General features: G+C 31.9%; 6 protein-coding genes and 3 long non-coding RNA genes across 9 annotated transcripts in view; 4 read left to right on the top strand and 5 right to left on the bottom strand.

The window, feature by feature from the left end:
- The window catches only part of LOC134720544 (uncharacterized), a 12,013-nt gene extending 9,159 nt beyond the window's left edge, over positions 1 to 2,854 (bottom strand). The window contains exons 1-2 of the long non-coding RNA XR_010107752.1: positions 2,779 to 2,854; positions 887 to 991 (exon numbers count right to left, since the gene is read on the bottom strand). This is a non-coding gene — a long non-coding RNA (uncharacterized LOC134720544). The remainder of the gene's footprint in view (positions 1 to 886; positions 992 to 2,778) is intronic.
- A 33,342-nt stretch (positions 2,855 to 36,196) lies between these two features.
- On the bottom strand, positions 36,197 to 42,571 carry LOC134723572 (perlucin-like protein). The gene is made up of 5 exons (XM_063587147.1): positions 42,160 to 42,571; positions 39,852 to 39,940; positions 39,002 to 39,095; positions 38,122 to 38,325; positions 36,197 to 36,323 (listed from the first exon to the last, which is right to left on the bottom strand). The coding sequence occupies exons 1-5, from the start codon at positions 42,467 to 42,469 to the stop codon at positions 36,310 to 36,312; spliced, it is 711 nt and encodes a 236-aa protein (XP_063443217.1). The 5' UTR covers positions 42,470 to 42,571; the 3' UTR covers positions 36,197 to 36,309.
- Positions 42,572 to 49,258: 6,687 nt separating this feature from the next.
- LOC134723570 (uncharacterized) lies at positions 49,259 to 51,828 on the bottom strand. Its single transcript, XM_063587146.1, has 3 exons — positions 51,560 to 51,828; positions 50,511 to 50,741; positions 49,259 to 49,832 (listed from the first exon to the last, which is right to left on the bottom strand). The coding sequence occupies exons 1-3, from the start codon at positions 51,777 to 51,779 to the stop codon at positions 49,360 to 49,362; spliced, it is 924 nt and encodes a 307-aa protein (XP_063443216.1). The 5' UTR covers positions 51,780 to 51,828; the 3' UTR covers positions 49,259 to 49,359.
- Positions 51,829 to 56,984: 5,156 nt separating this feature from the next.
- LOC134723569 (uncharacterized) lies at positions 56,985 to 60,461 on the bottom strand. The gene is made up of 3 exons (XM_063587145.1): positions 60,101 to 60,461; positions 58,642 to 58,788; positions 56,985 to 57,522 (listed from the first exon to the last, which is right to left on the bottom strand). The coding sequence occupies exons 1-3, from the start codon at positions 60,351 to 60,353 to the stop codon at positions 57,374 to 57,376; spliced, it is 549 nt and encodes a 182-aa protein (XP_063443215.1). The 5' UTR covers positions 60,354 to 60,461; the 3' UTR covers positions 56,985 to 57,373.
- Positions 60,462 to 63,286: 2,825 nt separating this feature from the next.
- Positions 63,287 to 68,677, top strand: LOC134721585 (glutathione S-transferase omega-1-like). Its single transcript, XM_063584683.1, has 5 exons — positions 63,287 to 63,482; positions 63,962 to 64,067; positions 66,072 to 66,291; positions 67,366 to 67,495; positions 67,900 to 68,677. The coding sequence occupies exons 1-5, from the start codon at positions 63,359 to 63,361 to the stop codon at positions 68,151 to 68,153; spliced, it is 834 nt and encodes a 277-aa protein (XP_063440753.1). The 5' UTR covers positions 63,287 to 63,358; the 3' UTR covers positions 68,154 to 68,677.
- Positions 68,678 to 72,728: 4,051 nt separating this feature from the next.
- On the top strand, positions 72,729 to 78,424 carry LOC134721584 (uncharacterized). The gene is made up of 6 exons (XM_063584682.1): positions 72,729 to 72,884; positions 74,036 to 74,228; positions 74,711 to 74,794; positions 75,835 to 76,017; positions 76,899 to 76,948; positions 77,382 to 78,424. Exons 2-6 carry the CDS (start codon positions 74,042 to 74,044, stop codon positions 77,490 to 77,492), a joined length of 615 nt encoding a protein of 204 aa, XP_063440752.1. The 5' UTR covers positions 72,729 to 72,884; positions 74,036 to 74,041; the 3' UTR covers positions 77,493 to 78,424.
- A 9,206-nt stretch (positions 78,425 to 87,630) lies between these two features.
- On the top strand, positions 87,631 to 138,006 carry LOC134721582 (uncharacterized). Its single transcript, XM_063584681.1, has 29 exons — positions 87,631 to 87,758; positions 89,807 to 90,252; positions 90,941 to 91,002; positions 93,450 to 93,556; positions 94,122 to 94,250; positions 94,798 to 94,849; positions 95,358 to 95,428; positions 95,777 to 95,911; positions 96,885 to 96,962; positions 97,542 to 97,613; positions 100,323 to 100,443; positions 101,075 to 101,233; positions 101,676 to 101,835; positions 102,730 to 102,802; positions 103,494 to 103,541; positions 109,618 to 109,661; positions 110,245 to 110,425; positions 110,826 to 110,899; positions 111,548 to 111,701; positions 112,205 to 112,390; positions 112,798 to 112,977; positions 113,468 to 113,607; positions 117,551 to 117,751; positions 118,343 to 118,469; positions 119,003 to 119,122; positions 134,862 to 134,991; positions 135,897 to 136,081; positions 137,096 to 137,162; positions 137,640 to 138,006. Exons 2-29 carry the CDS (start codon positions 89,849 to 89,851, stop codon positions 137,720 to 137,722), a joined length of 3,543 nt encoding a protein of 1,180 aa, XP_063440751.1. The 5' UTR covers positions 87,631 to 87,758; positions 89,807 to 89,848; the 3' UTR covers positions 137,723 to 138,006.
- LOC134723568 (uncharacterized) lies at positions 122,676 to 125,262 on the bottom strand. Its single transcript, XR_010108116.1, has 3 exons — positions 125,067 to 125,262; positions 123,549 to 123,681; positions 122,676 to 122,882 (listed from the first exon to the last, which is right to left on the bottom strand). It is a non-coding gene; the product is annotated as an uncharacterized LOC134723568 (long non-coding RNA).
- Positions 128,885 to 133,539, top strand: LOC134723567 (uncharacterized). The gene is made up of 3 exons (XR_010108115.1): positions 128,885 to 129,202; positions 132,588 to 132,676; positions 133,231 to 133,539. It is a non-coding gene; the product is annotated as an uncharacterized LOC134723567 (long non-coding RNA).
- Positions 138,007 to 144,179: the final 6,173 nt, after the last annotated feature.

Here is a 144,179-nt window from a genome sequence, read left to right as displayed (position 1 = left end):
TAACATGTTTGCTCCTGTTAGAACTTCTCTCCTTATAGAGGTTTGCAACATACCAGACAACACAGCCTTTTGTTCCATTTTATTTGTGGTCCTATTGATCATTTTGATTTGTTACCGGAGTTGATTAAAAAATATATATACAAGATACCTTAATGAAATAGTGGCCAAGTAATTTCAGAACAGAGTAATTTTGTAAAAGTTAACGAGCGACGACGATGATTGACTAGGACGGACACATTACTTTAATTAGAATAGGTCGATCGGCCCTTTGGGTCAAGTGAGCTAAATAAAACTAAAACGAACCTTTGAAATCACTTGAAGTTTCTTTTAAAAGGTGGTTATATACAAACACTATTTCCAATATGTTTTCCTAAGTAAGATAACAAAAATTCTGAACTCCGAGATAAATTCAAAACGGAAATTTCTAAACCAAATGGCAAAATCGAAAGTCCCAAGACATCAAACGAATGAAAGACACAGTCATATTCCTGACTTGTTAAAGGTATTTTCTTATGTAGACAATGGAGGATTGAACCTGGCTTTATAGCTAACTAAACCTCTCACATAACAGTCGAATTGAATTATATTATATGGATAAAACAAACAGACATAACAGGGAAATGTCAAAACTAGGGATACAACAGATCTCAATGACCATCGAAACAAACAAATATGCCAACAAAAAAACCTTAAATATAGATAAACGACATAAGCAAAAAAAAAAAAGCGAAATCACAAAGCTTTTACAATAGCACAATAACACAATGACAAGTATGGTCATTACTCAACGATGTAAAAACGCTGTGCCTCTGTAAAATATGAAAACGCGTAGCTTTTTCGGAAATTAGTTATAGGTGCAATATATAGTTTATCTGGAATCACTAACTTGATGTCTGCTTTTGGCCAAACGTCGGCATCGCTGTACCAATACTGGAACAAGTAACGATGGTCAATAGTAGCAATGTGGTTCCTATGAAACCTAAAACGTCACCTATTTGATAAAAATCAAGGCCGTCAATAACATGAAATATGAATGGTTAACATAATAATCTGGAAATGAATGTTCTTCAATTCATGTATCACAACACATTTAACATTTAATCAAAGACATTAGTATGTTAAGCCTGGGATTAACTTAAACCTTATAATGTTTGTAATGTGCAAATCATATTTTCTGCAAATAAATAGACATAATGGATATATCAAATTGTTCCTGCCAATTAAAAATAAAACTGACGACTAGTCTGACAAAAAGGGAAAGTCCATAAAAATCGGAAAAAATTAAACGTTATCTACCAACAAAACCACGTACAAACAACTGTCGTATTCCTGACTTCGTTCATGCTTGTTTCTCCAAAGAAATATACTGAGTGCCAATGAAAACGCAACACTTTTGTTTTTCAAAAAAATCTTATAATTTTTATTTTATTTATATGAGAACTTTGTAAGGTTGGTTTAAAATGACTTTTAAGACAATTGACGACAACTTTACGGTTGAGTGATTTTTGGAACAAATGCGAAGTAAGGATTATTTTGAACGGACATAAACCGAGTTCACCGCTTTTCAACATACGCACCATTTTCACGATTTTGTCATTTAAAGCTTGGCTAATGTCATGAATTTTCCCGCAATTATTTTAAGGAAACTGCAGTAAACATCTGAGTAAATCCCAGGACTGTCTGACAACCAGCGACATGCAGTTTTGGGCATGATCCAATGAAGCCTTTCAATGCATACAATTACGAAAAGACTGAAGTTGTAGCCTCTACAATAACCCAAATCATCCACAATTTCAACCAAAATGGATCATTTAATGATAAGCGTCATCCCGGGTACAAAAAAGCAAGAAACACTCAGCCAGACCGATACATTTGGTCTTAAACATATTCGATATTGACTCTGATGGGTGTACAAAGGTCATGAGAGTTCAATGGGGGTCACAGTAGATCCTTTGGAGCAATTTCAGTAAAGCACCATTTGCGCAGAAATTGTTAAAGAGCACCAAAGTCTTCCCTTAGTGACATCTAAACGGCCGTAAGACGTAAATATCGAATTTTGTAGACCAAAAATCATTCATTGTGTACCAAAAACCGTCGGTGGCGGTTACATAGACATTTGGCACCCATCTTGGCTAAAAGTCATGTGTTTCGCCCAATTTTGGTCCGACCGAGCAAATTTCGCATCAGGTTGGACATGGTTTAGACGATGAAAACCACCACCAATATCATAAAGTCAGATTGAGTTTGATATGCGGGACAAATCGAACAACATTCCTCGAGATCACATTAAACGTCCGGGATGATTAATTCCACGGCGCTGTCGAGATTGCGCTGCACAACGGTGTTGTAACATGTTTTGTTAGGTCACTGTAAGTTGATGATTCGACATTGAATGTTTCGTTTACCTATAGCGTCTAAAAGATGACAATGAAACATTTTTGTTTGATATCGATCTATTGTTAGGATTGTTAATTTTCAAAAACAATTTATTTTGAAAGATTATCATTTCTAATATAAATTTTATTTTTAAAAAACCAAGTGTTGCGTTTTCATTGGCACTCAGTATATGATATTTGAAACCGAATATAAGTTTAAGCTATTTTCTACAGTAACGTAACCCATATATGACGAAACCTCGTTCATGACAATTTATACACCAAAAATCAAATATATAAAGTATGAACTGAGTTATAACAAAATCATTTCTTTTATTTGTATTTGCTTATCGTGTCACTGTTTGAAAAATGGATTTATATACGTAAAACTACTTGTACTCACATTTTCTCTTATGTGGCGACATTTCTGTCTTTTATGGCGTCTTCCCCATTTACAAATTCCTTGCCTAATAATAAACACAGAGAGGAAAGGTTTATTTTTAGAACTTTTTGAATTTCAATTTGAAAGTCTTTAAGATTATCTATTTTTAAAATCAAAATTTGACAATCTTTAAATACCAACCGTGTTTGTTAGTTTCTAAAAATTACTTTTATTTATCGAAATTCTTCACATTTGACAGGTTTCTAAAAATAAAAATCTGCATGAGACGTTTTTTCATCCAGATATGACCGTCGATTTTTGTGGTAAGTATGCATTGAATATTTCATGAATGTGTTCAATTTAGTTAATTGACAAAACAAAAAAGAGAAAAATCCTTGATGTTATCGTTTCAGTTTTTTTCTCAGAGAAATAAACATAATTTGATCAATATTTATAAATAGATAAAGTTGTTTCAATTTTTGATTCAAGTGCATAATTGTAATTAATTCACCATTTATTTCATACGAAAAAGTCAGTAATATGTCACTTGTAGACCGTTCATTTTATGAGTTTGAACTTATGACTTTACTATTTGATTAGGGACTCACCGTTTTTTTATTTTTATCATTTTTGTGATTTTACTCTTCTCCTATCTTCACAAACAAAATACAACAAGCAACAAGCAAGAAACTAAGACTGTTTCGATAAAAAGAACAAACACAGTTATAACAAAACTATGAAATTCCAAGGTATATCAAACTAGAGGCACATAAAGACCTGTGTCGTTTAAGTAGTAAAATTTAAAATGGAAATGAGGAATGTGTCAAAGAGACATCAACCCGACCAAATAAAAAAAACAACAGCAGAAGGTCACCAACAGGTCTTCAATGTAGCGAGAAATTCCCGCACCCGGAGGCGTCCTTCAGCTGGCCCCTAAACAAATATATACTAGTCCAGTGATAATGAACGCCATACTAATTTCCATATTGTACACAAGAAACTAAAATTAAAATAATACAAAACTAACAAAGGCTAGAGGCTCCTGACTTGGGACAGGCGCAAAAATGTTTCTCAAATAAGGCGTACCAAAATTGCATCCATACTTGAATTGACATCCTCAATAATTAGAATATCAGATGTTTTAATTTATCTCTTTAGAACAATTTGGTATTAGTTTATGCTTACTATTCGTTTTGATTAGAAATGAATGCTTGTAACATATCTTCAAAAGATTATTTTTTTGTGGACGTCACATGTCGACGTTTCCTTAGAGTTAACATTTTCCAGTTAATAATGCATATGTTGTTATATAATGTGGCTGGTTCGTGTAAATCTGAATATCTACCAATGTTCAAAGACATAACTGTATAATTGTAAATCATAAAGAAACTTATTATTTTTGCTGGAAAGATACATAGACAATAACTGTTTAGTGTCTTTAAATATCAGCTGTTTATGTCAGAGGCTAGGAAACAAGGTGTATGCAAACTTTTAGCTAGCTATTACACCTGTTTCGAGCCGAGTGCAAATATAGCTGATATTTAAAGACACCAAACAGTTATTTTCTTTATCTTGCAATTAATTCTGTGTATAATGTGTGTTTTTAAAGACACAAGAACACATGTTTTGCATTTAATTTCAATTTGAAATCCCTTGAGGCCCGTGTAGTAATACGATACAGTAATCACACATTCTGAAGACGGATTCGCAAAATAAAAAGACTCGAATGGTCAACAATAATACATCGCGCAAGGTGAACAATTATCTTTTTTAACATAACAAATAATGTCAACAGTAAAAACAAATAACGAAACATTGTTCAATTTGAAACAGGAGTGTACGAGTCACCCTACGCTTCAGACTCGATATTCATTGAACATGCATTCTGAAATTGACAGTGTTATTTTTGTTACACAATCATACACATTAAAGTTTTAAAATCGATAAGTGTCATCGTAGAAAAGACTGCTGTTCATGTGTGTATGTTATCAGATTAATGGTGTGATTCTAATTGCTCTAAAGAAATATTTGAAAACCCACATAAGATATTAAAGTAATCGTTAATTCGCAATTAATCCGTCATTGAAATGCGACTGCAATACACATTTTGAGGTCACGTAGGTTCATACAATACTCAGTCCGGCAGCATAACGATATATGTAGGGCTGTATCTGTATAGTTGAACACCCAATTGCAGGATAAATGAGAATTTGACTGTACCAAGTCAGGAATATGACAGTTAATATCAATTCGTTTGATGTGTTTGAGCTTTTGGTTTTGACATTCGATTACTTTCATGTTTGAATTTTCCTCAGAGTTCAGTATTTTTTTTATTTTACTTTTACGGTATTGTGGGGTAAAAGATCTTGTCTTCCTGGTAAGAATTGCAGATTAAAATTTCGATATTTTGATTAGGATTATAATGATGAGATGCCATTAAATAGTACACAAAACGTGCGTGTCTTGTCCATATGTCAAGCAGTCAATTAAGATTGCATGCAAAATTATTTCTCTTAACCAAACATTCGTCCTCACAGTCCAGACGGAATCAATAGATTCAACGTTATGATATCGTAGAAAAGCGTCACAAGAATCTTTATTACACTAAAAGAGGAGAACGATGTGTTCTTTTTGACATTATCTATATTATAAATGAACATACAATTCAGTTCATTAAGTGTATTTTTGTAAATAAAGACTTAAAAACGCATCTTAGTCTCTTTTTTATTTGATTTTATATAGAAAGATTATAACTTGATAGACTGGTGCTTGATTGTAAAGTTACATAAAAACAGCAAAGCTACACTTAACTCCAAAACATTTAAATGAACAAAATTGTAAAAAAAAACCACTAACAACGACAATGGTTTATGGTATTATTTCATTATTTTCTATATCATTGCATATGATATTTGATCAACAAAATGATAACACACATATTCAATCTGATTATGAAAAATTAAGTGAGATTGTTTTACATGGCTTCCTTTCAGACTTCGTCCTTTTTCACATGTAATGTCCGTCTAATATAGTCGTCTCTTGCTTCCAATAAAAGCGGAACTCCTATTTACTTTATATTGAGCTATTTGATACTCATTGCAGGTCCGTGTTCGGATACACAGAAAGTTGACACTACACGTTTAACTCCATGTGCAGCTTTTTCAACATCATTAGTTGGATGCCAGCTGTGCACAATACGAGATCCAGTTGTTAAATTTTGTCTTGACTGTAAACGATTTTTGGGGAAATGTTGTTCGGACGTGCATTCTAAAATCTATTGCTGGTTAGGACATAGAGTGCTTTCATTACAAAATGATTTCAGGTGTTTTCATGCATCATCAAATAGTCTGTACCTATATTGTAATGATTGCAAACTTTTGTTCTGCAATGAACATTTGCTTAAAACCCATTTGTCATTAGGTCATAATATTGAAACACTAGATAGTGTAATCGAGGATCTAAACGAAGAGTTACAGAAAATAAATTCAGAATTTCCCGACATGCTTCGAGAACTTGAATCAATAGCGAATAATTTAAGTGGTCGTTCCACTGAAATTATTTATAGAAGAACGAGCGTAGGCAATGAGACGGCAGATGACTTCATATTTGACAAAACAGAACTAAGAAAAGACAAGGATTTTTGTCTTAATTTCCAATATTATTGGGATGCAATACAAATGTCGAGCCAGGAAGATGTCCGGAAGGAATTGATGGAAAGATTCGGCTTGTTTTTAAGCGGATTTATGGACACAGTTATAGCATGTGATAGGATGGAGTCAAAACTATTATTTGTACCACTGCTACAACAGTGTATTCAGAATCCTGAAACGTTTGCAAGATCAGCAACAAAACACATTCCACAAGAGATATGCGAAGGGTAAATAGTATATATCACGGGAGTATGATTCTTCACTTTCGCAAACATTATCCTTTAATTTAAATTCAGGCAAACATAGCTGCATTTAATCATACCTTTTTATTCTTTAAACATTAATTTCGAGCGGGATAAGTCTGTTAGATGTGGATAGGCACTTTGTCTTTGAAATATGAGGTTAAAAATAAAAACATCTACTAGCAGTAAATCTAAAGATTAGAATACTAATTTTACATGTCGTAACGTGATGAATATTCGAAGCCAACTGCTTTAAAAAACACAAAAAAAAACATGAAAAACATGGATTTGCTCAACTGAATGAAATTGCTTATAATAATTCAGGACGGTTTGCAGTACGTCTGGATTATGCTGACGATAGTGATGCTCAAATTATTTCAAACAGTGCCATTATTTACAGCGATACTCGATCTGGATATAACATACTCAAACATAATTTTAGAAGAAAAAAAAAGAATTTGGAAAGGGTTTAAGTAAACATTTTGTTAAAATTTTATGATAACTAAACAGAAAAAAATAATATTAGTCGAAGTGTTTAGTACCACCTTCAATGGATATTAAAGTGATTGTTTTACTTTAATTTTCCTTAATTTGAAAAGTGCTGCTTATAATTGTAGAAGTCAATCAATGGAGAGACATGTTGAACCTAGATCTTTGACACATGTTGCAACAAATACTTTCTTATCTGTAAGTGTTTGACAGAAGTCATTTGAAGTTAAAACACATAATATATTTTTGTTTTAATTTTTTACTCTTCTGCGTTGGGTCGTGTTTCCCAATCAAATTAAACTATAAATAAACGTAGTCTTTTTCTATCAAAATACACATTATGCATACAGTAGAGTTACACTTATAATAGTGAATTTTATTTTCTATTATTATTATACTTCAAGTTTTATAAGATTTATACCAACTAATTTTTTGACAGTCACGGATATCTTGTCTGCTCAAATAGCAGCCTTTTCATAGCTTTTCGCCGATATTCATACTCATTTAGGAATATGTGTATGCAATATATTTCCATTTATGCACGTTTGTTCACCATATATTCTTATTGTACAAATATAATAGGAATATGAAACAGTCATGTTTCACAGCAACACGTCATCCACCAAATTGCAGTAGTGCATGCGTCACATATAGCCCATGAAACACATAATTTAAGAACATGCCAAAACTAGAAGGTCTGCTCATACCTTTTTTTCTACATTTTGGGATAAAAAGAAGTTTTTTACTTGATGTAACACATTGTAAACTTTACACCGCTCCCATATAGTACAAATTACTTAAATTGACATGAAATACGTATGACGGATTTGAGGTTCCTAAAGAACTCGCAGTTCATATATAAATTCTAAATATGTGCATTCACATACAATTGTTCATTTAATTTAAATCTTGTTTTGTTACTTAAGAATTGAATGCTTCTTTTTGAAAATTTATTGGGTGGTAAAAGCGTTGACCGAAGTACATTTTGTATGAAGCGCGGAACGCTTCATTCTAAAAATGTACGCACGGTCAACGCTTTTACAACCCTATAAAGTTTCAAAAAGAAGTATTCAATACTTATAATTACATTTTATTAGCTAAAATCATGAAAACACGATTTTTATCAGTTTTATTTAATTCACCTGTGCACTTTTTTGTGGGACCTCGTGTCATCATGCATGATAAATGTTATTGTCTGATGCAATTGTTTACGGAATAACATGTTAGCCAATCAGAATAACATATTATAATGAAACTTACATCTTATGTAATTATTTAATGATAATACTTTATTTTAAAGGAAAGTACAACTCATATGATAATCAAATTGGTTGACAAATTACTTATGCACATACTATAGTGTATACTTAATTATAAATTGTAGTAAACATGGTAAATAATGAATGTTATTTTTAGGACAGTAACTTAAAAATAACTATGTGATCAAAATATGGTTTTAAAAATAGTTTTGGAAAAAAAATTCAAATAACTATTTATGTTATGATAAAATGTCACTTAAATTCGTGTATTTCTATTTTTAGGACAAAATCCCTTGTCAAATGTTTACACCCTTGGTGATTCTATTAAGTGTGTATATTGCTATGATTGCGGATCAACAAACTCAACAGGTAAAACAACATTAAACATGGTACTATCTACGTGTCATAAGAGCTGATAAATTATTAAAGGGACATAATCTGTCAAATGTATTTAAACTAATTAAATACCGATTTATTGTAAGTTAAAACTTATTAAGAAACACATATTTACACAGACACACTACTCAATGGCTGAAACGAAAGAAAATGCCGATATTCCGAGTATTCCTTACTAGACGCCGAATAATTAACTATCTTTTATGACCAACGACATAAAACTTATCATTTCATTGATTGGATAAATCAATGAATGTGGTTTTCCAGTTGCTGTATTCCCTAATTCAGTTGAAATCAAGCTTTCAGTTCAATCACTGGAATTTTTTTCGAATTTGGATTCAAATAAGTGTTTAGTCATTGCCCTGTAAGTCGGTGATCATATATATATCATGTATATGTCTAAATCCCATTTTGACAAATTAGAATTTAAGGGGGTAGACCTGGTATATGAGAGACAACTCTTACACATGTATTGAAAGTCATTTGTGCGTTTTAACATAGCAGTAAATTAAACAGTGATCAAGCATTTATGTTGTTTACATTTGGCTGTGAGGATGTTGCAGACAGATCCAGTACGATGTACATGTACACCACCAAACATTAACTAAAGAACATCTCCTTTGAATGATATGAATGAAAAGGTAAATAATTACCATTCATACATGAACCCTTTAAAAAAAACACCAATGAACTGAGTCTTATGAGTTCTGGAGCAACTCTATTGACTTAGGGACCTTGTAGCATCATTTAAAAAAAAGTCTTAGAAGTTTTGGGATATTTGATTTGACCATATGAAATAAATAATAAAGTAATATGACTTTATTGCTAAGTCATTGATACAGTTTTGTACTTACTGTTTGTGTTTAAGTTTTTTCCAATATAAAAAGGCACTATTCTAGAAGATATGATCTGAACATCAATCCTAGTACAAGCATATGCTAGTAGATCATCTACATTAACACTAAGATAGTACTTAGATAGTGACAGACTGTCAAAAACGATGAATTCTGATAGCGTCTGCTGTTGATGACAAGGGCATTTTTTTAGTCTGGGGAGCGAAACCAATAAATAGTTGTAATCAAAAATTATGTCAACGCGTCCCAAGGATACTCGTCCCATACTGAATATTACTGTTTTTCCTTATAAAATTACTTCTTTGACTATAACAAATTAAAAGAATGCAAAGACAGTCTGTAGGAGTTTTTGTAAGGGGAAAATTAATTTTCTCCCAAAATTCAACCTTTTTCATGTGCCTTTTAGGTAACTTCTTGAAAAGTTTTGAAAATTTCAAACGGTCAAATTTGATAAAATTTTGTGATTTTAAAGATTAATAACCAATAAATGCATGGTTAAAGAAAAATAGCAGGAATTAAACGACAAAATTTTTTTATGGCTAAATTTAAAAAAAAAAAGGTGCTATCTGTGCTGGCCAGACTTTTCGCCGTATCAATTATCAAAAACCGGTTTATTTTATTCTGACTATTTTTATTTTCATGATGTTTCAGATTTTCTTTAAAATATGTTTCTTCTATGCAGTTTAAGAGTCAGTGGTATTTCTAATAACAACATATGCAGAAACACTCAATGATTTTTACCTACTAGTGTTTTCGACCGTTTTGTAGGGTATCCCCAAAAATCTTCATATTGAATATACTCTACACATAAATTGACACGGTGAATCTCCTTAAGACTTTGGCAGATGATACATGGACCTGTTCCTTTTCAATGATGTAAATATAAGTATTAAAACGAGAGGAAAATTTTGGTGCAACCAAGTCTTACTTGAAGATATATATGACTAATAGGACAATGGAAATAGCGCTATCAATTTAACTTGCCCACAGAAAAAATAAATGTAGTGATCTTTTACCACAACAACACATTTCGGGTCAATAAATTAGGTATACAAATGGATAAACAACTACATTTGGGCTGTAACAAAATAACAGGTTATTTCGGATAAGTGGATACTGGAAATGAACTTATAGCTTGCTGTTCGGTGTGAGCCAAGGCTTTATATTGAAGACCGTACTTTGACTTATAATGGTTTACTTTTATAAATTGTGACTTGGACGAAGAGTTGTGTCATTGGCACTTTTACTGCATATTCTTGTCATAATACTTTGTCTTGATCATGAGACAGTAAACATATAGTTCAAATAATTAATTATTGAGACAAATTTAGTTTAACGTCTGGTCATATTTATGACGTCATTATATTTAACAAAAAATCTATTAAAGTCACCAGGCTTAGAATGGTGTACTTCAAGCGCGCATTTGATACACAAAGACTCACTGATGATCTTGAATTATAAATAAACGTGCATTTCCGAAATGTCACTATATTTCTTTGAACACAAAGATGAAAAGGCTATAATATGATTACACATAAGTATTTATCACAAGCCAAAGACCAAAATAAACGATAATAAAATGTCATCTATAGGCCTGAAACGGTTGATATAGGATGAACTCTTTCCATAACCTGTGAGAGTTTTGCAACAACACACCAGGAGTATAAACTTAAATTATATTTTGAGAAGGTACCAACTAGTCATGTCAGTAAAAATAACAAAGCTATCATTAATTAAAGAAAAGATTTATTGAATTTAAGATCAAAGACGGATGTCATAAATAACCATTTTTTTTTTAAAGCTTTCATACATTTGGCTTATCCATCATTAGGGCACCCTCAACGGAGTTGGGGTGACGTATTGTTATTGTACGTTTCTTTTTTTCCTTATTAAGTCGCCAAAAATGGCTTACGTTTTGTGTTACGCTGTTTGGTCCGCCCACAATTGGTCGAAATTTTAAATCATTTGGTCTTAAAAGTTCGATGTATTCACTATTTTGTTCTGATATTTGAAATTTCCTCACTTTTGTGAATTTTTAGTAAACCATAGAAATAGCTTTCTGAAAAATTAGAATTTGAAATATAATCTATATCTTCTTTAAACAATTCCGTTCCATGTTTCTTTAGTAATTTCTTAATCATTGTACTTGTTTGTCGGTCCATTTTTTTATCTGTCACCTCATAAGACATTTCATCTTGTAACATATTTAAAATATTATCTCTGTATTACTCACGGTCCATGATTACAACTGCATTACCTTTATCCGCTTCTTTTATTATTATTGATTTATCTGATTTTAAATTTTGTAAAGCTGTTTTCTCATCTCGGGTTAAATTGTCCTTGACATTTTTATTGCTTGTAAGTGAATTTGTTTGTAATGTTTTAATAGTTTCTTCCAAATCTTTATCTTTTGTTGGTTTTGGAATCCAGTCTGATTTATTTCTTACCAGTGGTTTATTTTCTTCTTCTTCGTTTTCTTCATTATCCTCAGAAAAAATATAATCTATCCTCAATCTTCTGCCAAATTCATCAATGTCGGCTCCAAGTTGTGTTTTATCCTCATTAGGTGTTGGTGTAAATTTTAATCCTCTTTTCAAAAGATTTATTTCCCTTAATTGTAATTTTCTAAGCGACAAGTTTATGATTCTTGGGTGATTTTTTTCTGTTGTTAGGCTATTTCCTTCCTATATATATATATATGTGACCAAAATGGACGCTACATTAGCAATAGTCGTAAATATAGGAAGATGTGGTGTGAGTGCCAATGAGACCACTCTCCATCCAAGTAACAATTTAAAAAGTAAACCATTATAGGTTAAAGTCATATTCATTTATGATCAATTTTAGATACACATGTTTTGGACTAAAAATTCTATTTATCCAAAGTCATACAATTCTAAAAAAAGATTTGCATTAAGTTTTTTTTAATAAAACATTTTAATTTTAAAACTGATTGATTACTAAGATGAGTTGTTTACTTTATTCTAATGTCGCTTATGCATATATCTTTCAGGAAAGTAACGATGATAGTCCAATTGTGTCAATTCATGGACATCCGACAGATGAAGGCGATGCTGACAAGACACCAGAGCAGGAGTTAGAAGCATTTACAAATGATAAGAATAACCATTGCGATGGTTTTAAAAATCTTCATTGAGATATATTGGCCCTAATCATTTACCATAAATTTGATGATTAATTGATAGATAATGGGATGTATATATATTCTAAAATGAAACATAACACGATTTGGGTGAACGAAGCAATTAATTACCATATCTCATACCAAGTCTACAATTAAAATACCCTATTGAAGCCATTGTATTACTAAGCCCCAATTTAAATTTTTTTTTGCCATATTTTCTCAGAATGATATATTAACTCATTCCTCAGACCCACTAGTAAAACATTGATTTGAAGTAAAGGCAAAAGTAGTATACCGATGTCATAAACCAAACCGAGGGAAACGCATTAAATACAAATAAATGACGACACACAGAAAAGATTTTAGCATTAGACAAAATCCGATGCGAAAAACAAATATAACATCAAAACTGAATACATGAATTTGGGATAGAAAAGTACAGCGACACGTCTTATCATAATGTGAATTCACATTCAAATATAAGAGGAAACAAACGACACAAAAGATACACAATGTTAAAATTTTAAGAACACTTATTGCGTTTCAAATGTGCTACACTTGCATAATTTACTTTTTGAAAAATAACATGCATTCTACTATATGTTCTAAATAGAATTTGAAGACAGGACACTAGAAAATTATAAACCAATTAGAACATAGGTTGATTGTCATTTGTGCTGTTTTCATTTATTTTTCGCTGAAGTTTTTTTTTTAAATAAAGGTATAAATAAAAGTAAATTAAAAATTTGATAAAGTTTTGAAACTAGCAAATCCAAAATAACACCAAATTATTGAACGACAAATTTCTATGGAATGCATTAGACATTATCATAGTGATTTCTTCATACTATGCAATTAAATGTGTTATTTTATTCGCCTAGCTTGTTACTTGGTTTTTTTTTTGTATTTGTGTGATATTATTAGCGAGAACTTGTTTTGTGTTTTCTTTTAATTATTTGATTATCGTGAAAGATATTCCACGAGTACAAAATATATTGAAATTCTTCATTTGATCCTTTAGGTAGTTGTAATACTATAGAATTGCAAACTGATTGCCTACTCGAATATTTCCGTTGTTACATTTCGCACTGTTTGGTTGAATATGATGTATGCAAAAATTAACATTTGATAACAAATATGTTATCATTTTTTTTATAAAATATCAAATCGCTTGTTTTACTTATATACAACATTGAGATAAAACAAAACAGTCATATGGTTTTACAAGATAACAAATAACATTGTAGAAGTATTATTCGACTGCGTGGATATATATTAACTGTATTTTTTCTAATTGTTTTAATGTTTTTATTTTTATTTTGTTTGTGTGTCATATTAAAAGTCATCATATTCCTTTTAAGATATAGGACCAGTTTAACATGAACGTTATCTAGTGTTCATACACATCAAACAACTCAGTGTCAGTGTTTACGTACGTTATTTAGGGGTCAAATACCTTAAAAAACTAAATATCAGAGGTATATGAATTTTATCTAGGGGTCATACAGTACACATCGAACAGCCACACGCAGTGTTATATGAACCTTATCGAGGCATCATATCCCTTGTAAAAATCAAAACCAGTGTTAGACGAACGCTATTCAGTGGTCATGATCCATGAAATGCATAGGACCAGTCTTATATCAATGTTGTCAATAAACTCATCATAGATACCAGGGCTAAATTTTGTATATATATCAGACGCGCGTTTCGTCTTCAAAACATCATCAGTGACGCTCTAATCCAAAAATGTTTAAAAAGGCCAAAAAAGTACGAAGTTGAAGAGCATTGAGGACCACAATTCCTAAAAGTTTTGCCAAATACACCTTAGGTAACCTATGTCTGAAGTAGAAAAGCCTTAGAATTCCAAAAGTTCAAATTTTGTAAGCTGTTAATTTATCAATATAACAAATGGTCATACTTCTCGTATAACTCAGTACCAGTGTCTTAAAAGAACATTATCTAGATATCATGTCACTGGAAAATGTAAGTATCAGTAGTTTATGAATTTTATCAAGGGGTCATAATCTTCGAACATTTCTGAAGCAGCGTTAAATTAACGTTATCTAGGGGTCATTTATCGTGATAAAATCTGGATCGTATGAACGTTATCTAAGGATCATACCTCTTCTAAAATAACTCAGTGCTAGTGTTTCAAAAAATTATGTAGTGAAATATAATTCTTATAAAATTAACGAGACAATCATAAGCATGTATCATTTAGATAACTGTTATTCTCTTCGTACTAGCACCGAAATCGATAAATCATGTGCAAATTGAAAACAAAAATGACACTTTTGTAAACAGTACTAGTGTATTCCGTATTATGTTGAATTGGTGCTACTTTGAAAAGTGTACAAACTGTCAAACGGATAACATGAATTTGCTTACGCCATTAATGTTTTGTGTCATGGATGAGCCTGGTCTATTCAGTAAAGAGTAAAATGAAAGGTAACGTAATTTAAGACACAGAAAAAAAGAACACAACTGTTTTATTCTCATCCATTTGAGTATAAGCTTTATCGTTATTTTTCTCTCTCGTTTATTTCTGTTGATATATTTTTTTGTAGTCATTACATGTAACATACCCTTTATTGACTGATAATTAAATTGATAAATCATTCGTCAAAAAAAACTAAAAGTACGAACCCCTTGCATAACCTCTGTTCAGGGTTAGTCGAGCTCGTGTACATGGTTTTAATTTTACAGATACTTTTAAACTGTAAAATTAAACCTGGTTCAAGTGTCCGCATTTAATGACCCATCCAACTTTAGATCAAAAGACCTGACGGTCGGATTTCATAATTATAATGATGATATTTCAATATTACTCATGACTCTACAGCAAAAGTAAAACCGCAGTCCCACTAAACAACGGTCGCACTACGATCTGTGAAGAAAAATGCAAATTTTGATGATCGTAGTACGATCGTGTAGATCGCAGTAACGTCGTATCACGGTCCTGGTGAGGTTTTCAAGATCGTGATGAGCGTGGCCCACTTTGGAAATGTTCAAAACAATTGTGGTGCGGTCATGGAAAATCAGATCGTATTTAAAGCGTAGTGAGAGCGCACTAAGGTCGTAGTAAGATCGCAAAGGTCGCTGAACCTTCATAGCGAGAGCGTATCGAAAGCTGGATTCTATTCAGAGATAATGCACTACAGCGACGTTATTAAGACCTCACTACGACCATCACGTTCTTACCGCGACCAAAATACGCTTCCACTATGATTATACAACGTTTAGACCACGCTGTTCAAGACCATAGTACGATTCTATCACACCATAGCCGTCCTCATCACGCTCTTCTTACGATCTGACTACGTTGAAACTACTACCATCATTCTCATTGTCATTTCAACATACAATTTATTATATATCTCCAGGTTTTGATTGTCTGTATGAAGTTCTTGTCCATTTTCTCTAACGGCTCAACCATGAATAGATTAGACCGTTGATTTTCCCGTTTAAATGGTTTTACACTAGTAATTTTTTGGGCCCTTTATAGCTTGCTGTTCGGTGTGAACCAAGAATCCGTGTTGAAGGCCGTACCTTGACCTATAATGGTTTACTTTTATAAATTGTTACTTGGATGGAGAGTTGTGTCATTGGGACTCATATCACATCTTCCTGCGTCTATTGACACATCTGTGTCATCCTGCTATCATTCACTTAAATATAGCCATTTGAGCTTTATGGACCAGCAAAAGGTTGTAATTTAGGTTGGATTGGTCGGTCCGAACTATCTGCTTGAACAGTATCGTTACTATCAGAGCTCCTGACTCTACATCAACCCCTACCTCCACGCCCAAGAAGATTTTAGTGGCATGACTGTATTGTTTCCGAGAAATCTATGTTTTATCGGAAATAGAAGGAATGGAATTGTATTGATATGAAACACGATGTTGACGTTATTACTGATAACGTAGTTAGATCGTGGTATGAAAGTAAAATAATCGTGGTAAGAACGTACTATAATTGCAGTAAAAGCGTGGTAAGATCGTGTTGCAATCGGATAACTTGTGATATGGTCTTATTGAGAACGTGATGAGCGTAGGAAGATCGTGATAAGCGTAGTCAGGTCGCAGAATAAGCGCGATTTAGAATGAGGTATAATCGTAGCGGGATCGTTGCAAAAGCGTAATTAGGACGTAGTTGCATCGTGAAAGCAACGCAAATTTACATTTCATGGAGCTCATACCTCGATCTCACCACGATCTGGATTTATTTTAGATCGCAGTGAGAGTAGTGCGATCGTGGTCTAGTTGGACTGGGGTTTAAACATAAAACTTCAATCATTTCATCGTCATTTAAAAAGGATGTGCTGACATGACAACGGATTCAATGACATTCAAAAGGTGTTTGCTGCTACTTTTGCTAGGTCTTATCCTTTCCAACTCAATTACTCGACCCTGAAAGAAAAGTATATTGAACGTTTAGAAGTTAATAATGTATAAGCAAAGTAACATTTAAGAAAAAATATAGAAAAAAGTGAAATAAAGATAAGCCTTATCCCAGTAGTCAGTACTTCGGTGTTGACATAAATATCAACTATACGGTCATTTTGTTTTTAATTTCCTGTTACAAAACTTTGGAATTTTGGGTCCTCAATGCTCTTAAACTTTGTACTTGTTTGGCTAATTACTATGATCTGAGCGTCACTGATGAGTCTTATGTAGACGAAACGCGCGTCTAAAATTATCATCCTAGTACCTTCAAAAACTACCTAACAAAACTTGAAAACAAAGTATATAAAGCAATGTTGATAAGCATAAGCTAACGAAGACTTGTATAGTGAATCGCATAATTAAAATAACTAAGATAAAGCTTTAGCTTGTTTAGAGGAAACAACTAAATTTCAATAACAAAAACTAAATTTAAAACGATTTATTCTGTCGTTAATGTACAATTGTATTGTGTATTTGTTTATTTCTTTGTCCTGAATGTTTTTGTATATTTTTTTGTACTGTATTTCTGTCATGTAATGATGTCATGTTAATGTTATATTTTACATTGCCATAAAGATGCGAGGTTTGGCTTGGCAAAAAACCAGGTGCAACTTTTTTTCTTAGAATGTTCTGGGCAAATATAGAAAAAAGGCAGTTGTTATCTGATATTTCGTTACTGTGTGTTGCATTGTGTCACTTTAGTTTTTTTTGTTGTTTCGTTATTTTCCTCTTATTATTGATGTGTTGCCATCGGTTTTAGTTTGGTACCCGAATTTGTTTTCTCCCAATCGATTTAAGACTACTGAACAGCGGTATAATACTGTTGCCTTTATTTGCACTATTTTAATTACTTTCAAAATGCTACCTTGGAGACCAAAAAATTCACAGATAGGAGTATTGACCAAGTTGTAGAAATAGCATAGAATTTATCTCAGCACAATGTCAGACTCACATTTTAACAATATACGTGTAAATTTTTCACCCGTGCTAGGGGCATGAATATAGCAAAATTCAAAACCACATTTAATTCTAAACACTGCTAAAAAAATCATACATTATAACTTGAAAGTTTATTTAAAAATAATTCAAAATTTATTGATATAAACAATTGAAAACATTCGCGGGATATGATTCTTTTAATTTTTCATACTATTAACATTGCCTTTTAAAGTGTTAGTAATGTAAATATAAACAAATTAGGGACAGAAGAGTAAAAATTAAATGGCACTTCATGGATAAAACAAGAGGATTCCGAAAAATTTACAGAAAGAACGACAAAACAGCAAGACTGGCAAACGTTATTAAAACCTCCTTAAAAAACTCTTTGAAATATTATATGCTGATGATTTATTTTGCAAGCAACTTACGAGAACCATAGGAATGTTGTCTAAAAAAGAGAGGTAAACTATACCAAAGTGACATATGAAATCATAATTCGGAAATGAACTGACAACACCATAACAAAAAAGACAAAAAAGACAAAAAGACAAACAAATATATACAAAACTGAAACCAGTTCAAATGCCACGAGTTATCTCAAGTGTGATGGACAGGTAAGACGATTCTCCTTTTAGTTTGTAGTTAAAATCATACGTTTTGCATTTTTTATTATCAAACTGTGTGAAACACTGATTGATCATTGGCTTCATATCTTAAAGGGATTCACATGTTGTTTGAAATTGTTAACCTACACGTACAAATTTTTTAAAGCGTTGAAGGTTTCAGGTTAAAAAAAAATGAATACACTTTAAATATAAACTTACGTTTTTCACATATGAATCTTAGTTGGTCGCTACATAAGGCATCCCCCCATTTGAAGTTTAAGTGCATCGTGATGCGAATACAATTTTCTCCTGCATAGTTACTTGGTTCTGTTGCATACCAATCAGTAAATGCAAATTTTGTTAGACTACTGACCCACATCCAAGAACCTTCACTTTGTCTGTCACTTCAATCTACCCAGTAAGCTACAAAAGAAGGACGAAAGATACCAAAGAGACAGTCAAACTCATAGATCGAAAATAAACTGACAACACCATAGCTAGAAATAAAAAGACAAACAGACAAATAATAGTACAGGAGACACAACATAGAAAACTAAAGACTAAGAGTTATTCAAAGTTAATGCATGTAGAAAACAACAAACTATTTTCACATTATGAGAATAATGTAAATTATTACAGATGCAATTTGAATATGGTAAACATGGTCAAGAACAATCAAGGGCCATCTTTGTATTGTATTCTTATAATGATTCAATATAGATAAACAATAGCAAGAAATGATGCGTATAACTTTTATAAGCGTATGAATACATATTAATTTATCGAATATTCATATCCGTACACTGCAGCTTAGCAAAAATGTTGACAACATCAGTAGGAAATACACTTAATGATATACATGATTAATTATCATCAATCAATATTCGTTATACCAAAATGTTTAAGCTTTTGAAAAAAAAATACTTAATAAAATACGATTTATGCAATTTTAACAAATCTGGAATGGTCTTACTGTGCATGAAAAAGAAAAAAATTAAAACCGTTACAGTTACTTTCTTGGTGATTCATGACGTTGCAATATATATGTAAGTATGTATTCATTATCAAAAATGTCATTCCATTTAATATACATACATTTGTCATATACAGCTGCTGTCATCTTCAAAAGGTCGTTTTCACAACTAGAACCGACTTCTACTAGCCTACTTCCATTATACTCGCACGTCAGCTATAATAACAAACATCAAATGGTATTACGAGAATTCACTGGTCATACATATTGCTTTATATCATGTAGAATTGATATGTTTTCAATAACTATGAAATATAAAACAGTATAGATAAATGGATTGTATACGTGAAGTTAATCCAATCAATACCTTTCTTGTAGTTTCTAAAGCTCGTTAGATACATTTTATATTTTCCTAGACTGTCGAGAATGTATCCTTTTATAAATAATAATCTGGTGTTATGTACGTATTTTGTCTTCAATATTTGTCCACGGGATCCAATGTTAATAATTAAATCATTGGATCAAAACATTAGTATCAAATTGATAACTATAAGTCAAATATTCTATTGTTGAAATCTTAATCAACAGATACCAAAGTTGCAGAGAGCATGTTGATATCAGCCTTTTTTTTATATTTTGCTAACTTGTTTCATCACTGACAATCACTGGTAGGCGATATATTAAAACCCGTCAACTACCTTGAAAACATACTAAACATATAACGTTTACGAATAATGGGTGACATATTTTCTTACTACAATATACACTAGAAATTTAATATAAGTTTGTATGCATGTCTGATGTATATTTGTCTCATATTTTTATTTTATTTTAATAAATGAAACTAAAGTGTTCACCTCTTTCAAAATGCAACAATAATAAGGGATGCAACATTGTCAGTAGCAACCAAGTCCATAAAAAAACATAATACAAACCCTAGTTTGGTCCCATGTTTTTTCCTCATCACTAAAGTAGTAGCATTTATTTTCGTACTTTAACCATCTGTTTGGACATGCGAATGAAACTGAAAGTAAAGAATAAAATAACTACAGCACATTGATCAAATAACAGGATATTGTTCCCTAAACATTTGTCCGTGTATACAGAGCTTACGTCAGTCGTTTGTCTAATCGTAAGATTATTACCGTTTCATAAAAAAAATCGTACGTTTTTTTCGTAGATTCGATTCAAAAGTAACGAGAGGTAATACGTCGTCGTACAATGTATGTCACATGGTAGTGGTTTTTTAAACATGTTGTTTTTCAAAAAGCAATTTACATTACATTACCTTACTCAACTATAAAATTCAATGAGGTGAATCGAAGACATACATCCATGTTATTTTTTTCTATCAATTGAAACTGGAATTAAAAACCTCCTGAATTAATCGTCACTTCTATATTCCTATACTAGTATTAAAGCGTATTTAGATTGAATTAAAACGAACATCTTGTTTTATATATCTCAAATCTTTGGCAACGAAAACCTAACTAGTGATATCTTCTTACACAGACATGTTGATATCATCTTTTAGTAAGAGCCAAATTTTAAGCATTTTCATTGATAATTTCACAACATATTTTCAAATATCCATCTGAGAAAGTTTTAAAAAACTAAGGAAAGCAATTTACAAAAAAAAAACAAGAATGTTTCCATAGTACACGAATGGCCTACTCGCAGTATTATTGTCTATGTTCTGTGGACCATGAAATTGGGGTGAAAACTCTAATTTGGAATTTAGATTAGAAAGATAATAGCATATGAAACGTATATAAAGTTTCAAGTTGACTGGACTTCATCTGCATCAAACACTACCTTGACCAAAAACTTTAACATAAACTTGTACTATCATATTCTATGTTCAGTGGACCGTGGAATTGGGGACCAAAAATTTCAACCTGAAGCGGGACAGACGGACGAACGGACAAACGGAAGAATACACGAACGGACAAATGAGGGAACGAACGAACGGACGCACAGAATAGAACAGACAACATACTGCCCCTCTCCTATAGAAGGTGATTTAAATATCATCAGGGTTACTCGTTGTCTATTGTTCCTGATAAAAAGGCACACATTCCTGACTAACCCATGTTAAATTTTGTGACTGAGTAGTCATCAGTAAAAAGCTTCATGTATAAGATGTTTTATGGTGGATGAGAATTGTATTCCATACATTAATAAGCAATCCAAATATTGAAACTATCTTACCCTTATACAAGACAGAATATGAAATGTTGTCATATAAAAGCTTTTTATTATGCAAGATAGACATCAATTAGACATCACAAGACCTTAAAAGACAATCTGAAAAAATAAAGTTAAAGCCATCAACAGAAAAGGACTGTACCTAGTCAGAAATATGGCAGTTTTTATATATTCGTTATATGTGTTCGAGCGTTTGGTTTTGCTATTTGATTAGGTTCTTTCCATTTTGAATTTTCCTCGGAGTTCAGAATTTTTTGGATTACACATTTTGGTACCTGGTACATCTGTGGATTAACATTGCTGACTTTACTGCAATTACAATACTTACAAGTAGAAATACAAATCGAGACTTGCTTTTTGGGCATGGCTTAAACTTATAAAACGTATAAAAATACAGGTTTAAAGATTTTATGTCCATCTCTTTGCTATTTTCAAAGGCAAACACCGGGATTGTAAACATATTTTATACTTTATTTTCATCAACCCGTTATAAAACAAGAGATAATAATTATTTCAAAATCAAGTAAAACAACAAACTTACCTGTATTTTTCTTTAATATAAGTGAATCTATTGAAGACTCATTTGTTGGACAACAAGATTCATCTACGAAGCAGTGTTTGGTTTTTGTGTCATAACTAGCATATCAACAATAATGAATGGAGCACAATGACGCACAAGCAGCTAGAGATAGTGTTTTTTGCTGTATGAGTGATGTACTGCTAGGAAGAATTCTTCTGTCTTTTGTAGTTACAAAGACATATTTATGAACATTCAGTTCTGCAATAACCATTGCAAACATCACACACAAAAACACCAAAGAAAAATCATCTTTCGTTTGCGAAATCAACATGGTAATGAATTGTCAGATTGTATTTAATGCTTATTAGAACTTAGATATATCTCCGAAAGAGAATTTTGAAAAGCAGACACCTGAATAGATAAAAAGCACTATTATAACACTATAATAACAATAAGCATTCAAATATAATTACAAACAATATTTACTATATGAAACATAAATCGAGACTCAATTTATATATTATCTCTCGCTACATTGAAGACCTGTTGGTGACCTTCTGCTGTTGTTTTTTTTCTTTGGTCGGGTTGTTGTCTCTTTGACACATTCCCCATTTCCATTTTCAATTTTATCATCTATACTGTTGGATAAAAAGTATCATGCATGAGCTAGTTATAGAATTCCGCCCATTTGATAATCAAAAATGCATTCTCAGCAAAGTAAGTAGGCTGTGGTTATGTCTAATTATTATATAATCGAAATGTACTTTTTTATTTGCTGAAGTCATTAGTTCAACTCTGTTTTTTTATAAAAAAAACATAAAGGATAACGTGAAAAGTGAACAATGTAATGCATTTGGGATTAATGTAATCTAAAATATTGAGCTCGACTCATTGAATGGTGCAGGTTATTAAGAACTAATATAAAAATTTCAAAGTAATTACATTTTTAAACTTCCTGGCAGACCTATACCGATTAAGTCTGAAGAGCTTTTCTTAAACCTTATTATGTAAGCCGAGTAAATGTTTTGAAATTCGGCACTTTATTTATTTCAAAAAATATTCGTGCATTGAATAATTTGTGTAAATTAATTAGAATTATCAATACAGAATTATGTTCTCCAGGTTGATCACCTATCTGTCATTCTTGTTGCTCGTTTTGTGCAAACTTAGTCATGCGCAAAATCTGTATGTTATTATATGTAAAATTATCTTTCTTTGTACCATTAACTTGGTTTTATAAGAAATAAAGAAATCTTAAAGAATAAAACCGAATATAAACAAAAGACGGACAATTTATTTTTGGATTTTATTTTGTAGATTTAATCAAACAACTAGTTCCTATGACAGAAAATATAATACACTATTCACTTTGAGTTATGCCTCTCTCATAAGATATATTTCTTGTTTCTTTTTATCATCCCTAGTTTTTGGTGGGGTTCGTGTTGCTTAATCTGTAGTTTTCTATGTTGTGTCATGTGTACTATTGTTTGTCTGTTTGTCTTTTTTATTTTTAGCCATGACGTTGTCAGTTTGTTTTCGATTTGTGAGTTTGACTGTCCCTCTGATGTCTTTCGTCCCTCTTTTTCAAGGTGTCAGGATTGCTAAAATAAAATCTCCCCAAGGTTGGTCTTTCGTTTGATCAATCCTGACAGTGTTCGCTATTTATATGAAATTCTCATTTGATGTTGCATTCTTTTTTGTCTTTTTTCAGACTCAAATCATTCCACATTTTTTAGTTTCAAGTTATAGTTAAAAAACGAATTATTCAATTGGGTGTTTGAATTGGTTTGTAGCATTGTATATTTTTGTTGTTGTTAGTATGTGTTCACTTGGAATACCAGACCCATCAAATATGAAAAACAAATACAGAAACAAAATCCACAAATCTTAAGTAAATATGGGGTTAAATCAGGTGTCACAGAGACAACAACACGACCAAAGAGCAGATAATGTCCGCATTTAAACTTACCACCCAACTAAGTACATAATATTCAAAATAAATATTGAAAAATCTTACAGGCTCGAGTTTTTACATTGTCACAAAAGAAAGTAACTTTCAGTCAATTCATTTGGGATTTTTTAAATTTGAATATTTTCTAAATATTCATTTGTTTTAGAAATGCACATGAGTGGCATTTCGAAACCATTTAGTCAAACCAACTGACACATTTTACTTGTTTTCAGAAGCTACAAACAACTTTGCAACATGCAGCTGTGCATTATCTATTGAAAACATAACACACAATAACACTTTAGAAAAATGAATGTTCGTTTACGAAATCAACATGGTAATGAATCGTCAGCCTCTGTCGTATGTTGATTATAACTTACGAATTAGCAGGTACTGAAATAAAATTTTGTAAACTTAATCAGTAAATCATGAAATTTGTTAAATACTTGTTTTATTTATTTCGAATGGGTAAAAAATATTTTATTGAGATTGTCCACAAACTTTACGGACAACCCTCGTAAATATCTCTACAAGAGAATATTTTGACGTTTATATATCTCATTTGTAAAATAAAAGATCAAGTTTCTTCCTTAGTATTCTCAATTGATAGTGAGAATGTATCAGTATATTTGCATATCCTCCTTGTTCACAGGTGGCTGTTAGGAAGACAAAAAAGTGGACGATTTCTTGTATTTCGTTAGTAAGAGACAAAACGAATCCGTCAGGAATATTTGTTCAAAATATGTTATTACTTTGGCTGCCAAAAGTTTTGATGAAAATCGCTAGTCTCTGGTGTTTAAAAAAATCACCAACTATGGAACCAAGAAATTACAATCTAAAGAATCAATGAATCATTTCCCCTGCTTTTTATATTCTCTCCATGTGTTATGAAGATGGTTTTCGCCTGACGTCCCATCAGATCAGTTTGTTTAGTTGAGGTTTTCGACAATTTGTTGGATATTTTCAATATGGAGCAAAATATTGACTTGTTTACGATTTTAATTTTAAACAAAATGTGTTATAGTTTTTTTTTAAAGATTGATAATTCGGTCTTGTTAAAGTTAGTATAGCTGCGTAATTGTGTTTATTATTCCACAGCTGAGTATTGCCTCATTTTCATATATTTTTCTTACGTTTCAAACTAAATTTTATTCAGACAATGTATCATTAAAAAAAATTAAGAATATTTAAGAATAAAATTGCCTTATGTATGTGGAAGATGTTGAATACATTTTTTCTGAAAATATCTGTATTTCATGATTTTTTTTTTCCAAACAGATGAATAGTACGGTTTCAATAACGCCGTAAGTATGTTAAGTACGCTTCAAATAGTAGGCATTTCAATCGAAAATTATTAACAACTTTTTTACCGATGTACTTGTATTTGATACAAATTTTGCGAGTTTACCTTTACATCTTGCAACGAGAGGCAATGTTTTGGTCATGCTACATATCGTATATCATATGCAAACAGTCTTATAAGTGTTTCACACGTGTGTTGAGGCTACAAATTTTCAAACATTTTAAAAATGTTTAATTTTTCATTTTTCAAGTTTTTTAAATTCATATTCGTTGAACAAAGCGGCATAACTCCTAATTTTTATTGGTTAACACTTTATGTGTTTTACATTTATGTTTGTTGACCCTAATGCAACAGAATTAAAACAAAAATCGGCCAATATGGATTTTTTCTGTATTGGCACAGCAAACATCTGTATCGGCCAGCTGTAACGGTTGTCTGTATCGGCCAGCTGTATCGGCCAGCTGTATCGGCCAGCTGTATCGGCCAGCTGTATTGGCCTTCGGCTTCGCCTCAGGCCAATACAGAAATACTTACGTAATAATATCATATTATAATTTAGTTAAAATGCCTGTAAACAGCAAGATGATGACAATCACGACGATGACGATAGTGATCGTGATGAGGATTTTGGGAACGATGTGGACGATGAAAGTGACCATGAAGATAATGATTACGACGACGATAACGATGATAATAACGATAACCCCTGTTTACATCCTGTGTGCAAGTTCTAAAGCCATATGCAGGTTGTGGATGTCTATCCTTATAATCAGCAAGGGGGGGGGGGGGGGGGGGGGGGTAACTTCGATATTTTTTTGGTAGGGGTGTGCCATTTTTGCCTAAAAAAACGTACCAATTTTAATATAACATTCACTGAAATTCAGTACCTATAGTTATATAAATATATTTACGAAATAATGACCTATACTTATATGCAATATTTAAAATATGACCCATGCTTATATAAGCCCTTACTCATCATCACTCATAATTCATAAATATACCAGCTCAAATGATTTGATTTAATTTTACATAATAATTGACCATTATTAATGTAAGGTTCTCAATAGCATATTTATATATGTTATGTAGATCATAACCCAAATCAATATACAGTTACAAAATGTAAATGCATTTTAATATAGGATGTCATAATATATCCCCCTATACCCAATAATAGGAAGTTACACCCCCCCCCCCACCCACCCCACCCCCGTGATAGTCAGACACATTATTTCGACTTCGAGCCGATCTCACTTTGTTCTTAAACATCACTTGCTTCTCCAAAATAAAAAAAAGTTTAAAGGGATATAATAACGGACATACTAGTATTTGTATTTTTGTTCTGCTTTATTTTGCTGATGTTTTCCGGTTTGTTTTGGTACCTCTACAGTTTATTGATTGTATATAATTGATCTTTTAACATCTACGTGTTCGCCTAGATTTTTTATAATTTCTGTTATTCTTTTCTCGTAATTTCAGAACATTCTTCTTTCAGAATTGGCGGCTTATGTATATTTACAAGTTACAAAATGTCTTTAATGTGGTCTATCAAGGGTTAATCAAATGATTTAATTTTATGATTTGAGATTACATAAGCCTTGAGAGGTATTTCTTTTAAAAATAGGTAAAATTGCATACAGCTGATAGCAGAACTTACAATGATTAAACAACCAAATGAAAACAATATATAGCATTGATATTAATTCAGATATTGTGCTTTGACTATTTTTTGTCTTTGTAAAACCATCAAATATATAGTGTATAAATGAGCAATATGCTGGTAAAATAATTGATTTCCTTATGTTATATTAGGAAAAGATTATCTTAGGCGTATTTGGCATAACTTTTTGGAATTTGGGGTCCTCAATGCTCTTTAAATTTTGTACTTGTTTGGCTTTATAACTATTTTGATCTGTGCGTCACTAATGAGTATTATGTAGACAAAACACGCGTCTGGCGTATAAAATTATAATCCTGGTACCTTTGATAACTATTTCAAACGGTTCGTCGATATGTTTCTTCTGAAATTGCTGAGGCCGCCGCATCGTCAGATTGTTCAATAGATTTCTTCTTGGTTGTAAAAGATTTGCGTGTGATGTCCCGCATGAACAATCTAAGATGATTCCGTATAGTGACTAGATCAATTAGAACGATTCCGTCAGACAAAGTTGTGTGCTGTAAAATCTTATTAACAACTGTAAATAAAGGCAACAGTAGTATACCGCTGTTCAAAACTCATAAATCCATGGACAAAAAACAAAATCGGGGTAACAAACTAAATCCGAGGGATACGTATTAAATATAAGAGGAGAACATCGACACAACACCGAAACGCAACACACACAGAAACGGACCAAGCATCAGACAAAATACCACGAGAATAACAAATATAACATCAAAACCAAATACATGAATTTGGGATAGACAAGTACCGTTCCACGTCTTATCTGAATATCTCTCGTTAAAATGCAACACACACAGAAACGAACAATAATATAAAAATTGGCTATCTTCCTGACTTGGTACAGGACATTTTTAAAGGGGAATAAAAATGGTGGGTTGAACCTGGTTTTGTGGCATGCAAAACTTTAATGGCAAAGTTAAATATAACATAAACAGAACAAACAAATTTGTATATTTGTATATTCATATCTCGGGTAAAACACCAATGAGACATATTGGTCAAATTTTATCAGAAATTCTAGTAAAAACACTCAATACAAATGAAACATGAGATTATTCTAGCATTTATTGTAGGATACAGATTTGACTGCATTGCAAAAGTAAGATTACCCCACAAATAGAGATATTAAGTGTATTATGATCTTATATGTTTAGAATAATAGTCTTGAAGATAAAAACAATATGGTACAATATTTGAAAACAGGGTATAGGTGACAGGATTTCTATTTTAATCATTTAAAAGTAAGTGTTAAGCTTAAATTTGTATACCTTCGGTGGATTTCTGAAAAATGTGAGTTATTATGTCAGGAGTTCTTCGCAATGAATCCGTTGTAAATTCGTGTTGGTATATTCACGGTTGGTGATTTTTGTTTCAGGTTCAGTTGTTTGTCCGTTAACAGAAAATTTCGAGCAGAAATGTTTGATGGTGTTCGCTGGCAGGATTCGCTACTATTGTTGTTGGTGTTGGTGATGTGATATTTTTTTAGTTATGTAGGGGTTTACACCTTAAAATAAGTCAATTCAAGTCTTATCACCTTAGTCGTATTTGGCACAACATTTTGGACTTTGGATCATCAATGCTTATCAACTTTGTACTTATTTGGCTTTATAAATATTTTGATATGAGCGTCACTGATGAGTCTTATGTAGACGAAACGCGCGTCTGGCGTACTAAATTATAATCCTGGTTCATTTGATAACTCATTATATGAACGTGATCAAGAGTAGACACTTCTAAAACAAGAATGTGTCCATAGTACACGGATGCCCCACTCGCACTATCATTTTCTATGTTTAGTGGACCATGAAATTGAGGTAAAACTCTAATTTGGCAATAAAATTAGAAAGATCATATCATAGGAAACATGTATACTAAGTTTTAAGTTGATTGGACTTCAACTTCATCCAAAACTACCTTGACAAACAACTTTAACCTTAAACTTGCACTATCATTTACTACGCTCACTGGACCATGCAATTGGGGTAAAATCTCAAATTTGGCATTAAAATTAGAAAGATCATACCATAGGTAACAGATATACTAAGTTTCAAGTTAATTGGACTTCAACTTAATCCAAAACAACCTTGACCTAAAACTTTAACCTGAAGTGGGACGAACGGACAAACGGGCAAACGGATGGGCGAACGGACGAACGAATAGACGATTAACCGAACGGACAGAAGAATAGACACACAGATCAGAAAATATTATGCATCGTAGGTGGGTAGCAGTGCTAATATGCACGTTATATATGGATCATACCACTTGAAAACCAGCGTTTTATGAACGTTATAGAAGGATCGTATTTTGGAAACACCAAGTACAAGTGGTTAATTAATTTAATGTAGGGGTAATACACCTCTAGAAACTCAAGACCAGTGGTATATGAACGTTATCTAGATGTTATACACTCTCTAACAAAATCAAACTGAGACACAAGTTTGCTTTTCCAAGTAACATCAAGTGGGAACACGTATGTTTGTCCAAGTAACTAGTAGTAGGAACGCACATACTAGATGCTCACTAAATGAAGTTCCCCTTTTGCTTTCGTCAGTTGGCACATTTTGTTACTTGGACTTTTTGAAATCGTGAATCTTTATTTTTACGTTTTGATCTTTGTTTTAGAAAGATCTCGCCCCTATAAAAGTAAATTCAAGTATTAGTATCAATGGTGTATGCACGTTATCTAGGTTTCAAATCCCTTAAGAAAATCAAGAACAGTGTTAAATGAACGTTATCTAGGAGTCATAGTCATTTTAAAACACAATAACAGTGTTACATGAACGTTATCTATCTAGTGGGCATACCCCTCAAATAACTCACTACCAGTGTTGAAAAACGTTATCTAGGGGTCACATCCCTTGAAAACTAAGTATCAGTGGTATATGAATTTGATCTAGGAGTCATACAGAAAACCTTAAACAGCCCAAAGCAGTAATATGCGGACTTTATCGAGGGATCATATCCCTAGAAAAACTAGAACCCGTGTTAGATGAACACTATTTAATGGTCAAATCCCTAGAAAAGCACAGGACCAGTATTATATCAATGATCATACCCCTCTCGTATAACTCAGTACCACTGTTTTAAAAAATTTAATCTAGAGATCATGTCCATGGAAAAAATAAGTATCAGTGGTTTATGAATTCTATCTAGGGGTCATAAACCTCGAACATTTAAAAAGCAGCGTTATATGAACGGTGTCTAGGGGCATTTCTCTTGATGAATTAAGAAGCAGTACCGTATGAACGTTATCTAAGGGTCATACCTGTCCTCAAGTAAATCAGTGTCAGTGTTTCAGAAAATTATGTAGTGAAATACGATCCTAATAAAATTAACTAGACAATCATGATCATTTATTATTCAGATAACTGTTATTCTCTTCATACTAGCACAGAAATCTACAAATAATGTGCAAATCGGAAAAAAAATGCTACTTTTGTATACAATGTATTCCGCATTATAATTGATGTATTTATGTTTTGTGGTATGGATGAGTCTGATCATTTCAGGATAGAGTAAAATTGTGGGTAACTTTATTTAAGATACACAACATAAAGAACACAACTGTTTTAGTCTCTTCCATATGATATACAGCTTTATCGTTATTTGTTCTTTCTTTTGTTTCTGTTGATATGTCTGTTTGTAGTCATAACATGTAATATACCCTTTATTGAATGATAATTAATTTGATAAATTATTCGTAATCGTGTTCGTATGAAATAAAAATATTACCATCCCTCCATAAAAAAAATAACAAACTTGAATTACGAAACCCTTACATAACCTTTATTAAGGAACAGTCCAGATATGGTGTATGGCATTGATTTTACCGATAAACTTAAACTGTAAAATTAAACGAAGTTTAAGTGTCCGCATTTAAACATCCAATGTTATATCAAAATACCTGACAGTGGGAAAGCCAGTGACATTGAAGAGCTACTTCCGGTAGTCCCGCGGGAAAGGGGACATAATCTAAAAATTTTGAGGTGGCGCTGTAACCAGCGTGTAAACAAAAACGTAGCCTGTGCTTCAGACAATAAATCTATTAAAACAACTTATCATCCATCAGTATTTGAGTTTAATTTTTCATTAGAATAGATTTTGTCACACGACTGCCAAATTCGGTATTCAAATAAGTGCTCCGTTATTGAAATATGATAATCCAAAAGACTACCTCCGTTGATTTCCAAAAAACCGCGGGTAATCCCCACGACTACAAACAACTGACACAAATGCATCCTAAAGCTTTTCATTGGTCGAGATATAAATAAATGTGACCTAGAAACATATGGGCACATGACTATGTACAGGATTCCCCGTCACTCTGAGTCTTGTTTACATAATAAATACTTCAACCGGAGGTCAAAATTCAACATTTTTCAGACGTTTTGGGAGTTATTTTGGTGCAAAATCAAGCAAATTATGTCATATTTTACAGATTTTAAGCACAAAATTGATTGAGACAACGAAGGGTGATGATGTTTTCAGGATTTTAAATATATTTTTCTTAAAACGTTGAGTGGTTGAAGGCTTTACAACGTCATTTGTTGATGTTTACAATTTGCTCAAACTCCTCGTATCACATTTTCTGTAGTTATTTAATTATGCTGCTGATGTATAACAGATTTATGGGCGAGAATTATGTATTACATTGAAACTGATTTAATCTATGAACGAATTTGTCCATATAAATAACTTCCATTGTCTGGAAGTAGACCTACCCCCTTTTTTCAACAACAAAAAAATCAGTTAGTCAAAAGTTGTTGTCTGAATAAGCATGCAAAAGTGCAAAGTGTAAGCACTCAGCTAGTCTTTGTTTTAAGCCAATTTTAAGGGTAATGGTTACAGTCATTATTTGATTCTGTAAATTATTATAAATCTGAAATGTTTCAACTTGTCAATTTTAAAAAGTACATGTACCAATCAACAAGAATTGCCTGCCTAAACACTCACACATGTTTATAAATGTCTGTTCTTATTATGCGTATCAAGCAACCTGATGTACACTGTGACTAACTATTCATGTTTGAGTGTTTCTGGGCCCTGGGGCATATTTAACTCTTGAGAACTTGAGATTAACATTCAACAGGAATGCCCAATGCCTAGTACATCAAATTCTTAATACATGTTAGAGCTACATGTATATGACCATTTAAAGCATTAACAAAATGCGATATCACTTCCAAGGTCTGGTATATGAATGTCTCACTCTGATTTTGGTGATCCTGTTTTGTTGCATTGATATAACTGCTTGACCCATATTTTTATTTTACACCAGTTTACAAGAAAACAAATCTTGGACACAGGATCTATTCTTTATTAAGAATCATACCATTCCTATATCTGTGTGCTGATTTTTCTGCAATAGAATACCCTTTCACACATTTTACTCCATTCTAAAAGCACACAATTGCAATAATTTGCAAAATCATGTGTTTACTATCTAGGAAAAGGGTACATAGACATCTCATTCATAATACTACACAAGGAGCAGGATGTGCTTATTCTTACAGAGCACATGAGATCAATTATATGTTGTGGGTTCAAGTTGATCAGTTTTCTTTTTTCTAATTTGTATATTAGTTTAAACTTTTCATCAAAAAGTCTGAAAAAAGAGATATGTATCTACTGAAAATGATTTATTTAGGTGCAGGGGTTGCCACACTTTGAAATCTACATGAAAGCAAAACAGTGAAAAGTCATGTCATGATAGGCTACTTGAGAGACCTCACTATGTCTAGGAGAAGTGAACAATTCTAGAAACTTTCCATTTAAGTCATTCAAACCTTATAAAGAATAAAAGACCATCATTTTGACTTTTTATATCTTTTTTTTCTTATGTCTCAAATACTACAGTACATACATGTATATTTCTGATACCAGTGACCAATCCAGAACTTTTTCTATTTTTTTTTTGGGGGGGGGGGGTAAGGGGTTGCTGCTGCTGACTAACTTAGGAGGGACCCGCTCCAGTGATTCCCTATTTAATCAAAGTAAGTAATATTGTATTGCAACAGTATAGTGTCTCATGTACATTTACCCAACGTTATCAATATAAAATGGTGGAGTGTTTCACATTGTATGTATATTTGAAAATATAAAAATGTTTAGAAATAAAAGTTTATTAAATGATGAATAAATACAAAGTCATAAAAATAATGTTAAAATGAAAAATATGTAAAAAGTATTTTAAACATTTAAGGAGAACTATTGTTAAAATTAAAAAGTTTTTTAAAGTAAAATCAAGTCAAATAGTCCTCTGTCCCATACATGTAAATCCTCAATATAGAAATCCTGCTCTTCTTATTCCTATTGTTATCTGAAAATATATAATTTATGCAGATGATATTATCAAATGAATATAATTGCAAACTTCTCTAGATTTTCTAGATGATCGGTAAATTATAATATATTTTAATTGTCTACTGACAAAAACATGATCTTCTGAGGTCCCAATTAAAAAAAAAATGTTGAAAGGAAATACTGGAATCCGAAGGATCAATCTCGAAATCCTGAGCTATAAAATTACCAAATCCAGACGTCCCGAAAAAGGTTCTCTAGAAAAGGTAATACTTATACACAGCAACAGATGTTTGGAAAAAATTTCTACTTATAAATTCATTTACTTAGTATTTAAAATTCATCACCATAATAACAAATCAACCTTTTTAAAAGATATAAATAATGTTTTAATAAAGTATAACGTAATATGCAAAATTAAATTATCTTACAGGTATCTGTTATTTAAAAGATAACTTTTCATTCAATCATTCATATCTTTAATTCTTCATACCAGTAATTGATAATAAATGTATCCAACGCCAATAAAACCTGGCCACAACACAAAGCCAATACTGAAGGTGGCAATAAAATTCAACAATAAATCACATAATTTTTTTTTAGCATGGAAGGAGGGACAGAATTTATACTTTCCTACTGGTGAATATTTCATATACCTGAAACCTTTTAAAAGATATTTTACATGCCCATATGCACTATTCAGCAAAAATAATAGTACTGTTGTTCACATAGACAAGGGTCTGGATGGGGTGTTCTGCATTTCTTTATCATTTAATCTTTTAGGTCATTGGTCTCTATTTTTTTTTTACTTTTTGTCCATAATTTCTCTTTCCTCAATATATAAATTAGCACATCAATACTGTAAATTCAGAAATTATTGCGAGGTTTTAATTATTGCGAAAAATGCGACAGAGTTGTAAACGCAATAATTAAAACTTGCATGTTGTAATATTTTAACTGAATAAAGCATGACTTTTCTCAAAATCGTAAAAATTAAAATTGCATTCAAGTTTAAAATGACAAAATCGCAATAATAAGTGCACGCAATAATTTCTGAATTTACAGTAGTTCAAAATGATTATGACCAGACCTAAGGCTTGCTGCTAAGAATATTAAGATTTTTTTCTGGGATGCATAGGAAGTCGTCCCAGAAAAAAGTAGTCTTGTCAGACTTCATAATAATTTGGACTAGCATGTCATTTGCTCTTTTTTTTACTTATTTTATGGTAAATTTTCTCTATTCTTGTTCCTATAGTAATAATTCTCTAATTCTTTAAAGACTTTATACGTTTTAATAATCATAGTTCCCAGTAACAGATCCAGGAATAAGGTTCCAGGGATTGGAATCTCCCTTTTTGGGGATGATCAATGCATTTGAATGGGGGCATATAGTTGGAACCCCCCTTTGTCCTGGGGTAGTTATTTTTTTCATATATTTTTATTTTGTTTGTTTTTTGTGTTTTTTGTCACACTTTTTGGGTTCAAAAATAAAAATATTCACCTTTTTACTATTCGAGACAACCAAACAAATCAGCACATATGCATTACACAACTGCAAAACTTTAATTAAAATCTAAATGCTAAAATTGACCTGCCAAAATTGAAGTTTTATTCAAATTGAAGTCTCACGCTGGAAAAGGGGCGTTTATTTACATGTGGTCTACGGAAATTTACTGGATTTAAGAATCGAAAAGAGGCAAACATGTAGCCATAACCCGATCAGATCAATAAATTATGTTATGGATAGTATTAATATCTTTCTACTAACCATTAAAAGTAATAATACTAGGATTTCGTGAGCTCAGAATTCTTAATCTGTTGAAAAATGGCGTCGATTTGTGTGCTTCCTTTTCGCAGCCTCAGTTACAATTTGACACGGAGTGACGGGTATTTATGCAAATATTTAGGGACTCCTATCATGATAGATACTATTTTGGGTCATTTTATATTTAAATAGCCAATAGGATGCAAATGTGTCAGTTATTTTCAGAAGGGGAAAACACCCGCCATATTTTTATCTCCCAAATTAACAACGTCACTTGCCACTTTCAGATGTTCGTTTCTTGTAAAATAAAATCTTCTAAGAAGAAAAAATAGCATGGTCACCTGTAAAACTTACCTATATAACTTATTGATGATGAAATGACACAAGTTTAATTGTCTTTAATGATAAATTTCTCGAAAAATCACACGTATACGATGTAAACAAATTGCCGCGATGGCGCGATACTGTCGCCCTCTATGAAAAATCGCGATTGTCGCCCTTGATTTTCTGGCCTTTACGTCATATGGAAGGAGGCGCAGAATCGATCCGTGGCTTTCCCACTGTGACAGAACTACATACATCAATCGTAGAAATAGAAATTATGTCATCCTAACGTGAAAACAATGGTCGGATTTCATGATTGTAATAATGATATTTAACATAATTTATGACACTTCAGTAAAAGCAAACAAAACAAAACATCAACCATTAAACCGTCATTTCAAAAATAATGCATGGCATTCGTTCGGACATCACAACCTTTTCAATGACATTAAAAAGTGCTGCAACATGTGCTAGGTATTATCCTTTCCAATTTAATTACTCGACCCTGAAAGAAAAATATATTGAACGTTTAGACGTAAATAAAGTAACATACAAGAAATGTATAGAAAAAAAGTGAAATTAGGTATGCTTTAGTCCAGTAGTCAGCACTTCGGTGTAACATGAATATCAATTATATGCTATTTTTTTAATTTCCTGTTAAAAAAAACAGGTAACTTATATAGTCAATCAAGTAGCAAGTACTAAGATAAAGCTTCAACTTGTTTAGATGGAACAACTGAAATTCAATAACAAAAAAAAATTATTATGTAAAAAAGGTGATAACACAAAATAGAATCAAAAGTATAGACGAAAATTGGAACACAGAAAATGAGTTTTGCTCGAAAGTTTTACCTTTCTCGGTGTAAGATGATTTCAAAAGCATTATATCAGCAAATTAAGAAAAAATGAAATCCATATGTGCATGCCTGATGTTTTACGTGTTGGTTTTCATTCTGTCGTTAGCATGTCGAAATGTACTGTTGTATTGTGTTTTTGTGTATTTCTTTGTCCTGAATGTTCTTGCATTTTTTTTCCTATATTCATGTCATGTAATGGTGTCATTTTAATGTTATATGTTACATTGCCATAAAGATGCAAGGTTTTGCTTGGCACACAATCAGGTACAACCCACCATTTTTTTCTTTAAATGTCCTATACCATATTAGGAAAATAGAAATTGTTATCTTATGTTTCATTTCTCTGTGTGCTGCAGTGTGGGGGGGGGGGGTTGTTCACTGTTCAGTTTTTCTATTGTTTCGTAGTTTTCCTCTTACAGTTGATGTGTTTTCCTCGGTTTAATTTTGGTAAACGGGTTTGTTTTTTTCTCAATCGATTCATAGTATACTACTTCCGGAGCACCTGAGATCACTCCTAGTTTTTGGTGGGGTTCGTGTTGCTTATTTTTCTGTTTCTCTTTTTCATTTTTAACCATGGCGTTGTCAGTTTGTTTTAGATTTATGAGTTTGACTGTCCCTTTGGTATTTTTCGTCCCTCTCTTATACTACTGTTGCCTTTATTGGTTATTCAGTCGGTAATTATCTTGTAGATTTATAGCCCAGCAACAAAGATATTGACGTTAATATAATATATACATGTAACATACTGTCATGTTATTACCGCTATTATAACTACTTTCAAAATGATACCGTCGAGTACATCAAATTCCCAGATAGAGAGTATTGACCAAGTTGTAGTTATAGCAATAAAATTAAAATGTAAAATAGGAATAGAAGGGAAAGAATTAAACGACATTTGATTTACAAAACCAGACGATTCCGAAAATTTGACAGAAAGAACGAAAAAACAACAAGACTAGCAAAAATCATTAAAACCTCCTTTATAAATTCTTCAAAATTTTATATTCTGATGATTTATTTTGCAAGCAACCTACGAGAACCATAGAAATTGTGGCTAAAAATAGAGATATGAACGATACCAAAGTGACATACGAAATCATAATTCGGAAATGAACTGACAACACCATAACAAAAAAGAAAAAAGAGACCGAAAGACAAACAAATGTATACAAAACTCAAACCAACCCAAATTCCGCGAGTTGTCTCAAGTGTGATGGACAGGTAAGACGATCCTCCTTTTAGTAAGTAAGTAAAATAATATCTTTTGTATTTTTTATTATCAAACCGTGTGAAACACTGATTGATCATTGACTTCAGATCTTAAAAGGATTTACGTGTAGTTATCTTATGGTTGTTAGAAATTGTTAACCTGCACGTACAAATTTTATCAAGCGTTGAAGGTTTCAGGTAAAAAAATTAGTAAATACACTTTAAATATAAACTTACTTTTTTCACATATGAATCTGAGTTGGTTGCTACATAAGGCATCCCCCCATTTGAAGTCTAAGTGCATCGTAATGCGAATACAATTTTCTCCTGCATAGTTACTTGGTTCTGTTGCATACCAATCAGTAAATGCAAATTTTGTTAGACTACTGACCCACATCCAAGAACCTTCACTTTGTCTGTCACTTCCATCTAGCCAGTAAGCTACAAAAGAAGGACGAAAGATACCAAAGAGACAGTCAAACTCATAGATCGAAAATAAACTGACAACGCTAGAGCTAAAAATAAAAAGACAAACAGACAAATAATAGTACAGGAGACACAACATAGAAAACTAAAGACTAAGAGTTATTCAGAGTTAATGCATTTAGAAAACAACAAACTATTTTTACATTATGAGAATAATGTAGATTATTACAGATGCAATTTAAATATGGTAAACATGGTCAAGAACAAACAAGGGTCATCTTTGCATTGTATTCTTATAATCAATACAGCTAAACAATAACAAGAAATGATGCGTATACATTTTATTAGCGTATGAATACATATTAATTCATTGGATATTCATATCCGTACACTGAGAAAAATTGTTTACACCATGTGTATGAAATACACTTAATGATATACGTGATTAATTATCAGCAATCAATATTTTTTTCACCAAAATGTTTTAGCTTTTGAAAACAAAATGTTAATGACTTAATAAAATACCATTTATGCAAATTTAACAAATCGGGAATGGTCTTACTGTACATGAAAAAAAATAAAACCGTTACCGTTACTCTCTTGGTGATTCATGACGTTGCAATATATATTTGTATATATTCATTATTAAAAATGTCATGTTTGATAAGTACATTGCATTAAGTATACATACATTTGTCATATACAGCTGCTGTCATCTTCAAAAAGTCGTTTTCACAACTAGAACCGACTTCTACTAGCCTACTTCCATTATGCTCGCACATCAGCTATAATAACAAACATCAAATGGTATTACAAGATTTCACTGGTCATTCGTATTGCTGTATATCATGTAAAGATTCGAATTTTTATGCTTCCAATAAACGTGCAAAACTATGAAATATAAACCAGTATATATAAATAGATTGTATACGTGAAGTGAATCCAATTATTTCCTTCCTTGTAGTTTCTTAAGCTTCTTAGATACATTTTCTATTTTCCTAGACTATTCAGAATGTATCATATATCTTTTATAAATAATAATCGGGTGTTATGTACGACTTTTGTCTTAATTATTTGTCCATGGCATCCAATGTTAATAATTAAATCATTGGATCAAAACATAAGTATCAAATTGATAACTATAAGTCAAATATTCTATTGGTGAAATCCTAATCGACAGATACCAAAGTTGCCGAGAGCATGTTGATATCAGCCATTTTTTTTTATATTTTACTTATTTGTTATATCACTGGCAATCACTATCATCACTGGTAGCGGTATATTGAAACCCGTCAACTACCTTGCAAACATATTAAACATATAACGTTTACGAATAATGGGAGGCATATTTTCTTACTACAATATAAACTAGAAAATAAATATTAGATTATATGCATGTCTGATGTATATAAGTCTCATATCTTTATTTTATTTTAATAAATGAAACTACAGTTTTTACCTCTTTCAAAATCCAACAATATAAAGAGATGTAATAATGTCAGTAGCAATATATCATGTCCATAAAAAAACATAATACGAACCCTAGCTTGGTCCCACGTTTTTTCCTCATCGCTAAAGTAGTAGCATTGATTTTCGTACTTTAACCATCTGTTTGGACATGCGAATGAAACTGAAAGTAAAGAATAAAATAACTACAGAACATTGATCAAATAACAGGATACTGTTCCCTTAACATTCGTCAGTCGTTTGTCTAGTCGTAAGATTTTTACCGTTTCAGAAAAAAAATCTTTAGCTTTTTTCGTAGATTCGATCGAAAAGTAACGAGTGGCAATACATCGTCGTTCAATGTATGTCACATAATAGTAGTTTTTTAAACAAGTTGTTTTTCAAAAGCACCATTACATTATCTTACTTAACAATAAAATCAATGATGTGAATCGATGTTATTTTTTTCCAATCAATTGAAACTGCATCTTAAAACTCCTGAATTAATCGTCAATTATATAGTCCTATATTAAAGCGTATTTTAATTGAACTTGAACGAACATCTGGCTTCAAATATGTCACAGTTTTTGGCAATGAAAACCTTAGAACTGATTGAACTAGCACAACACTAGTGACATCTTCTACACAAATGAAACATGTAAATATCTTTCAGTCAGTTTAATTGAAGTCTGGAGCTGGCATGTCAGTTAACTGCTAGTAGTCTGTTGTTATTTATGTATTATTGTAATTTGGTTTATTTTCTTTGGTTACATCTTCAGACATCAGACTCGGACTTCTTTTGAACTGAATTTAATGTGCGTATTGTTATGCGTTTACTTTTCTACACTGGCTGGATTTATCGGGGGAGGGTTGAGATCTCACAAACATGTTTAACCCCGCCGCATTTTTGCGCCTGTCCCAAGTCAAGATCCTCTGGCCTTTGTAAGTCTTGTATTATTTTAATTTTAGTTTCTTGTGTACAATTTGGAAATAAGTATGGCGTTCATTATCACTGGACTAGTATATATTTGTTTAGGGGCCAGCTGAAGGTCGCCTCCGGGTGCGGAAATTTCTCGCTACATTGAAGACCTGTTGGTGACCTTTTGCTGTTTTTTTTTTCTATGGTAGGGTTGTGGTCTCTTTGACACATTCCCCATTTCCATTCTCAATTTTAATAACATTTTTTCAGTAAGTAGCCATATTTAAGCATTTTCATTTATAATTTCACAACATATTTTCAAAAATCCATCTAAGAAAGTTTTAAAAAACTAAGGAAAGTAATTTATTAAAAAAAAAACCAAGAATGTGTCCATAGTTCACGATTGTCCCACTCGCACTATTATTGTCTATATTCTGTGGACCATGAAAATGGGGTGAAAACTCTAATTTGGAATTTAAATTAGAAAGATAATATCATAGGGAACATTTATATTAAGTTTCAAGTTGACTGGACTTCATCTGCATCAAAAACTACCTTGACCAAAAACTTTAACATAAACTTGTACTATCATTTTTATGTTCAGTGGACCGTGGAATCAGGGATCAAAAACTTTAACCTGAAGCGGGACAGACGGACGAACGGACGAACGGGAGAACAAACGAACGGACAAATGAACAAACGAACGAACCGCTGCACAGAAGGGAAAAATAATGCCCCTTTACTTTCGTACGTGGGGCATAAAATGTCCTCAGAGTAACTCGTAGTCTATTGTTCCTGATAAAAAGGCACGCATTCCTGACTTACCCATGTTAAACTTTGTGACTGATTAAACATCAGTAAAAAGTTTTATGTATAAGATGTTTTAGGGTGGATGAGTATTTTATTCCATGAATTAATAAGCAATCCAAACGTTGAAATTCTCTTACCCTTACACAAGACAGAATATAAAATTTTGTCATCTAAAAGCTTTTCATTAAAAACGATAGACATCAATTAGACATCACAAGACCTTAAAAGACAATCTGATAAAATAAAGTTAAATCCATCAACAGAAAAGGACTGTACCTAGTCAGAAATATAGCAGTTTTTATATATTCGTTTGATGTGTTCGAGCTTTTGGTTTTGCTATTTGATTAGGTTCTTTCCATTTAGAATTTTTCTCGGAGTCCAGAATTTTTGGGATAACACATTTTGATACCGGGTACATCTGTGGCTTAACATTGCTGACTTTACTGGTATTACAATACTTACAAATAGAAATACAAATCGAGATTTGCTTTTTGGGCATGGCTTAAACTTATAAAACGTATAAAAATACAGGTTAAAAGATGTTATGTCCATCTCTTTGATATGTTTAAAGGCAACCACCGGGATTGTAAACATATTTATACTTTATTTTCATCAACCCGTTATAAAACAAGAGATAATAATTATTTCAAGATCAAGTAAAACAACAAACTTACCTGTATTTTTCTTTAATATAAGTGAATCTATTGAAGACTCATTTTTTGGACAACAAGATTCATCTAAGTAGCAGTGTTCGGTTTTCGTGTCATAACTAGCATAGCAACAATAATGTATGGAGCACAATGACGCACAAGCAGCTAGAGATAGTGTTCTTTGCTTTATGAGTGATGTACTGCTAGGAAGAATTCTTCTGTCTTTTGTAGTTACAAAGACATATTTATGAACATTCAGTTCTGCAATAACCATTGCAAACATCACACACAAAAACACCAAAGAAAAATCATCTTTCGTTTGCGAAATCAACATGGTAATGAATTGTCAGATTGTATTTAATGCTTATTGGAACTTAGATATATCTCCGAAAGAGAATTTTGAAAAGCAGACACCTGAATAGATAAAAAGCACTATTATAACGCTATAAACAACAATAAGCATTCAAATATAATTACAAACAATATTGACTATATGAAACACAAATTGAGACTCAATTTATATATTATCTCTCGCTACATTGAAGACCTGTTGGTGACCTTCTGCTGTTGTTTTTTTCTTTGGTCGGGTTGTTGTCTCTTTGACACATTTCTATTTCCATTTTCAATTTTATCATCGATACTGTTGGATGAAAACTATCATGCATGAGCTAGTTATAGAATTCCGCCCATTTGATAATCAAAAATGCATTCTCAGCAAAGTTAGTAGGCTGTGGTTTTGTATAATTATTATATAATCGAAATGTTCTTTTTTCATTTGCTGAAGTCATTAGTTCAACTCTGTTTTTTATAAAAACATAAAGGATAACGTGATAAGTGAACAATGTAATGCATTTGGGATTAATGTAATTTAAAATATTGAGCTCGACTCATTGAACGGTGCAGGTTATTTAGAACTAATATAAAAATTTCAAAGTAATTACATTTTTAAACTTACTGGCAGACCTAAACCGATTAAGTCTGAATAGCTTTTCTTATACCTTATTATGTAAGCCGAGTAAATGTTTTGAAATTCGGCACTTTATTTATTTCAAAAAATATTCGTGCATTGAAAAATTAGTTATGCCTATCTCATAAGATATATTTCTTATTTCTTTTTATCATTCCTAGTTTTTGGTGGGGTTCGTGTTGCTTATTCTTTAGTTTTCTATGTTGTGTCATGTGTACTATTGTTTGTCTGTCTGTCTTTTTTATTTTTAGCCATGACGTTGTTAGTTTGTTTTCGATTTGTGAGTTTGACTGTTCCTCTGATGTCTTTCGTCCCTCTTTTTCAAGGTGTCAGGATTGCTAAAATAAAATCTCCCCACGGTTGGTCTTTCGTTTGATCAATCCTGACAGTGTTCGCTATTGATATGAAATTCTCTTTTGATGTTGCTTTCTTTTTGTCTTTTTTCAGACTCAAATCATTTCACATTTTTTAGTTTCAAGTTATAGTTAAAAAACTAATTATTCAATTGGGTGTTTAAATTGGTTTGTAGCATTGTATATTTTTGTTGTTGTTAGTATGTGTTCGCTTGGAATACCAAACCCATCAAATATGAAAAACAAATACACAAACAAAATCCATCAATCTTAAATAAATATGGGGTTAAATCAGGTGTCACAGAGACAACAACACGACCAAAGAGCAGATAATGTCCGCATTTAATCTTACCATCCAACTAAGTACATAATATTCAAATTTATAAATATTGAAAAATCTTACAGGCTTGTGTTTTTACAGAGTTACAAAAGAAAGTAACTTTCAGTCAATTCATTTGGGATTTGTTAAATTTGAATATTTTCTAAATACATATTTGTTTTAGAAATGCACATGAGTGGCATTTCGAAACCATTTAGTCAAACCAACTGACACATTTTACTTGTTTTCAAAAGCTACAAACAACTTTGCAACATGCAGCTGTGCATTATCTATTGAAAACATAGCACACAATAACACTTTAGAAAAATGAATGTTCGTTTACGAAATCAACATGGTAATGAATCGTCAGCCTCTGTCTTATGTTGATTATAACTTACGAATTAGCAGGTACTGAAATAAAGTTTTGTAAACTTAATCAGTAAATCATGAAATTTGTTAAATACTTGTTTTATTTATTTCGAATGGGTAAATAATATTTTATTGAGATTGTCCACAAAACTTTACGGACAACCCTCGTAAATATCTCTACAAGAGAATATTTTGACGTTTATATATCTCATTTGTAAAATAAAAGAACAAGTTTCTTCCTTAGTATTCTCAATTGATAGTGAGGATGTATCAGTATATTTGCATATCCTCCTTGTTCACAGGTGGCTGTTAGGAAGACAAAAAAGTGGACGATTTCTTGTATTTCGTTAGTAAGAGACAAAACGAATCCGTCAGGAATATTTGTTCAAAATATGTTATTACTAGTACTTTGGCTGCCAAAAGTTTTGATGAAAATCGCTAGTCTCTGGTGTTTAAAAAATCACCAACTATGGAACCAAGAAATTACAATCTAAAGAATCAATGAATCATTTCCCCTGCTTTTTATATTCTCTCCATGTGTTATGAAGATGGTTCATACACATAATCAGACAGCGAACACAAAAATAACAATACGCATTAATCATTTAAAATCTAATTATCAATGATATTATTTGAACTTCATCATTGAGTTTTTCTCAGCATATCTTGCATTGCAGAATTGTACGATATTAATGCCTCTGAAAATCCATGATCATTCAGCTATATAAGCAAAGGAGGCTTTTTTGTATTCAAATTGTTGGTAATCTAGTGCACTTCCCGCAGAAATAAAGGTGCTTTATTTAGTTCAGATGCCTGTTTATTCTAAATACAGGTGAAGTTTACTCTTCAACAACCCCAAAGACGTGTTACCAGTATATTTCTTTGTAGCCACTTTCAAATAATTATGATATTGCACCTTCATCATGTTTATGTTTATATTCAATTTACTACAAATGAAGAACATTTTAGTGACATCATCGAAAGACTCTATATGTCTTATATTCAGTTAATAATCTGGTTGTCGTTTCGGTCATCCGCTCCTCAAATTCGTTCTTTTTTGCCTTTTTCACTTTTTATTTAAGCGACATGGCTGGGTCTTTCGTAGAAGAAATGTGCGGCTGGGTCTTTCGTAGAAGAAATGTGCGGCTGGGTCTTTCGTAGAAGAAATGTGCATCAGTCGAACACAATTTATATTTTGGTTAATATGATGAGTTATATACAGAGATTGGTTATTAGACCTTTTTACGTAATAAGATGAATCCATACTGGCACTGTACGTAGATTGGTTGAAAATTATTCAATTCTTAGTTGACAATTGCTCTGTACTAGCTTTCAATAACATGAATAAATCCGAAAAATGTTGCATCTTTTGTCTTTTCATAATTAATTTAGTTGGTTTTTATGTGAGTGTTGTGTGCTTTGTTGACGATTCAAATCATTTTGAATTATTTTTACACAATTTGCTGATATGTCAGGTTTTTAACAAGATAAAGGTGTGTAGTTCTTTACAAATACATTAAATTCTGCATTATTCATTATGTGCATGTTGGACATCAGGAACTTGTAATGTGGTGGTTGTAGTCGATTGATATCTGTCATACTAGTATTACTTTTAACCTCGTCAATTGTCCCGTTTGATATGTTTCAATTTGATTATGTTAGCTTTTTAATAACATGTTCTTTGCTAAAGCCCAGACGTGGCCGATCGTTTCTCAGATTCACATCATGTAGATTCTGATTGATAGTCTTATAGCAAATCTCACCACATTTCTTTTTTCTTAAATATTAAATATCAATGTTTAACCAAATTACTTGCACTAGATTCAACGTATAAAATTATCTGCAATTTTCATTCTTACTATTATATACTACTGTTTTCAAAATATAAGATTAAAATGTTCTTCAATAAATGGAATTGGCAAAAAAGTTCTAAATGTTCAATTCGTTTTAGTTCATTATCCTATGTTGGAAATTCTGTTTCCTTAGTATAATTTACAATAAACATGTATATGTTACAGTAAATAGGTGAAATTAGGAATTACACGTAATTACTAAACATTTCAGTAAATACCTGTAATTACTAGCCAATTTAGTAATTACATGTATTTTTAAATTTACTAGTTGTTTCGGTGATTACTGGTATTCACTGATTTTCTTTGTCATTTTTACAGCTGTTTACAAACTTAATATTTTTGTTTTAAAATTAAAGATTTAATTCAAGATACAAAATAAGAAAGTAAAAGGATAGGTATTTTAGGGCCGACTTAATTGAGAATTAATGAATATAAGGCACACCTTTAGTGGTTGTGAATTGGAACTGAAAAAGTGTTACTTTAAAAGTATTGAAACACCCTTAATATCATTTGCAGCATGCAAGACAATGATATCAATATCAATCCAAAGTTGAGATATACAATTGTGAGAAGTTTAAAGGGCAACTTTGCCAGCTCTATTTGATGATAAACATTTGATAATGCCAAATTTGGTTGAAGAATTCTTAAAATCTCATAATTTCTTTATATTGCAAATTCCATCAGGCATACTCTGCTCACTTCATTTGCTTTACAGCACATTTCAGTCAGTATGTAGCTAATGGTAACATTTTTGGTTAGCTTGCTTGTTAGCTGTACCGTGAAGTCATTGTTAGGTTAGGTAAACTACCCTCTTTAATAGTAGACTATCCCAACAGAGAACCAATCTATATCTCTGTAGGACTAAGCTACTTTAAAAGGAGGATAGTATACCTTACCTAACAATGACTTCACGGTTCAGCTAACAAGCAAGCTAACCAAAGATATTACCATTAGCTACATACTGAATGAAATCTGCTGTAATATTTCATATCAATTAAATCAAAATCAATCATAGTATGTCCTTTTTAACCTATTTTTAATTTACATTACATTATGTGAGAAATTTACAATTGTAATTGTTCTGCTCATTTTTGGCGCCGTGATTTGCAAATAAAATATGTGTTGTTTGTTGTTGCTGTTACATATAAACTTGCCCAATGACATAAGTCAAATCCCTTTTACAAAATAGTTTTATTTACGACTTCTTTTGTCAGACTGTTGTGATAAAGCTGACATTCTTTACAAACAAATTAATATAATTTGATGGTGTTATGAGTCACATTTCATATTTTTGTGTTTCTCTTTTTTATGAGTTTTTCAAGACCTCCAAACTCCAGCTTATATACCTGCAACAACATTTTATATTTGATTTTATCTGTAAAAGAATGATCTTTAGTGGATTGAATCGGCCATTCCCTCTTGATTTCAATGTTGTCATTATGATGTTTCTTTTTGTCGAGCCTGCGACCTTTGTCGCAAAAGCGAGACAGAGCAAACCATGCTGTCGTCAGCATCATCCACAAGTATTCGTTATGTAGTTAAAGGTCTTTAAATTTTTATAATTTTTTTAAATTATCCTGGATTTCTACCAAACGTGAATAGAAGCTTGACTATAACTATGAGATAATTTTCAAGAAGTAAATTTTGTGAAAATAAAATCAAGTTTTCCCGTATTTTACTTATAAATGGACTCATATGCCAGTTAACATTACATTCACATTGTTGTATAAGTTTTTAAATTTTTTATAACTTTCTAAGAATATCCTCGATTTCTACCAAACTTGGACAGAAGCTTGTTTATGATCATAAGATAATATCCAGAAGTAAAGTCTGTAAAAAAAAATCGCTTTTCGTATATTCCTTATTAATGGACTTCGTTTTTTTCCCCCAGTTAACATTACATACACTCTGCGGTTAATTTTTTTTGAAAACATTTATTAGATTTCATTAACCATTCTGGATTTTAACCAAATTGGGACAGAAGCTTCTTACAGCACTAGTCAAAATTTTGATATTTTCCTCCATTTTTGTTCAGCCTGTGACTAACAGCTAAAGTAGGCGAGATACTAGGTTCTGCGAAACCCTTACAATTCTAAATTTGAATACATCGGTAACCTATCTCCAGCTAGGTGTTGAATTGAAGGTCACATGAATACGTATTCAATGAGGTCCAATTATTCACTTGCAAGTGCAAAATTCATCAACCATGTTTCTCTGCTTATTTTAGTAAAATAGAACCAGATTGATATTCAAGATCAATGAGGAAAGTTATCCGACTCTTTGCCTTTAAGCGCTAGCTGGTCCCAAATGGGAGCCACAATCGGCACTGTGTGAACGCCATTCTTCTTCACAATGCCGACTAACTTGAAGATAAAGAGTGCCACAATTTCCATGACAGCGTAATCAAATTCCTGATTGGACTTGTTTACGACTTTTACCCGATCGCTATATATCCGACCGTACAAGATTCAAATTCGCATATTCACGACTCCTTTACAACAACTTGCGATCTTCAACACGACTAATGGAACATTCATTCGATTTTAACGACCAATTCGTTATCTTTAAACGATCTTTACTCGACTAGCGTGACTAAATCAACTACATTTATGTATATTCGGTATTAATCCTATCTCGAACAGACCAGATCGACTTAATCGTAAAGAGGTCTAAGTATAGTCGAATGTTGATCGAGTGTGTTTAATTTCAGTATTAAAACATCATAGTATTAAGGTTTGTTATTTTGGGGAATTTTAGTTTTCAAGGTTGTGTTATTTGGACTGGTGTTTTTCGTATCGTCGTTTTTCGTTTTTTTCGCCATGGCTGTGACAGTTTGTTTTCACACTTTATGATTGATTTTTTTCTTGTGTATCTTTTTTACAAACTTTTTAAAATTTGAAAATAAAATTGAGAATAGAAATGGGGAATGTGTCAAAGAGACAACAACCCGACCATGGAAAAAAACAACAACAGAAGGTCACCAACCTTCTAGTAAAAGAACAGCCAATCTTTTAATTGTTTGTACAGTTTATACAGCTAGAGGACTGACCATTACATTATCCGATCTCTACTCGACCACCTGCCGTTACTTTTTGGAACTCTACTTGGTCAGACACGAGTTCATATTACTGCTACACGATACTATAGAATAATAACTTTCATTGCTTGCTTAAACACAGATATCAATCAAATCTGTATAGTATTATCCCTAATATCTAGGATGCGGAAAAAGGTATGAAGGAGTAATATTTATTCGGAGATTAATTGGAATCTTATATTTAGAAAATAATGTCTTCTTTACAAAACAAGCCATAAACAATATATAGTGTATAAATGGGCAATTTCCTTGTAAATAGGTAATTCTCAAACTGTTCGCCGATATGTTTCTTCTGAAATTGCCGAAGCCGACGAATCGTCAGGTTGTTCAATATTCTTTTTCTTGGCTTTATAAGGTCTACGTCTGATGTTCCGCATGAACAATTTCAGATGATTCTGTATAGTGACTAGATCCAGCAGGACAATTCCGCCTAAAATACCAATCAGGATAAACAAAGCTACAGCCCCGATAGCCTCTCCTCCTGGTGCCTCTCTAGCCGATCGCTTAGGTAAGTTGTAAATCTTCAGGTTTTTGACAATTTCTTGGACCTTTTCGTCGATCTCGTGTGGTAAAAGTGGAGCCGGTTTCTTAGTTGACGATTTTATTTTGACAGTAGTTGACCTTGTTTGGGGTTGATCTTTCTTTGATGACAAGCTGTTTGTTGATAGTTCTTCTTCCGACAATATGTTATCTGTCTTTCCGTGAGATAAAGTTGTTTGTTGTGAATTTTTCATATTTTCTGTAAACACAAACAAATTTGCATATTTATTATATTCATATCTTGGGATAGATGAATCAAAATGTTATCAGAAAGTCGGGTCAAAACAGAACACAAAGTAATAGTATTCATTAAATGATGTAAATAAAATAGTTACAGCATTTCAAACACAAGATAAATCTACATGCACGAACGAAGATATTAAGTGCATAATGATTTGATTTATCTATATCAATTGTCTTAAAAATCCAAAGCCGAAAATAAAACAATACGCTCATCAACCAAGTAGTCATCACCTGTGCTGTTAAGGTCAAAACCATAAATTACTCTTTTAAACAAAAAATATTTCTTTTTAAATACTAGAGACTTTTTACACAAGGAATAGAACTTATCTGTATTTTGGCAATACCTTTTAGAATTTTGGGACCCTAATGCTCTTTAACTTCGTAATCTAATTATTCTTTTAACTTGTTTCGATTGTCACTGATGGTTCTTTGGTAGACGAAACGCCCGTCTGACTTCTGCCGTACAAAACTTTACGCCTGATGTTTATGGTTTATTTATATACGATATTAGAAAACAATGTATATCATCTGCTTCCAGGGTGGTTTTTTTATATGATTTTTTGAAAATCTTGAATGTGATGTGAAGACTTCTGATGAACTGTTTAAGAGCAAATATCAAGCTCAATTAGTATACCTTCTGTGGATTTATGTATAGTGGGTGTTATTTGTTTAGAAGTTCTTCGCAGTGAATCCGTTGTAAGTTCGTCGCTGGTATATTCTTGGTTGGTGTTTTTCACTTCAGATTCAGTTGTTTGTACGTTACCAGTAAATTGAGAGCTGGAATGTTTGATGGTGTTCGAGGAAGTCGTAATTATTGTTGTTGGTAATGGCGATGTTGTGATACACATCTGACTTGAATTTGCAGCTGAAAAATATTTAAAAGATGCAGACACTTTTATAGGGTCAATGAATTCTAATATTTTCTTTCTCTTTCTATATAAATATACTAAAAAGGTGTCAAGATTAAAAATGTATAAGATTAGAACTATAGATAAGATCCAATCACCTCTAACCGATATGATATTGATGAAAAGGAATATTAACTACATGTAAATTCACATCAGTAAAGAGGTTTAGTATTCTTCCATAACTGGTCTTTTAATCTAGTCTTGAATGATAGTTTCTCAGCCCAATGTGCAAACCCTATTTTTTTTTTAAATACTTCAATCAATTAACGCCTGAAGATAATCTAAAATTAACAGTTTGACTGTTTTAAGAAAATTCTGAATATGTACTAGTATTATACTTTGGGTATAAATTACTAGCATTTTGTTCAGCGATGTCATTCAATGCAAAATTTGACAAAAATATTTCAAATTTGCAATAGTGTGCAACCATGGCACACCTAACTGCAATTTGTTTTTATAGCATTTTTTAAGTTGTTGTTCTAAGATCTTGTATGTGATATAGATGAAGGGCTGATCAAGGTGAACTTCGAGTGAAAGTTTTTTTTATCCCATCTAGTTTTTCAATTGATTTCGAAATATAGAAAACATTTATCTTTTTTTTGTTGTTGTTGTTTTAATCAACTGTAATTTCGTTTTACTAGATAAGCGCTTGAGCATAACTCCAGTGTGTCATCTGATACGGTAGTTAGTAACGAGTTGTCGCAGTTTACGATTAGGTAAACGTTTGGGTAAAGGAGTCTAGATCCAACAGAAGACAAAACTTTAATGTACTTACCAATTCTCTTGCACACAAAATGAAGAGAATTATCACAGTCTCCCTCAAACCAGTTATAGTACACATATACACACGCAACTGAAACAATATACACAAAATGTAGAGAATTATCACAGTCTCCCTCATACCAGTTATAGTACACATATACCCACGCAACTGAAACAATACACAAAATGTAGAGAATTATCACAGTCTCCCTCATACCAGTTATAGAACACATATACACACGCAACTGAAAAAATATACACAAAAGTTTGAACAAGAATATAAAATTGAGAACGGAAATGGGGAATGTGTCAAAGAGACAACAACCCGACCAAATAAAAAAATAACAGCAGAAGGTCACCAACAGGTCTTCAATGTAGCGAGAAATTCCAGCACCCGGAGGCGTCCTTCAGCTGGCCCCTAAACAAATATATACTAGTTCAGTTATAATGAACGCCATACTAATTTCCAAATTGTAAACAAGAAACTAAAATTAAAATAATACAAGACCAACAATGGCCAGAGGCTCCTGACTTGGGACAGGCGCAAAAATGCGGCGGGGTTAAACATGTTTGTGAGATCTCAACCCTCCCTCTATACCTCTAACCAATGTAGAAAAGTAAACGCATAACAATACGCACATTAAAATTCAGTTCAAGAGAAGTCCGAGTCTGATGTCAGAAAATGTAACCAAAGAAAATAAACAAAATGACAATAATACATAAATAACAACAGACTACTAGCAGTTAACTGACATGCCAGCTCCAGACTTCAATTAAACTGACTGAAAGATTATGATTTCATCATATGAACATCAGGCACAATCCTTCCCGTTAGGGTTTTGGTATCATACCATTATGGTATGTAGGTATGACTGAGGAAAAATGGTGGGTAAAAGTTGTATACATCAGACAAGCAAAAGTGACAGGGTACAATGATGAACTTTGTACAAAAAGAGGCATAACTTATTCAACTATGATGATAGTGCCACAAAAATAGAACAAATGTCAGGGAACCAATATCAACCAAGTTTTATCAACTACATGTTGACCTACCTACAAATATTAAGGTGACAACTTCGGTACTCAACGTATTTTCAAATCTTTTTACTAAGATTGTTACATTCACAATATGAGAATCAGGAATATATATATATATAGTCTCTAATGAAGTTGCCATTTAATATTATTGTATGATTTCGTTGTTAGTTCAACTCCTGTAAAACTTCTGTTTTCATTGCAAACATGTAACTAACACATTTTTGTCTAACATTATTCTCTATGAGTTATTTTGTGTCTTGCATCTGTCTCGCTATGTATTATGTTATGTTTGTAACTATATTGTCCTCCTCTACACCTGTATGTGTCTGAGGTTATGAATAAAATCTTGAAATCTTGCATCCTTTCTAACACGTCATTACGAATTTGTTTGCTTTATTGGTTAATTGATTCAGTTATTTAATTATCGATCGTCAGTAATACTTTGCTTGGGTTTGCTTTTTTGTATTCTTTACAAGGAATTTGTCTTTCAAGTTAAGTTGAATAAAATGAACTCGCCCGTATATCGATGTCGGAAAGAAGGAAGTAATAAATAAAACTCCTGTTCCGAGTTTTTACATGTACATTTGTACCTTATTATAGGATTTGAGCAAAGGGAAAATAATCACCGACAATAATAGTGCCATAGTCGTTTTGATTGAGTAGCATTAATTGTTATCAAGAAAGGGGTGTTGCATGCGAAGGCATTGGCATTGTTTGTCGTGCTATTTCATTACCTTCTAATGGAAAAGTAATCCTCTCTATTTTCGGTAAATAATCAATGGGAGTTTCGTCTGACCAAATATGAACTAAACCTATTCCGAAACTTCTCATACCAATCCAAACAGGGACTCCAGCATATTGTTCTCTGAAGCATAAATATCAATACTCATTACTAAATGCGAAAATATCATAGTATATGTTTTAATGAGTGAGAGATAAAATATATTTAATAAAATATTTTAATTATAAGATGTACGAAACTCGGTATGAGCCAAGGTGTCGTATTAAAGATCGTACTTTGACCTATAATGGTTTATTTTGGTTCTCAATGCTCTTCAACTTCGTACTTTATTTGGCCTTTTTAACTTTTTTGCATTCGAGCGTCACGGATGAGTCTTTCGTAGACGAAGCGCGCGTCTGGCGTATATACTAAATTTAGTCCTGGTATCTATGATGAGTTTATTTACTTATACAATTTGTGACTTGGATGGAGCGCTGTCTCATTGGCACTCATACCACATATTCTTATACTTGTATACATCTCCAGTGAAAAACTCAGCATTCTGTTATTGCATCATTGTCAGTGATAAGCAAGATAAATTGATTGATCCATTGATGATCATTGATTAATTAATTGATTTTGGTTATTAAAATGCCACTTTCAGCACTATATTCTTCTATTGCTTTGTGGTCAGATTTATTGGTTAAAAAAGCAAAGTGTCCAAAAAATGAAACAAAGACTTTTGGTAGGAAGGTTGACAACATTAGCCAATAAATAGTCTGGCACCACCTGCCACCTGCGTGATTCGAACTCACATTCTCAGTGTTGACAGCCTAGTGATACAGTAGAACGACTACCTAGATCACTCAACCTCCGAGACCCCCTGACAAACAAGATACGTGTAAATGGTTCGATAATAGTAATAACATACGATGTACACTTGTCCAAACTGTTATAAACTTGAATCTAGTATAATCATTTTTATTCTACACCATTTTATAACGAAATTCATACGAGCGACATGTCATTAGTTCCAGTGGTTATAGTCGTGACATGTAAAAACTATTTAATTTTAGTGTTTACAAAATTTTGATTCTTTTGAATTACTAAGGGTTTTCTACCTCAGGCAAAGATTACCTTAGCTCTACTTGGCAGCACTTTTAGGAATTTTGGATCTCAACGCTCTTCAACTTTGTACTTTATTTGAGTTTTTAAAAACTTTTTTGGATTCGAGCTTCACTGATGAGTCTTTTTTAGACGAAACGCGCGTCTGGCGTATATATAAAACTTAGTCCTGGTATCTATGTTGATTTTATTTAGATAACAATTACCTTAAGTTATCTATGTATTTGTCTTCGTCCTTGCTATGGATGCTGACAAGTGATGCATTCAAGTTCTGACAGATACCAATAGCTCTTTCATAGTCTGCTCCGCCTTGGTTTGTCATTATAATGTATTCACTTTCACCATTAATAGACCAACAGTCCATTTCTAAGAAGACAATATATTTGTCATTGATATACCTTATACTAGCCTGAATGTTTTGTTTAAGATTTTGTAATTTTTAAGACTAGATATCGCTTTAATTTCAGTTTATTCAAAAGAGGAAATGATCTTTACCAGGACGAGAATAGTTTATGAAATATTCTTGAGTAGAATGTTTCCTCTGTTAGATAACAATTCATTCGCCAAATTATCTTTTTAGCTTTCGTCCGATTTATTTGCTCAAATTGCTTATATTTGCTAGTGTGTAATATAATAAGTATGAAAGTCTTACCACATTTTGCAAAACTGCATGCACACAAAATTAAAATTGTAATCCTCATACGTTCAATCATTTCAAAGACAAAGCTCTATAGCTCCTAATTGATGCAACTAACAATAGTTATAATTTATTGTATCGAATTGGCAGGGCGCGTTAGCATCCAATCGTTGTCGGTTGGATATTGTTTTATTTGCAATAGTCAATTTAACCCTGTCATATTCTGCTTATGCTTATCCCAAGTCCGAAGTTTAAAATTTAGAAACTAAAGTTTGTTTCTGTATAAATATTTACTTTGTGTTTGTTGTTTTATATTTATATCAGGCTGTTGGGTTTTCGCTTTTGCATTGCTTATCATTTTGCAATATCGGAGCTTTTGTATATGACTATGCACTGTTGGTTTTGCTTATTGTTTATGTCATACGATGACCTGAAGTTGCAAAGATATACGTCGGCTGTTCTCTGGAGAATATGTATCGTACTGCATCTCCATTTTCCTATATATAACGAATTGTTCCCATAAACTATCATCTAACTAGAAAGTTTTGGTGTTTGACGATCACGGAATCGTCACACTGGGTTTCATTTTTAGCTTTCTTGCCTTTGCTTAATATATATCACCAATTGAAAAGGGAGGGAAGATTACAAGAACCAAAAGATAACGTTGATGAATACCAGCAAAACAAAACAAGTCCACAAAACAACACGCATGTAGACAGCTGAAGATTGGTCAATACGACTGTTAACAAAATGGGGATGAACTTAAGCGATCTTGGTGTAAGCAGTTATCGTTTCTCTACTGATACCCGAATGAGCTCATTAAAGTAAATATGAGTTAATAATTCATGATTACATTCGAGGAAATGAGGACGGGACTGCGGCTTCGACAAATGCAACATGTTTATGGTCATCTGTGATAACGATTTAAAAATAAAGGTCAATCAAATCATTTTGGTCTCGATGGGTTTATATCATGTTAAGAATATATTAGGAACCTTTAGTTGCACAATGCATTTGTAGGTAGCTACCTTCTTTCAAGGGAATCGCTATAGCCGGAAAAACAAGTCCAGGAGTATATCTCATCAACTGATAACTAAAATAAAACCCATACTTATGCAGGCATGTCAGGCATGTACCTACACGTTGAAAGGTAAGCAGAATCTACACAGCAAATGAACACTTACCCAAGCCATATTTGCATTTAATTAAAGAATACAACAAGTCATTGATGGGGGAATAAGGACAAGTCGGATTGTATCACTAGTTGTAAGACCAACCAAAATATCAATTTTGACAGTATTTGTGTACGGACTGTATTCTAAATTATATCTTTCGATTTTAGTATCACCATTAAATGTAATAAAGATTACTGACTGTTTTACTACCGTTTTATGATTGGTTAATTGTACTATAAACCAAATTGAAAATTTATTACAATTCCAATACACAATACCACATTGATATTCGATTTAGGATCGGTACTTATTGTTTTTGTGTTTTCCTTGTTATCACCCATTTGTTTTTATTATGCATAAAACACAAAACGATACGGAATTGCAAATTATACAGTGCTTTTTCTGCATCTTTGATTGATTCTAACTAAGCCAGTGGAACGGAATTAAAAATTTCTTTTATGAAAATATTTTTTTCTCTGTATTTGACTGTTTTATGTTTGTTTTGGTTGTTGTCTCTTTGACATAGTTCCTATTTCCATTCTCAATTCGATTTGTATTACATAAGGCAAATTTGGGGTGTATGAAAGAATCATTTTTATTGCTAAGATTTTAATCTGATATTACAGTGTTTTGGTAGTCTAGGTTTTAAAACATATCTTTTATGTGAATGCATTATTCAGGCAGACAAGACATAATTGTCAGAAAATTTTATTGTTGTATATAACATTCCATTTTTTTAGCGACTCAGTGTGGTGCATGGGAATATTTAGAAACCCCCTTGACGGGACGATACCACGAAACCACCGCGGATGCTCCCATGAATATAGCCGGTACTTGTTAAATGTGCAATGCTTATAACAATATATATAATAATAAATTATATACAAAAGGAATATTTTTATAACTTATAATTGTAACACATATCATTTGCGTATAATTATATAAATAATACACCGGTATAAATTACTTGTTCTTTCATTCAATGCAATAATCCTGATTGGGTAGCTCGACTAGAAATGAAACACCGCTCAGAACAGTACTTTCGTAATGAGTGTACATCAACAAAAAGCAGGCACAACAACTGTCAAATAATACTTTTCTTCTGAAGAATAGCTCATGATTGCACCATCATCATCTCCTTCCGGTTCCAATGTACACAAGAAACAATACGCCATTTACAGTATACACAATGGCGGCAATGCACATCATCGCAAAAGAAAAACTCAGGTGATTTTTTACTTCTCCGCTAAATATGGCAACAGTAATTATTATCAATGCCCCTGAAAAATCAGATCAGACTATACTGTTAATCATGCGTTCGACTTGCTATATCTTATTTTATTTTTACAAATAAACATAAAACTTTTGAACTTTCGATTTTACCGTTTGGTAAGGGTCTAAGCCTAAAAAATATATCTTCATATTATTTATATGTGTAAAACAAATCAATGGACGCAGTGTTCTCTGAACTTGATAAATGATAAAACTGAATAAATCGTTTTTTAAAGTATCATCACAGCTTGGTGTCCACGGCATTTAAGATACCATTTTAAAATACTATCTTTCTAAAGTTTCTTTTTGGCACCAGACATATTGCACTTATGCTAATTCGCTTAGGTATGGAGAAAACACGTTAAATAAAGTCAAATAAACTGACAAACTGGTTTTGTTTCATGGATGGACATCCCTTATGATCCCTTATCCTTTCTTTTCTATGATAATTTTTTGACTCAATATTAAGCATTGCAAATTTCAAAAAGAGGCCCAATGCACCAATAAAACATCTCAGGCTCTCTGATATCATCTGTTATTTATACGCAGTAACATTAAGTGCTTTAATGTTCTTTCTAGCTCCGTGACATATTAATGAAATGTTTTGTGAATAACATACTACTTATATCTTTTAACTATGTCAAGTTAATTATAAAAAACATGACAGCTGCAATTGTTTTGGTTATTTTAGATCTAGAGTTTGGCTGGTGAAGAATGAATTGAATTCCAGTAATTACCATGTTCGGGGATTCCCTCTGTTGCCCTAAATGTTTTTATAGTGCGTTTAATAAAAAAAAGTGTTTAGGCCATGGCAACAACCATTTCAACAATTGTATTCATATATATGAAGACATATAGTATCTGATGTTGAAGTTATATATAAATATGACAAGTGCATAGTTTTAAATAATCTAATGTTCGGGATCCACCACCAAAAGTGGCCCTTACATTACAGGTGGCATTAAAACATCAACAATCAATCAATCAGTTGGACAGCTTATGTTTGTCCCTCGAGGGATCAGTTGGAACCCGTATTTGACTCTGTGATTATTTTTTTCAGCAAAAATTAATCTAAATCAAACAGACTTCGTAGTTTATCAACATGTAATAACTTTTTAAAGACATACCAGTAACAAATGACATTATCATCGACAGCATGAGAAGTCGTACATTATCAGTTTTAGATACACATGCGAACCAAAACACCATAGCAATGCCAACAAACGATGAAATAAGGCTGAAACACGCAAATACTCTGGAAGCTACTAAAAAACCTGTAAAGAGAAAGACGGATTAACTTTTAAAATAAGCAGATGTGGTATGATTGCCATGCACTAAGACAACAGTCCATAAGAGACCAAACGGCATAGAAGTTTACTATAAAAAAAAAAACATGGTCCAATGTTGCAATATAGAACATAATAGAATATTTTAATTCACCAAACCAAGGCCCCAGAAAGGCATATAGCATACACAAAATTTCATTATAAACAGAAACATATACAATTCACAGACCAGACAAATAGATATGTAACATGTGCAATAAAAAAAGGCTACAGGAAACACACACAAAAAAATAATAGCAATAATACATATTTTTGATATCCACTCCAGTCTATATAGTAATACGATATTGACTAGTCGGATGAAAGTATAATCTATAATGCAGCTATTCCGATATACATGGTGCCTTAAGAAACGCAACACATTGTACAACCTCATTTATACCTTTTAATGAAAAATACTTCGATACATTCTTGGAAGATTTTGCTGTACGTTATTCGAACAAGGTTTTTTTTCCATTTTTTACAAACTTGCGGATTTTCATTAAAATCTGATCACACTGGACAGATTGTAAAAAATAATTCCATCAACACTTTAAAAAAAAAAAAAAAAAAGGATTCAAAGTTAAAAAAATCGCCAAATTCAACGATCATGATTCGATGTGCCATTTTTAAATATTCGCTAAACACAGTTTTGTGGGTTTTTTATTTACTCTTAGGGAGCTACCATTTGATTTTTATGAGGGAATTATGGGAGGGCTATAATAAAAAATACTGTCCTGTCGTTTAATTTTTTCACTCTACTCAGTGCTGCCTTTTTGTTGGTTTATCCTGTTTTTTTAAAGAGTAAAAATCAAAAGGGAGCTCCCTTATGACTAAATATTATTTCGTATTCTGTCATACATTTTTTGGTTGCTAACATGCTTTTACAGTGAAAATCGATTTATATTCAATTCTAAAAATCCATATTTTATATCTTACACAAATATCAGTAATTCGAACTTTTAATTTTCTAATTAATGATCATAAATGATAGATAGCATTTTTATTATCATGATAGTCAATGATATTTCTTAATTTGATATTTTTAAAATTAATTAGTATTGTATATATTGTCCGAATGAACTAATCAATATAAAATCTCGGTATGCAATATATTGACCAACGAAGCAAAGGAATTTAATCTTTAATTCAGGTATTCCACAGTTAACATGGTATACATTAAAAAATAAACTAAATATAAATGTACAGGTGAAAATGTCAAGATTGCTATATATATATTATTTCAACAAATATACATTACCTGGGATGTCATGCACCAAATTTATACACCCGATGCCACCGCCACAGGCTTGCCACAACCCCATATGATCCATACCGACACTTCCCGAATGCTTTCCTTCCGAATCATAGAATTGAATTAAAATGGCACCACTCGCAGACGCCCATACTGGTGTTGCAAATCCTAGAATTAATGAACAGAAAGCAATAATTGTTGACAAAAACACGATCTTAATCACTGGTTGCAGTTTTAACCATGCTTCAGGACATGCCATGTCGAGTACAAATGTTTAAATTTAGAAATTCTTTGCGTCACGGAATTTCCCAGGTGGATAGAATATACACACTACGACAATAATATACACAGTCATTTAAAGTGTAGACAGAGTGCACATACCAATAACTTTCAAAGACGAAAGGTCAATTACTGATACGCAGAGTTAACTCGAATTTTAAAAATATATATAATCGTAAAATAATAGACATAAAATAGAAAAAAAAGCAAAAAAAGCATATGCAAACAAGTATCAGACAGGAAAAATATGAAGTAATATTGCTATTATGACCATATATAGTCAGAAAATTCGTTTTTATATGTTGACAATCTGAAAGGCTACAAAAAACAAATTTCCATTTTTATAAGCAAATATTGTATAGCCAATTTCAGAACCGTTTTATATGGAAATTGGACTAATTATATTTCCTAATACATCGAGACATTGGAATGTGGTTACTTTCGTTTATCTAGACTAACTCAACTGTAGATATAATAAATATGATAAGACTATAGCTAGTGAAAAAATCAATACAAGGTTGTTTTATAACATTGCCTATAGAATAGAATAGAATAGAATAGAATAATTTTATTTCCCAAATTACAGGGCCCATAAAGGGCATAAAATCAGATACAATTGATTTACATAATTAGTAACAACAGCAATAATAGAGGCATATACATATATAATTGGAATATAAGCATTGGTCAGAATCAAGCTAAAACCCACATATATATTGTGAATAAAAGAATAATAAAATTACATTATACATGCATATGTATTTATTTTCAAATTATTTACTTGACTAAATGTCAGTGTTCATGCCTGATCTCCTTAATTCAAAACAGTCACAAATATAGCAACCCAGTTTTTCCATAAGAGTAACATTTTCTTGGGTCAAGAGCCATAAAAATTGAGAAGATTTGTTTAAGTTTATAAAATTATAACAATTGTAAGAAATGTCTTGAAAAAAATCATCCCTTTGAATATCATAAAGAGGGCATTCAACTTTACCAAGTGAGCAATTAGTACAAAGACGCTCAGATCTTTCTATATGCTTTTTTGAATATCTGTCTGTCTCAATTTTTAAAGAGTGAGCACTTATTCTTAATTTACAAATTGACTGCCTTTTTTTGAAGTCCTGCAATTCTAAATATTTTTCTTTTTTAAAACAATTTTTTATGGAAAAATAAGTACCAAGCTTCCCTTTTTCAGAGTTAATTGTTTGATACTTCAGTTTATTCCAAAATGTGACATAACTTTTAAATAGTTTATTTTTAACATACTGACATAAAGAACCAATTGATTGGTCAAAATTTGGTAATTCAATTTCTATCTCCTATATATTAATAGCTTAATTGATCTTATTTCTAACGATCATTCAGTAAATCGTACGGCAGTGAAATATGGGAAGTGTTTTGTTTTTGTTTGTTTGGGTTTTTTTTGGGTTTTTTTTAGGGGGGGGGGGATTTTGTTGCTGTTTTTTGGGGGAGCCTGAACAATCTAATTAAAAACTGATCTCTCATCGCTCCCGTTTTCTGATATGTCGCATGGTCGCAGCCTATTATTTGCCCATTTGTAACACTAGTGACAAGCTAACACGCAATTCTCATCCTGCTTTGTAACTTATCGAATGACAGTTAAGATGGTTTGGATGGGGTTAAATGATTAAAGAATAATGCCCTTAAAAAATGAAGATTAGAGAATAATGAGCCAAAAAATAGAAGATTAGAGAATAAAAAGGTTAATTTTTGGAAGATTAGAGAAAATAGAGGTTAATTTTTTAAAGATTAGAGAAAAATAGGGTGAAAATTAAATGTTTACAGAATAACAGACCCCCCCCCCCCCCATCCATACCCTCAGTTAAGAACCCCCGTAACGCATCGTTGTTTGCCTGTTGCAGGCCAAATTTCTGTCCCTATTCACTAAACCCGCATTTTCCGGTGGCTGTCTTAAGTTTGCCGACTTCGTCCCGACTGGATTCTATTACAAGACTCAGTATTGTATTTATTATTAATTTGCTATCTTTCTTAACATGCATGAAATATTTGCAACTGGGAGCTTCTGATTACCTTTAGTTTTTCAGAAAATATTGTTTTCGTTTTGATTCGGTTATGCAAACTTTATTTCGTTCCGTCATATTCTTTGTGGCATTTGTAACAGGTATTCATTCCCTTTTTAATCCCAAGTTTCCCCTTAAAAACATTTTTACTTTCAAAAAGCTATATAATCAAAACTGTACATTCAGTTTTTATATATATTATTATATATTTAGTATTAATGAAATTTGCTTATATATCTATAACTAACTTACAACTTACAACTCCCGTTTAATAGCGCCATGTTTCGCAAAGGGCGCGAAAACTATTAGATATTAAAACGGAGTTTATAATTTAAACATTTCACTTCTTTTTTCCAAATTAAAAAAAAACAAAGCTTGTTTTTACATTTTTTAAAACATTTAAATCTTTGATAGAAAAAAAAACAACATTAAAATAAAAAATAAAAAAATAAAATTTGAATTGACAAGTGTTAAGTTACACGGACTTTAAGTGTTTGAAACACTCAAATATAGGTGTATATATCAAATCGTTTTTGTCTTTAAGAATTTATGAGGAAAATATACATCTTACACTTACATATTTTGAAAGTCTTAATTTCTTATGATTTTAAGCATGGATAGATCTCGGGATGGATTAATCAGTATCCCAAAGGAAACAAACTTAATTAATAGCTCATGTGTGTCATGTGTATTATCTGTGTGTCTAACTCTGTTTTAGTCTATTTTTAGTCTAATTCTGTTTTTAGACTAGGTAAATTTGGTTAAATGTCTATCTCTTTTTTTTAAACAAATTATTGAAAGTTTTACTGTAAAAAAATTATAACGTTACCGTAATTTGTGATACAGAACAAAGGGACATAATCAACATACGAACGTCCTGCATTTTAATCTCTAACGTTCTATATAATGCCCTCGTGATATATGTCAACACTTCTTCTGACAAATGTTATCCTCAACATTTTACTCTAGGACGTTAGTAAGACCACATAAACTTGTATTTCAAATGATGGCTAGAAGTTCCTCATCACCACTAGAAAAGGATCTATTTCCATTTTCGTTAGGAAAAGGTAAGATTTATGTCCCAGCAAAAAGGAAGTTATGTAGTGGATGAGCCTGTCGATTTTTACTGCACATTTCATCTTGCAACAGTTTTAGATGTAAGCCTTTAAATAGCTTTTATTAATTTCATAAATCGTTGTGCGGTCATTTACATGAACTATGTTTCTGTGGCCATACCTGAAGTTAGACATATCGCTGGTAAGTAAGTAAGTAAATTTTATTTAATATTGTCGGGCATGATATGTACAAATCAGCAAGGTAATGATGAGCTCTGTAACTGGTGGATCCAATTTTGTTTTTGATATGTTCTAATTATACTAAAAATGTAGCTTTGTTTCATATTTCATACATTCTGAGAAGACCTAGCTCTACTCTTTCTCTGATTATTGTGATCTATTCTATATTTTTCATGTACTGCAACTGTTTATAGTATGCTCCTACTGTAGTAATTAGTGATTTAAATTGATCTAGGGTATTCCTATTTCAGGTACAAAATGTCCACCTCTCACTCCTGGTGTGATGAGAATTTACAGTATGAGGTTTTGTCCATATGCACAGAGAACTCGACTAGTTTTACAATACAAACAAATACCGTAAGTACAAAGTTATTGGAGAATAAACCTTTCTCTTTTCCTATGTTTATATCTATAGTACTATATTTGAAATTGATTGATTGATTGATTGTTGTTTGTTTAACCATGAGAAGTCCTGTGGCAAATATTTCATGCATTTTCAGGACGAGAACAGGTTAACAATGAATACAATAGATAGGTCTTGTAATAATAGAGGCCATTTGGGATAATGGCCACCTACGGACCCCTCAAAGAGTTGTTGCAAGGGTTCTTAACATGCAAAGAGCGTAGCACTCTCTTTACACGAGGCATCGGATTTAACGTCCCCATTCTGACCGGACGAGTCTGCGAACTTGATACATCCTGCACACCCAATCGGACGCCCCACTTCGGCAAGCGTTTTACTGCCGATCGGGAGAAGACCAAGTGACCATATTTCGTTTCCCCAGTCACCCTTGGGGTATGAAATTGAAGATTTAAATGTTATGCTACTGCTCGGAGATGCTTAACGAGTCGATCTTGATCTCAAATGATGGTCTCGCAAGATCGGGACTTAAATACATAGTTTCAGAGATTTTCAGTATAGTATGTTTCCAAACTTAAAAATTTTCGAAAAACTAAGGATTTTCTTATCCAAGGCATAGATTACCTTAACCGTACTTGGCACAACTTTTTAGAGTTTTTGATCATCAATGCTCTTCAACGTTGTACTTGTACTTGTTTGGATTTATAAATAATTTGATATGAGCGTCACTGATGAGTCTTATGTTGACGAAACGCGCGTCTGGCGTACTAAATTATAATCCTGGTACCTTTGAATGTGTATGATAGTTTCCGAATGATGTAATCGTAGTGATCGTAATATAACTACTGGATTATTCGGGTTAATATTTTGTATGTAGGATACAACTCAATGAAATAATCAATGTGAAAGTTATGATATGTGGAATGGTTACCAGAAAGTGACAAAAATATGAACAACTGACTACATGTATACAGGTCTACAGATGACCTTTAATAATGAAGTAAGCACACATGGGGTAGTAACACATAGAAGTTACAGGAATGACAAAGTGTGAAAAGAAAACAAACGATCCGTTTCATAAAGCAACAATAAACGAAAAAAAATATTAAAGACCGACACTCACCCACCAATAGCAACCAGAATGACTCCTGGCTTGGGACAGACAAACAATAATCTGGACATGTTTGATCTAATGTGAGCATTCAATCCCCTACCAATGACTCTACTAGATAAAGCGTTGTAACACAATATACTGCTAAAATCAGTTGAAAAGGGCTAGATCGGTAATAAACACTTACAAAAATATATAGCAGACACATAGAATCGATTTAAGGATATTCACAGTATTGGCTGAAAGGTTATCCAAAGACTAATTTCAACTAATAATTAAAAAAAACAATCAGTCTTAAAAATTTACAAATCCTACGGATTTAGTGATTTAGTGTAAAGACGTCATAAACAGTCTGCGAAAAACATGACCTTGTTCAGTGCCAAAAAGTAAGACTAAGTGATCGACAGGATATTTGACTATAAGTTAATTCCCTGTTTGCTATTTTAAACGACAAAGAGATTACTATGCTGTAGGTCAAATCCGAATGACAAAATAAAATTCAGAACTAGACAAATGTATAGAACTATGACATTTAAAATAGGTAAATGAAACTATAATTAAAGGATGTATGCATGGTCTAAACATCATTAAGACAGCAATTATGCAATTAAAAGTAATAAAAGGTACATTGGTTATTTATAGATCAATACTATGGTCTTCTCATTATTTAGAACAAGTTTCTGAACAATGTTAAGTGCCAATCTCTGACTATATATGAAAGTTTTGGGGAAGTTACAGAGAAGAAGATTCAATAAAAGTCAGTACAGAAAAACACTTACTTTTCAGTTCAAACTTTGAATTCGTTCTATATCACTGTATATTATTCATGAAAACAGATATGTTATGTTTCTATTTATAAATTGTTTTAAGAATTCTCATTACATTTCAGTCATGAACTTGTCAATATAAACTTGAAGCAAAAGCCCAAGTGGTTACGTGAAAGATACCCTGCTGGACTGGTACCGATCCTTGAGAAAGATGGCCAGGTCGTGTACGAGTCCAGTGTTTGTAATGATTACCTGGATGAGATGTACTCTGAACCCAAACTTACTCCATCTGACCCCTTTAAAAAAGCTGAAGATAAAATGTTGTCAGAAACCTTTTCAAAGGTAATGTTTTGTTAAAAATCTCTCGATCTTTTTTAATAACATATTTGCTAGCCGACATATAGTTGTCATTTTGCAGTAGACACCAATGGACGATTCTTTTTGTTGTTAGCTTGCAATGTGCAGCACCATGCAGATGAAAAAACATGAAGGACCTTTCCTTTTGAATTTGTTTAGAGTTCGTTATTTTTGTTATTCTCTTGTTATGCATGTTCCTGTCGTTATACGTGCACATCTTAGTCTTAGATGCATGATTTTTTATTAGTTGTTAATGGCTTTGAACTAACTGTCAGATAACTGCGAGTACTCTCAGATCTGTTCATTGTGTCTTTTTGTGTAAGTATGAGTGTATAAGTACCCGGCCACGTCCACTTGTATTTCTGTCCATCTGACGAGTTAAGCCTTTTTCAACTGATTTTTATAGTTCGTTCTTATTTTGTACTGTTATACCACTGTCCCGGGTTAGGGGAGGGTTGGGATCCCGCTAACATGTTTAACCCCGTCACATTATTTATGTCCCAAGTTAGGAGCCTGTAAATTCAGTGGTTGTCGTTTATTTATGTGTTACATATTTGTATTTCGTTATTTTTTTTTGCATAAATGAGGCCGTTAGTTTTTTCGTTTGAATTGTTTTACATTTATTATCGGGCCTTTTATAGCTGACTATGCGGTATGGGCTTTGCCCATTGTTGAAGGCCGTACGGTGACCTAAAGTTGTTAATGTCTGTGTTATTTTGGTCTATTGTGGATAGTTGTCTCATTGGCAATCATACCACATCTTCTTTTTTATACATGTTGTTAAATGTGTTAATGTTGTTATACGTATTGTTCTTATTAACGTTCATGTTGTTATAAGTGTCCTGTTAAAAATGTTAATGGTGATTTAAGCATTCTTGGTAGTACAAGTGTTCATTTAGTTCCAAGTGTGACTGTTGATAAAAGTGTAAGTGTTGTTTCAAGTGTTTGTAATTTCAAAAGTGTTCATGCTGTTTTAGTATTCCTGTTAATATAAATGTTCGGTGTGTACCACTCATCTTACCATATTGTTCTTGAAAATATTTTTCTTTATTGTTCTAGGTTATTGCATTATTTTATGAGGTTCCGGCGTCGCTGGCTAATGACACCTTTCCTGTTACATTGAAAAAATATTTACGTGAAATGCAACGTTATGAAGACGCCTTAGAAAAAAGGGGAGACTTTTTTGGAGGTAAAATATAACAAGTGTCAAAATAACACATCCCCGTATATCGTGAACTTTTTTTTAAGTCTTCTACTAGTATCTAATCTTTTGCTTGTCAAATGGTTGTTTTCCAGAAAGGAATTCACTTTAGATACATGTATATCATAGTCATATTAGTCATTCGTTGAGGCTTTTTTTGACACTTCTTTTGGTATATACTTTTGTATGGTCGTTTTAAGTCAGTTTTATGTCTTAGTCTTATGTCGTATATATGTCAAAGTACCAATTCTTTGAAACGTTATTAGCATGGTCCGAACAGTACCAAACCCACAATCTGAACTGCCGACTGCGGTTGCTGAATAGATAACGTATTAAACCAAACACCTCCTCATTCCTCATAACATTTCTAACACGTTATTATATATATGCAGGTGCAAAACCATGTATGGTGGATTTTATGATATGGCCATGGTTTGAACGCATTGACGTCATATCAGTTGTGGCACCGGAAACGGATATTACAGAAGATCGATTTCCGCGGTTGGCTGCTTGGATGAAACGCATGTATAAAATACCTGCCGTCATAAATACATACGTGAAACCTGAGCATCATGTTCATTTCTTTAAAACCTTGCGCGAGGGAAGTCCCGAGTATGACCATGGAGTATTACAAAGCAATTTGTAAATTATTAAACAATCCAAACACATAATTCACGTAGATATTATATATTTAAATAAGGTTGAATACATTTGATATAATCACATTCAGTGGATACTTGCCATTATAATGTATGAACATTTGCCAAATTATATGAACCTTGATTTTATTTGATCTTATAGAAACGATGAAGGTCGGGTCATCAAATAAATCAAATCAAATATATTTTTCTCTGAATTTTAGTGACTATCAGACAAATTAAATTTTATTTTTACAAGAACCTAGACAACTGTGCCCCACAGTTCGTTTATTATCATGATAATTATGACCCCTATTCCTCATTTGTGTAAATATATTTTTGTATGTGTCAAAAGCAAACTTGAATTATGTATTTGCTTGTAATTATATTTTGTTTTCAGTGGTTTTAAAAAAGTTGTGTGTGAGTGAGTATACTATAGGAGTGTGTGTCACACTGTGTGGAAATGAGTGTTTTAGAGTATTCAGGTTTGAACTGCTGTTAAATTAATTGACAATAAAACTGAGAAAGATAATATATATATATATATATATGTGTCTCTGTATGTGTATGAACAATTTAAACGCATATTAACGTTTATTTGTAGTTGGGTGGCTGCAGTTTAAACAAACTTAGAAATGAATTGAAACTTAAAACATTACCAGGGAACCAAATACAAAGCAATCATTATATATAGAATAGAAGATGTGGTATGATTGCAAATGAGACACTTTTCACAAAAGACCAAGTAACAGAGAAATTAACAACTATAGGTCTGCTTACGGCCTTCAGAATAAAATAAAGCCCTAGCCACATAGTCAGCTATAAAGGCCCATAAATCACAAATTTATAACAGTTCAAACGAAAAAGCTAACGACCTAATTTATGTACAAAAAAAGAACGAAACATTATGTACTTGTACCTTCCAACAACAAAAAGACACGAAGAAAGGATCTGAAAGTAGTCGCAGTTGCCGAAAGCTAGGTCAAAGCCAATAACAACTTAGACAAAAATGCATACAAACACTCATGCATCTAAGACTAAATTATCAATCAGCACACATCCACCTTCCAATGGATTGAGTGTGCCTTTTGTTTTTGGATTTTCCTTTTTGAATATTCCTCGGGGTTCAGTATTTTTGTGTTTTTACTTTTTTCTGACCTTGTGCACATTTGAGCATAAAAATAACAAACGGACAGTTCAATGTAGCAATATCAATTACATTGAAAAATATGTTTGTTATCAGGTGCAAAAATGTAAAAATAACATGGTATTTCCAATGAACTCCCTAAAAGTTAAATTTGTAACGTAATTATCCGGATTACAGAAGAATACGGCACATTTTGCATGAAATAAGTCATCTGAGCGAAAGCTTCAATAGACAAGACTAGAATAATTCGCAAGATTAGTATATAATTTTTATGACATCTTGAACAGCCACACAACGAAATGCAGCATAATAAAGTCATTATACTTGATATCTTGTATATACAAAAAGACAAATAAAAGAATTCTCTGCACACTTCAAGATCTGTTCTGAAAAAGTTAGACACATTGTAGTTCTAAGAATAAATTCAAAGGAATAAAAAAATTCACCCATATTATTAGAATAATTATAATTCGTTCAACGAAGTTATATGTGTAATACAAACAAATGAATTACTAACCAATTTATCATAAAAGACTGGTAATAACTTACTTGGTCCTTCAAGTTTTAATACGACATAATTGTATTATTTACTTTCATAATATCTGAATACATTCATGACATTTACAATGATATTTCATATCAATATTTCAAAAATACAAACACAATTAGAAACAACTTTGTTGTTAAAATCATTGAAAACAAGATAATAAAATAAAGTTTTGAAAAAAACATTCACTGTTTTAATGTGCACCACTAATTTTTAAACTAAATTTTGATACGTACTACACTATTTTTGGCACCAATTTCCTTCCTTTATTATGGGCGAAATAGTACACTTTTTGTGAAGAGACGGAAAATAAAGTGTAAATTTGGCACTTTTTATATGTTTTTTTGACTTTTTCTTTTCCTCATCATCCCGATTACTTGCAACACTTTCTAAAAAGGATCTATAAGGGACGTAAAATTTAGTTGCCGGTTTACGTCTGAGTTTACGAACTTTCTTTTTATTGTTCAATCCTTTATTAAGAGGAGACAAACTTTGAAATGTTGGTGTCGGTTCCGATTGAAAAGATAATTTTGTCATATTTGTTTCTGATCTTGCTTTTGGAAAACCTCCATCAGACATAATAGATCCACGTGACCACAGAAGATGCCTAGATGTCGATGGCGTCCTGATGCTTTCGACGGATTCCGCCCTACTTTGACCAGAACTAAATTTTGAATGGGCCAAGAAAGTTTCTGAATTTTCAATTCTTCGAAAAGCATTTGCTATATTTGGAAGCTTCTCGTTCGCTCGGAGTGATAGTATTGATTTAACTTTGACTGGTGTTACAACTTGTTCCTGTTGAATCCTTGGAAGAGAATACAGTTTAGAATCACTAGGCGCAGATTTCGAACCGTTTTCCTTGCTATTTGGTTTGACCTTTTCACGTTTTACATCCAGAATTTGATAATATTCAGGTGAGTCAGGCGTGATGTCACCACCTCGCGATGAAGCAGACGACGATGAAGTTGGAGTTCTGCACTCAGCAATACTCTCTAACCCTCTGTTTCGGCTTGCAAATGGTTGAGCTAGGTAAGATGTTTGAGGTCTGATATCATAGAAATCGTCGTCTTCATATTGGTACGGTGTATATGCTAAATCTTCATCATCATCCCTTGGTAGGTCAATGTGGGTATTGAAGGTCGCCATTGTTTTAAAATCATCCTCAATTTCGTTTGTGTTAGAATTTTCCAGAGATTTTGCAAACGGACGTAAACTTGGTACAGACTTAAATCTGTTCGGGTTTCCATTAATCTGACTATGTCCAAAATCATCAAACATAAAACGAGATTGTGTTCGTGGTTTCGGTAACGATTCAAATGTGACTTTTGTTGTTCTTCCTTTCTGTTGAAAAGGTGACAAAAAAGACGTCACTGACAGTTTTTTTACTGGCGTTGAATAATTCATGATTGGATAACATTAGCGGAATCGTGATTTACATTTTGTTTTGAGATTTCAGTTCCAACATAGATTTTTAATATAACAAATTTGACATATTGCTGAACAAATTTTTCCTATGCAGCGATTAAAAGCGCATACATTAATCCAGCTGTACACATTATAATTCAATCCTGTTTCTGAAAACACTTTCAATAAGAAGCAGTTATATATTGAGATTTAATATTTTAAATGTCTATTGTTCAGTTAATATCACTTAAGTAAATAATCCGCTATCAAAAATAATTAAATTATGATTAGGTTAAAACATTCCAAAATATTATACTTATTTATGTAAATATTATTTCGAAATACTCGACTTTTTATTATTTCAATGTCTGCTTAATTTAATGTTATTGCTGGTTTGAGTTTTTCTCAATCTTGTATTGTTTTTAACACGTGTGTTGAAAATAACAGTTTTATTCGCTGTATTGGTTAACATAAGTAAACTGATTGTCCATTGCTTACTTTGTTATGTTACACTCAAACAAAAATGAAGTAATGACACTTTGTAGATTAAACTATCTGTTCATTTGTCCTATACGTTTGAAAGAAAAATGGTGTATTGACTCAAACACATGATACCTTCACACACTCGATAAACCAAAGATTAAGAAACAGTACTTTTATTGTGGTTCTACATCTTGATGTTTTGTAATTCTTGATTTTAATGTTAAGTCTGAATTGGGATAAGTTCCATTTTAATGATTGAAAAAAAGGGGTGTATAATAGGGAGTTAATTTTGACGAATTAAAATCCTGACTATATAAATGCTGCCCTTTTATTCTTATGTTTTAAAGAATCAACATAAAAGGTTTTAAACCTTTTACCATCTTTTGCTAATCGAACACATCTCAAGTATGGGAACAGATATGAGACAAGCGGTAGTTTTCCAGTTCCAACGCAGTCTATCCTGACACAAAAACTAATTCGAGTCATCATGTGTGTGCACATTTAGAACAAGGGTGTTCTCGTCAATTGCCAAAAAATGTCACTGGTTTTCACATGTACTCTTCAACTTTGTAGTTGTTTTGCTTTAAAACTGTTTTGATCTGAGCGTCACTGATGAGTCTTTGTAGCCGAAACGCGCGTCTGTACTCAATTCCTGGTACCTTTGATAGCTGTTTATCAATCTTGTATGTTTTGTATACTGTATTTTGTTTTCTACATCACATATAGTATACATCGCAGTTAAACACTATGATAACTTATCATTTTTACTTTAGTTTTAGTTTTTTGATAATACTTTATTGTTCAAAAAGAGAAATGGACCAGAAACAACTTTTGTTTTATTAGTAGCGTCTTTTGTCGAGTTCTCTTTTTTTTTCGAGTTAAAAAGTTATTTCCTCGATTTGGTTAGCTGTAACATGTAGGATTGGGTTAACTAACGAATTGAAATTTTCTAAAAAAAAAAATATTTCCTACGTAATGGCTGGCCATTCATCCATGAAATTGCCATACAATATATCTCTTCCTTGTCTACTATTACTTTACGTAATTTGGGATTTGTTCATTGTACTGAACAATGAAATACACCGAAAGTGTAGAAATTTAACAAGGAAGTGGAAAATCCAAATCATTAGACGACATTCTCCCAAAGACATCAAAGTTGTAAGTAAATTATAGTCAAATATAAACACTAGTCTTTCTTCTGATTTTTCTTCTTTTTTCCGTCGGTAAGTATATTTTACGATGAATAACATGCTGGTGTCTGGTTAAAAAGTTTAACAGAATACAGCCAATCCTTTGGTGAAATAACTGTACAAGAAAGGCGAAAGATACCAGAAGGACATTAAACTTATAGATCGAAAATAAACCGACAACGCCATGGCTATAAATATAGACATACCGACAAACAATAGTACACAGTACACAACATAGAAAACTAAAAACTAAGCAATCGTTATCAACCCCACCAAAAACTGGGAATGATCTCATGTGCTCTGGAAGGACAATTATACATTTACTCGAAACGGCTTACCAATGATCAAATACATAACCCGTTATATGATCAGCTGTGAAAGATACCGCCATGACTTTAAAATATATGACTATTCAATGCCGTAAATGTCAGTAGGAATAGACATATTAGTTTAGTCTTGAAAACCATCTGCAATTTTAGATGAAGTACTGGAATAATCGCGTAATAATCAATACTAGTAATAAGAATTTTTCCGTGTACCATACTTTTTATATTTGTAAATGTGAAAAACAAACTTTAAGCAATGGATTCGAAAATTTATTAAAAAGTAAAATCACAAAAATACTGAACACCAAGGAAAATTCAAAAGGGAAAGTCCCAAATCAAATGTCAAACACATCTCAAACGAATGGATGACAACTGTCATATTCCTGTCTTGGTACAGGCATTTTCTTATGTAGGAAATGGTGGATTGAACCGGGTTTTATAGCTAGCTAAACATCTCACTTGAATGACATTCGCATCAAATTCCATTATATTGTCACCGATGCGTGAACAAAACAAACAGACACAATAGATAAAAATGTAAAAATATATAATAAAAAATGGCAATAACATTCTTTTTCTAATACTCATGAGATATAAGATACAATTTGAAACTTTAATTCAACAGCGTTATTAATAGCGGAATATCTTAAGATGTATGATAATTAATTTAATTATGTAAAATTACCAATAACAAATCTTTGTTTTTAAAACAAATAAGTTATCAACTACCAATTTTATGATTATGTTTATAGCCATTATATCATTCAAAATAATACATGTTTTACTCTTCCAGAGCAAAATGTTGAAAAGTTTCGCTCTAGTGTGTTTTCTAGTTACTGCACTTATTACGACGTTAGCGGAAGCTGGACTTGTCAAGGAAATGGAACAACATAGCATTATAAATTCTGACCACAAAACCGACCACGCTGATGACAAAACTGGTACCACTAAACCGAAATCTGGCCACGCTGTATCTTGTGGACCACGTAAGACCACGTGATAAGTTTAACATTAATATATAGAAATATTGTTTTCACACACCGACTGTTCAAGACCCTCACGGATAGTCCATATCGTTAATAACCACCTTCATCATTCAGAATACTCATACAAATGAGATGGGATGTGAATGCAAATGAGACACTTACACACCAGAGACAAACCGGACCAGGATGTAAACAACTATATATAGGACTCTATACGGCCTTCAAAAATGAGCAAAACCCATACATTTATAGTTATATAATATAAGGAGATGTAGTATGATCAGAGTAAAAGGGTAGTTCTATATAATTAAAATGTATGGAGTCTTTTGTATGATATAGTCATTTTATTTTCACATTCTCTTTTTTGGAAGTTAGATTCTGTACAGCTGTGTGGCCGAAAATTTCACACAATTAGTCGTTTTCATGTGTAGCTGATTTTTTTTTATTGTTTACTTTTTTAATGGTGTAACTGTGTTTTGCAGCTGATTCCAAAATAAATGTAACATGGAGTCCAATATCTCCTAAATCTGGAGACGTTCTGACACTTAACTTTGATTTCACATTTAGTAAGTATAATTTGAAATTTGCATACATGTTTCGTCGGTAGACGTTTTCAATGGTACCCTATTGTTACTCAGGTTACATAGAATTATAGGAACGATAAAAAGTAAGACAATGTAAAAACAGTTAACATTAATAACCTCGATCGTGTGGCGGATTTCATTCATTTCCTTTCTCAAATGACTAAAATATTTATCAAACATACCGACTCCAATGACAGGAATCCATTACACTACTTCATTTTTTAAACATCTATTCGATTGATACCATACTTTTTAGTGTTTAACGCCACCTTCAACTCCTTTCGTATATCATGGTTGTCAGATTTTATTTAACGTGATTGCTCGACCTACATGTGCATCCACCTATACCTCTACAATAAATTGAATAATATTATTCAACCACACAATGCTATTTGTTAGCCAAAACTGTTATAATCATTAACTTGCATAATTCTTTCCATATGCCAACAATGTACATTTTATTCACCAACAATATTCATAATTGTTATTCATTAACAACTTTTTATTCACCAAAACAGTGCTCTTCATTATTCAACAATGTAATTATTTTTCCCCAACAATATGATATTCACCCCACAGCAAAGAAGCTGTCTTCCTACGCAATAAAATCTTGACGCACGTCTCAAATAAGAGTTCAAAATGCTAGCTTTTACTATACACGTAAACACTGTGCATGTATCCAGGAGGGGTGTTTCATAAAATAAATCATCAAAAATATGATCAATGACGGTGGTAGTGAGCTATAATGTATATGACTAAAATCACACTGAATGTTAAAAAATATTGAAAAGGTAACATTTCACGAAGTTGACGTTGTTTTTACGGTTGCAAGGCACGGTAAAGGAAACTGCATGTTCCATGCTGGAATGAAATGATACCCTCTGCATTGTTTGAACTATTGTCCCTCTATTTCGTCCTATATCTTGCCTGTCTGTTCTTTACATGCATCGAGTAATGGATGAAAGTTTTTACAGCTAAATGCATAGTTAACACAAGCTCATTATTCATTTACCAAATTTTAGATGAAGAATTCACAAATGGAATTTATTCTCTTAAATGGTATTCTCGACTCGACATGAGCACTCCGTGGAGGGAGGCTACTGGCATTTCTAGTCGAATTAAATGTGAAGATGTGGAAGAATATCTAAAGGCATCAGACGTCAATACAAAACAGACGCCTAGTAAATGTCCATTCCAAAAAGGAGGTATGTTTTTTTCATATATCAACTGATAGTAAACTATATAAAGCCTTGATTGAAATTTTATGTCCTGAGCCATCTTGTAAATAGTTATCAAAGATACCAGGATTATAAAATGTTCGCACAAATCAAGAGTCCATTCCATTAGATAGGATGCTTTAACCACTGTCCGTTTAACTGGCGAGTGTTATGTAGACAAGTTCAAAACGGAATACAATGTGCCCCAAATACTACAAGAATAAATAATTATAAGATTAAAAAGATTTTTTATCATTATTGTAAATGGATAATACCTAACATTTACCATGATACAATTATAATTTCCCAATCAAACTTTATGAAATAAAAGAAAGGAAACTGAAAATGTAACAATTTTTTTGATAATTAGTCTCGATTATCTTAACCTCTTTTTATTTGTTTTGATGGGATGATACTCAATATTGTCTACTAGTCCTAAGACCGCGTCGATAACAGGTATGTGGATTTTAATAGTCCCCTTGACATTTTCTCACCCATTCAAGGTAAATTAAGGAGAATAGCCCTTGCTTAGTTGCTGAGTAAGTTAGTAAATCAATTACTTGATTGTTGACGACGTTTTTCTAATATGCATTTTAAATACTGTGGATTCATTAATATTTGTTGGATACCAATTTTCGTGGATTTCGTGGGTACAGGAGAACCACGAATTCAAATGTTCAATGGAATACAAATTTTATAAAAGAATGAGTGTAGACTTTGCCAAAACCACGAAATTAAATATCCACGAATATGTAAGTTTTCCTCAAACCACGAAAATTGGTACCCACGAAAATAAATGAATCCACAGTATTTCACATGCCCAAAATTTAGTCCTTTTCCAGTATCTGTTTGCAATTGCATATTTTCAGAAAAAATTGTCGGCAGCACTGAATTCACAGACATGAAGGAGATACCATTTGTAAGTACACACCTTTTCTATAGAACACATGTTTGATCGTATTCTAAGTGTTTTATGGGGGTCACTGACTAAAAGTAAACACCAATTTACGCATATTTCCTATTAAATCACGTGTGTTTCTTTTACATATTTTGTAGACATTGATTGATTGATTAATTGATTGATTGATTGATTGATTGATTGATTGATTGATTGATTGATTGATTGATTGATTGATTGATTGCGTCCAATCAACACAAAACAAATCATTGCAATTAACTTGAAAAGATTGATATGCAATGACATGAAAATCCAAAAGAAGTAAGGATGCGTCACGAAAGAGTTTTTACTTGTGTTCTTTTCTCTCCAATAAGTTTTCGATATAGAATTTAAGTTAATCACTGCATTCGATTTATTTTGAAGTAATATTATGTATTTCATTATTATATTTCAGGGATATAACTCTTTGGTGATTAGCATGAAAAATCAGAACGGACATGTAACTGCTTGTGGAAATGCCACAATATATCTACAGATACCTGATTACGACGATGACGACGAATAGATAGTGTGTGCGTCTATACAGAACATCGATATTCTATATTAATACATTACTTCAAAATGCATATTATTATTTTACCCTGCGATCAGTAAGCAAAGATATACAAACAAATAATATTTTCTGTCCTATTTTTTTTCTTTATTTCAACAGGTCGAGACCACTACTTTATGTGGAAAATGAATTTCAAAAATTGATGTCTTATAATTCTATTCAAAAAGTTATTGTTAAAAAGAGCAAATCTGCAAAGTTTCGTTAACTTTCTAAGAGGAAAGAATTTCCTGATGCAAAGTAAAGCTTGCAGTTTGAAAACAATAGAAATCCTGAAATTTGCAAACATTTTTCCATTTTGAATAATATGATTGTTTTTCCACTTAAGATGTGAAAAATTAAATCAAATTGAGGTTATATAACATGCAATGTTTGAGATCAAAATATGACATTCAAATGATTAAAGTTAGACATAGTGGTCTTGTCCTGTTTAAACAAACGAAACGGGGGGAAACTAAGATCGGTCTTTTTTATTCCTGTTTTAACGCAAATATAAATAAATTGAAAGTATTCCTACTTAGTAATATCGAATTAATACAAATTTCACGCAATATATGATAGTTGTCTATTGTTCAAAATGTTTTATAAACATGTTCATTTGCATCAGCATTGGTATGTATCTTCATTGTATTTTAATTCCTCTGCCATTAGAAATAAATGTCTTGTAAGCAAGTTTTTTTTTTAACTATTTGACTAACGTGACTTTACGAAAGATTGTGCCTTTTAGACTCATGAACGTTTAAGATGATGTATGAGGTTTTAAAGTTTATTTATTTTCGTCTCTTAAATTTCCTTATTATAATCATATATATTAAAACATAAAATGAATTGCTTTCTACTGCTTCTGATTTTTTTTACCTCTAATTCAAAATAAAAAAAAAGAACTATTTTTTGTTGTTGTTATATTTACTCTAGTTTCCATAATTACAGTAAGTGTAGAGAACTTTAAGTACATTTGGCATCAATTCCCCCTCCCAATCTACTTCATTAACCCTATTATTAGCGAACAATATGGCAAACAGTTTTCAAATTTCTCTGAACTTATCTCTATGAGACATCCATCTAGTGTCATAAAAAAAATATAGAAGAAAAAAGGAGAGGACATAGTAGTATTACATTATCGTACACCAGCATGACAAGATTTTATATAATCATACATATTGCAAATGACGTTTAATGTTTTGCCTGTTATGCTACTATTCTGTAGTCACTGGGGTAAAGCTGATGACCGTAACTGCATTCACGGTCATCCCAATATGTCGGATGAAAAATTAGGTCAGTATTTTTATTGTTTGTTAAAGGTGTTTCTACATTATTTTCTTTACAAAGCATACTTTTTATGCGATGTAAATTTATAAAAGATTCACACGGAAGTCACAAATCTCTACCGAGGAACGCGTATAAAACGGGAATTTGGATTTGAAAAATTCGCTAGGATGACCGTAAATCGTAATCGAGATGACCGTAACAGGATTAGCGATTCATAACAAGGCTGACCGTAATTGGTTAAAAGATGACCGTAAATTGTTAAGGATGACCGTAATTTATAAAGAATTACTAAATTTAAAAGGATTACCGTCAATTGAAAGAAATATCCATACTTGTATACATTGTTTTTTGTTGAGTTTGTCGCAATAGGGGCTCGGTTTGTTCTTTTTTTTAACTTTTTGACGTATTTTGAGTTTATATGAAAATGATAGTAAATAGTATAATCGATGTTGTGAGTAGTTTTTGTCGAGCCTGCAACTTTTGTTGCAGAAAGCTCGACATACTGATAGTGATGCGGCTACGGCGGCGTCGGCGTTAGCTAACTTCTTAAAAGCTTTATATTTTAGAAGGTAGAAGACATGGATGCTTCATACTTTGTGTATAGATGCTTCATGTTACGAAGTTTCCGACAGTCACATGTCCAATGTCCTTGACCTCATTTTCATGGTTCAGTGACTACTTGAAAAAAAAGTTTTTGTAGTGTTAAATTCTCTCTTATTATTAGTAATTGGATAACTATATTTGGTATGTGCGTACCTTGCAAGGTCCTCATACCCGTCAGACAGTTTTCACTTGACCTCGACCTCAATTCATGGATCAGTGAACAAGGTTAAGTTTTGGTGGTCAAGTCCATATTTCAGATACTATAAGCAATAGGTCTAGTATATTCGGTGTATGGAAGGACTGTAAGGTGTACATGTCCAACTGGCAGGTGTCATTTGACCTTGACCTCATTTTCATAGTTTAGTGGTTATAGTTAAGATTTTGTGTTTTGGTCTGTTTTTCTTATACTATATGCAATAGGTCTTCTATAGTTGGTGTATGGAATTATTGTATGGTGTACATGTCTAGCAGACAGATGTCATCTGACCTTGACCTCATTTTCATGGTTCAGTGGTTATAGTTAAGTTTTTGTGTTTTGGTCTGTTTTTCTTATACGATATGCAATAGGTCTTCTATATTTGGTATATGTAATGATTGTAAGGTTTACATGTCTAGCTGACAGGTGTCATCTGACGTTGACCTCATTTTTATGGTTCAGTGGTCAAAGTTAAGTTTTTGAGTTTTGGTCTATTTTTCTAATACTTTATGCATAAGGTCAACTATATTTGCATGGTGTATGGAAATATTTTATGATCTATATTTCTGTTCAAAGGTTTAATTTGACCGTGACCTCATTTCACGGCTTATTGCTCAGTGTTAAGTTCTTGTGTTTTGGTCTGTTTTTCTGAATTTATAAGCAATAAGTGAACTATAATTGTTGAATTGAAGAATTGTTAGCTGTTCATGTCAGCCTGGCATGGTTCATCTGACCTTGACCTCATTTTCATGCTTCATTGATAAATGTTTTGTTTTCTTGGTTAATGTTAAGTTTATGTGACAGTTGTAATAAAGCTTTATATTTGGTCTATCAACATAATATCTATGATTAGTAAAGAAGGCGAGACATTTCAGCGTGTGCACTCTTGTGATTTAAATGGACACTATAGACAATAGACACCTGCAAACAATAGGTGAATTTAACTGTGTAACTGAGTGGACCGTATCAAATGAAACTCGTATGTCTGTTTATTTTGCTATCTTCTGCATATTTAAAAAAAATGCACCTCGAAAACCAGGTAAGTTAGGTTTGTTTTTTTCACAAACATAGACTTTATATAACTTTTACATATCTAAAGGTCCTGCCATGCTTTAAGGTTTATGTACCCTTCTGTAGCCATTTTTGTACGAATTTTTTAAACATCAATTGTATCAAAACTACAGATATAATGTATAATAGATACAGTCCATTTTAAACATATACTATAGGGGGAAACTTGATGCAAGGCATAATTAATTACTGTTGCCTAGCATTTGATAGAAAAAGAGTACTTTGTGGCAAATAAACCAAGATTTTTATAGAAAATCAACAGCCTTTAATAAAGAGATTTTTGTAATAAAATTTGAAACATAGATTACTCGCTTGCTTTTCTATGATGTGCTAGTGTTTATTTTTTACAAAAAGTTCTAACCAACCTGTAAATTTCAAAATACCTCGTGCAGAGTAACTAAAGTCGAGTACACCCTAAAAGGTGTACTTGATTTGGTCCATATTTTTATTTGTTCTAACAAATAACTACATTAATAAACTGTTTTTAAGGAAATCAATGCTAGCACTGCATGCAATAATCCTATATCTATCCGTCATCAAATTGCCAAATATGTTAGAACAAGGATGGATTTTCTATAAAGTTTCCATATGTTTAGCATTGAAGTAACACGGTACATAGTCCTTACGCTTTCCTAGATGCATCAGTTTGTCTGTTCTCTTAATAGATATGTGTGTGTAAAAACGGCAATATTTTTCAATTCATTCAGATGAACCTTAAACATTATGAATATCCGGTAATTGAGCCCATGTGTATAGGTTCAGAGGAGCAGAATAAAATATTGATTTGTCTTGATATATAAAAAAAAAACAATTTTGTTTTCTGTTTATACAATTTACAAGGCTCCCCTTTAAAATTCGCTATTTATACAAGACTATTTAAGGATTTATTTTGCTGGAGCTCACCTTCACTAGTTTGGTCGGAGTATTTAAAAAAACATGTTCTTCTAAATTTATATTTGGCTTATAACCTTTTCCTAACATCATTTTAAGTTTTGTAAATTCAACTCCAAAATGTACGGACCGATATGCAGTATGACCAGTGTTTTCATCCAAAACTTTCTTCCTAAAACTAAATGTTTGTGGACCAACATGATTGTCTATAGTGTGTATTAAAATGCTGTCTACATTAGATGAGGTGAACTTGCAAGTGGAAAATTGATAACACATGTACGTATCTGAAATAAATTTTAAAAAAAACCATCTGTAATGGTAGTTGAAACGATATAATATAAATGGCTGTACATCCATTGCCTTTTTGGCATTTTTAAAAAGCTGTATTTATTATATAAAATTAATAGGAATCTCAGAAATAAAAAATTCTTTTGGCTTGTAGTTAGATGCTACATATGACAAACCATGTATTTGAAGCAAGTCTTATTTTTGTCTTCCTTTATGATAATGTTGTCTTATAAATACGTCTTACACCAACACGATTAATATTATTAATTATTTGATACAAAAAAGGTAATACAAATACGGATATTTCTTAAAAATGACGATTATACTATGAAAGTTACGGTCATCCTTTATAAATTACGGTCATCCTTTCGAAATTACGGTCATCAATTTACCAATCACGGTCATCCTTATTATATGTTACGGTCATCTTGAAAATATTTTAAAGATGATTTACGGTCATCTTAGCGAATTTTTCAAATCCAATTTCCCGTTCTATACGTTCCTCGGTAGAGATTTGTGACTTCCGTGTGAATCTTTTATAAATTTACATCGTACCAATGTATGCTTTGTAAAGATAATGATGTAGAAACACCTTAACCGACAATACAAATACTGACCTAATTTTTCGTCCGATATCTTGGGATGACCGTGAATGCAGTTACGGTCATCAGCTTTACCCCAGTGGTAGTACCGTCTTTCCTTTTCCACACTCTGACCTCAGTTATTTATTAACCAACCAGTCCATGGTTTATTTTATTTTATCTACCTGTCTGATCACACAATCACATTATATTCTCAAGTAAAGTTTCTCTCGTTTAATAAAATCTCTCATTCAACAATACTAATAATTCTTATGCACACGCTCTTTCGTTCGTTCACTCATACAATCACTCTCAGATTCATGCAAGTTCTTCGCTCAAGCATGACGTGTGCGCTCAATGACGATTCACTCCTCTTTCTCATTTCTCTCTATCAGCTCTTATATCTCACATTCATTCACATTTATCTCTATCATCTCTTATCCTGACTGTCTCATCTCTATCTCTCACAACTTACTCGCACGCTCACACACACCTTACACTCACCTCACACTCACTCGCTCGCACTTACTGACACTCACCCGCTCACCCGCTCACTCACTGACACTCACCCGCTCACTAATACCCGCTCACGCTCACTCATTGACACTGTTTACTCACTGAATGTTGGCACCCACTTACTCACCCGCTCACTAATTGACACCCGCTCATTCACTCACTCACTGACACCCGCTCATTCACTCACTCACTGACACTGGCTCATTCACTCACTGACACCCGCTGATTCACTCACTCACTGACAACGGCTCATTCACTGACACCCACTCATTCACTCATTCACTCACTCACTGACACCGGCTCATTCACTCACTCACTGACACCCGCTCATTCACTCACTCACTGACACCCACTCATTCACACACTCACTGACACCGGCTCATTCACTCTCACTGACACCAGCTCACTGACACCCGCTCATTCACTCACTCACTTACAACCGCTCATTCACTCACTCACTGACAACCGCTCATTCACTCACTCACTGACACCCGCTCATTCACTCACTCACACCCGCTCATTCACTCACTGACACCCGCTCATTTATTCTGACACCCGCTCATACATTCACTCACCCGCTCATTCACTCACCCCGCTCATTCACTCACCCGCTCATTTACTCACTCACACCAGCTCATTCCCGCTCATTCACTCACTCACACCCGCTCATTCACTCACTCACACTCGCTCATTCACTCACTCACACCCGCTCATTCTCACACCCACTCATTCACTCACTCACATCATTCACTCACTCACATCATTCACTCACTCACATCATTCACTCACTCACATCACTCACTCACTCCGGCTCACTCACTCACTCCCGCTCATTCACTCACTCACTCCCGCTCATTCACTCACTCACACCCGCTCATTCACTCAGTGACACACGCGCACTCTGTTCTACTTACCCAGTGGACACTCTGTTCCACTCTTCAATTACTGTTCCAGGTAGAATGTGTAAGTGGTTACCCAGTGTCAGAGCAGTAGCAATAGCAACATACACCTTCTTGGGACATTACAGACCATTGAACTTGCTACGTTTTTAATGAGCATTGTTGGTACACGCTCCTTCAGTTTTCCTTCATTAGAAACGCATACGGTGTAATAATTTTCGAGTTAAATTAAAGCATTATAAAAAAATAAAATAACATAATTTGTGGTATTTTAACTTTTTATATTTTGCAATTATATGTCCAAAAAATAACCAACATGGTTTTGTTTTCCTGTGCATTTCACTCGTTCACAATTCTTTTAATTTTCTTGTTCAGTTTGCTATAAAATTACTCTTATTTGGGTATTTTTTAAGAAAATTAAACGCGATGAAATAAACGGTACTAACTGTGATTATTTCTTTATATGTCATTATAATTCTATAATATAAAACCATACGTATATTGCGTTTGGTACATAGATTAATCAATAGAATATATAAATCAGTTCACTGGTATTCGGTGAAGTGTAAAAATGTCCAAATTTTTTAACACTGTTATTTGTATAATACGGATTTTTAAAGTGGATTAAACGAGACAATTTAGATTTTAAAAAAGCTAGTTTTTAATAATCTGTTGTTGACGGTTACCTACATGAGATGGATTCCTTTCCGACAAATCCGGGTAAATTGATTTAATAAATAAGGTCATAAATCAATAAGAAATAACTTCAAATATTGAATACTTTAAAAAAAAAAAAAACTTCACAAATGATATTACTAGCAACTTATTCATTCAAAAGGAAACAACCACAACAATGGACGTTTTACAAAAACAATAAAGAGCCTAACTTATTGTATGTGTTTCGGTAAGGAGCAGAATCCACGGGACCTCTATAGATGCAACGGGACTGACAGCTCACTTAGTCGCGCTTGTGGTCGGTTAATGCTGCCTTAAAACCTTCGGAATTTTATTCTATGCGTGTATGGCATTTTTTTTTCTCTCTCGGTCGTTCCAGCGTACAACAGTTTTAAATGGAAAAAAATTAAGTTATAGCTGATATTGGTCGATGGATGATAGTCGTATTTTTAGAGCTAACTGGTTTATTTAGGATTGTCTTTCAACTATATTTATATTGTTAAGCAGCTTACAATAGTTTGGTCTAATTTAATGTCGTTCATTATTAAATATATATATATTCCCATTCAGTTTTGATGGTCTCGGTACCATTCTTTTTTTCCCAAATTTTTTATGTATATCCTTATGTTCTTGCTTGATATGTCTTTACCTTTACGGTAGATATTTCGACAAGCTTTATCAGTTTTCAAAGGTATCAGGATTATAATTTAATACGCCAGACGCGTGTTTCGTCTACACAAGACTGTCTCCCAGATTTTTTTAAATTGTTCTTGCATTTCGATGCCTTGCAGTTTGGCAGATTCTTGCTGTGCTCTTCTTTTTTTGTGCCTTCTCCTGTATAGATAACAGCCATAATAAAATAGTTCATCTTACCACCACTAAAAGAAAAACAAATACAGAGTAATAATTTGTATATAACTATGCCACCATTTCAAATGCAAAAAACTGAGGAGAACTACAGAAAACTGTCCTGTCCCAAATTATTCATTTGGAATTACAAACATCGAATCATAGATAGATACACCAACAACATCTGATTATGTATAGAAGATGCATTGTAAACGATTTCAGACACTGCACATGTACAAATAAGAACTACGTTTCTCTCCTCGAAAATATGTGTCTTATTTCTAATTTTAATAACTCATTAATGTTTGCAGTTTTTAAAGTTCAGTTTAACTTTATAAAATACTACCGTCTTATTTTGATGTGACTGACCATGGTGTCTGGGAAATCATTACTAATTTAGATATAAATCGTCACGAGTGTGAGTTTGTTGTCATGATGTTTATCCCATTTTTCTCTAACTGTTCAGTGGAAATTATTGGATATGAGTCGTCTTATGGATGTTTATGGAGATCGACCATTTCGCTTGGATATCAAATATATAGATCAGTATTTAGTTCGGGCAGAGACTAATAAATTGATACATTAATTCGACGTGTGAATATAATTCCTTGGTCTCATATATGAGACCAAGGAATTATATATTTGACATATTTGCACAATTCCTTGATGAGACTCAGTGCAATGTATTACATGTATGATGTCACTCACTGATACTCACACTTTTAATAGGGGCAACTTAATTTTGATTCAAACGATAATATAATGATTTTTCGCTTACTTATGATCCCGGCTTATGATAAAGATTCCCTCAAATGATTTCTCAAATGAATAATGCAAAAACAAACAAACGTTCCAAAACTATTGCAATAAACTACAATATATAGAGTGGGGGCCCATATTCGCCGGCGACACAATTTCGCCGTTTTATGATTTTAATGTGTAAACACTTCAAAGGATGGCTAAAATGGAAGAAATATGACGATAAATTATAATTTTATAACAAATATGATTATTTTTTAAACTTAAACAAAATTACGGCACTTACTGCAAAAGATAGAAAAAAGGACAACGATTTTCGGTCAATTTCCTGCATGAAAAACAGGATTTTCAGAGATTTTTTTCTTACTATATTTTTTGGACTGATTGGCCTAAATTTCTGTTTTTACACATTTGAAATGGCTGCTGTTCATCTATAGTGAAATTTATTTGATAAATATTATATAAAGCTGCAGTTATTTGGTTTAAAATAGATGTGTAAAAACGGCGAATATGTGTACCCCATTGACGAAACTTCAGGAAATTTCAAACACCCTTTAATGCATCTTCGCTAGCCAAGGGTTACGATCCACTCCCGCTCTCTTCACCCTTGGCGGATTGAGCCAACATTTGTGATAATAATGTTGCGCCATCTATCGGAAGATAAAAATCACGTCAATTCTGAATACATTAGTCTTGACCAATGGTAGCACTTGAACTCTTCAATTTGGAGGTAAAATCACGGTAGCGTCTAGATTCTACACACTTGGTAAAGCCGGAAATAGAAGCATACGTCAACATTCATGCATTTGTGCATGAAACATACACAGGAACTTCTATTTGTTGATTAAAACATTCAAGTTTTCACTAAATATAGTCGTATGTTTAGGGATGTAAAGGCTTGTTGCACAAAAAACACGTGGCAATTGTTTACAAACACTTTCTACATTTACACGTGATCATGTTATAGGCGCATTTTGATTGGATGCAGTGAGTTTTGACTGCAACCAATAAAAATCCTTACCAATGTTATCTCAATCCGCCAAGGGTGAAGAGAGCGGGAGTGGATCGTAACCCTTGGCTAGCGAAGATGCCTTTAATGTAACCTTATCTATATGATTATTTTCAAATAAACATGTTTTCAAGCTTAGGAATTTTTAGCATTTGAAGTTATCTTCATGTTGAAATATGTCAGTACACTTCAAAAACATATAGACCTGAACATAAACTGTAGAAAACATGGAAAGATATGGCGAAATGAGCACCCCACTCTAATATCATTTGGATTTGACAGAGACATATCTCTGTTGTTGTTTTTTTTTAAATCACACTTTTTTAAAAAACAAATTAAGAGCATATTTTTTTGGTTTGGCCATTTTGACCTCTGACACTATTATCCCTGTCAGACCATCTTGCATTTTTCAAACATTTCGTAATATTCGCATTTTTTTTTACATATCCTTTCCGTAGAAATGTTTGAAATTATAATGCATTAGATACCGGAAGTGACGCACTATAAACAATATGGTGGAATAAATATTTTTGTTTCAAGTTGAATGAAAATGCAAGTTGTAACAAGACGATTATGACTTTTGCTAATTTTTCAGTAATTGGAAGAGATACTGTGGTGTGTGTTTGCAGCTTGTATTTGAGGCAGTATTTGGCTTATAGAAACATGTTATTGCCAAAAAAATTACCTCAATCGGTTAAATCGGCACTCGGTATAGTCATTTCGACACCTATAGTCGAAAAGAGACCTCGGTACCTGTACTAAACATTTTATTTTGCAAATAAAACCGAATATGAGAGGAGCTTTTGATATTCTCACTTGAAAACCCGTTTCTCTATAAGTGTATACAGATGCGGATGCATGACAAATCAAAATAGACGTACATTTTGTATTTACACTTGTATGCAAATTTGTCCGCCATTACGTAGAATCACACAGGTTCCTGAAACTTTGACAAAAAAATTAAAAAAATTTGACGTCACATTAAAAAAGTGATTGTTGTGTAGCGGGGTTGCTTCCCCTTAGTACAGGTAGAACATATATAGCCAGTTTTAATCAACTGAGCTAGGGAATCGATTCTTTGGCTCAGTGGGTTAAAGCACTGACTGTCACCCAGACGACCGAGGTTCGAATCCCGGTGGTAACGATATGAATTTATAGAGTAGATACATGCTCTCCGGTTACAGTTGCTTGACGTCAAAAGGTTATTCGGAGGCAATCTACGGTCATTTTGAGACAAAATTCAGCTAAATACCAAAAGTGTAAATATGTTTATAAGTGATAAATGACCGCCAACAAATGATTTGACCACGATCTCCTGTTTTGAATGGGCACTGCTTTCTTTCTCTATATTGCTCACCAAAAAAAGTAGAAAATAGCAAAAGCAATAAAAAAGCAAATGTCATGAATATAAATTTAAAGTAAATATATGCATTATAGGGACAGCAGAATTAAGTCTATCTGACTTCTTGTAAATCTTAATGTAGACCTGGAGGTAGTCTAGATAACTAAGGTAAATCTTTTTTGGCTCAGTTGGTTAGAGGGCTTCATTTAGATCCTGACATTGAAGGTTTGGGTCCCACTGGTACCAGACAGGAATTTTCACAACAAAAACCATTGAAAACATTCAAAATTGATGCCAATTCTTATACATGATTCACTTTATAGAAGTAAACTGCAGGTGACAAAAAAAACCCAGCAATTTGAATAGTAATCATGTAATAGATAAATTTGTTTTTATAAAAAAAAAAATTATGACAGTCTCCACTTTGGATGCTTTTTGTTACCTTAAAATAACTTATTGCAAAAAATCCCTACTTTATAGACATGATAGATATGAATCGACTCATTGCATATTTTTCTTTAATAACACTAAAAAAACTTAATGTACATATACCATGTATACCCCTCAATGATCCACTTTGATTGCATACTAATCAAACTATTAATCACTAGAGCTAGTGTAGCCATGGTGACTGTTAACGAATTTGAATTTTCTGAATTTCTTAACCTTTCACTGATAGCTGCCCAGACAGAAGCTACTCTGAGACGATGGCTTCCCTGGCTCCTATTACTCAAGTTGGAGATCTTCATAATAAATGTCAATAAAAAATTGTCTATAGTTATTTGTCATGTTTGTATCTTAATTTCATCATGTTCATTCACTAACACCATGTTCACAGTTTTGTTTATGTATTGATAATTTTTTCTTCATAAAATTTTAAAATTTTCTGCATTATCTAGGTGAAATTCTCAAAATTCTGCTCTTTGACCAAAAATTGCATTTTTTCAACCCAAAACCGTAAAATTTTGAAAAATTTAATGAGGCTGTACAAATTCCTTACACTGAACGATGTCTATTCCAAGTGCTTTGTACATACATTTGTACATGTACATGTAAATTGAAGCCATGTTTACAACTTCATCCGGGTATTCAACAAAGAAAAATAACTTGTGTTTGCACTGTTTTGAGTGGGAAATATAAAAGAGGTTTTCCGATCCCGGTAAAATGGGACTCATTGTCAGCTGGCTGAAGCTTGAATCCTGATAAACTGGGACTCAAAGATGAAAGTGTTAAGCATTTAATTAGATTAAGAAACTCAATATTATCTAAATATTCAACTTTTAACTAATTTTCTTATAATATAATGCAATATCTTTTTCAGCAAAGACTTTCCATCAGATAAGAAGACAACATAATAATTCCCATGGAAAATCCTGAAGAAATACTACCTGAAATTTTAGCAACATTGTTTACAACATCCTCACCTGCTACTGAACTCGAGTCACTTAAGCTAATTCATAAACAGTTGCGTTCCCTGTCTTCAATTAATAACAGAAATGCTTCAGACTTTGATCTTAAATTTACTTTGTCTTCACTGGAAGGAAATCCATACCAAGATGTTGGTATTGAAGTATTATGTAAAACGCAAAATTTACTGAACAAATTTACATGCTACTTGTTAGAGCGGAGGTTTGGTTGGTCAGAGTCCAATCAAGAAACTGGAGGACGTCGTGTTAGAAGAATGTCATGTACCGGAGTTACCCTAGAAGCTAGTGATGGACAACAGAAAGCTTTTATCAATGATCTTATAGACAGTTTGATTCAATGGTAAAATTCACAATGACATCATAGTTTCAGAAAAATCAACCTTCAGTTCAGAATACATTGTAGAGGTGCTCAATACATCTTTGTATTCCTCACACATTCTTTGAGATATTTTTGTCACTTTCATAATTATGTTCATAATTTCCTTTTCAAGGTATGAAACATACAGTTTTGTACCTATACAGCTATTAACATGATTATTATTAAGAAAAAATAATACAAGTCTGATGATAGTTCATAGATTGTAACATTTATGTGTGAATGTTTGAACTGAAAATATAATTTGTGAATGCTACCATCTAAAGATTCTCTACTGCAACTCAATACTTCAAAGCTGAAGGTTAAATGTAAATGCAATGATAACAAAATACCTGTTTCTAGTTTCTACATGCATATTTGATATTTTGGCATTTGTTTGATTTACTTAACTATAAAACATGCATGCTTGAAATTCCATGTCTAAAACTAATTTGTTTTTTTAAGTATGGAATATTTGAATTTTTGATTTGAAAATTAACTACAATTAGTTTATAGGATGTAGAATAAGAAAGGATATGTATGAATTATAAAATGTTTCAACTTGTACTGCCAAGTTAAAGGTACAAATGTATGAACATTGAACAAAACAAACAATTATAAATGATCATGATAAACTATCAAAGGTTGATTTTGCTTTATGTTTTATTTTCAGGTTGATACATCAGAAAATCACAGAATCACTTTTAAAGTCTTTTGAACACACATTGAAGCAAGGTAAGTCAATCATATTTCCATTACCTTTACCTTGAAATAGAAAGGACACTTTTCATCCAGTTTTCCAGAATTTGGTTGACAGGGGTACAAAAAGATGTTTTGTTTCTTCATATAATTTCTTTATATATATATCTCTTATTATATTAAAAAAGAAGAAGGGCTTTGATGGGAGAGTGGTCTAAGTAGTTACTACTGTGTAATCACTAGCCAGTTGAGTTAACACTGAGGTTGTGAGTGCAAAACCTGCTCTTGCAGGTGCACTCGACTCCAATCTTAATTGACTAGGATTTATCAGTTTTCCTATCGAAGGTCAGTGGGTTTCTCTGTGCACTCTGGCTTTCTCCACCAATAAAAACTGTCAGCAACGAAATAGCTAAATGCATGCTTAAGAAAGAAGTGGTATGATTGGCAATAAGAAAACTGTCCAAAAGTGACCAAAAAAATAAGGATATAAATAACTAAAGGTCACCATAAACAGCCTTCAACATTGAAGAAAACTCATAATATATACATTTTCCATATACATGATATAGTAGGCTATAAATTCCACTGCATTACACAATTAATTCAAAAGAGATTTATTTTTAAAAAACAACAGAAACAAATATGATTGACAGCAACCTGTGGCAACAATTGAATAAAAAGCTTTTTACTGGGGACACGCTTGCAACTTTTCTATTAAAAAAATATACCATGAATTGAATTTCAGGTAGAGGTGGTCGATGTAAGTAGACAGAGAGATATTAACAAAACATGCGTGCTTAATATTTCACTGATAAGCCAGCAGACACCTGTAGTTCAGTTATTCCTCTATCATGTCTTTAGATGTATTCATTTACATTCCCAAATTTTGAATAATATTTACTGATAATCATACCAGTACATGTTATTTTTTTGTCATAAAAATACTGTGATTTGATATAAGGGACAATGACAGTGTTTGAATACCAGTACAATTCATTTACTTCAATGTCTTAGAGCTTTTTTCTTTTTTTGTTTGTTTTCAATGACTATAAACAAATTCCTTTAAATAGCTTAAAAGAAGTTTTATATTTTACTCTGCTTAAATATATTTAATTTATAGCTTTTAGTAAAATAACAGTATAAGATATATAAACATGTAGTTAGATTTTTTTATAGTGATTTGATACATTCATTATTCTTTGTTATATTTTAAGCAATATTTATATTTCCAATATGAATGGAAAATGCATTTTTATTTTAAAATATGAAATTTAAAATTATTTTCTGGCAGATTGTTTTGTTTTGTACATTAACGTAGCCTGCAACTGTATAAACATATTAAAAAGTTAAGATTTAGATTTTATAAAATATTTATTTTCAATCAGTGTGTTTATTCCAATGTTCTCCTAACAAATTACATATACATGTAGCATCCAGGTAATCAGAGATTTTGAAATACCACCCTGTTTCTAGAAATTATAGCATCAAATCCATAATACAGTCTATAGGAAAATCTTGTCAGATAGTATCACATTACCATGATTCCAAAATGTACAATTAAATATTTACCATCCTTCATCCATAACTCTTCCAATTAAAAGAAGTTATCAATTGGTTTTAAATTACCTTTGAATTTGCATCTTTCATTAGCTTCATTATGCCCCACCTAGGGGCATTATGTGTTTTGGTCTGTGTATCTGTTCGTATCACTTATTCGCTTCTGGTTCAATTTTTTATTGGTCAAGGTAGTTTTTGATGAAGTTGAAGTCCAATCAACTTGAAATTTAGTACAAATGTTCCCTATGATATGATCTTTTTAATTGCAATGTCAAATTAGAGTTTTGACCCCAACTTCAAAACATATAAAATGAAATGGGAGTGGGGCATCCATGTACTATGAACACATTCTTGTTTTCAAATATAGATGTGGGTATAGAAAAAATTAATTTAATAAATTTGACTTGTATTGTGCATTTATTTTTAACTTTCCACCACCATTCTGTGTGACATGGTTGTACATATATTAACAAAAAATATTTTTCAACATATCATCATAATTTTAGTGTGGCTCATTTGAATATTTTATACTGACTTATAATTTAATTTTGGATGTAACGTGTCTTCTGATTGGCTGATGTTATTTTGTTATGAGCCCATAGACATAATTTAGTCATGTGACCGTGACTTCATCAATGTTTTTTATGGTTTTCTACGGTTTAAAACAGAATTTAGAATTAAATTATAAGAAACTACTGTTATATTTTTTCTGTCTATTCAAAATAACATAAAAAATGTGATGCACACTGTTAAATAACCCGCTACACACGTTATTCAGTGTGCACCAATTTTTTTATGTTACTTCTTCATAGACAGAAAAAATATAACAGTCATTCCTTAATTAACATAAACATTCAGAATATCTTTTGATAAAACCAACTAAAAGGTGAGTAAAACATAATTAATATATTATTTTTTCATTGCAGTAACCAACATGCCTGTTGTTAGAAACAGAGCTGTGGTTCACATTATGGATTGGTTAAAAGAAAACAGGGAGAATCTCAAAACATGTTTATCCTGTGCCACAATATTGGTAAGAGGACTGATTTCAAATCTTATCAATCTTTCACAATGTGATAAAAAAATATAAACTGGTATAAAGCAAACTGTTCAAAGGAAAATTATGTGTAATAAAAAAACAATGGTCGAAAAAAAATGCAATTCTCTTCTAAGAAATAAAAGACATTTTGAGGGTCAAGACAATGTTTTAGAAGGTTATATCTCTCGCAGAAGTGAAAAATCACTATCATGACTAATGCATACATAAATTGATGTCAGTCTGTAACTCTTAGATCAGAAAATAAAAATTCTGCTTCTATTTCAAATTTTTAGACTTATTATCATAGGAAGGAACAATTCCCCCTTCCTACATTAGGGTCACTGTGGTATAATGAATAAACCTTGAACAAATACAAATATCCTGATCCTGCATATGGTCTTTCCCAGCTGGTCTTTCCACAACTGATCATATTACATAAGATGTACTAGATTTTCCATTTTTATTTATGGGCCACACTCATATTAGAAAATTGAAATTTACTGTTTCTGTAATGATTATGTGTGTGCCTTTTAAAATTTGTATGTATCTCTATTTTTAGGTGTTAATAAAGATGTCATTAACAGATGTGTGGTCAGCTATCAGAAATTCTTGTTCTAAACAGTTGGGTCACATTACACCTTACCTGCCACTCCAGTACCAAGAAGAACTCTTTAATCAGCTTGTCACAGTAAGTTTGGTCATTTAGATTATCATTGTCATACAATTGTTTAAAATAGCAACTATGTAGTGAAACTAGTAAAATAGCAAAGAGATTTTACGTTAAATTGGGTTAATATTTTTTATCTTCTTATGTAACAAGAATATGTAGTATGTAACTATTAAATCAACCAAATAATTGATACTTGTAAGAGATTGGTCACCACCGGAAATCCTTTTAAATTCCACAAGAAAAAAACTCCATTCAAATAACCAATACTGTAAAAGTTTACAAATTACTATTATATTCATGTATGTTCTTATTTCTAGTGATTTGAATTGTAAAAAGTAAAATCTCAAAAATACTGAACTTAGAGGAAAATCAATTGGGAGAGTCCATAATCACATGGCAAAATCAAATAACAAATCACATCAAAAACAAATGGACAAGAACTGTCATATTCCTGACTTGTACAGGCATTTTCAAATGAAGAAAATGGTGGATTAAACCTGGTTCTATAGCGCTAACCCTTTACCAGATTAACGTCTGTGTTAAATTATTTTAGTTATAATTTCAGATCTGTAAGTGTCCCAAAAGTTCCTGGCAAGCCAAAGAAGGTGCAATCATGGGTAAGGATATACCGGTATGCTGTATCATTATTTCTTGGTGTAAATTAGGACAATTTTTTAATAATCAAGAAAATAGTTCATTAAACAAGGGATGTGTTTTAGAAAAAAATGTATATGCATGACATTTAAAAGAAAGGTGAAACTATGAATGTATTGAATAGAAAAACGTTAGTTTCTTTGGGATAATTAATTTTCAATATGTATGTTGATATTTTTGAAAAGTTCAACTGGCGTTAATTATTGCATTCATGATTGTTATTTTTTCATATTTACATGGTGCATAAAAAGAAAGAGATCACACTTTTCATACTTGTTTTGATCTCACAAACATCTGATTCCTCTATTTTTTTCATTGTGTTGAAATAACAGAATTACCTCATGTTTAGTTAGCAGCATAGAATAGATGAGTTATTATACACTTTTTAGTCAGTGGTTTCAGAACTGCAATTTCTTTTTTAAATTGTGTAGAAATTGACTCAAACAAAATGTGTGTTTCTTTATTTTCTAGGTATAAATGCTATGGTACATCACTACCAAGACAAAACAGATGTCAACTTTGGATTGGAGGAGGAATACAAGGTCAGGGTCATCTTAGATTAGCTTCTTGCATGATGGATGTTAAAATGTACTATTGGAAAATTGATTTAAAAATTTATTGAAAATACATCAATCTATCCTAAAGGAAATAAAAGTATATTTTCTTATTGAAAAAAATAGTTATGACAGTAAAATAGAGATTCTCAAGCCAAAAGAAAATGAATAACAAAGCACAAACAAGCATTATATTGGTTCAATATTTATCATGCAGATATGAACGAGTAAAAAATTCCTGGCATAAGTTGTCGAAGAGAAAAGACAGAATTTATTTTACTGACTTAAAACTTTAATAAGGTTTTTAATGTTGGGTAATTTTATTTTTTTTTTCAGAAATGTCCGCCTCCAGAATATATATCTAGTCAAATAATTGATGTGGTTTTTACACTCCTGTCCAACCCACAGCTTACCATCAGAGAGAATGCAGCTAAAGCTATTTCAGGATACATATCCTCTGCTGACATGAAGGTATGTATGACCACATTTGATTTGTAGTCTTGACATTCCTATCTAACCCACAGCTCATAATAAAAACAGTAACTATGACATAAGTTATAAAGTCTAATTTGAATTTTATTTTTAATTATGGGTCTAATGACTAAATGGTCAAATTCATTCTTCTACCGTGATCACTGAGATTGCAAGTTTAAACTCTACTTGTGGTAATGTGTGATTGGCCCCATACCAATACTCATTGGCTAGGACTGCTATTTTTCTTGAAGAAGGTTGGTTGTTCCCTCATGGTTCTCTGGCTTTCTCCATTTATACAAGCTGGCAGCCATGATATAGATAAATTGCTTAAGGTGGTTCCTAACACTACTGGGAGATAACTCTGTAAAATCAGCTAAACGTTTTAATTACGTTGTGTTGTTAAGGGAATTTTAATCTTCTCAATGATCAAAATAAGTGTTTGTCAAACTGCTATATGATCAGTGTAAATTTTCTGATAAAACGGTTGGTTCAAATGTTCTAAAAATTTTATGTTTTTCTCAATGAGTCAAAGTAAATACTTCAAGAAAATTAAACAAGCCAAATTAATTTTAGTCAAAGTGTTGGGTACCACCTTAAATTGGCGTTAAAAAAATATAATCAATAGATCTGAAAGTATTTAAATGTTTTTGCTTCATGCAGGTAATTTATGAGGATGTTACAACTTTCCAAGGAATAAATATATGCGACAGGAAATTGAATTTTAAATTGAAATATTTGAATAGTGGCATCATAAGTGTTATGATTCATAACAATATTTAAACAATATGTTGCTACGAAAGCCGTGGTGAGTGTTTATATATTCAGATAATCCTAACGAAGAAAACTATGGTTCACTTAGATTTAAGAATCTATTTAGTTGTAACATTTTAATTTCCTGATCATGACTTTAAAATGTTCTTTTCATTTTATGTAATTTTGAAAATTTTCTAAAGTTTGTTTATAATTGCAGGAAGCATTGTCAACATTTGAACAAGTACTGACACTACTGAGAAATAATGTCTTAGTTTCTGACCAAGTCCATACAGTTGTAAGTAATTTTATTGTCAGATCATACCATACAACTTTTGTTTATAAATAACCAGCCAGACATAATTTAGAACTTGTTTCTCAAAAGTCATTCATTATTTGAAGAATTATTTTTCTTGATAATTTGTGAAAATTCTGGTTTTAAGTTTTTATTTTACTTCTGTCTAGAAAAATGTGAGGTCATAGTTGAAGTTCAACTAAGACGAGAAGAGAACAATCAAATAAAATGTTGATTATTAAGAAATAAACAAATTGTTGGGTCAAGTTATAATTGACTAGATAAAAGAGAAAAAAGTCCAAGCCTATTTTGAATGTACTTTTAACTCATATTAGTGAAAATATTAATTGCAATAAATATTGTAGTATGATTGAATCAAAAAGCCCTCTTATTTAAGAAAAAAAGATTGTTTAAATAACTATTCATATCACAGATAATTAGAATTCCATAAAAATTTTGTTTTTATTTACTTTTTCTGTTGACAAATATTTTGATTTATGTTTTTGATTCACAAAGGTTGTTATCTAGTCTAACTGATGAAAAATATATGAGACCTTGCAGATATCTAATATATATTTTCAGATGTTACCAATAGAATTGTTGGATGACTATGCAGCTGAAGGCTTCTTAAATGTCAGTTTGTTTATACTCAAAGTAAGTATAGAGAGTACATAATATGAGGCAGGCATAACCTGTGAATGGGGACGAAGTCTGTATGTATTTTTTTTTTAATACAATTAAGTTGATAAAAGAAACCGAAATACCGTACGTAACGTTCCCGATTTTGGTTCTGTTGTTAGGGAATTAGCTGTGACATTCTTCAAGTTATGACGTCATATTCGATGTAAACAAAAGAAACGCTTTCATCAGGTAACGTTTTTTTCATATCAAACATTTATTAAAATTGAATTTGTATTGAGATCCAATCTTATATTTTACTAGACTGATAAATATAACTTTTTTTTCAAAGTCTCATGCAAACAAGACAGATATCTGCGCAAATGCGGGGAAAACCCGAACAGGAAGTAGATCTGAAATTTTTTTTAACGATTTTGAGTTCATTAGTAGAATGAAAAATTTCGGGAAATTTTCCCAATTTTTTTTTTTTTTTTTTTTTATTGATTTTTCTACCGTAATTGGGACTTCGTCCCCATATCAACTTACAGTTAGTTTTCTCGTTTGAATTGTTTTACATTGTCTTATTGGGGTCTTTTATAGCTGACTATGGGGTATGGACTTTGCTCATTGTTGAAGGCCGTACGTATATGTCTGTGTCATTTTTAGCTCACCTGGCATAGCCATGTGAGCTAATGCCATCACTTGGCGTCTGTCGTCATCAGTCGTCTGTCGTCGTCGTAAACTTTTTCAAGAATCTTCTCCTCTGAAACTACTAGGCCAAATACTTCCAAACTTTAACTGAATGTTCCTTAGGGTATCTAGTTTATAAATTGTATCCGAAGTTTTGATCTATCAACAAACATGGTCGCCATTGCTAAAAATAGAACATAGGGGTCAAATGCAGTTTTTAGCTTATATCTCAAAAACGAAAGCATTTAGAGCAAATCTGACATCGGGTAAAAATATTCATTAGGTCAAGATCTATCAGCCCTGAAATTTTCAGATGAATCAAACAACCCATTGTTGGGTTGCTGCCACTTAATTGGTAATTTTAAGGAAATTTTGCAGTTTTTGGTCATTATCTTGAATATTATTATAGATAAAGATAAACTGTAAACAGCAAAAATGATCAGCGACGTAAGATCTACAAATAAGTTAATATGACCAAAATTGTCAATTGACCCCTTAAGGGGTTATTGTCCTTTAATGACAGTTTTTCACAATTTGTTCATCATATTTGCTAACTTTAAAAAATCTTCTCCTCTAAAACTACTCAACCAAATTCAACCAAACTTCAACTGAATGATCAGTAGGGTGTATAAAATAAAGTTTTTGTTTTATCTTCTATTTCGTCAATAAACATGGCCGTCATGGCTAATAATAGAACACAGGGTAAAATGCAGTTTTTGGCTTATATCTTAAAAACTCCAGCATTTAAAGCAAATAAGACAAGAAGTTAAAGTATTTATTAGGTCAAGGTCTACCTGTCCTGAAATTTTTAGCCGAATTGGGTAACTGTTTTTTCAGGTATAATGCCCCTGAATTGATGATTTTAAATAAATTTTGCAGTTTTTGGTTATTATCTTGAATATTATTATAGATACAGATTAACTGTTAATAGCAAAAATGTTAAGCAAAGTAAGATCTACAAATAAGTCAATTTGACCAAAATTGTCAATTGACCCTTTAAGGAGTTGTTGCCCTTTAAAGACTTTTTTCACAATTTGTTCATCATGTTGACTTACTTTAAAAAAATCTTCTCCTTTGAAACTGTTGCATCACTTTCAGCCAAACTTAGGCTAAATGAGTTTCAGAGTATCTAGTATAAATTTTATATTTTATTTCCTTGTATGTCAAGAAACATAGCTCCTATGACTAAAATAGAACATAGGAGAAAATGATTTTTTTTTTTTTGAAGAAAATAGTGCGATTCAAAGAACATTTAAATAAATAGAAAAGCCAAAATAATCATTGATCAGAGATTTAACCAAAAAAATTAAGGTGAGCGATTCAGGCTCTTGAGAGCCTCTTGTTTATAGTAATTGTCAGTTTGTTTATACTGAAAGTAAGTACTGTAAATTCAGAAATTATGAGTGCATTTATTACTGCAATTTTGTCATTTTGGATGATAATTTGATTTTAATTTTTATGCAATATTGTGAAAAATCCTGTTAATTTATGTCAAAAATTTCAAGATGAGAGTTTATATTATTTGGATTTTAACCCACTCAATTTTTTGACAATAATAAAAACATCGCAATAATTTCTGAATTTACAATACAGACAGTACACATGCACTGAAATGTCAGTTTGTTAATACTAATGGTATGTATAGAGGGTACTTACATTTCAGTTTGTTAGTACTGATTGTGAATTTATATCTAGAGTGAAAGAAAGTCCTTGAAAAAAGGCTTGAAAGAATTACTGATTCTTCTTGATGTTGTGTTATTAATGGTAAGCTATTTTAGTGAGTGAATTAAGGAATCCCATACAAAACCATAGATTAACCATTTCTGCTTTTATTATTTGAAACAGCAGTTAAAACCTCTTTCTTGGAATACCAAGAACATACTTTCATGTCAAAGGGCACTAAAATTTATCCGTCTTTTAGACTTAAATGTAGTTTATATGTAATGCCTGATATTTTCATATCAGACCAGAAATTGTCCAAAATTTGTATATTTTATAACTGCTGAAATGTTTTCTTAGACCTTGCTTAACCTCTGTTCATTTTTCTTCTTGCAGGTTTTGCCATTGAAAGTACTGTTACCAAGATGGCCTCAATATGTATCAACATTTCTCTTATATCTATCTCATCAGGCCTCCACAGTCAGGCAGGCAGCCAGTAATATATTCAAATATCTTGGTAAGTGTCACAACCTACCAGGGACAGATCCAGCCAATTTCAACCATATTTCCCCATTCAAAAAGATTGATCACCCCCTGAAACCCTCTGGATCAGCCAATGCCTAAACAAAACAAAGCATGAGAGGGGGGGGATTTTTCTGGATTCAGGATTGAGCTGTTTTATTTACTGGAATTCGGGAATACTGTGGATTCATTTGTTTTCGTGGGTACCAATTTTTGTGGATTAAGGTAAACTTGCATTATTGTGGACATTAGAGTTCGTGTTTTTGCCAAAGTCTGCATACCATTTAAAAAATTTGTAATTCTTTGAACATTTAAATTTGTGGTTCCTCTGACTGTGCCAACGAAATCCACAACATATAAAAAAGAAAGAAGAACAAACTGGTTTTCAATGAATATTATTATTTTGTGAGGCAGGTATTGACACACTATTTTTGGGATTTGGTATTTGTTTACTCAGGAGATTAGGACGAAACCACATCCATCCCTTCGAGTCAAACATGATTTGTGAACGTATAAATTTCTACTTCATTAAGTAAGTTGCCTGCATAGTGAATAGACTACCAATTTTATTGATAAATTCATAACTGTTTACATGTAAATAATCATTCTAAAACAATTTTTTGTAGTTGCAAAGAGCAGTCATTGTGTTGTATTAGTTAAACTGGTTCTTCAGTGTTTGATCAAGGACTGGGAACCAGACATAACACACCTAACTTTACCACATGACCACCACCATAGTATGTTATCTCAGGGATCAACGATACCTTCTGTAAACTCTGCAAAAGGTGAGTTCACTGCTAGTTTAACTGAAGTCTTTTTGTCCATTTCTGTCTCTCTATGTGTACTTAAAATAAGTTATCACAAGTTAAGAGCGTTAATTTGCAAGCATAAACGACATAAAAAACCAAATACACAAACAAAGGAATGCAATGCCTATAAACTTAGTGACCTTATGATGTGATATGCAAAAGAAATTGTATTGTAAAAAATGTCTTACTTAATTTATATAAAATATTAGGAAAGGGTGACTATGACTGAGATTTTCTATATTTTGTTGATATTTTTCAACCCTTATATAATTAATTTCTAAATGGCAGAGAAGATAGGAGATGAAATAATAAGAATACATTGTACATGTGTTTAAAGTTTATTTCTATAAAAAAAAAAGTCATGGGCAGTTTGTCAGGAATGTTTCTAAGTATTGATGTATTTGATTGTTTGTTTTAGGTTTACCCTTGTTACAAGCTTGGGAAAGTAGAGAAGGGAGACTGTTTGCATATGAACTGATTTTGAAGTATTTGTTGAAAAACCACTGGCTTTATACATTTGGTCCTGCAGGTGCTGGGTATATTGAAAAGTATCAAACTACAGAAACAGAGGCTGATGGGTAACTTTTAATTTATTTTTTAATATAAAGACATGAAGATTCCCATTGGGGACTTATTATACATATAGTTGATAACATGCAGGGGTCACAACACTAAATTTGTTTAGGGAAAAGTGACTTCTCCCTGGTAGCTAAACAAGAAAGAGAGAAGACCTAGCATGGAGACTTCCGCAAAGTTCAGAGATCCTATCAGTGCTTTTTTATTAATTTAATATCAGACACCTCTGATCAAATCTTTTGTCATCTCTGACTCAGACATGCCTCAGCAAATAGTTTGGGAATTCCTCAATTTACAATCTTGCCATTTTGATGCCCCACCTACGATAGTAGAGGAGCATTATGTTTTCTGGTCTGTGCCTCCGTCCGTTCATCCGTTCGTCCCGCATCAGGTTAAAGTTTTTGGTCTAGGTAGTTTTTGAGGAAGTTGAAGTCCAATCAATTTGAAACTTAGTACACATGTTCCCTATGATATGATCTTTCTAATTTTAATGTCAAATTAAATTATTGACCCCAATTTCATGGTCCACTGAAAAAAGAAAAAGATAGTGTGAAGCTCAGGTTAAAGTTTTTGGTCAAGGTAGTTTTTGATGAAGTTGAAGTCCAATCAATTTGAAACTTAGTACACATGTTAACTATGATATGATCGATCTAATTTTAATGCCAAATTAAAGTATTGATCCCAATTTCACGGTCCAGTGAACATGTAAAATGATAGTGCAAGTGGGGCATCCGTGTACTATTGACACATTCTTGTTTTTTTCTTTTTTCTCACAAATATGAGGATCAATTGTATCAAGTATACATAATATAAATTATAGGCTTTTTAGTAATTTAAATGAGTTTTATCCTGCCTTTATATGATGCTGAAGTAACATTTGAAATTTCCATTTCTAGTAGAGGTGATGGTATAACAGGCAATGGATCACACATGCTGTACAAGTCACACACCATAGATGCAGGACAAGAGGTAATTTTCTTCTCACTACTAATGAGCATCAAAAATCAAATTAGGTTTTATACACACCTATATTATATTATGCTTGAGGAAAAATAGAATTAACAATTTTGACTGATAATTTCTTAAAAATTTATGGCATCTTTGTGACTGCATGGTCCAGAACAACTTTTTCCACAGCCATCACTAGCCTGTCAACATTGAGGTTATGAATTTAAACCCCACTTGTGACAACTTGTGTTGGACTTCAATCTTTATTGACAAGGATTGCCAGTTTTCATATAGACGGTCAAGGTAATCTTTACGCACTCTGGCTTCCTCAACTTATAGAATCTGGCCACCATGAAATAGCCAGCACAAGATTGCTATAAGTGACATTTAACCAACAATCAATCAATCTTAAAACTTTGTTGTTTTTTTTCCACTTGAAATCATAAAAACTTATATTCTGAGCACATATAGATAGATGTATATCTCTGATATGACCTATATGCTTATTTATTGAACTCATATAGCACCAAGTTATTGTCTGATTAGTTAACTGTTCGTTACTCTGTCAGCTGCAGAGATATAATGATGTCAATATGAATCAGAATGGTAGAAATTAGAAAAATAATACATTTTTTCTGGGTTTTTTTTGTTGTAAATTTCATTGTAATAAAGTTTCTGGAAAAGAAGTTGAATTTTGAAAGAATGTTTTCAGAGTATTACAAGGAAACTTCAGTATTCTAAATCAGAAAAATCTATGTTTGTAAGTATAGTCAACACCTACATTTAGCTCCCGCTGTTTTTAATTTCACCTCTTTGCACTGTATTATTTATTTTGTATCAATAGAAGGGGGATACATTATTACTCTATAAAGTCTTCAAATTGAATGGGTTTTTGTCATCAGTAATAAAATTAGCGGTACCAATTTTCTTGCACCAGATGCGCATTTCAACAATACATGTCTCTTCAGGGATGCTCGTGGCCAAAATATTTAAAATCCAAAGCTTATATAAAAAATGAAGAGCTATAATCCAAAAGGTCCAAAAAGTATAGCCAGATCAGTGAAAGGAATCAGAGCTTTGCATGAGGGAGATACATTCCTTAATTTATAATAATTTCTAATATTTTGTAACAGCAAATTTTAATAACACAAAAAATCTGTATTTTCATGCCAGTACCGAAGTACTGGCTACTGGGCTGGTGATACCCTTGGGACTAATAGTCCACCAGCAGAGGCATCGACCCAGTGGTAGTAATAAAATTAACGGTACCAATTTTCTTGCACCAGATGCACATTTCAACAATACAGTAAAGTGACTCTATGGTATATTATTTAATCTCTAATATCTTGTCAGCTCTCCTATTATATTTCTTCAAATTTATTTTCAAGTTTTGTCATTAAAATCCTTTATTAAGTCCCCATAAAACTACAGTAGATATATGTAATAATTGTGAAAAACAGTATGTTACACTTCAAAATTGTTTGTTTTTATGACTGTAATATATTCAGAAACTATTGCTATAAAAACAGGCTCTCAGATTTTGGCTTATTGATAAAATGAGGTTTTCTAAATGCTTTGAGTTCATGCATGCTTTGGCAAGATTGCCAGCCTTGTGAGGATAGGCTCTTAGATTTTGTCTTGTTTACAGAATGGTGTATTCTTAATGCTTTGTTTACATGAATGCTGCGGCAAGGCTGTCAGTTCTATGAGAACATTTGATTATCTTAGATTTTGGCTTGTTTACAGAAATGTGTTTTCTTAATGCTTTGTTTACATGAATGCTGTGACAAGGCTGTCAGTTCTATGAGATATGCTTAAATTTTGTCTTGTAAACAGAATGATGGATTTACAAATGTATGAGTTAAATTGAGAATGGAATTTTGGTACATGCTGTGGTCCTATGAGAACAGGCTCTCAGATATCTGCTTGCTTGTGAGCAGAAAAAGTGTGCCATAATTACTCTCAGCTTTCGTTTCATGTGAAATTTGTTTCTTCTGATTGTATATATAATGATATATACCTAAAGTAAATTTCATTTGATAAGTATTTTTTTATTGTCTAAGAATTGTATGGTGCATGATTTTGCATGTAACTTAGGAAAGTTGAACTTTGAATTTAAAAGAGCGAAAAAAAAACATAATTGAACAACAATAAATAAAAATTTATGTTAGTATAGAATGCACATGATATTAGTGAAAATTATGACTTAAATTCATTTGATCCTAGAATCTCTTATAGCATATGTCATTTAAAAATTTATGCTTTTGTATAGTTATTGAATCTAATTTTAATACTAAACAAATAAATATCATTTTGAAAACGGTGAAAAGACCTATATTTGTACACTTCTCACTTCTAACACTTTTAAGCATGACAGTTACACCAAAAACTGCTTTAAATTTATAGTGCCTAACAAGATTGTGTGAGGTAGACGAAATTGACTTTAAAACGATCTTATTGACTTTTGATGTGCATAAATAGGCAGATCGGACATAGTTAGACTTTATTTACTTACTTCTTAAGTTTGGGATTAATTGTTATCATCATATTCCAATGAGACGGAAAATGTGTTTTTTGGTTATGATAAATAATGATTTTACCTGCCGTAGTCGTGCGTAAAATATATTTCGGCATTTCTGTTAAGAAAATGACTTGTTTAATGGAACAAAACGTCTTATTTGTAAACTTTCTCTATTATCTCCACAATAGGCTTTTAAAAAATAATCTTTAAACTGTATATTCCGAAAATTTTGTGAAAATAGAAGAAGTGGCAATTCTTACCTTTAATACCTTAACTTTCATTGATAAAACATAGTATTGACTCGTCCAGTGTCTAGTTTGAAGGTCATTTTAGTTACCATACACATTCATGCACGTTCTATTAATCAATAGTGATGTATGAAAAGCAAAAACAAGTTTGAAGGTAAACTAATAACAACTTAATCCAATCAAATTGCATATAATTCAATAACAATGACCAGTCCACATCATAAAAATGTATAGGGAAAAACTGGGTAGGGAGAAAATGTCAGATATTTTAAGTTCATTGTTTTGCATGTACGAATAAAAATTTGTTTGCCAATAGATTTGCTATAATTTTATAAACATGCCGTTATATATTGGTATAGTTTTTGGATCTTTTATTTGTGTATTTAAGGCTGTAGAAAGTTTGGCCTTCAAAAGTCAACATAATCATCGACTTTATACAGAAAATTTGCCTTTTTAAAACATTGAATGTTTCACGAATAATACGCGAAAACAAAGTAAAATCATTTCTCAAAACACTGCAAAAAAATTATTCTGATTGATGCAGTAGTATTGTCATAAATTGCGCTGGAGTGGACAGTGGTACAGCAAACGTCGAATTCCCTCACACAATGTTATCACACACTATAGTGACCATATGATTATTTTTAAAAATTAATTAAAGATGATTTTTTTCTGAAGCAGCATTAAGCCTTTTATAGCTGACTATGTGGTATGGGCTTTGCTCATTGTTGGAGGCCATATGGTGACCTGTAGTTGTTAATTTCTGTGTCATTTTGGTCTCTTGTGGAGAGTTGTCTCATTGGCAATCATACATCATCTTCTTTTTTTATAAGATATAAATTTTTAAACAAAAATTACGCATTGCTTACTGAAGATGATGAGTAAGAAAATTTTGGACAATTTTTATATTATCTATAAAAATGCATCTACTGGTGTTTCAAGAATGTGTAGACAATCATAGTTTAGAAAAGATACAAGATACACGTTCCCAGTTTATAAGATTTTAGATTATTTTGTTTTATATGTTGTATTATATATGGTGAACAAATTTAATTTTAAGACTTCACAATACACGGATTATTTACCAAATTTTATTTGTAGTTAGATCATTTTTGTTTAGACATTTGATTTTTGATAGGTGAACACTTATTTGTATAGTTAAATTTGTTGATCCCGAAAAAATGAGATATAGATAAATAATTTTAAGTTAATCATGTTAATTCCCAAAAATGATACCAGTATTAAAAACAGTTCTCCTCTTTGTAAGAAAAAAATGTTAATTTAGGTTTTATGTACTGTTCTGTGATTATAGTTGTTAGAAAATTTTCTTTTTATTTATATGTTACTATAAACATAATGAAATAAAACTTCACCAAAGACAATTTCTAAAATATTGTTTCTATTCTTCAACTGTTATATTATGTAAAATTTACATGGATCATTAATTTGTGTCTTAAAATAATCCTAATCTGTTTATATACTACCAACAGCACAAAAGGAGATTTTATAGTTTGAGACAGGTAACACTAACATGCATGGATGTTTCTGGCATGTAGGAAAAAAGAAAAAAAAGTCTACTATCTACACTTGTCAATATCTTCTCAAAGTGTCTTTCAAGCATAAACCATTCATGTTGTAACCATTAATCCCCTTTAATTGAGGAAGTCTATGCCTCTTTATTGTGGAAAGTCTATGGTTCTTACAGGACACTGACTGCCTCCATCAATACAACTTGCTGTCAGTAGATAGAATAAAAAGAGTGCTGAAAGCAGCATTTAGCAGTAACAATCAATCAATCTGAAACAATATTTTTCAGTTGGATTTTTTTATACAATAATAAATGTGTTGTTGATTTGATTTGATATTCTAAATGATCTTCTATAAGAAAACTTAACATATGGACCACTTGTTAGATTTTTTCTTTTTTTCTTTAATCATACATATTTTTTTTTGAAAACTTTCACATTTGTTAGTTTGATACTTGTGGGAAATTTGGTAGATACATGCATGAATGGTTTATGCTGCATGCTTCATTGCAATCAAAAGGATATCTTACATTCAGTTATGAACACTATTCTTGATACAATTGTATGATACTGTCAATACATGTAGCTGTAAAACAAACTTGGGTGTTAATGTCAGTAGATGTCAAATAAGACCTGATTGGTTAGGTATGACTAAAATATAGTTATGTTTTTGCCTCCGTACCTGTCCTAAATTGTTATGCCTGTATACAATAATATATTTTATAAACATCGTGGTTATAAGCCCATGGTTTAATTTAACAGATCTTTTGTTAAGTCCAGAACATAACTGGATATTTCAATGGCTTTAAAATTTTGTATGTAAATTCTACTTCAAATTACTAGTTTATATGTTTATTAGTATAAAACTGTACATTTATGCTGGAATAAATTATTTCAAATATAAATTTACTGTAAAAATCTTCATTAACACTTAACATAGCAAGTGTCAGTGAAAACAGGCAGTGCATATATAAGTTATAATCATAAAATTTGACGCCATTTAAATTTGATATGTCATCCAATTAGAATGGCTGTTACAATCAATATTGGAATGAATTGCTACTGCAGATCTGTTTGAATTTGAATCTAGTTTGAAGCATTTTCAATCACCACCTTGTGTTCCAATGGCAAACATTTGCCACACTGCAATCACTTGCTGCTTTATTTAAGAAATAATTCCTTCATGTCATGTTCTATGCTCATTTTAACATGGGTAGGCATTATATTTGTCGATATTTTACACTGAGCGTTAGCGAGGTGTAAAATGTGGTCAAATATAATGCCTACCCATGTTAAAATGAGCATAGAGCATGACATGAAGGAATTATTTCGATTCTAATAGAACAAATACAGTATTTTTAAAGGTGGAAGCGTAAGAAAATACCGTAAAAACGTTTGGCTTTTCCTGTTTCCTCCCCGAGGAGTCCGTGCATTACAAATCATATTTGATAAGTTTAAAAACCACGAGCAGGGTAAATATATGTTGTTTTATAAAAAATAAATAATAAAAGTTTATGCTAGCTGCTTAAATGTATACCTTTTAAAGGATAACGATGGAAATAACGTGTATATACACAGTAAAGTTTGTGCGCATGTGTCAAACATATTTTTTATGCTCATTAGAACACGGCTTTGATTACAAAGTGTAATAAGGACGTCATATTAGAATATGCTGTACAGGTAATTTAGTTGATCAACATAGATATTTTCCATCTCTGGAAATATTTCCTATTTGTTGGATTCTTGTGAAATAATGTCTTGCTTGGTATAATCCTTATCCATTTGAAAATTTTTGTTTTAACTTGTTCCTTGAATTTATGTTCAGTTTAATTTAACTGTTTAATTAAAGATTAAAAAATGAACTTCTGTAGAAATTGATAAAAGAATAAGGTCAAATATAGATAGTAATACATATTGCTTCTGTACTCAGCCCCTATATGCAGCATCTTTGTGATGTGTACTTTATTTCAAATGTCTGTTGTGTTAAAAGAAATGTTGCCCAGAAATAGACCTTCATTATGTTTATTGCAACAGGAATCAAACATTTGATTTTTTATGCCCCACCTATGATAGGAGAGGGGCATTATGTTTTCTGATCTGTCCGTTCGTCTGTCTGTTCGTTCGTTAGTTCGTCCGTCCGTCTCTCCAGTTTCAGGTTTAAGTTTTTGGTCAAGGTAGTTTTTGATGAAGTTGAAGTCCAATCAACCTGAAACTTAGTATATATGTTCCTTATGCTATGATCTGTCTAATTTTAATGTCAAATTAGAGTTCTGACCCCAATTTCACAGTCCACTGAACATAGAAAATGATAGTGCGAGTGGAGCATCCGTGTACTGAGGACACATTCTTGTTTTTACCATATATTACCATATGTTTTCTGTGTTTTGTTTTGGGAACTTTTATGTGTTCTTTGGTATTTTTAGTTGCAAATATAGATATGTCTGTCTACATGACAATTATGTCATGCAGCAAACTTTTACCTGAACATAGTAATGCTTTGTCTGTAATTAAATAATAGAAATGATATCTTGTTTTTTGCAGTATGGATCTCAGCATCAGAATGGTACAGGGGAGAGGTCTCATAGGTGAGTCAATATGTAGACATATATTGGGGTTTGAAGAGGGTGTGTGGTGTGGTCATTTTATATTGAACAGAAAGCACATGTACAGGTTTGTTTTAGTTTGAACCAAGACATACTGAAAATGATAATCTTTTCTCTTGTCAACATAGTCTCATTCAGGTTTTTAAAAGAAGAGTAAGGAATAAAAAATATACTCGGTCATATAGACAGTCAGCAACATATACAGACTAAACTACTGTGGATTCATTATTATTCGTTGGATACTAATTTTCATGGATTTTGTGTTAACAGGGGAACCACGAATTTTAAAGTTCAACGAATTACAAATTTTCAAAAGGACTCTATGCTGACGTTGCCAAAACCACGAAATTAAATATCCCTGAATATGCAAGTTTTCTTAAATCCACGAAAATTGGTACCAACGAAAAATAAATGAATCCACAGTATCACCACTTATTCATGAAGGCACTTATGATAAAGAAAATTACCTTTAGTAATGACAAGTTTTTCAATAGTTTAACATGCAATGTAGATGACAAGTGTTTTGTAAAGTAAACCTATCAATTATTTATTTATTTCATTACAGACATACTCATTCCTTGTCTGAGAGTTTAGAATCTCCTTATAATGTTAATGGGTCCAGTACGCCTGTGGAATCCTCGTGTAATCACGGGACAGAGGAAGTGTTTCATAATGGACCAAGCCAGCTTGATACAACATACTCAATATTGATGCAAATACAGGTGCTAGAAAGATCAAATAAAAAGGTAAAATATGGGTGAAATTTTAAAAAGAAATACAGGATCTAGAAACATCAAATAAAAAGGTAAAATATGGGTGAAATTTTAAAAAGAAATACAGGATCTAGAAACATCAAATAAAATAGTAAAATGCAAATACTTTTTTTTAAATGTGTGCTAGAAAGATCAAATGAGTAAGTAAAATACAGACGAAATAAAACAAAAATGCAGTTATCAGTATAAATATTAAGAAAATGTAAGCTAAAGAAAAACTAAGTTCTAGTAGTGTTGATCAGATAGTACAATATAAGTAAGACTGAAAAATACAATTAAAAATTTGTGTCAAAATTGTTCTCTCTAATAATTTGAAATGCTTCATAGATTTTAGTATGATCACCTTTATATATTGGTCCTAATTATTTTTCAGAAAAATCAAAAGAATTGTCAGCATTTTATGCATAGTACATCATTAGAGGAGGTGGAGAAATTACTCAAAAATAGGTTAGTTCTGTCAGATTGCATCATTATATTTTGCCAATTGACATTTAATGGGCAACAACTTTAATCTATAAATAATATTTAAACAGTTTATTAAATTTCCTTGTAATGAAATAAAAAGTAGATACGTATTTACTAGCATAATGGTAAGATTTTATGACTAATTTACTTAAAATTGTAGCTCAGTTTTAACATTATGTCTCACAAATAAAGAGTTTAATTGAAACAGATACATGTACTGCCATTTTTACTCTTTGAATATGTTTGTTTTGTTCATGCATCGTTGACAATGTAATGGAATTTGATGTGAATGTCATACAAGTGAGAGGTTTAGCTAGCTTTAAAACCAGGTTCAATCCACCATTTTCTACATTAGAAAATGCCTGTCCCAAGTAAGGAATATGACAGTTGTTATCCATTCGTTTGATGTGTTTGGACTTTTGATTTGACCTTTTGATTTTGGATTTTCCTTTTTGAATTTTCCTCGGAGTTCAGTATTTTTGTGTTTTTACTTTTTATAGGTCAAAAGGACACTGAACATTCTAAAAATAATGCAACATGTCTCTTACATATAAAATGAACGTGTTACGTGTTATGAAAACAATGTACAGAAGTAAATACTCAACTCAGGTTCTCAATCTTTTCTTACAGTCAACAGAATAATTCTAAAATTGAAGAACTCCTCAAAAAAGATGTACATGTAGTTGATGTGGATTTTCTCAGCAATATCTTAATAACAATTCTTCATCAGACGTTACAGTGTATGTCAGACAATCAGTGGGAACTCAAACGGATGTCTAAACAGGTTAGTGGAGACCAAGACATATGTCTAAAAAAGTAACAAAATCTGTGGGAATTCAGAGGAATCTCAAAATGTTAGTAAGAAAACCATAGGGAAGGAGTATGCATGTCTACAAAAATTATTAAGGTTTGATAAAAAACAAAAAAAATCTCAAAAAATAAATCATTAGTAAAGGTCCAAATTTAAAGTATATTAATGAAATATGAATTTGTTCTTGACCTGATTTTATCATTTATTTTGACATTGTTAAACAATATGGAAAAGGAATGCTGATGTCAGCACTTAATTATCTTTGAAGCTATAAAAATATTTCTGTATTAACTTCCTTATAAACTTTAGGGATAATGTTTCTTTAATTGAAAATATGTAAACAAGAAAACTTTTTCTTATTAAATAATAAGTGTCAAAGTTATGCATGGATATAAAATCAATAACAAATATGTCATGGCATAAAAGATGTCTTAATTTATGAAAGAACAACAATTTAGTGATTATACTTTTTCCAGGTTTTACCATGTTTAGCAGAGGTGATACGATGGTATGACATCAATATTTTAGAGAATATATGGAAAGCTTACTTGCCAAAGAAAACTTGCCTGTTGACATATGCTGCTTCTGTGATGTTAAAGGAATCAGTTGTGCATTGTGTCAAGTTACTTCCCTTGTTACAGAAACCTCCTAATGCATGGCAGGTGAGTTATCCCCCTTTATACAGAAACCACCTAATGCATGGCAGGTGAGTTATCCCCCTTTATACAGAAACCTTCTAATGCATGGCAGGTGAGTTATCCCCCTTTATACAGAAACCTCCTAATGCATGGCAGGTGAGTTATCCCCCTTTATACAGAAACCTCCTAATGCATGGCAGGTAAGTTATCTACCTTGATGCAGTATAGGAAATAAGTTGTCTCTCTTGTTATTTTAATCTGTTTTAAGTATTTCAATCATCACAGAAACTTGGGAGGTGATAGATTATTGTCTTTGTTTCAAAAAAGATTGTTTTATATCTGATGGCAAATTGGTCAACTAGAAAGTACATACTGAAGATTCATTATTATTTTTGGGATTTTAACATTTATTTATTATGAATATTTTTCAGGACCATGACATGTGTAAACGAGTGATATCAAAAATAGTCTCTAGTGTGACAGTGAATATACAGAGTTACCTCCCCTATATTGACATATTATTACAACGACCAGTGTTTGACAGGTTATCAGTGGTTTCTGCCAGCACTATTATAGCAGCTCACAGTTATTTCAACATTCCAAATGACCAGGTTAGTTTACAAATGATTCCCATCCACAAGAAACAGGGCGGATCCAGAAATCTTCATAAGAGGTGTCCCACTGACTGCCTAAGAGGGGCCGGATCCAATCATGCTTCAGTGATTCCTTATACAATCAACCAATTTGTTCACCAAGTTAACCAAGCAAATGGCTTCTTATAATTCAATTTAAAATCATTTGATCTCATTCAACAAGTCATTAAAATAATTACTTTTAACAATTCAATAGAAAATTACCTCCCTTTGCAGTTAGCTAAAGTCTTAATCAGAAGTGATCCCTTTTGAATTAATCAACTGAACATTTATTTATAAGTAAGTAAGTCAAAATTAAAAGTGATCTCTTTAATAAGTCATAGGAAAAATAACATGTAACTCTGACTTTTTAACCAGTCTGGTCAGTAAAGAGGAATCAACTTTCTTAATTTTATTTTGTCAAAATTAAATAGTATTAAATTTTTTACATGTATATTTATATTTTCAGAGATTTAGTCAGATAGCTACCTTGTTGTCTTTCTGGAAGTTACTGTTTTGTTTTTCTCACCCTAATACTAGAATTTCCAAAGAGTTATTACAGGGAGCAGATATACGACTCTTCTCCTCACCTTTTGAAGGATACCTCAGGTAAAGAGAACTATTGTAAATTTCTATAAACAATATCAATAGGAATTTGTGGTGGGATTAACAATGACAGTCCAAATGAAGTAGATTTAAGCAGATATAGGCTATTGTATTACATACAGGAAAGTCTGTTTTAAAAGGCCCCACCATGACAAAATGTTAAAATAAAACACCTAAAACCAACAACTGCCCGATTTATGATAAACAATAAATAAAAAAAGACATACAGCTATAAATGAAGACCACAGATTTACAGACACCTAATTTGGATTCTGCTGGGAATGAGGTTGAATTCACCATTAACAGAACATTTATCAGAAAAGCATAGGAAATTGTTAAATTGATTCTTAAAAACTATAATTTTATATTGAAAACATATGGTAATTTCTTTCATCAACAGTCAGGGGCATTACTTAAACAAGTATTTTTTTTTAGTTACTTATACAGGTAATTTTTGTTTAAAAAAATTATAAAATAACTCAATAGAATTATTTTAAATTTCAATAGAAGCATTGACTAAATGTAGTTTTCATGAATTTTTACAGTATTTTATATCATAAAATGAAGAATTTATTAGATTTAAGAGGAGTTTAGAGATTGAGGGTTACTTTTAAAAAAATGACAAAAATATTGCTTGAATAAGTTATTTTATACAAATTTGAAATAATTAGTAATAACACTTATTAAAGTAACAAATGTAATTGTTTTGGGTTACAAATTATAAATTACTTGAAGTCTTAATTAATTCACAAGTTTTTATCTATTTATATCTGTCTACCTTCAAGATTTTTGAGGAAAATGATATTTTAATAGTCCCAAGAGACCAATATTTGACCCAAAAGCGTCCATATGAAAGATAAGTGCGTCAGAAAGACAATTAGTGTTTCAGAAAGATTAGATTTCATATTTCATGGGAAAAATAACCAGATAACTGGGAAAATTTGTTAAAGCTAGTCAAATCTGTATAGTTGGACACTATAAAAATAATATTTAGAAAAGTTACTTATATAAGTTATATTTAAAATAGCCTCGTTTTAAACATTACTTGTATAGTTAATTTTAAATGTTACTTGTTTAAGTAATGCCCCTGACTGATCAACATGAAAAACAAGAACCCATTAAATTTTCAATTAACAATTTGATTTTTTTCCACCTGAGAAAGATGAAGCCTGAATCTGCCTACAACTTTAAAACATGATATTGTTTTTTAATAATATAGATTTATCTCCAGTACTTTAGACATTAGAATAACAATAATTTTCTCAAGATGATTTATTAAAAAAAACACATTTTAAACAATGCCAGTGTAAATATCATCAGGCCAGGATTTTTTTATTTGTTGGTTTACGGCTCCGCCGACCCGATTTAGCCGATTCCTAGAATAAAAATAAAATTGACTTTTCATGCTTTTTTATTCCTGCCGACCCAAACAAATACATTATCCCTGAAAAATAATTATTTTTTTCTTTTTTTATGAAATGAAATGCATGAATCACTAACAAAATTGATAACACTCTCTTGTGAAAAAATAAAACTTCCATTTTACGTTTCTAAAAATAGACAAATCAATTATAACTGACCTTTAAATGTCGTTTACGCAAATAATTTTGCGTAACGAAATCTGTGTTTAAAACCAATTACACAATAAGTTCGTTTCCTTTATTTGTCATCAGTCTGTAAGATGCATAATCTCATAGAAATAGGCTTGTCCAATTGGACAGGTGGAAAGCACCTTGGAAGTAAAAGTTCTGAATATCAACAAGTCGTTTAGAATTTTCTTGTTTCATGAATAAAAATAAAATTTGAAATGATGACAAAATAGCATATAAAAAAATTGTTAGAAAGGTGAAATGTATATTTATTTTGCATTTTTTTTTTTCCTGTCTTGAAATTTTTTTATTTTTTTTTTCCCGATCGACCGACCCGACTTTTTCATGGGGAAAATCCGTAAACCTACAAATTAAAAAACCGTGGCCTCAGTTAACTACTGTATCTGTTATAACTATATGTTGTAATATCAGTGATAGCAGGATAAGTATAGATTATCGGGTTTTCTATACATTGATATCGTAAAATATCAGCTGTGAGCCACAATGTGAACCTTTTTGGTGAGTGAGTGTAGCAAACGAGCTAAAAAGTTTCACATTGTGTCAAGCGGCTGATATTTTTGGATAAATATGCGAAGAAAACCTGATTATCTTTTTATCGTTCTTTTAATGGTCTTTTTTCCTCTCCCTAAGACAGTTTTATGCTTGACTAAAGCAAGCTTGATAACATCTCCACTCGCATTGTGACGTCGCTGATAACTTCTCCTCTCACATTGTGACGTCGCTGATAATGCCTGGTCTCGTTTTGAAGTCTTGATACAAGAATTACTGAGCAACAGAGCAGGGAATGACGATAAGACTGAATATGACTATATCTGTATAATTCTTTTAGTTACATAGTGTGTTAGTGACCTTATATGGGTCTTAAAATTGAACACTTGGCCACTTTGATACAGAAACAAGAAGATGTGTTATGATAGCAAATAAGACAACTTGAGTCTAAATTCAACAAATAAAGATAGTCGGTAAGATAAATTCGTTACATAGTGTGCTAGCAAGGCTTCCAAAACGGTCATATATTCCGGTCATTTGTATAATGTCAGTTAAAAGTCCGACTGGGCAAAGCATGAAACGGTCATATACTTTTTAGTTTTCAAGACTTTTTCGGTCATTTTAATATAATTCACGATCTTTTTGACCCAAACTTTTGCTTTAAAAGCCCCACATTTCCTGTCATAAAAGTGACATGATGATTAATTACTATCAAAACAACCCCTACTTCAATACTTTCTAATTTTAATCAAGGCTAATTAGTTGTTGGACAGCTGAAAACTACCTGTTCAGGTGACAGGTAAAATATAATTTTCAGTACTGGGCATCGTATTTTAATTAATCGGTCTATTCATAATTATTTTCGTACATTTCAGCGGTTTGTATCTAATTGATTTAGTCCAAAAGATTAAGTTATAATAAATACATTTATAAACATGATTTGATGAAACATTTAAAATGGTTTTAAATCAAAAATCGTCAGAACTACGTTGCATGAATAAGTACACGTGTGCTCATTTTTAATTATGCATCCTACATTTCTTCAAAAATGCTAAAATTATCATTGATACCTGTATCTAATGTTCATTTCAAGTATTTTGTTGAAGAAATAACGTGGAAAGAGCTTCTTTACTCAGTAGTGCTTTGTAAACGTACACAGATTTTACATATCCAATTTTGGTCCTTGTTCTACCATTGACAAGTCAACATCCAGTTTGGGAAAATGTGACTTTAAAACTAAATAAAGTTTTTGACAATGTCATTTTGCACAAATAAAGAGCCTAAGGCAGATATGAGCATGCTGATGTGTACACTTTGAATGATGCACTGCCAATTTTAACAGTTTACTTCATAACATCGAATTCATATCAAAGTAAAGTTTAATATCGTGGGTTTTTTTAAATCTAGACTAATGTCAGTCATTGGGATGGCCATCTGATTACCATAATTGCTTTTTGTGACGTAGTCTTAGGTATTAAAATCGGAATCATAAATAAAATGTCCGGCTGGCTCAAAAAAGTTTTGGAAGCCTTGTGTGCTAGTGACCTAATATGATATATACAGGGTGAGTAAATTCCATATGGGGTTCGAGCTTCGCTCTGCACTAAAAAAAACTAATGTAAACGATAAATATCTATTATCAATAATTTAAACAGAACTATCAATACTTTTGAATAATTAAACAGTGCCTAAGTCGTAAATCCACTACTAACCGTGTATTGAAATAAGCCCCGCCTCCCTATTCACCTAATATTGAATATACACGGTCTCCACGAGGTCGCTTTTAACCAATCATATTCCTAGAAATGTATAGGAGGTAAGATAAAAATATGTATGTATATTTTCAGCTGTTGTCTGGTTAAACCAGAGACAAAACTACAGTGTGCCAAACAGGTTGAGAAGTTTTTTGTGACAGAAGTCCACCATGGGATCAAGCCATTCCTTCTGAGTTTACCTGTAGAAAGTTCCTCACTTATGTTACCTGTTATAGCACATTATACTGGACTATTTATAGATAATAATCACGTCTGTAAAACTATGTGTGATTGGTGAGTTTTACTTTTAGGAATTTTGGTCCTCAAATCTCTTCAACTTCATACTGTATTTGGCCTTTTTAACTTTTTTGGATTCAAGCGTCACTGATGAGTCATTTGTAGACAAAATGCGCGTCCGGCGTATACTAAATTTAGTCCTGGTATCTATGATGAGTTTATTTACTTGATTTCTACCTTTTTGTAAATAGATAAAATGTATGTATATAAGCCTTTGAGTGAAATGTGAGAAATACAACATTTCTACTATCTGATTACAGATGTACTGATGTATGTTATATAAGTTATTGATGATTCTTGACAAGCTGACCTGAAGTGTTGCACCTGCTATGAATACATATAGAGCACCCAAAAAGATATTCACACAGAAAGTTTATAAAATTTGTGTTTTAATTACTCACAGACAAGCATTTTTTGTAGTTTCTATATTCACGCAGCCAGGACAGAATCTTTGAATTGTCCCTTAGAGCTGTTTGCAATGGAAGTTGCTTTTTAGATTTGGATTGAAAAGTAATTGTGAACTTCTGAATTCAATGTCTAGGACATTCATCTTTTAGCACTAAACACTTATTTTTAAATCTTTTACAGTTTGAATTCCTTGGGTTCTAAGATAACAGATTTTGTGAGTGGTTTGACTGATCAACAACAGATGCAGGGTTGTCTAAAGTGTATACATCTGACACTGAAGGAACTAGCAGCTATAATTACAATGAAGGTAAATATACCCTCACAGTTTGGATCGTTTGGGATTTTTATGGGAATCGTCCTGTCTATCAGTCTATCTGTTAAAAATATATTCATTTGTTGCACAACTGAGTATGTGAATAAGGAATATACCTGTTCCTACAGGTGTAAGGGGAGACAATTTTAGTTAGTGTCTTATATATGATGTGAAGATGATTTTTTTTTTTCTATTCACATTAAATATCTGCTTCCTGCATCACCTTAAGATGGACTTACAAGATGAAAATAATATTCAAAACAAGTCATTCTTATATTCTACACATTATTCTGGATCTGGACTTCAAATTTTGATGCTTAGAAGTTAATATAAAAAAGAAAATGTGGCATGATTGCCAATGAGAATATCTCAGCAGCATGTTAAATAAATTCTACTATCTTTCTCAAATAGCAACAAAATCTAGCACATGACAGAATAAAAACTGTAATAAAGATATTGAAATATATATATAGTATATAGAGTTCTTAAGTTTTTTCAAAATATGAGTTGTGATTTTTTATTTGAAGACTGCAGACCTACATATGGTACAAAAGATTCTCTCAGCTTATTTAGTCCTGTGTAAGGTCATTAATCCTACCAGACATCTTAGGATTATACTGGTGGCTATATGTTCCAGAGTTAGTGATGTAAGTATACAGCTTATTTAGTCCTGTGTAAGGTCATTAATCCTACCAGACATCTCAGGATTATACTGGTGGCTATATGTTCCAGAGTTAGTGATGTAAGTATACAGCTTATTTAGTCCTGTGTAAGGTCATTAATCCTACCAGACATCTTAGGATTATACTGGTGGCTATATGTTCCAGAGTTAGTGATGTAAGTATACAGCTTATTTAGTCCTGTGTAAGGTCATTAATCCTACCAGACATCTCAGGATTATACTGGTGGCTATATGTTCCAGAGTTAGTGATGTAAGTATACAGCTTATTTAGTCCTGTGTAAGGTCATTAATCCTACCAGACATCTTAGGATTATACTGGTGGCTATATGTTCCAGAGTTAGTGATGTAAGTATACAGCTTATTTAGTCCTGTGTAAGGTCATTAATCCTACCAGACATCTCAGGATTATACTGGTGGCTATATGTTCCAGAGTCAGTGATGTAAGTATACAGCTTATTTAGTCCTGTGTAAGGTCATTAATCCTACCAGACATCTCAGGATTATACTGGTGGCTATATGTTCCAGAGTCAGTGATGTAAGTATACAGCTTATTTAGTCCTGTGTAAGGTCATTAATCCTACCAGACATCTCAGGATTATACTGGTGGCTATATGTTCTAGAGTTAGTGACGTAAGTATACAACTTATCTAGTCCTGTGTAAGGTCATTAATCCTACCAGACATCTCAGGATTATACTGGTGGCTATATGTTCCAGAGTTAGTGATGTAAGTATACAGCTTATTTAGTCCTGTGTAAGGTCATTAATCCTACCAGACATCTCAGGATTATACTGGTGGCTATATGTTCTAGAGTCAGTGACGTAAGTATACAGCTTATTTAGTCCTGTGTAAGGTCATTAATCCTACCAGACATCTCAGGATTATACTGGTGGCTATATGTTCCAGAGTCAGTGACGTAAGTATACAGCTTATTTAGTCCTGTGTAAGGTCATTAATCCTACCAGACATCTCAGGATTATACTGGTGGCTATATGTTCAAGAGTTAGTGACGTAAGTATACAGCTTATTTAGTCCTGTGTAAGGTCATTAATCCTACCAGACATCTCAGGATTATACTGGTGGCTATATGTTCCAGAGTCAGTGACGTAAGTATACAGCTTATTTAGTCCTGTGTAAGGTCATTAATCCTACCAGACATCTCAGGATTATACTGGTGGCTATATGTTCAAGAGTTAGTGACGTAAGTATACAGCTTATTTAGTCCTGTGTAAGGTCATTAATCCTACCAGACATCTCAGGATTATACTGGTGGCTATATGTTCTAGAGTCAGTGACGTAAGTATACAGCTTATTTAGTCCTGTGTAAGGTCATTAATCCTACCAGACATCTCAGGATTATACTGGTGGCTATATGTTCTAGAGTCAGTGACGTAAGTATACAGCTTATTTAGTCCTGTGTAAGGTCATTAATCCTACCAGACATCTCAGGATTATACTGGTGGCTATATGTTCTAGAGTCAGTGACGTAAGTATACAGCTTATTTAGTCCTGTGTAAGGTCATTAATCCTACCAGACATCTCAGGATTATACTGGTGGCTATATGTTCTAGAGTCAGTGATGTAAGTATACAGCTTATTTAGTCCTGTGTAAGGTCATTAATCCTACCAGACATCTCAGGATTATACTGGTGGCTATATGTTCTAGAGTCAGTGATGTAAGTATACAGCTTATTTAGTCCTGTGTAAGGTCATTAATCCTACCAGACATCTTAGGATTATACTGGTGGCTATATGTTCCAGAGTCAGTGACGTAAGTATACAGCTTATTTAGTCCTGTGTAAGGTCATTAATCCTACCAGACATCTCAGGATTATACTGGTGGCTATCTGTTCCAGAGTTAGTGATGTAAGTATACAGCTTATTTAGTCCTGTGTAAGGTCATTAATCCTACCAGACATCTCAGGATTATACTAGTGGCTATATGTTCCAGAGTTAGTGATGTAAGTATACAGCTTATTTAGTCCTGTGTAAGGTCATTAATCCTACCAGACATCTCAGGATTATACTGGTGGCTATATGTTCTAGAGTCAGTGACGTAAGTATACAAATATTTTCATATAAGGTCAAATATATCAAACCAACTCCCTTGTAAGGAGGACAAAAAATAGAATTCAGTGGACAAACTCATACTGAAAATGCATCAAATATTTCCCACTATGCATTCAGAAAATTAAGCAATCAATCAAACCTTCAAACAGTAGCTTTTAACTAAAGCTTTGGTCAAAATGGAACATTGCTTTAGACAATAAATAGTTATTGACAATGATTATATTAATAAATCTACTGTCAGATATATTTTGCATTGTTTGTGAGAATACATGCCTTTGACATCCTTCGACAGATAATTGATTATAAGTAGACTGCATTTTTGTGGCCTCAGAATTATAATGTAAAACATATAGTAACTTATCATAAATATTGTGTATTAGTTTGCTTTTGTGTTGCTTACATATGATATAAAGAAGAGGCATGCAACTGTAGTTGATCAAGATATGTACCATAATGTTTCTTATATAGAACTGAGAGCAGAATAAAAAAGGAAAAAACCAATTTTCCTCTTTTTTCACTCTTAATTCTGACAAGTGCAATTAGAGGCTAAATTCGGACCAGAACGTAATAAATTTATTCTATAACCCATGTATTAGAGAAAAAATTATGAAAAACAAAGACAATTATGTTATATTAGTATTTATTTGTTACATTTCAAAATAAATTTATACTGAAATCTACACTTAGCTGTCCATTTTTAGTCAACTCTCTGTAAAGGATTCAACATAGAATAAATTTATTCTAAATGCATGGTGCTTTCTGTATATGATCATTTATAAAATAAATTTATTATATAGAGCCATAATATCTATTATTAGTTCGAGAAAATCATAGAATAAATTTATTCTACATTCAATGTCATTTATGATAATAACAATATTTGAAATAAATTTATTTTGAAAGTCCAATAATCTGTATGGTGAGGCTGAGATACACAATACATTTATTCTACAGTCAATGCGATTTCGGATTATAATAAAATATAAAATAAATTTATTTTAAAGTAAAGTTATCTGAATGGTGAGGCTGTGACACAGAATAAATTAATTCTATTTGAATGCGATTTCGGATTATAATAAAATATAAAATAAATTTATTTTGACGTAAAGTTATCTGTATGGTGAGGCTGTGACACAGAATAAATTTATTCTATTTGAATGCGATTTCGGATTATAATAAAATATAAAATAAATTTATTTTGAAGTAAAGTAATCTGTATGGTGAGGCTGTGACACAGAATAAATTAATTCTAGTTTCAATGCGATTTCGGATTATAATAAAATATAAAATAAATTTATTTTAAAGTTATCTGTATGGTGAGGCTGAGACACAGAATAAATTTATTCTACATTCAATATGAATTTTGTTCTATATAAAAATAATCTTAAAAGAATTACATGATACAAAATTAAAAGAATTTAAAAGAAAATTCCAATGGTCTTATTTATTACAGACAATCTGAGAGACAACTTGAAGCTTCGTTATAATGCATCTGGTACTAATCGTTTAGTAATCTGATCTTTTAGTGACATGCAGATCTGAATGTATAGTTGGAATTATTCATCTTCAAACTCTTCATAATTTTTCGAACAATCATCTTTGTAAATGTAATATTCCTAAATACATGTTTCCATTGTTCCGTTCAACCAAAGCTATCTGAAAGATCAAATAAAAAAATGCAGTTCATACAAAAAAAAAAAAAAAATGTGTCTATGGGCTACAAATGATCCTGCTCGTAAATGTGCACGTGTCAACTTTCACATTCAGATACATGCACAGGATTCAAGTAGGTAAGACAGTTTTGTGATTTTAACATTCGGTTGAGGCAAACTTAAGTTAGAGAACAGAAACATCCAGCATTTTTTATGGTTATAAATGGGCATAACTCAAGATGGTAAAAGTCTTGCAACATCTTACATTAACCTTATCAAAAACGAACTGCAACTTGTAAAGTAAGCAAATGTTTCAGAGAGATGTACAAGGGCTGAAGGAGCAGCCGGGTGTGATCGCCGTATAAATAAGATGTGCAAATGATTGAACAACTGAACATCACATATCAGGCCCTCGCTCTAAAATTCATAATATTTTTCTTTTCATAGAGTAACCGATTATTATACATTGCACGCATTCTTAAAATAATGAATTTTAATTCACTTATAACAATTCCGACCGAACTACAATTGTCAAAATACATGTATGAATTATATTTAAATTAGCACTTTCAAAACCTTTAGCAATGAGATAAGAAAGAACACTTTTTATAAAACAACAATTATGAATCTTAATTTCAGCATTCTAAGATACTTCTTTTTTTTTTTTTACCTCTAAAGATTTTCCTCAAAATGTATCCTTCACTAATGTTCTCTGTGGTTGTAGTAACTTCTGCCATTTTGTCTGCCTTCTAAACTTTTGTGTTTCTTTAAACAAATTCCTTTTGATAGAAGTGTCTGGTGACCTATAAAGAATATATATTATATTTTGACTGAAATGGTCATGTTATCAATGAAGATGCAGACTTTTTGTCAATTATTCTGTGTGCCAAACAGATTGCATAAGAGTGGGAGTACAGTCTTTAGGTACTTATGAAAATGTTCAAAACTAGTTTTTTACATAAAATAATCTCTTGCTCGTTTATTCGTTTTTCGCAATGGTGTATTATTTTTTCATAGACTTATGAGTATAAATATCCTTTGGAATCAGTGGCGGATCCAGTTAGGGTTCTGTGCTTTGAACACCCTTTTTTTTACGATCATTGGTTTTAACTTGGAACAAATGTTTAGAACCCTCTTTTAAAAATGACTGGTCCCGCCCCTAAGGATTTTTCACTTTTTGCTAAAATAATAGGTACATTTTCCATCTTTCTATGCAACAATTGCGTAGCTAGTGTGTCCTAACAGCTGTTCTAAGACTAAGCGTAAAGAAAGTTAACTTTTCAATTTTTTAAATGTTTAAAGATTACTTCAACTTTCACCAGTAGGAAATAATAATGAGATTACCAATTAGAAACATTATTAGTAACACAATAATTAAACTTAAGATAATAAATAATATTTATCTAATAATTTTGCGTTCAAACTTATGTTCGCATGTTTTCAGATACCATCTCCAATATAAAAAAAAATCACATCATGAAAAAATTAACTTGTTATGTGTTCCTCTTCTACTAGCTGCAAAATGTATCCAAAATCAAGAATGTGGAACATACTCTATCTGACATAATCATTTGGTAACTGATGCAATTAGTCTCTCGAGCTCTTTTATGCCCGTCTTGAAAATAAAAAAATTAATATAAAATAAACAACTCTGCTTATGCTCAGGTTAGTTGTCATATTATGCAACATAGTTAATAATATAGAAACCAATGGAGATAACAAAGAACTTCTTTTGTCATACAAAACACTGTAAAAAACCCAAACATACTATCCACACTGATCTGTGTCCACACTTGTAGTACATAAATTTATCTTTGTGATATAACAAATTGTCAATGTAAAGTCAAATTTAGTTATAGCATTAAGCTTTGCTTCATGATACACATCTTTCTTTAATGATATGATTATCGTTATCATAATCAGTTTTGGAGTTCCATAAATGTTTTATTCCAAATTGTACTTGTTTATTATGGAGTGATCGATATTATTCTCATGCAGTGCTATCGTAAAAAAATATGCAAATTGATTCGCAGATGCGGATCGATCGAGGATTTGAAAAGGGGCATAAGCAGAGACTTATAAAACGTCTAGTATGCATTGAGCATATATGTCGGGTATCCATGAGGGGACCCCAGTATCCTTGACCCCCACCCCTCACCCCACCTCTAGTAAACTGAGCAAAACTAACCTCCAATTTCTTGAACTGTGATGAATGTTTCATCAACGAAACTGGAAAACTATCCCGTCTATGTTTAACTTGTTTTTCCTCCTTTTGATGTCCACTGTCTGTCATCTTCGTTGCACGTACATAGAGAGAAATACCAAGTGATCATATTATACAAAATTACAGATCAGTGTCATATAAACTGGTCCGCCGTTCCATCTATAGCCTATAGCTTTGCACCGTCAGCGTAGCGATAAGTGAACACAACAGGGGTCCAGTTTAAGTGTCTTACGTCTTGTCATTAATTATCTTGTGTTTCCATTTGAAGACTTCTCGGCATGTGGTAACACTAGGGGCCTACAATTAACGTACGCGTTCATTACATAAAATTGATAAGGCTTTTAAGCCGCGTTTGTTGTAATTAGTAATAATTATTTAACAACTTCTGATAGATATGCGGCACTTGTTTGCTAACATAAATTAAACCAATCGAAGGTTGTAAATTATTTGAATCTGTGTCATTTCATAGAGGTTATTAATGTATGGTCATTTTATATCTTTCAAATAAAATAATATGTTAAACAAAAATGGACAACTACAAAAATTATAATGGTCTGGATGGATGGTTCATCGATTTTGTATTCTTTTAATTTTTAAAACATTTTTTCTATTCTTTATAATTTTGCTCATTATTCTCTATTTGATCATCCTTTTATTTTCTATTCTTTATATTTTTTTGTATATGCTATATGTTTTGTCTTTTATTCTGCGTTTCCCAGTCGCGTGATTTGATATTCTATCAACTCCAACAAGACCCTCAAGTATTATTACCGATAAAATAGGCGTTTGAGAATGTGTATCATTTTGTCTTATCATTTCTTTTATTTGTTTTAAAAGATTGGAAAGTAGGTATATATATATATGTATCATGTATGGGTGCTGCTGATTTAATGGACACTTTAGGGTGACTTGGGAATAGAATTGTCTTCATCCGCCAAAATAGAAAAAAATGTAAAACCTGTATAAAAAGTTTACCGAACTTCATCCTGGTCTACCCTTTATTACAGGTGAGAGCCGTGGTGTAGTGGTTAGTGCATAGGACTACTAACACAAAGGTTCCTGGTTCGATTCCCGTTCGGGATGAAAATTTCAGGAACTAAATTTTCGGCTCTCCCTTGACACCATTTGCGAGTATGGTCTTGAGGAAACGATGATAGTCCGTCGGAAGGGGACGATAAATGGCTGACCCGTGTTAAGAGAGAGCCATATCTCTTGCACGTTAAAGACATCCTTGTAGATTTCGAAAAAGAGTAGGCTAATGCCGCTACAAGGCAGCACTCGCACCCGCAAAGTGGAAAGGGATTAATATAAGTTGTAAAACTTGTTTCCCAATCCACTATAAATAAATATGTTTAAACTAAATTACAGGTATTCCCCATGGTATGTATTGTTTTAAAATAGCTTTTCGTTCCGTGCATGCATGCATGAACTATTTGACACTGCACGTTCTGCAACTGTCTATCAATCGATTTTATAGAAAAGATGTATCATATCTTACATCAAAACAATGTATAACGCCACCCGTTCATCTTTTTCTACAAAATGATATATGTGCAGATCACACTGCTGACATTACTAGACCAGGCCACATACATGTATATGACACTTCGTCTATATCTGAGGCTGTGGATGGGGATTTACAGAATAGAGAATAATGAACAAAAAATAGAAAGAATAGTATCGGAAGTATTGGAACAGAATATAAACAAACAGGAACATAAATTGTACGGCTCTAATTAGAAATGATTACAGTTCAAACACAGCTGCATCATACATTAAAGTTAACGGTCAATCAGAAAGTCTGCTTAAGTTCACGAAAACTATAAATCTACAAATACTTAACACGCTAGGCCAAAGCAAATTAATCTAGGCAATTAAATACCGATCTAAGATAAGAAATAAATGTGCAAGTTTCACCCTATGACAGTTTTCAGATAAAAAAAAAGACGATTTTTAAGTTTCCTGAACATGTTGTGGCTAAAATTATGTGCATATTCAGGACTTGAACAAAATAACAATAAATACAGTAGATATAGGTACGGAAGCGTATTAGCGCCACACATTTTTTTTTTTTTTTTTCCTATGTTTGCGTTATAACGCAAACATAGGAAAACAAAAATGTGTGGCGCTTATACGCTTCCGTATATAGGTTCGTAATGGAATGTCTTTATTGACTTTGTCTTGTGTAAAAAGCTCTCTTGACATCCCCGCGGGTTTAAGCAACTTGGAAGTAAATGCTTTGGTACTTTCATAGTTTATATATTTTTTTAGTTAATTCGCCATTTATCATTTTATACTTTACATGTGAAACAATAACCCGGATAAATCATTCCAGAAACATGATAGTGCTTACATTTTATAAGAGGATAACTAAATTAGAGAATTGTATTTATTTAGATTGATATCCATGATGGAGCAAAGTTTCAACCACTTTTTTATGTCCCTTTTTATCATAAGATATTCGCGTCATTATTTATATAAAGAATGATGAGGATGACGATAAAAACGATGTCTGATGTCCAGTGGTAACTATTACATACATACACCCAGAATGACAACATGCTTTATGTTATTAACACGTTTTGTACTAGACAAACTGAGTCAGATGTTTTGACGCATTTTTCAGCAGATACAAATAACTTTGTAAGAAGCTTAAGACGTGCCAAGACGTATTATTCTAACTTAAATCGTACCAGTATTCAAATGCTTTCATTACTTATAAACGAATGTTTTCGTAACCTTCATTATTTGCTTGATAAGAGCAATGTTACATGTAATATCATGGAAAAAAACATTGTTTTTACGGAAAGCTGGAACAAGAAGCTAAGTCAACAGTGTAGTATTCCGGACGTCAACACAAAAAAAACCAGCATGCACATATATATATGGGGGATAAGTATACCACTATTTACACATCAGACTGTACTAGTTATATCATAACTTTGGATACACCAAGGTACTTTATATATGAGTAACAGGCAATGTACGCCCTCAATTTTATAGAACTAATTCATAACTATTTGTTTCATTTGTATTCATCTGTCAAATGTGTGTGTCCTGCAAGGTTCAGCAGTCCTTACCCTTTCATTTGATACATGTATCTATATAACTTACCAAAAATTATTCTGCATATAATATAGTTTGATTTAAATACGTAAGAACTACTATTTTTTTTAAATACGTACTTCTCTTCTTTTTGAACGCGTCCAAAATGGTTGGTGTAACATCTTACGAAGTCTATTCAATTTTTTGGGCAAACTATTTCGCTCTGGCTGTTGCTAGTGGTCGTCTTAAACGTGCAGTTTTGTAAGATACTTTTCGTTCCACGTTGAAGGTTTAATGTGACTTACAGCAATTACAGCGCTGTTCCTTTGCTTCATTTTTTAATGTGTTTTTTTTAATGTGGTTATATTCATTTTCTGTCACGGATTTATACCCAATATTCTTTTGTTTTTCTATGGAAAAAATGTTCCTTAAAGTTTACAAAAAAAAAATATTGGTATTATAAAATTCCAAATTTCGATTTTTTTTTAAAACGTAAATGATTTTTAATTTTAACAAGGAGGTTATTATGAGATATTCTAATCTAACTAAACGAAAAAGAGAATTGTAATATAAAATCTTACGATTCTAAAGTTTCTTCGAACAAGATTTGTTATCATATGCTAACTACCCGTATCATATTTTAATGACCACATACTGTGGCCATCTTGATCATATCAACCCTAATAAATTATAAACATTCGAATGTAAAATTTAGCACGATAGATAATGACAAACAAACGACGGAAATTACATAATAAATCCACAGCGTGTATCTTAATACATTTGTCAGTACATGGATAACCCGAATAATCCAGTCGTTATATTACGAACACTTCGATCACTCCATTAACCATTTCAACGAGAAAAGTAGTGGATAGGGGCGCTGATTTTTCGAGTTAGTACATGGAGGAAAGATATTCAAAGATTAGGAGCGACGATTCACGTTTGACTGTCCCTTTGGTATCTTTCGTCCCTCTTTCAATATCCAATTGTGCATTGTATTTGTCGTGGTTGAAAAGGCACCAGGAACATATCAGGATAGACAACAAAAGTCTGTAAGTATCTATTTTATATCTTTATAAATATTAACATAGATATTATAAGCCTTTCATGCCTTCTGTTGACAAATTTTCTTAACTATGCACTATTTTAGTAGACCACCGATGTCCTTTTCGAACTAAAAGAACCTCTTTGAAAAGACACACCTCAGTCGAATCTTTCTTCTCAAATGAATGCCTGAGTGGTCATCAAATTTATACTTGTTATGGGCAGGCATTTTCGAGAAATTTTTAAAAAATGTATTAATTCTGACTGCAAGTAATTTTAAATGGTAAATAATATACATTGTATCTCGAGGGAAATGTAAACACTTAGACAATAGTGAATTTTTCAAAAATATTATATAATGGTAAAAGTGTAGCATACACATGATAGATATCATGTTTTTCATAAATATTATATAATGGTAAAAGTGTAGCATACACATGATAGCTTATAGATATCATGTATACTAACGATTAAACTCTAGAAGAAATATAGTCAAGCATGAATACAAATTAATGGGTCCTATTTGGAAAAAATAAATTTTCTCAGAAAGGTATCTCTTTCTTCAGAGGTTTATATGAAACGTTGATGTATGTTGTGCAGTGATGTTTTTTTCTTTCTCCGACGCCTGTATGCGAGACATAGTAGGTATTGCAACCCAGCGGCACCGGCGACAATGGTGTACACTCTTTGTTTGAAGCATTATATTTCATAGGTTAGACAATCGAAATGTTTCATACGATATGTTACGAAATTTCCGTCTGTCATATATCATTGTCCTGGCAACCTCATTTTCATGGTTCAGTAACTGCTTGATACATTTTGTTTTGTTAAATAAAAAACTCACTTATTATGAGTAATATGATAACTATGTTTGGTATATGGGTTCCTAGCAACATTTGCATGTTCGTCAGCTAGGTACATGTAGGGTTAACCTGACCTCGACCTTATTCCATGGATCATTTATCAAAGATAAAGTAACTTAAGCAAGACTGTATCTAGATACTATAACTAGTCAGTCATCTATATTTGCTGTATTGATTATTGAAATGATTGTAAGCTGTACATATCCATCCGATAGGTTCCGTCTGACCTTGGCCTCAATTTCATAGTTCACTGGCCGATGTATGGTGTTGTGGTTTGGTCTATTTCTCAGATGCCTTAAGCAGTAGGGTCACTATATAATGTGTATCATGTATGGAATCATTGTCAGCTGGAAATGTCCGTCTGACAGGTCTCAATTGACTTCAACCTCATTTTTATGGTTCATTGGACAATTTTTAGTTGTGTGGTTGGGTCAATATTTCGGGCATTATAAGCAAGTTATAATAGGTCAATAATATGTAGTGTATGGAACAACCATGACAACTGTGGTGTCATGTCTATCTGTCGGGGTTAACATGACCTTAACCTAATTGTTTGATGATAAGATGTTGTATTAAGATCTGATTCTCAGGTACTATTAGCAACACCAGAACACACCCACAAAATCGCGGTCATATACAGCTTGTGAACTGGGATGATTTTTTGTATTAAAAAGATATTATGTATGGAGAATTTCATAAAAGGTATCAAAAGCCCTCTCCCTTTTTTCAAAGTCTGATATTTGTTTCCTTTCTGTTAAATTCAATATTTTTTGTGTCTCTGGTCTCAAAACACAATTATTCTTCTCCTTTGCTACAATGCATCTTTTGGTAAAGTTTGCACCGCTCCAAACATGAAATAAATGTAACTGCTTATATATAGACCATATTAGTCTAATAAAATATGCTTCTATAGGACAATCCATCAGTGCTTTTTCTTTTGAGGGCATTATTAACATGCCAATGACAGGATATGAATCTTGTATATATGACTGACCGACTAAGGCTAATTTGAGGGGTGGTCGGAGGGGTCCTGATTCCGAAATCCCGGGCTTAAAAACATGAAATCCCGAGATGCAGAATTTAAAGAAATTCATATCCCGAAATTGAAAAATATATTCCCGGATCCCGCAAGGGTCAATCCCCAAATCCCGAGGTTCCGAAAAAGTCCTGATTCCCTCTTATCTCTACCCTACTTTCTTTTTTGCCAACTCACTACTTTCAATTTCAACAATAAATTTTATGCCCCATCTTTTGGCATTGTGTTTTCTAGTCTGCGAATCTGTGCGTTCGTTCATTTGTTCGTCCTTCCATCTGTCCCGCTGCAGGTTAAGGTTTTTGGTCGAGGCATGATGAATAATTTATCGCGGTGGAAGGAAGAGAAGCGACACACCAAAAGAGGTCTTCTCGTTTAATAGTATACTTGACAACAATCATACATTGTAGTTGTGCATGGCTAATGTTAAGTATACGTGATATTTGTAGTAAAACCTCCATACTAAAGACTTTCAACATGATTTGAATGATAAGTAAGAAAAAGGCGAGACATTTGCACTCATATTTTGGTAATACAATGTGTAAAGTGTTGACAAAAGTACATGTACCTAAATTTCAATATATTTTGTATCAGAGTGCCGAAGGCGCATCTTTAACATTTTGAGAGGAAAATGGATATTTTGTTGAAGGGGGGAATGTGTTGGGTACATTACTCATACTTTTGCCTGAGGAAGCTGCTGTTCTTTTTGAAACATGTCTTACTTGTTTTCTGGTATGTTGAATTGGGTAGGTAAAAGTATTGTCAACACCAGTCCTGTGTTTTGTTTAAAACTTTGTGAAACCTGTTTTTAATTGTAATTTGGCCCGAGAACACAGTTATTTCGTAGTGCATTTCTTTTAGACAATACATTCAAATTAAAAAAATCGCACCTGCTCTTTCTCAAAAATATTTTTACAGTGTAGTGTACGTACTACCAGTGAGACAAATAATATCAAAATTATAGAAACTTCTACCAGCTCTAACTCAAAATATTGACAATTCTGTGTTAAGGGGGTGTAAAATTCAGTTTGACAGCTTCAGACGTGATAAAATTTGACCTTTTAGAACTGGACCAATTCACTACTTACATGTAACATAAAGTTTCAGCACCCAAATTTTTTTGACATGTAGTTACATCCCCCTACTTAATATTTCATGCATTTAATATAAATAAATAAATTGTGAAAGTGTATTAAATAAAACATGTAAGTTATACACTGTTTACACTAGGGACTATATTGTGTCCTTGGACCATTTGTGTCTTCAGTTCGCTGTCTCCTAGGCATGAACCATAATGATTCATCTGTTTTAAGACTCTCTATGATTGATTGATTGATTGATCATGACTGGCTGAATGTCCAATGGCAAATATTACATGCATATTCGGAAGTTGGGAACGATTCATGCCAATCCTGATAAAAAATAAAGAAATATGCCTGAAGAAAAACAATAACAGAGTAAGTGTTCCTGCATTTTAACTTCAAATGTTTCTTGTAGAGTGAGAAAAATGTTATGAAACACCAGCAAAAAAGATTAGATTGTTATTCAGTCCTGACTTATACAGTGTTTCTGAAGATGGAGATTAGGTATGTAATAATGAGTTTTTAATTTGATAGAGTGTTGACTTTTAAATTGTAAAAGTTTTATGAGTTACTGTACGTAAATCCCTTTATTGTATGAAAATTCAACAATTGCTGTTCAAGTGTAACTCGAATAATTCAAGCCCTTTCTGTGTCCGATTTTCTCCCACACGAGGTTAATGTAGCCTTCGTAGATCAGCGGAATATAACGACTGAATTATTCGTGTTAGTTCAAGTGCATAGCATAGCCATCTTTATCTTGCTGTATCCAGAGGCAATATATATATATATATATAAGAAGATGTGGTATGGGTGCTAATGAGACAACTCTCCATCCAAGTCACAATTTATAAAAGTAAATCATCAAAGGTCAAAGTACGGACTTCAACACGGAGCAAGACTGTTATTAATGACATTTAAGAGAGTGAATAATATTATATAAACAAAATAGACATCATAATTAAAGAAAGACAGACAGTTTCTTCATCAAATATAATAAAATTTGGTATGATAACTAAAAATGTTTGAAATTGTTTTGAATTTGTCGTTACTTCTTTCAGATCAGGTCTATCCAGAAGCAAGAAAAAGGACAATTCATAGCACGTACATCTACAGAGAAAGACATGTTTAAAAAAACAGATTTATTTTCAATTTTAGAAAAACCTGTTGAACTTTTACTATTTCTTATCTGTTTATTTTACATTTATATGTTGATATTTTTTTTTTTTTTAAATTGCTGCACTGTATTTCTATTCAGTCCCATATAACAAAATCAGCTGAAGAAATTTATATTTTCTTATTTCAAGGGAGTGTCCTGTTGCATTGTTGATAGCAGATATATGTATTGTCTACAGTTGGGTTTAAAAACAGTCAGATCAGACTTCAAATAAAATACATTTTTATGAATGTTATATGTCATTAAATAGACATGAAAGATGGAAAATTATATAGGAACACATTTTTTATGACCTTAATGTATTGTCAAGGTAAATTTATTATGTGAACATATCAAATATTATCAAAAACACTGCTGGTTTAAAATAAAATTATTCTATGTAGCCTTATGTAATCATACAGATCAGTGTATTTTTTCCTAAACAAATTTTACATATTTTTTAACCAGAATAAATTTATTCTGTGTCTCAACCTTTTAACATAATTACTGTACAATCAAAATAAATTTATTTTATATATCATAATACTTTTAATCCACATTGAATGTAGAATAAATTTATTCTGTGTCGCCTCCTTAATATGATAACTGTACTTTCAGAATAAATTTATTTTATATATTATTATACAAGACAAATATCACATTGAACATAGAATAAATTTATTCTGTGTCTCAACCTCACCATACAGATTACTTTACTTTCAAAATAAATTTATTTTATATATTATTATAATCATAAATGACATTAAATGTGAAATAAATTTATTCTGTATCACATTACTGGACTTTCAAAATAAATTTATTTTAAATATTGTTATAATCATAAATAACAATAAATGTAGAATAAATTTATTCTATGATTTTCTCGAACTGATAATAGATATCAAGGCTCTTTATAATAAATTTATTTTATAAATGATTATATACAGAAAGCACCATGCATTTAGAATAAATTTATTCTAAGTTGAATCATTTACGGAGAGTTGAATGAAAATGGACAGCTAAGTGTATATTTCAGTATAAATTTATTTTGAAATGTATCAAATAGATACTTATAAAGCATAATTGTCTTTGTTTTTCATGATTTTTTCTCAAATACAAGGGTTATAGAATAAATTTATTACGTTCTGGTCTTATTTTGGCCTCTAATTGCACTTGTCAGAAATTAGAGTGAAAAAAGAGGAAAATTGGTTTTTTCCTTTTTTATTCTGCTCTCTGTTATAGGTAATTTGTATACTTTCCCTTTGATCTTACTGCCTAATATTTTCGAGTAACAATAACGTACTGGCTGTATCACTGAAAATATTAGGCAATACATTGTGTGACATCATAATTACCGATAAACAGAATAAAAGGTAGTTTCGTTTTTGATACTGACTATTTCATGTAGAATATCTTAACTCGACAGTTTCGTCTAGATATTCCACATGATATAGTCAGTATCAAAAACGAAACTACCTATTATTCTATATATATCATGTAACATCTCATTACATATGTTGGGCTTTTTAATTACAGAATGTATATTTTAACATGGAGCATTCCCCACGACAGGATGATGACTTTAACCTGTTATCCAATGATATCCCGATGTCTGGTAGTCCTGACTGTATAGATGAATGGGACGGTGAAGATACAGCTATTATGGGTAAATATAGTACTGGAAACATGCAGATTTTTAATCTTAGGAAATTACTCTATCTTTCTTTTAAAATATCCAGAAAAAAAACCTACTTATTGATAAAGCCGCACAAAAAAAAATGAAAGTTCTTACACATTCTAAAGGACAGAGGCATTATCATGACAAGTGTTTGTTGAAATTTTTAACAAACTAGAGCAATTTTGGTAAATCTTAAAAATTCTCAATTACAAAATGGAGATTTCCTTTCTGGAAACTAATGTTATAAAGATATTTCAGAAGGATTCAAAAAAAGGAAACTTCAGTTACAATCAGGCTTACAATTATGTAAAATTAGGATTTTTAAAAGACCTTAAATCAGAAACACCTAAAAAATTGGACAAGGATCAGAATTGAAAAGGAGGTTGTCTATTTAGAACCTTAGGTTGGTCATAAATAATGCTCAGTAATTGGAGGTACAAGTTTGTGCTTAAAACACCAAATCCATTACCAGTATTTTCATTGCTTGAATTTAGTTTCTGAATTAGTATTTTCCAGTATTTTCATTGGTTGAATTTAGTTTCTGAATTAGTATTTTCCAGTATTTTCATTGATTGAATTAAGTTTCTGAATTAGTATTTTCCAGTATTTTCATTGGTTGAATCTAGCTTTGGAACTGTAGCTCTTAGGTCCTTATGATATATTTTGACTGTTTGCAGACCATAGATCTGCAAATAGTAAAAAGTATCATGAGGACCTTAGAGGTAAGGTTCTACATCTAGGTTGAATCCTGAGTGTGGAAATTTTTCCTACCACAAGGCCTGTAATCAGACTGACAAATCTACAGAAATAAAACTACTATTTGATGTTTGATGATCCAACACTGTAAAAGTTCTATCTAGAAGCTGAATATTGATGATATTATTTGATTTTAGCAAACAGTCCTGGCACATTTCCTGAATGTTTGACCTTGAACTTGAGTAATAACAGTGGTAGTTTACCATCAGGAAGACTCAGTGCCCTCAGTCAGCATAGTGACAGGGGAGGTAATAAATCTCCAGCTAACAGTGATAGTGAAGATGAGAGTTCTGATTGGGACAGCTGGGATGAAGAACCCGAGGTAAAACACATACTGTTAATCTTTCATGTTTATATCATATGAAAAAAAATGGCTATTAGACCAGAAACTTTAAGTATACTGGTATACATATAAAGGTTTAATCTAGATGCTTATTGAAATTTTTTATACAAGTACTCACTTTTAAATATTGGGAGAAAAAAATCAATAGAAAAAAACACACTTTTTTTTAATTGCTATGTAGAGGGGGGATAGGACCTTTATTGGGACTGCGGGATCAGGTTTTTTTAATGCTCGGGATTTCGGGATTGACCCTTTCGGGATCTGTGAGTTCTTTTTTTCCAATTTTGGGATTTGGGATTACAATTTATTCAAATTCGGGACCTCAGGATTTCGTGTTTTTACGCCAGGTATTTTTGGATCAGGACCCCTCCTACCCTCCCTTTATGTACAGTGTAACCTGTGTAATCTTACACACTGAAGAATCAGAAAAAAAATTCAGATTAAGCAGGATGTCGAAATACTCAGATTTTTTCCACAAGGATACTGTAAATTCAGGAATTATTTCGAGGTTTTTATTATTGCGAAAAATGCGACAGAGTTGTAAAAGCAATAATTTAAACTAGCATTTTAAAATGTTTTATATGAATTTTACAGGATTTTTAACTAAATTGTAATAGTTAAAATCACATTTAAGTCTAAAATGACAAAATTGCAATAATAAATGCACGCAATAATTTCGGAATTTACAGTAGGCATATTTTTACATTGTCTTGTCGGGGCCTGTTATAGCTGACTATGCGGTATGGGCTTTGCTCATTGTTGAAGGCCGTATGGTGACCTATAGTTGTTAATGTCTGTGTCATTTTGGTCTTTTGTTGATAGTTGTCTCATTGGCAATCATACCACATCTTTTTAATATATATTGGGATCATGTAAATGTGTCGGATAAAGCAGGATGTTGGAATACTCAGGTGTCGGATTAGGCAAATTACACTGTAATTAATATACACTGTTTTTATAACTAAAATTTTATATAGAATTTTTTTTTTCTAGGGACATTCTGCATTAAACGAAACCTTCTTTGATTTTCTACAGAAACTGAAAAAGATTTGCAGTTCAGGTATGATATAGACAGAAGAACATATAATTTTAATGAGTAATATTAATTCAATATTATAAATTGAAGCTGATCTCATGTACAAATATTAATAAGAAAATATTTAGAATTACTTGAATATCCTATTCAGATATCAAGTATTAATCACTTTCGGGAAGGCTGATAAGGAACAAAACAATAAATGAAAATCAAATATAATATACAGTAACAAAAAACAACCACTGAATTGAAAAAAAAGAGAAATAATTCACAATCAAAGTTTTTGACAAGACATTGGTGAACTTTTGAACTGAGATATCCCTATTTTAATTTCAATTATATTGGAGGTTTACAAATTGATCTCACAAGTGTTATCCAACCTTACACCTAGATTGACCTATGGATGCATATTTTGCCTAAACCATGTTGTTGTTTGCTGCATAATTGTTTGATTTTATTGTTGAAAAACTGTGTAAAACCTACATTACTTTGCAATTTCAGGTTCAAATGACAGTTTTACATTAGAAGTAAAGAAATTGGAAAGCAGAGAAAAGTCTTTAATTAAAGGTTTACTGGATTGGTAGATGTAGGCTTATCATTGTTGTTAATTTAAAATAGGTTTACTACACTAAATATTTACTGGATTAAAACCTAGTGAATACTGATCTAACAAAGACTGGAGATTACTTGATCAAAAATAGCTAGTGATTACTTGATCAAAACAGAATGATGATAATTTGATCAAAACAGCCAGTGATTACTGGATCAAACATAACTGGTGATATAAACTAGATCAAACAAAGGCTAATGATTCTTGATCAATCAAAGTCTTGTAAAAAAATAGATAAAACAAAGACTGGTGTTTATATTTACTTGACCTAAAAAAAAAATACTGGATCAAACAAATGTTTACTCAATTATCATATCAAATGTTTCTATTTTTCATAAATTTACAATTCATTCAGGGAGTTTTTTCATTTCTAAATGAATTATTCACTGGATTTATGAAATTTTTGTTTTCTTCAATTTTATTCTGCAAATAGGTCTAGATAAATAAGTAAAATTGTGAAATCAGCTTATTTTTGTAATTTATAGTGCCAAATGAAATGTGTTTCATAAAGCTTCAAATCTGCATATCCATTACTTTTTTCTGAAAAAATTTCAAGATATCCTCATTTGAAAGTAGAGATGAGCATATGTTTTCGGTGCCTAACAAATTTTCTTTTTTGTTAAGTTCAAGTTTTTGATTAATTGGTACAAGGATTTGTGGTTTTTATTTTTTTTATACGACCGCAAATTTTGAAAAAAATTTCGTCGTATATTGCTATCACGTTGGCGTCGTCGTCGTCGTCGTCGTCGTCGTCGTCGTCGTCGTCGTCGTCCGAATACTTTTAGTTTTTGCACTCTAACTTTAGTAAAAGTGAATTGAAATCTATGAAATTTTAACACAAGGTTTGTGACCATAAAAGGAAGACTGGTATTGATTTTGGGAGTTTTGGTCCCAACATTTTAGGAATTAGGGGCCAAAAAGGGCCCAAATAAGCATTTCTTGGTTTTCGCACTATAACTTTAGTTTAAATTAATAAAAATCTATGAAATTTTGACACAAGGTTTATGACCACAAAAGAAAGGTTGGGATTGATTTTGGGAGTTTTAGTTTCAACAGTTTAGGAATTAGGGGCCAAAAAAGAGCCCAAATAAGCATTATTCTGGGTTTTCGCACAATAACTTTAGTTAAAGTAAATAGAAATCAATGAAATTTAAACACAATGTTTATGACCACAAAAGGAAGGTTGGTATTGATTTTGGGAGTTTCGGTCCCAACAGTTTAGGAATTAGGGGCCAAAAAGGGACCCAAATAAGCATTTTTCTTGGTTTTCGCACCATAGCGTTAGTATAAGTAAATAGAAATCTATGAAATTTAAACACAAGGTTTATGACTATAAAAGGAAGGTTGGTATTGATTTTGGGAGTTTTGGTCCCAACAGTTAAGGAAAAAGGGGCCCAAAGGGTCCAAAATTAAACTTTGTTTGATTTCATCAAAATTGAATAATTGGGGTTCTTTAATATGCGGATTCTAACTGTGTATGTAGATTCTTAATTTTTGGTCCCGTTTTCAAATTGGTCTACATTAAGGTCCAAAGGGTCCAAAATTAAACTTAGTTTGATTTTAACAAAAATTGAAATTTTGGAGTTCTTTGATATGCTGAATCTAAAAATGTACTTAGATTTTTGATTATTGGCCCAGTTTTCAAGTTGGCCCAAATCGTGGTCCAAAATTAAACATTGTTTGATTTCATCAAAAATTGAATAATTGGGGTTCTTTGATATGCCAAATCTAACTGTGTATGTAGATTCTTAATTTTTGATCCAGTTTTAAAATTGGTCTAAATTAAAGTGCAAAGGGTCCAAAATTAAACTAAGTTTGATTTTAACAAAAATTAAATTCTTGGGCCTCTTTGATATGCTGAATCTAAACATGTACTTAGATTTTTGATTATGGGCCCAGTTTTCAAGTTGGTCCAAATCATGATCTAAAATTATTATATTAAGTATTGTGCAATAGCAAGTCTTTTCAATTGCACAGTATTGTGCAATGGCAAGAAATATCTAATTTCACAATATTGTGAAATAGCAAAATTTTTTTTAATTAAGAGTTATCTTTCTTTGTCCAGTATAGTAAGCAAGAAATATCTGCAAGAATTTTTTTTAATTGGAGTTATCTTTCTTTGTCCAGAATCAACTTAAATCTTTGTTATATACAATATACAATGTATATTCACTTTTTACTACCAACTGATAAATTTAAATAATCTTTACCATTCAGTGATAACAAGCAGTTTTTTTACATCTTAATATTTTATGATGTATTTAAATGAGTAGTAATTGTTGCAAACTCCATTAGAATATTTTAATTGAAATTAGTTTTGGAATAAGGGAAAGGGGGATGTGATTAAAAAATTGGGTTCAATTTTTCTCATTTGAAATTTCATAAATAAAAAGAAAATTTCTTCAAACATTTTTTTGAGAGGATTAATATTCAACAGCATAGTGAATTGCTCTAAGAGAAAACAAAAATTTTAAGTTCATTTGAATACATTCATTCTGTGTCAGAAACCTATGCTGTGTCAACTATTTAATCACAATCCAAATTTAGAGCGGAATCCAGCTTGAATGTTGTGTCCATACTTGGCCCAACCGTTCAGGGTTCAACCTCTGCGATCGTATAAAGCTACGCTCTGCGGAGCATCTGGTTCATTGTGTTATGAATTCCTAGTCCTAAAAAATTGATATTGACAAATATATAGCTTTAATTGTATCACTGTGATTGTAACATGTCTGTCATGTGATATTATTCAGCAGTCATGTGCTAAGTTTGTCTTAATATATCTTGATCTAGACCTGACTTGGATATAGAATCTCGGTGACAATTGTTGATTATTACTTTTTTTAGTATTATTAGGTAAAAATATATTATAATTTATTTGAAAAATAATGTATTACATGTACTTGTAAATTGACCATGCATGAAATCCGTTTTAAATCAAATAATGAAAATGAAGAAAAAAAACTAACAAAAATGCATAAATTTTAAATCTACCTTGCACAAGGGAAATGTTTGAAATCTTACTATGCGCCCTAACTTTTTGAGGGGATATTATTCTCAGATCTCTATAGATTAAAGTTAACAAATTATAGTTGATAGGATGTTCATTTGGAAAAGCATTATATTCATCCATCCCAATTGCATGAATATTGGTGAATAATATCAGTAATAAGATATTAATTTCACATGTAATTTTTCTCGTAAGGCCACACTTAAAAATATTTTGGTTTTGTCCAAACCCTACCATAAGGTTGAAACAGCCAGCAGGTAGGTAGGTGGGCCTTTTTTTTTTTTTTTTTTTTTTTTTTTTTGGCAACAAAGAGAATCAATTTTTGGGGTAGGTAGGGTTAAGACAAACAAAAATAATCTTTTTAAGGCCCAAACATTTGATTATCTTACTGGAATAATTTATCACTGACCTGCACTAGATCTATCTTATTTTTACCTCCTGCATGGTAATGGTATGTTTTATTGTAAAGAATTGTTGTGTATCAGACCAAATTAAGTGCTCTAAATATACTGATTAAGATATTTCTCAGATTTTATTACGTTTTAAAGTAGCTGACTGCATTGATTATTGTTGATTTTGCCAATTTGAATAAAGAGGTTGAATTTTGTTGATATTTCATAGTTTAGTGAAGGCGTTATTAATTGTTATACTTTCATATTATTTATTTGTTGTTTTTATTCATCTTTGCAATCTTATTTGTTGTACTTTTATCAATCTGCCATATTTGTGTCATGTGATATTTTCATCAGATTTTCATGTTACTATATGTAATTGTGTAATCTATTTATAATCATATTCCACTCTAGGAGTGGAGGCTATTTTGAATTCACCTGTTTGTTTGTTAGTTCAACAAATATTTTAGTCTAACTTATCTGGAAATTCAGAATTAGTATTTTTTGGCCCTTAAAATGTCTCAATTTAATACATGTTTTTGACCCTTGTTTTTGATGCCTTAATTGTATATTTTTAGGTTCTATTGATCTTTTTCTACATATAATGGCACACATGTGATATAATTACACAAGTTCTAGACTGTAGCCTCATGGATATCTTAATTACATATGTTGACTATGCTCTGGTGTTAGTAGCATATTTTACCATATTTGTTAATTTTTGTTCTTAAATAATTCAGTATATTATCTCTTTCACCAGATGAATAGCTGTTCAAAATTATGTTGGAAAAATTATTTCCAGGCATTTCTTTAGCACATCTTAATATGAATTTATATCAAATAAATAAATGACAGAATCCATTTTTAGCTCACCTGGCCCGAAGGGCCAAGTGAGCTTATGCCATCACTTGGCGTCCGTCGTCTGTTGTCATCGTCTGTCGTCGTCGTTGTAAACTATTTCAAGAATCTTCTCCTCTGAAACTACTAGGCCAAATACTTCCAAACTTTAACTGAATGTTCCATAGGGTATCTTGTTTATAAATTGTATCCGAAGTTTTGATCTATCAACAAACATGGTTGCCATTGCTAAAAATAGAACATAGGGGTCAAATGCAGTTTTTGGCTTATATCTCAAAAACGAAAACATTTAGAGCAAATCTGACATGGAGTAAAAAAGTTCATGAGGTCAACATCTATCAGCCCTGATATTTTCAGATGAATCAAACAACCCATTGTTGGGTTGCTGCCACTTAATTGGTAATTTTAAGGAAATTTTGAAGTTTTTGGTCATTATCTTGAATATTATTATAGATAAAGATAAACTGTAAACAGCAAAAATGATCAGCAAAGTAAGATCTACAAATAAGTTAATATGACCAAAATTGTCAATTGACCCCTTAAGGGGAATTTTTCACAATTTGTTCATCATATTTGCTAACTTTAAAAAATCTTCTCCTCTAAAACTACTCAACCAAATTCAACCAAACTTCAACTAAATGATCAGAAGGTTGTATAAAATAAAGTTTGTGTTTCATTTTTTTAATTCATCAAAAAACATGGCCGTCATGGCTAAAAATAGAACACAGGGTAAAATGCAGTTTTTGGCTTATATCTCAAAAACTCCAGCATTTAGAGCAAATAAGACAAGAAGTTAAAGTATTTTTTAGGTCAAGGTCTACCTGTCATGAAATTTTCAGCCGAATTGGGTAACTGGTTTTTCAGGTATAATGCCCCTGAATTGATGATTTTAAAGAAATTTTGCAGTTTTTGGTTATTATCTTGAATATTATTATAGATACAGATAAACTGTTAATAGCAAAAATGTTAAGCAAAGTAAGATCTACAAATAAGTCAATTTGACCAAAATTGTCAATTGACCCCTTAAGGAGTTATTGCCCTTTAAAGACTTTTCACAATTTGTTCATCATGTTGACTCACTTTAAAAAAAATTCTCCTTTGAAACTGCTTTATCAATTTCAGCCAAACTTAGGCTAAATGAGTTTCAGAGTATCTAGTATAAATTTTATATTTTATTTCCTTGTGTGTCAAGAAACATAGCTCCTATGGCTAAAATAGAACATAGGAGAAAATGATTTTTTTTTATGCTTTTAAAGAAAATAGGACGATTCAAAGAACATTTAAATAAATTGAAAAGCCAAAATAATCATTGATGAGAGATTTAACCAAAAAAATTAAGGTGAGCGATTCAGGCTCTTGAGAGCCTCTTGTTTTTTATTACATCAGCTTGCTTACTTTGTTTTTTGTTTGTACAACAATATTTTGAAGAGTACTTTTTCTATTGACGATTGATTTTTTCCAAAATAAGACAAAATACTTTATTTATTGATTTTTGTGTAGTTGAATAAATAATATGACAAATTTATGTATGATGAAGCAGCAAAATTGGTAAATTTGATGTTTAGTATTAACTTGGTTAATAAAAAGCTATTAAACTTGAATATTGACAGTATTATTCAAATATGCTGTTTCTATTATTTGATCTCTTCCTATGGGAAATATCAGTTAAACTCTGGTTAGGAGAAATTTTAATTAATTTTAGATCATGTTTTCAAATTTTTGATGAGTACCATCTCTGACAGTAGTTTCTTGAGAATGTTTCATATTTTTATGCCCCACTTAGGGGCATTATGATTTTTGGTCTGTGTATCTGTATGTTCGTCAGTACATCTGTCTGTCCTGCTTCAGGTTAAGTTTTTGGTCAAGGTAGTTGAAGTCCAATCAACTTAAAACTTAGTACACATATTCCCTATGATTTGAACTTTCTAACTTTAATGCAAAATTGGAGTTTTGACCCCAAATTTTTCAGCCTACTAAACATAGAAAATTATGATGCAAGTGGAGCATCCATGTACTATGGACACATTCTTGTTATCATTGACTATCATCTTATATGTTGTGCCAAACTGTATCTTTTCAATTGACCTGCATGTTTTATGGTTCATATAATTAACGTGCTGTTTTTGTGCTAAATCAAGACTGTGATTATTGTTTTTTTATTTTATAATAATTAA

The sequence above is a fragment of the Mytilus trossulus genome, chromosome 6, assembly GCF_036588685.1.
Source record: "Mytilus trossulus isolate FHL-02 chromosome 6, PNRI_Mtr1.1.1.hap1, whole genome shotgun sequence".
Lineage (NCBI taxonomy): Eukaryota > Metazoa > Mollusca > Bivalvia > Mytilida > Mytilidae > Mytilus > Mytilus trossulus.
The sequence above is the reverse complement of the archived record's forward strand: the minus strand, read 5'-3'. Positions and strand labels throughout refer to the sequence as shown.

Bases quoted from the DNA above. Each gene is read 5' to 3' on its own strand.
- LOC134723569 (XM_063587145.1), bottom strand. From the start codon at position 60,353: ATGGCATGTCCTGAAGCATGGTTAAAACTGCAACCAGTGATTAAGATC. The intron at 58,789-60,100 runs GTAATGTATATT...TTCTCTTTACAG, and splicing joins TTTGGTGCATGACATCCCAG to GTTTTTTAGTAGCTTCCAGA. The intron at 57,523-58,641 runs GTATGTCTTTAA...CTGATTTTTCAG, and splicing joins GATAATGTCATTTGTTACTG to GGGCATTGATAATAATTACT.
- LOC134721584 (XM_063584682.1), top strand. From the start codon at position 74,042: ATGTTGAAAAGTTTCGCTCTAGTGTGTTTTCTAGTTACTGCACTTATT. The intron at 76,018-76,898 runs GTATGTTTTTTT...GCATATTTTCAG, and splicing joins ATGTCCATTCCAAAAAGGAG to AAAAAATTGTCGGCAGCACT. The intron at 76,949-77,381 runs GTAAGTACACAC...ATTATATTTCAG, and splicing joins ACATGAAGGAGATACCATTT to GGATATAACTCTTTGGTGAT.
- LOC134721582 (XM_063584681.1), top strand. From the start codon at position 89,849: ATGGAAAATCCTGAAGAAATACTACCTGAAATTTTAGCAACATTGTTT. The intron at 96,963-97,541 runs GTAAGTAATTTT...ATATATTTTCAG, and splicing joins CTGACCAAGTCCATACAGTT to ATGTTACCAATAGAATTGTT. The intron at 111,702-112,204 runs GTTAGTGGAGAC...TACTTTTTCCAG, and splicing joins TCAAACGGATGTCTAAACAG to GTTTTACCATGTTTAGCAGA.
- LOC134723572 (XM_063587147.1), bottom strand. From the start codon at position 42,469: ATGTTGATTTCGCAAACGAAAGATGATTTTTCTTTGGTGTTTTTGTGT. The intron at 39,941-42,159 runs GTAAGTTTGTTG...CTTTACTTTCAG, and splicing joins TATATTAAAGAAAAATACAG to TTTCATTCGCATGTCCAAAC. The intron at 39,096-39,851 runs GTTCGTATTATG...TTGTTATTATAG, and splicing joins AAACGTGGGACCAAGCTAGG to CTGATGTGCGAGCATAATGG.
- LOC134723570 (XM_063587146.1), bottom strand. From the start codon at position 51,779: ATGTGTTCTATAACTGGTATGAGGGAGACTGTGATAATTCTCTACATT. The intron at 50,742-51,559 runs GTAAGTACATTA...AATATTTTTCAG, and splicing joins TTTTGTGTGCAAGAGAATTG to CTGCAAATTCAAGTCAGATG. The intron at 49,833-50,510 runs GTATACTAATTG...TTGTGTTTACAG, and splicing joins TATACATAAATCCACAGAAG to AAAATATGAAAAATTCACAA.
- LOC134721585 (XM_063584683.1), top strand. From the start codon at position 63,359: ATGTTATCCTCAACATTTTACTCTAGGACGTTAGTAAGACCACATAAA. The intron at 63,483-63,961 runs GTAAGATTTATG...TTCCTATTTCAG, and splicing joins TCCATTTTCGTTAGGAAAAG to GTACAAAATGTCCACCTCTC. The intron at 67,496-67,899 runs GTAAAATATAAC...ATATATATGCAG, and splicing joins AAGGGGAGACTTTTTTGGAG to GTGCAAAACCATGTATGGTG.